The sequence below is a fragment of the Pygocentrus nattereri genome, chromosome 10, assembly GCF_015220715.1.
Source record: "Pygocentrus nattereri isolate fPygNat1 chromosome 10, fPygNat1.pri, whole genome shotgun sequence".
In the NCBI taxonomy this organism is placed as follows: domain Eukaryota; kingdom Metazoa; phylum Chordata; class Actinopteri; order Characiformes; family Serrasalmidae; genus Pygocentrus; species Pygocentrus nattereri.
In genome coordinates, this window is record NC_051220.1 from 19,443,891 (window position 1) to 19,588,069 (window position 144,179).

General features: G+C 39.5%; 1 protein-coding gene across 3 annotated transcripts; it reads right to left on the reverse strand.

The window, feature by feature from the left end:
• Positions 1 to 11,689: 11,689 nt before the first annotated feature.
• On the reverse strand, positions 11,690 to 82,106 carry insyn2ab (inhibitory synaptic factor 2Ab). 3 transcript variants are annotated; one of them, XM_017713427.2, is made up of 5 exons: positions 81,490 to 82,106; positions 62,329 to 63,451; positions 39,047 to 39,118; positions 13,387 to 13,870; positions 11,690 to 13,270 (listed from the first exon to the last, which is right to left on the reverse strand). In XM_017713427.2, exons 2-4 carry the CDS (start codon positions 63,444 to 63,446, stop codon positions 13,687 to 13,689), a joined length of 1,374 nt encoding a protein of 457 aa, XP_017568916.1. In that variant the 5' UTR covers positions 63,447 to 63,451; positions 81,490 to 82,106; the 3' UTR covers positions 11,690 to 13,270; positions 13,387 to 13,686. The 3 variants fall into 3 exon arrangements, with proteins under 3 accessions (XP_017568916.1, XP_017568915.1, XP_017568918.1); XM_017713426.2 differs by having other exon boundaries at positions 39,047 to 39,121; XM_017713429.2 differs by lacking the exons at positions 11,690 to 13,270; positions 13,387 to 13,870; positions 39,047 to 39,118 and adding an exon at positions 60,200 to 60,643.
• Positions 82,107 to 144,179: the final 62,073 nt, after the last annotated feature.

A 144,179-nucleotide genomic window follows, 5' to 3' on the forward strand; every position in this document is an offset into this window, starting at 1 on the left:
TTAAAAATACATTATAATATGTACTTGGGGTATCTTGAAATGCACTGATGACAAATAACAATATATTTTGTAGAGGTGCCGTCTGTTTTGCTCTTCTCTTCATGTTATGTGTAAATAAATTTAGCATGCTGTAATTCATTAGTTTGAGTAGAATTCTCTGGATGGTCAGACTGACCTTGTTCTTGCTGGGTGGTGAGAGAGATCACTCTCCATGCATTAATTTGGTCTCTCTCTCTCTCTCTCTCTCTCTCTCTCTCTCTCTCTCTGGGTGCGTATTGGGAATATCTATGAGGGTGACCCTGGCCACTCTTCATGTAAATGGACTCCCTCTGTATGGCAGGCAGGGACTTGGTCATTGGGGTTATCGCAGGCACTTGGTGAACAGCTCTTGCCTCTACTTTGCTTTCATGTGCCTCAGCTGGACATCTGTAAGCATTTCTCACAGGGAACATTCCAATGTACACTAAACACTGGTTTATTAAGTACACCAACCTTGTACCTAAACCCACTGGCCATTTTTATCAGAAACACTTATCATAGGGTGCACTTGTATGTTTACGATCACAGGCTGTAGCCAATATATGAACATCTCCTTTTACCCTGTCCACCACTGGAAAAGGACCACCATTGACCATACACTTTTTCTGGTAGAGGAGCATTACCAGCACAGCAGTGACGTCAACTTTGTAGTGGCCTGATAGTGTCTGTGTGTTGCATTTGTACTAGCAGCTTGGGTTTGTAATCACCTCATTGCCATTTTTATGTTTAGAATAGTCCACCAACCAAGTATATCCAGACAGTGTTGTGTCTGTGGTTAGACATAATGACAAAATTAATGTCAGGCCCTAACTATACACCTACGATGTATGTTTGTCTAATAAAGTGGGCAGTAAAGTGTAATTGTCTCTCTTATATAGTATAAACACTATAGGTTTTGGTATATGTATGTCTATGTTAAAAACTATATTAAAATGCAGTCTATTAACAGTGTTGGCATAATTACTAAAAATGAATTACTAATTAATTCTCTCAAACTGTATGATTGATGATGCTTGATTAGATGCGTGGTTTCTGCTCCTATGCTGTGCTGCTCACACTTGGTCAGATTCAGCTATCAGCTGTTGCACACGCACACTGCACAAATTGCATACAAGGACAGGCATGGATAATCTACAGAGAGGAAATGTATGTTTTAAAAAGGCATCATGCATATAGTCTTGGGGTGTGTTTATACTTGTAGTTTGGGTCCCTTTAACTGGAAAACAGTGAAAGTAATATATTGTTGCATTGTGGTTATGATTTACGTAGTGCGTCCTGCTATGATGTATGGTTTGGAGACTGTGGCTCTGTCTAAAAGACAGGAGGCTGAGCTGAAGGTGGCAGAGATGAAGATGCTGAGATTTTCGTTGGGAGTGACAAGGATGGACAGGATTAGAAATGAGCAGATCAGAGGGACAGTGAAGGTGGAGCAGTTTGGAGATAAAGCCAGAGAGGCCAGGTTGAGATGGTTTGGACATGTGTTGAGGAGGAATAGTGGATATATTGGGCAAAGAATGTTGGAGATGGAGCAGCCGGGCAGAAGGAGAAGAGGTAGACCTCAGAGAAGGTTTATGGATGTAGTGAAGGTGGACATGGAGATAGTTGATGTAAAAGTAGAGGAGGCAGTGGATAGGGCAAAATGGAGGCAGATGATCCGCTGTGGCGTCCCCTAAAGGGAGCAGCCGAAAGAAGAAGAAGAAGAAGAAGAAGTGTTCACACTAACATCAAACCACAATATGTAAACCAAAGTCATACGAGTAAAAGGTCCCAACTGACTGAGGAGATTTTATGATGTACAGTAACTGTAATAATGTACAATGATGTTTCTTGAATCAAGATTTTTTCTTTTCTATCTAGGCTTGTTGGTTTTATTTATGTCTTGCTTTATCTGTCTTGTCATATTAGTGTGATAAACCACAGGCCTCCCTGTGCTACTATGGTTTTGCACAACACAAAGCAGGGTGAAATCCCTGTAACACAGCCTCCAGTAGTATACTGCTTTTACAAAAAGGAGAAACCATTGCACTTAATATATAATGTAGTTGTGCAATCAAAATGTGTGAATTGCGCATTTTATAATGACTTCAAATGGGCCTTAGTCTCGTTTTAAAAATGGAAGCTATTTGTTTTATGATCACTGATTCAGAGTTTATACAGAGATGATAAAGCACATTAATATGTCAAAACAGCATCAGAAACTTGTTTTTTGGTTTCATACTTCAAACAAACCACGCCAGAGTTAGTTTTGAGTCGAACCAAGACCAACTTGCTCAGGGGGTTTCTGTCTGCTTGTTTAGTGTGCACCAGAGTACAGATAGCAATATTCAACCAGACCTGTTAAGCCTGAACACACCCTTAGAGACATGTGAGAAATGCAAATAATAAATTAACAATGCTTTGTTATGCAAGTGGAAACAACCACCTCTAAATTAAAGGGTGGGTGGCGGGGTCTGTGACACCATCTGTCAGATAATTACTGTGGCATCAAAACACCTATACCCTGGCAATTTGATTCCATTTCTCACCTTTAGCCTTTAGAGACAGGCACATAACCTTTTAATGAGTTTCATGACATCAAATCTGTGAGTCAATCAGGTTTAAATGCTGAGGAATTTTTTCCATGACTCCAACTGATGAAGCAATGCTGGCAAAGTCACCTTGACTTACTACTAAGGCATAATTCAATGACTTTGGGAACTAAAAACCTTTATAGACATAGGTTTCTGTACACTGTAGAAGGTGCTATAGGTGACATTTTGGCTCACAGATCGTTTCTTTTGTCTCTACACTTTGTAATTCCTTTACTATGGTGCACGTTAATCTTCATCTGTCCATACATCTTTGTCCTTGAAGTCTATAAGACTTAGACTGTATTGATACCTTTCAATTGAAGCCTACAGTCTGTGCATGAACTTGCTCATAGTTTCAATTTTTAATCCAGTATGCAGAGTCATCTTGAGTATTGTTAATATAGCATAATCCTCAAAGTCAGTGTCGAACACAATTAGTAGTTATTATTTTGAGCCATCTTGTCTAATACACCATAATTTCTTTGTCAGTTTAGCCTTTAAAAGTAAACCTTTAAAAGTAAATTAAAGTACAGGATTTATCTTGAGAACAGGCCTCAAGCTTTGAAATGAGAATCTGTTATCAGTCCAGTGGTGAAACAGTGTATGGTGATGATCTTGTGGTAATTGGTGCCCATTCAATCGAAAGAGCATTTGTGAGGTCAGGCGCTGATATTTGTCGATAAGGCCTGGCTCACAATCAACATTCCAATTCATCCCAGAGCTCTTCATTGGGGTTGAGGTCAGGACTCTGTGCAGGCCACTCCACACCAAATGAGTCAAACCACGTCTTTAAGGACCTCACTTTGTGCACAGAAGGGTCACAATCATGCTGGATCAGGAAAGTGCCTTCCCTAAACTGCTGCCACAATGTTGGTACCATGTAGTTGTCTAAATATCCTTAACATTGCCCTCCACTGGAGTTAAGGGGCTGAGCCAAATCCCTGAAAACAGCCTTAGTACATTATCCCTCCTCTACCAGCAATCTTTACTGTGTTGGCACTATGCATTCCAATAGACAGTGTTCTCCCTACATCTGCCAAACCTAGATTTGTCCATCAGACTGGCAAATAGCGAAGCCGTGATTTATCACTCCAGAGAACACATTTCCTCAGCTCTAGAGTCCAGTGCTGGCATGCTTTATACCATTCCAGCTGATGCATGGCATCGCACATAGTGATCTTAGGCTTGCATGCTGCTACTCAGCCATGCTCCTGACAGACAGTTCTTGCACTGATGTTATTTCCAGAGGCACTTTAGAACTCTGTAGTTGGTGATGCAATAGACAATAGGCCATTTTTACATTGGTACATGGTTCAGCGCACTGCCGCCTTGCGTGGAGAGTTTGTGTGGTCAGTTTATTTATCCTTTTCACAATATTAGCACTTTCAGGACAGATCTAGCAGATCTAGCACAAACTTCCGTGTGGCAGAGGTGACTTTCTATGACAGTGGCACATTTACTGACCAAGCTTTTCAGTAATGCCATTACTTGTCTATAGAGATTGTATGGCCACGTGCTCTTTATATATGCAGTGGGTGTGGGTGAAAATCTTGAATTTCATAATTATACTTTTGCCCATATTGTGTATGTTTAAAAGTACAATTAAATTGTACCATGTTAGACCAAAAATAACCAGTATGGCTTATTTCTGGCAGTGTAGGACTGTAACAATAATCAGTTAAATTGGATTACTAAGTTTAAGAAAATCAATTAATATTTACCTTCATAAAGTGATTTGTTGGTGATTTGTGTGATTATAATGCAAATTTTAAATTCTATTTCTGGTTTCTTTTACCATAAGAAACACAGCTTGATACACCTATTTACATGCTTTTTTGCCACTTGTACACACTGTATTGTTTTTTTTTTGTGAGTGTTTTTTTCCACAACACAATTTCAACCAGAGTGCCCAAACCTTTGCATAAGCGATTTTAGAATTTTTGAAAGATTGTACTAGTAGTAGGCCATATGGACAAGAATTTATCATCTGATGGTTTTGATATATATCACAATATATACCTTTTTTAACAAAACCATTTTAGATACTTAAGCTATTTTGTAAGTTGCTTACTATTCTAGGATGTCCCTTCATTTTTAAGTTAGAATCATTTGTAAATATGAAATATTACATTTCTGCAAAATAGTAAAAGCAAACCTGATATACACCCATTAGGGGTGTACTTTGTCTACTTCTGGTGCCGGTCACAAACCCGGAAAAATGGTGAGGGTTCTATCAAAACTATCATGTGGATCAAAAATATGATTGCCATACCGGATCGGTCAAGGCCCGGGTTAACAACGACCACCTCCGGTGCTGTTGACCAGCAGAGTGCCGGTGGAAATTGGACTACTGTAGGTCGAAGACCATCAAAGAGGAGAGGAGGAAGGCGGGTTAGAAGGAAGCGAGAGAGAAGGAAAGGCAGGAGAGTGGAGGTTAGAGTAGGGACTCTGAACATAGGGACAATGACTGGTAAAGGCAGAGAGCTTGCAGACATGATGGAGAGAAGGAAGGTAGATATTCTGTGTGTTCAGGAGACCAGATGGAAAGGAAGCAAGGCCAGGAACATTGGAGGTGGATTCAAACTGTTCTGTCATGGTGTAGAGAGGACGAGAAATGGAGTAGAGATAATCCTAAAGGAACAGCTTGTGAAAAGTGTTTTGGATGTAAAGAGAGTGTCAGACAGGATCATGAGCCTGAAGTTGGAGGTTGATGGTGTGATTTTGAATGTGGTCAGTTCATATGCACCACAGGTTGGTTGTCAGTTACAGGAGAAAGAGGAATTTTGGAGTAAGATGGATGAAGTGGTAGATGGTGTCCCTAAAGAGGAGAGATTGGTGATTGGTGCAGACTTCAATGGACATGTTGGTGAAGGGAACAGAGGGGATGAAGAGGTGCTGGGTATGTATGGTGTGAAAGACAGAAATGCAGAAGGTCAGATGGTTGTAGATTTTGCAAAGAGAATGGAAATGGCTGTGGTGAACACGTATTTTCAGAAGAGGGAAGAACACAGGGTGACATACAAGAGTGGAGGGAGGTGCACACAGGTGGATTATATCCTTAGCAGGAGATGCCACCTAAAGGAGATTGGAGATTGTAAAGTGGTGCCAGGGGAAAGTGTAGCAAGGCAGCATAGGGTGGTTGTCTGTAGAATGAGATTAGAAACAAAGAAGAGGAAGAGAGTGAAGACAGAGCCAAAGATTAGATGGTGGAAGCTGAAGGAGGAGGATGGTTGCAGGCAGTTCAGAGAAAAATTGCAACAGGCCCTTGGGGGCAGAGAGGAGCTACCTGAGGACTGGGAAACTACAGCTAAGGTGGTGAGAGAAACTGGCAAGAATGTGTTGGGTGTTTCGTCCGGTCAGAGGAAAGAAGACAAGGAAAGTTGGTGGTGGAATAAGGAAGTCCAGGAGAGTATTCAGAACAAGAAGGCAGCTAGGAAAAAGTGGGATAACCAGAGAAATGAAGGAAGTAGGCAGGAGTACTGTGAGGCTAGGCGCATAGTGAAAAGAATGGTGGCAAAGGCAAAGGCTCAGGCCTATGTTGAGCTGTATGAGAGGCTGGAGAGTAAAGAAGGAGTAAAGGACTTGTATCGTTTGGCTAAACAGAGAGATAGAGCTGGAAAGGATGCACAGCAGGTTAGGCTGATTAAGGATAGAGAGGGAAATGTACTAGTGAGTGAACAGAGAGTGTTGAGTAGATGAGTACTTTGAAGAACTAATGAATGAGGGAAACGAGAAAGAGAGAGGAGGACAATGGGGGGAGAGATAGTGGATCAGGCAGTGCAGAGAATTAGTAAGGAGGAAGTGAGCGCAGCTTTAAAAAGGATGAAGAATGGAAAGGCAGTTGGTCCAAATGACATACCTGTGGAAGTATGGAGATGTTTAGGAGAGAAGGCAGTGGACTAACCAGGTTGTTTAACAAAATCCTGGAGAGTGAGAGGATGCCTGATGAGTGGAGAAGTAGTGTACTGGTCCCCATTTTTAAGAACAAGGGTGATGTGCAGAGCTGCAGTAACTACAGAGGTATAAAGTTGATGAGCCACACCATGAAGGTATGGGAAAGAGTTGTTGAAGCAAGGCTAAGGCAAGAGGTCCAGATCAGTGAACAGCAGTTTGGTTTCATACCCAGAAAGAGTACCACAGATGCAATTTTTGCATTGAGAGTGTTGGTAGAGAAGTACAGAGAAGGTCAGAAGGAGCTACATTGTGTCTTTGTGGATCTAGAGAAGGCATATGATAGGATGCCAAGACAGGAACTGTGGTGCTGTATGAGGAAGTCAGGTGTAGCTGAAAAGTATGTTAGGGTGGTGCAAGACATGTATGAGGATAGTGAGACAGTGGTGAGGTGTGCAGTTGGAGTGACAAATGGTTTCAAGGTGAAGGTAGGGTTACATCAGGGATCAGCTTTGAGCCCCTTCTTGTTTGCAATGGTGATGGAAAGGTTGACAGATGAGGTCAGGCAGGAGGCTCCATGGACTATGATGTTTGCAGATGACATTGTAATCTGTGGTGAGAGTAGAGAGCAGGTGGAAGAGAATCTGGAGAGGTGAAGGTTTGCATTGAAGAGGAGAGGAATGAAGGTCAGTAGAGACAAGGAATACATGTGAGTGAATGAGAGGGAGGCAGATACAAAGGTAAAGATGCAAGGAGTAGAGGTCATAAAGGTGGATGACTTCAAATATCTTGGGTCAACCATCCAGAGCAATGGACAGGGTAGAAAAGAGGTGAAGAAGAGGGTGCAGGCAGGATGGAGTGGGTGGAGTCGGGTGTCAGGGCTGATGTGTGACAGAAGGATAGCAGCACGAGTGAAAGGGAAGGTTTACAAGACAGTAGTGCGTCCTGCTATGATGTATGGTTTGGAGGCTGTGGCTCTGTCTAAAAGAGGTGGCTGAGCTGGAGGTGGCAGAGATGAAGATGCTGGATCGTTGGGAGTGACAAGGATGGACAAGATTAGAAATGAGCAGATCAGAGGGACAGTGAAGGTAGAGCAGTTTGGAGATAAAGCCAGAGAGGCCAGGTTGAGATGGTTTGGACATGTGTTGAGGAGGAATAGTGGATATATTGGGCAAAGAATGCTGGAGATGGAGCAGCCGGGCAGAAGGAGAAGAGGTAGACCTCAGAGAAGGTTTATGGATGTAATGAAGGTGGACATGGAGATGGTTGGTGTAAAAGTAGAGGAGGCAGTGGATAGGGCAAAATGGAGACAGATGATCTGCTGTGGCGACCTCTAAAGGGAGCAGCCGAAAGAAGAAGAAGAAGATATATATTATCGTAATTAAATTATATTAACACTGCTTTGTAACACTAGCATGGTCCTGGCAAAAACAGTGGTTAATGTTGTGTGGTTAATTTCTTCCAGGCTGAAGTTTAGTTTGAATTTTCTGTTCCTTCCTAATTGGAGCAGCAGTTACATTCTGGCACCTGTACAGGCACCTCTGTGTAATTATTGCAGCATTTAGGGTGAAACAGGAAATTTGTATAAGAAGCCAATTTCAGTTTCAACAAATCTCTTTAGTTGTTTGTCTCATGCATTTCATACACTCGTGTCGCTGACCGCTAAACACAGAAAGCATTGTCTGATGCAGCTGACAGCCGGGCGGCTCCTTTTAGGCAATACAAGAGCAAACAGAATCATTTTGGTGTCCATGTTAGGCCAAAATACCAGCCTTTATTCCTGACTTGACTGTAATGCCATTGACTACAGGGTCTGTTGAATTTTCATTTTGGCTCAGCTGCCAAAAGGTTAGCGTGGTTTGCTCTACTTGCATTTGCTCTGCATGCATTGCTCTGCATAGCATTATTTGTGGCATACCAATACAATGATTATGACAAAACCCCTTCCTGAGGGAGAATTTCATCACCTACTACTGTGTTATGCATGATTTCCTATTGTTAGGGCCTTTTCAATTAATCATCAGGATGGTCTATTAGTAACTAGTAATTAGTAACTAATTGGATTAGCAGGAATCTACAGACAGATATAAAATAATGCTAGTTATTATCATGGTGATATAATGAGACTAGTTAGATACTAAATGCACATTTTCTTGAAAAAAGCTATCATTACTAAACATATGCAGCCTGTATGTGGTTACTGTATGTAGTGGAGTGAGAAACGGGAAAGAGAGGAATTGGAGGGACATTTTCTCCCCTGAGTTAGACTGTCTGACAGTATCTGGGCAGCAGGTGTTGCAGTGGAGGCAGCCCAATCACAGGCCACGTCTGTGGAGGGTATACCAGAGCTGCAGCCAATCAATTTCAGCAAGGAAAAAAAGTTCCCACCTTCTAATCCTGCAGCTGAGTCCTGTTCAGAGGCACTATTCAATCATCTCTGTGAGCTGAGTACTGTGATCTACTTTGCGAGTATCCCCAAACAACCCAGCACTTCTCTGCTCTGTTTCCAAAATAAATAAATAAATAAAGATATTCTATTTGAACACAACAGCACAGTCCTGGAGTTTTCGCAGCCGTTAGTTTATTGTAAATGCGTTGTTTTTGTGGATAGAAAGAGTATAAAATGTAGTGTATTGCACAATACAAATCAATTGCACTTTCCCAAGGTATAGCGATGCATCTGTGTTTCATTATGCTACAGTAACAGCCTGTTCACACTCTGCAATTCGACTGTAATTCTAAGCTAATTATGTGCACTAATGAGAAAAAAAAGATGATCTAGCTTGTGGTTTTCACAGCACACTCTTAAAAATAAAGGTTTATAAATGGTTCTTAGCATGGATATGTGGTTCAAGGAAAAATCTTTGCTTTTTATGAGTTCTTTTGAAAATCCACATTTTACAAAATTCCTGCAGATTAAGATGTAAAGCCATTCCATGGGGTTTGATGTGAAATGCTCAATTCTAGAGAAACTTGCTTGATCATTTTGGATAGTAAATGAAACAGATGTATTTTTTGTTGTAGACATCATGAGCCCTGGGCCATATTATAGAAACTTCTTAAGTCTAAAATCTTGTCTGTTTAGTCACCATGACAACTTCAGTTAGGTCTGAATTTAGGACAGAAGCTATTACAGAGCAACAGTTCTTATGTTCATGATTTAATCCATCCCAACTCCAGATAAGAAAGCAGTATTACAGAAACACCATAACTAGACAAAATCTCCTAAATTCTGTCCTAACTTTAAGACAACCCCAGCACTGTCTTACCTTTTGTTTTAACCATCTGTTTCTATTGTTTTGTGCAGTGACAGCACAGTTTACTATAACTAGCATAATGATGCTACATTTATCTACACTGAAAGCGGTGCTTGGTTTTGTGAAGGTTTTTTTAACAGCGTTTTAAGAGCCCAGGCGCGATCTCCAATGGCCCCTCGTATTACCTTTGTGTGTTAATGTTTGGAAAAAGTGATGGTGATGAATAATGCGGAGACCGAGCTGAACAGAACGCGTGTCTGTTTATTAGGAGGTATAATGTTAGCTAGTGCGCTCGGACAAAGCGTTTGGGAAATGAAACTGAAAGTGGAGAGCGGCGAAGCTCTGATGAACAGCAGGAAACGCTGCCACAACATTATTCATTTCCAGTTTGTCTCGCTTTAGTTTTGTTTGACCTTCCTTATTTTGATTACAGCTGCGTCCCAATTCAGGTGCTGCATCCTTCGTAGGCTGCATTTGAAGGCCGATTGTGTCAGAGTAGCACGACTAGGCTGTCCCATTTCGAAGACTTCTTTATATGCGTGTCCTTTCCCCTGACAACAAAGGATCCGACACATGAATCCTTCGCCAGCCAACTTATCCCAAGGTTAATTGCTAAGATTCATGAACATGGCGGCATCAGCAGAGAAGTGAACTATTAAATGAATGTATTGGGTTTAGACCGAGTTGAATGGCTAACGATACAGACGTTGAAAAAAAAAACAATGAATGTGGTCTAAAAGCAAAACTTATGCTAAAGTTTTGTTTTGTTTTAGGGAGCAAGGAGCTGCCAGAGAAAAGCATCTCCAGCTCTTATAAATGAAAAATGTAAAAGATAAAATCAAAGTTTCTGACTCCGTCTTTAAAGAACTTTAAAATAACTTCACAAGAGCGTGATACACTGGTAAGGGCGTGAACAGCGGTGCTGTGACACAAACAGGAAATTTGCCGTAGAGCAGACCATCTCATTCCAGTTCAGCCTTTGTGGGTCTAAGCCTCCTTCGAAGGACACGCTGTCTGTGTTTACGTTTCAGATGTGCATGTATGGTCGGTTGCTAGGTAACAGACATAATAGTTGTTTGCCGAATTCTGTCAAGTAAGGAGGACTTCTTGAGACGAGATAATACACTATATTGCTAAAGGTATTCAGTCACCCATCCAAATCATTGAATTCAGGTGTTCCAATCACTTCCACGGCCACAGGTGTATAAAACTAAGCACGCAGGCCTGCAGACTGCTTCTACAAACATTTATGAAAGAATGGGTCGCTCTCAGGAGCTCAGTGAATTCCAGCGTGGTACCATGATAGGATGCCACCTGTCCAGTTGTGAAATTACCTCGCTACTAAATGTTCCACAATCAACTGTCAGTATTATAACAAAGTGGAAGCAATTGGGAGCGACAGCAACTCAGCCAAGAAGTAGTAGGCCAGAGCGGGGTCAGCGGATGCTGAGGCGCATAGCGCGCAGAGGTCACCAACTTTCTGCAGAGTCAATTGCTACAGGCCTCCAAGCTTCATGTGGCCTTCAGATTAGCTCAAGAACAGTGTAGAGAGCTTCATGGAATGGGTTTCCATGGCCGAGCAGCTGCATCCAAGCTTTACATCACCAAGTGCAATGCAAAGCGTTGAATGCAGTGGTGTAAAGTGCCGCCACTGGACTCAGAACAGTGGAGACTTGTTCTCTGGAGTGATGAATCACACTTCTCCATTTGGAAATCCGACAGATGAGTCTGGGTTTGGCGGTTGCCAGGAGAACAGTACTTGTCTGACTGCATTGTGCCAACTGTAAAGTTTGGTGGAGGGAGGATTATGGTGCGGGGTTGTTTTTCAGGATTTGGGCTTGGCTCCTTAGTTCCAGTGAAAGGAACTCTTAGTGCTTCAGCAGATCAAGAGATTTTGGACAATTTCATGCTGCCAACTTGACTGGCCTGCAGAAGAACTTGAGTCCTGACCTCAACCCAATAAAACACCTTTGGGATGAATTAGAGCGGAGACTGTGAGCCAGGCCTCCTCGTCCAACATTAGTGACTGAACTCACAAATGCACTTCTGGAAGAATGGTCATAAATTCCATTAAACACACTCCTAAACCTTGTGGAAAGCCTTCCCAGAAGAGTTGAAGCTGTTATAGCTGCAAAAGGTGGGTCAAAATCATATTAAACCCTATGGATTAAGAATAGGATGTCACTGAATTTCATAAGAAGGCAGACAATCGAATACATTTGGAAATGTAGTGTATGTTGTAAGATAAGATACCTAAATGAAGATGAGATTTGCTTCTGTAAATGAATTTGTGGAAAATCTTATCTTGATCTTGACCTTATCTTGATCTTAAGACAAAAAGATAGAAAGGTTCTGTATTATGGCCCCTGGTTCCTATCACCACCTCTGTGAAGATGTCCCTTGATAAGTTTCTCTACAAGTAAACGTTTCACATCACTCCACACTGAATGATTTTGTTTACGTTTCAGTGATTTAATTTTTCCAGAACTTTTCAAAAATTGGTGTGATTCTTTGAAAAGGAAAAATGTTTTACAAAAACAGTTCATCATTATTCAGTAGTCTGTTAAAGTTCATTAGTTTTTTTTCTATGGCATCACACCAAAAGACCCTTTGCAGCACCTTTATTTTTAAGAGTATAGATGGTGTTGACTCCTCCAGTGTTTAGTGGAGTGCTAACAAAATACTATATTTGGCACTGGAGTAGAAATAGGCTAGGCAGTGGTCTGAAGGAAGGTCAGTTTTTTTTTAGCAAATACAAAGCTGTCAAGGAAATGACTGTCTAAAATATAATATAATATAAATAAGATATTTACATAGCCCTCTTTTTGTCACCAGTATCATTTCCCTCTTCAGGTTTTAAGGTTTTGAGGATTGTATTGTCAGACAGCTACGCACAGATGCAAGACCAGGGTTTTCGTTGTTGACTTAAGTGACACTGCAAAATGTACAAAGCATTTAAATTAGCCTGTAGCGATACAATGCTTTGCTTCATTGCTTCATGTTTGGAAAATCTGCAGTCTCTGTATTACCACAGTCATTGTTTAGTGTGAAAGACAGGCTGTCGTTTAAAATAGAAAAAAGTCAATATTGTTTATAGAAATCAGTTTTTTCATGAATACTTACAGGGAAATTGAATTATTTATTACGTTTAAACTACAGACTTAATTACTTAATTGTCCTTAACATTTTTTCTTATGAAAAATATCTCTATGGTCTTCTGCTGTGGTGCATGCAGTTAATTGATTCTGCATTCACACATCATGTCTTTCAGAACAACTTAGAATATTAACATTTGTTTTATTTAAACCCCTTTTCTGCCAAATAATGGGCAAAACATTTGCCATAGAACGCAAGAAAGACGAACGGAAAGCAAGGGTTTTAAATGAAATGTCCTTTTTATATTTCCCAAAGTTTGTGCTTTGCTGATTAGATGCCTCTGATGGTGCGCTTCCAAATTGGCATTGTGGTGAGCTAGCTTTTAGCTTTGAAGTTTCTGTTCCGCTTTACGGGCCCCTGGAGGAGGAGACAAGAGTTAGGCTGAGAAAATAGAAGAGATGGAGATTTGTCATAGTTACTAGTTGATTTTTGGAGAAAAAAAAGCTCCAATAGAGTCAAATAAGCTTCCTTACCTTGCGAATTAATTATATATCCTTTTTGGTTAACAATGATAGCAGGTGAATTCTCAGCAGTTCCTCAGGGTTTATCAAAGATTACAGAATGAAAACAAATGTTATTCCTTGTTAAAATCCAATTGCTGACAGCAGCCCGCGGTGCTACAATCACAGATCAGTGGATTGTGGCTTCTCCGTCACATCCATTTGTCAGTGTGGAATTAGACAGATTGGGCTTTGAATGTTCTTATAGCCTGATGGCGCATGGATGCCGGAAATCCATGACAATCCAAGAAAACCATTCAAAAAGTCCATCCATCAGAGGAACCACAGTTTCCAGCGTGCGTGCTTCTTGGCCTCGCTCTTGGACTTGCGTTTGGGAGTGGACGTGATCACTTCGTGTGAGTAAGGCAGAGACGGGTAGGGCGGGTCCACTGTCGGACACAGTCTTTTCATCAGTGGCTGGAGTTTATCCTCTTGCAGTTTAAAGTCCAGCTCCACGCTAAAGAAGGAACGAGAGGCAGTTACTTCAGGTGGGATTATTCACAGGTCATAAAGGCAAGAATAAGTCATTTAAGTACTTTTGAAATGTGTAATTAATATGAAAAATGGCTATTTTTAAATGTTTATACTTTAAACATACAGCCCTATTTACAAAAAATGTTTAGACACTGTGAAAATGTAAATTAAAACAGAATGAACTGATGTGAAAATGATTGAAATCCTCTATTTAATTGAAAATAGTACAATGACAACACATCAGCTGTTGAAACTTACACATTTTATAGTCATTTGAAAAATATATGCCCATTTAGAATTTTATGTGAGCAACATGTTTCAAAATAGTTGGGACAAGGGGTGTTTACCATAGAGTTTCATCACTTGTTCTTTTAACAACACTGCATAAGTATTTGGGAATTGAGGAGACCAATTGTTTTGAAAGTGAAATTCTTCGAACCATTCTTGCTTGATGTAGGATTTCAGCTGCTTAACCGTTCAGGGTCTTCTTTGTCTTATATTTCATTTCATAATGCGCCAAATGTTTTCAGTGGGTGACAATTTCTGGACTGCAGGCAAGTCAGTTTAGCATCCAGACCTATTTTACTACAAAACCATGCTGTTGTAACGTGCAGATAGTGGTTTAGTGAAATACGCAAGGCCTTCCCTGAAAAAGACGTTGTATGTATGGCAGCAGATGTTGCTCCAAGATCTGTATATATTATTTAGCATTAATGGTGCCTTCAACCCTGAGGGAGAAGTGGCTTAGAAAAAGTGGCTTCACAGGTGTGCAAGTCACCCGTGCCATGTGCACTAATACCCCCCCACTCTGTCACAGATGCAGGCTTTTAAACTGTGTGTTGATACCAAGCCAGTTGATCACTCTCATCTTTAGACTGATGCAGCATCCTTGATTTCTAAAAGAATTTAAAATTTTAATTCGTTGGACCACAGGACACTTTTCCATTTTGCCTCTGTCTTAAATGACCCTGGGCCAGAGAATGCAGGGGTGTTTTTGGATCCTGTTTACATGTGGCTTCTTTTTTGCATGGTGAAATTTTAACTTGCATTTGTGGGTGCAGCGATGAACTGTTTTCAGGCAGTGTTCCTGAGCCCATGCAATGATTTCCACTACAGGATTGTGTCTGTTTTTAATTTAGTATGGCCTGAGAGCCTGATTATCAGGGCCATCCAGTAATTCTCTGATTCTCCTTGGACGATGAGATCCCCAAATTCTTTGTTGTTTTATGTTGAGATGTTATTCCTGAATTTCTTTTGAATAGTCTTTTACACCCCACCCCATCTTTACTTCGGAAAATCTCAGCCTCTTTGGGAATCTTTTGTTACTGACATATTCCCAGTTAGCCTAATTAGTTGTGAGATGTTTCACCAGCTGTTATATGTCGATATCACTAGCTTGTCTGCAGGTGAAACTTTTTTTTCCTGTTTTTTCAATACATGAGAAAAATGGGTAACACTTTATTTGGACAGTCCACTTTAGATCTTTTGTAGATACTTAATTTACTTTCAAGTTGCATTTAACTAAATATATACTAAATTGACCACACTTTTCTTTAACTCTAAATTCCGTTTTCAGTGTGAGGAAAAAAATTACACAAAAGCCTCCAACACTATGTATATCAAACCTATCAGTACTTTTGTGCACCATTCTGCCACTTTAACTCACCCATTTTTAAAACCAACCAGTTACAGTGTTCTGCAATGAATACTGTTCCTAAATATGTCACTGACATTGTTTGTCTTCAGACACTGACATTCACACAAGCAACTACCCAAACCCACCTCAGCTGCCATCAGATGTCTTTCTCATATGCATCTAAAATATCAAAAGGAGATATTTCTGAGATTAGATGTAAGGTAATCCAGTTGCGTGAGGAAGAGAAAAATAATTGACGAAGCAGAAGTTTTCAAAACTGGAGTTTAGTAAAGGATATTATATAATATAGAAATACAGAGAAAATGGGACTCCTAACAACCGTGCAAGATCTCTAGACCACCAAAATAGTCACCATCAGATAAGTAGTACTTAAAGAGAGGAGATAATCAAGCTACACTCTTACTTCAGATCTGAAAACAACCACAGGTGTTTGTCCATCCTTCCACTGTAAGAAAGCAACTTAAAACTATGAGTCTGAAAGGATGTGTAGCTGTCAAGAAGCAGTTACTGTGAAAAGGAAATAGACCAAAAAGGAGAAAATTTGCACTGCAAAACTAAAGGAGTTGTCTGACTTTTGCACAGTACAGTACTGATGTATGATCATGTTATTTATTTTTTTTTTATTATTTATTTATTTTTTTTTAATAAAAAAAAATGAGTGAGAGATTTAGAGGCTGTGGAGCTGCTTCATTGCCGCTGTTTATTGATGAGTCAAGGCACGCAGGACACAGACGCTTGCCCAACGATTTTATTTAGATCAGATTAAAGGCGGAGAGGGGCGCTAATCTGAGAGTTTAACTGCTGCGCTCCTCAGAGATCAGCTGATCAGCAAAGGGATTATGACTGTGGCGAATAGAGTGGGTCAGATGGCTCACGGTGAGATTCACTCACACATACATGAGCATCCACACAGAGGCATTCATTCCTGTATCCTAGAACAGCACAACAAAACCAGTCCACAGTTAAATACACAATATATGAGATCAGGCAAGCTGAGATTAAATTGATTCTCTTGTTGAAATTGCCTCTGAAATTAGCTGGAGAGTCCAACAGGAAAGTGTGCATTAACTGTGCGGCACTTTATTAATGACATGCTGTGGTTTTCACTTTGTGGACAATTACAGTGGCGACCCTAGCAATTGATTTACTGGGAGAAAGAGCTGGAGGTGGGCTGCAAGCCTCGGATTTATAAACACAGCTCCAGAGACAAGAACAGTCAGCATATTTTGGAGTCGTAATTTGTCTATAGTAGACTTAAAAACCTTCACGTATTGTCTTGTGTTGGTATGAGAGGATTAAGTGGATTCAAACTTAATGAATGCACCCATTCCCATTGTATATAACCCTTTGTTTGACTACTCCCACAGACTCTTGAAAACACTTTTAATGCTTCATGTATACCGCTATCATAACCTATTATAGTCAGAGCTGAAAATTGAACCTTTTGCATTTGCTTAAAGCATTTTCTTCAACAGTACTGGTCATAGGGCCTTGCATTTAGAAGCTATATCTCTAAAGGTATGTGGACATCCCTCCTAATTATTGAGTTCAGGTGTTTCAGGCATACCTATTTCTGACAGGTGTATAAAATCAAGCACATTGCCAAGCAGTCTCCATAGACAAACATTAGTAGTAGAATGGGTTGTACTGAAGAGCTCAGTAACTATAAAGGTCACTGGATGTTAGTTTTGCCATCAGTCAGTTTATAACATTTCTGCCCTGCTAGATCTTCCCCAGTCAACTGTAAGTGCTATTATTGTGAAATGGACACAACAGCTCAGCCCCAAAGTAGTATATCATATAGATCTCTGTTCTCTGGGGTGATGAATCACCCTTCACTTTCTGCCAGTCAGATGGAGGAATCTGGTATGAGAACATTAACTACTGGAGTGCATAGTACCAAAAGTAGTGTTTGGTGGAGGAGGGATAATGGTCTGGGACTGTTTTTCTGCGTTTTTTTTTACCTACAGTGAAGGGCAATGTTAATGCTGCAGTATAAAAATATATTATAGACAGTTTTATGCTTTCAATTTTGTGGCAACAATTTGGGGAACGTAGATTGTGCACCAGGCCTTCTCATCCATCATCAGTGCCTGACCTCATAAAATACTCTTTTGACTGAATTACCACAGACACACTCCAAAATCTTGACAAAAAGCTGTCATAGGCACAAGGGAACCAACCCCATATTGTGGTGTCCAACAAGCTTGTGCTGGTTTGGTTAAGTGTCCACATACTATTGGTCATATAGTGTAGCTGTAGCCTCTTCTTTCAGGCAACAACTTTACATAACATTATATTACAGTACCATCAGTGTGCCATCCTGCTTTCCCTCAAGCTGTAGCATTCTTGCACACATTCGCTAGCCAAAAAAGCATTTGTCCTTCTAAAAATAATTTCAGCTATTTCTCTCTCTAGCTGTCAGGACTTACCTGGCATCCATTTGCCTGCTCTCCAACTTATTAAACTCCAAACAGACATAATGGAGCAGAAGTCAATAAGTCTTGGCCATCGATTGCATTCATTTATGAAAGATTAGAGGGAGCTCTAAGTAAATTGCAACAGCGTCAGGAAGAGGTTGTACACACCTTTGTGCAAATCCTCGGGTTTATTTTGTTAGCTCCAGCATGTCTTGCTGTTGGACCGATACAGCATGTAAGTGTCAGCTTGCAGCCTGTGATGATCTCCTACAGCAGGCACTTTTGCGTTTTTATCCCAGCAAATAAAAGCCAGCCAAGAAGCCTCTGAGTTTGTGTCCTCTTTTACAGCGAAGTGTGCAATGTGCCTTGTCAACAAACACAGTTTTTATAACAGGAATCCACAGATCCAAATTTTTTGCAAATGATTGGAGTAAACTTCTTGCGGGCGTGTTAAATTTAGAAGCAGCGGTTGAGTTCACTTCGTCTATTCTCAGCTCTCTTGATAGCTCAGCGATTCTCGGCTCCTACAGTGGAGGAGAACAGAATAACTGCACTGGCATGTGCATAGGCTCTACTGAGCAATTAATCACTGGGCAGATCTAGACAATTACTCTCTGTGTATACACTTCTCATCTTATGTGAGGCCTTCTCAATTTCAGTTGCCAACGGCATGTCAAGCAATGAAAACTGAACCTGATATTTTCGCAGAGATGACTCTGAATGGCTGAAATATGATCAGGTTAATCATCTATTCTGGAAGGTATTAGAGCTTCTCATCCAATGCTGAGCCTTGAGTCTTCACAAAAATAGAGCTGCTATTTAGTCATTATTACCCTGAAAGAACTGCTGTCCATGTAAAAGGATTTTGAGAAAAATATCTTAATTATATATATATATATTTAAGTTTTATAGAACATACATTTATAGTTATACATTTAACACACTGATGCAATTTTGCTGAACATACAGTATACAGACAACAGTATTGGGACACCTACACATTACACCTTTTATGACAATCCCATTATAAATTCATAGTCATTAATATGGAGTTGGACCACCTTCTTGGAAGCTCTCTACAAGATTGTGGGAATATTTGCCCATTCATCCAGAAGAGCATTTATGAGGTCAGACACTGATGTTGGACAAGAAGGCCTGGCTCACAATCTCCATTCTAGTTTATCCCAAAGGTGTTTAATATGGTTAATAACCCAGATTCGTTTATCAGACTGTGAGATAGTAAAGCGTGATTAGTCTGTCCCTGAGTCCAGTGGCGTGCTTTACACCACTCCATCTGACGCATTGTGCTTGGTGATGTAAGGCTTGCATGCAGCCGCTTGGCCATAGAAACCCCAGGACATGAGCCTGAGTCTAAGTTAGGTATTGAGTGTCTGGGGTCAGAGTCAAATTTAGAGTCTCTAGGGTGAGTGTGAGTTGTGAGTTGAGTCTCTGTGGTATTTTGAGTTTCTTGTGAATGCACGTCTTGAATCTCTAGAGTGTGCGTGAGATTTGAGTCTTGAGTCGAGTCTCTAGGGTGTCAGGTGAATCTCAAAAGTCTGGAATAAGATTACAAGTGTGAGTCTCTGGGATGTGAATCCAATCTTGAGTCTCTTGTGTTCGAGTCAAGTATTGAGTCTTTGGGGTCCAAGTTGAGTCTCAAGTCTCTGATGTTTGAATCGGGTCTCGAGTCTCTGGGATTTCAGACAAGGCATGAGTCTTTGGGGTCCAAGTTGAGTCTCTGAGGTCTGAATTGAATCTCAAGTCTCTGGGGTCAGAGTCGAGTCTTGAGTCTCTGAGGTGAGAGTTAAGTCTTGAGTCTCTGGGGTCCGAATACATGGTGCAAGTCAAGTCTGAAGTCTTCAGTTATGATGAATTTTCATTTAGTCTCTTTTTTAGAGGTTCTAGTCATTTTTCTCATTAAGGTTAGTGGTCCTAATTTGATCAGGTTTTGTTCAAATTTTTTTTTTCCTCTGGCCATACGTTTGCCTTCAGATTTGAGTTGGAGTTGAGTCACCAATCAATTATGTCTGGACATTTGCACCATACATAAAACAAGTTTATCTTGTAAAAAAAAACTGTCAAACCAAGCAGCTTTTATTTTAAACAGACCTTTTTAAGACTGTCCTGTACTTAATGGCATATTATACTTGGCAGCTGGTGTTTCAGATCATTATCGTTTGAGCAGTTTCTTTGCAGACTTCAGCAGGTTTGCATCCAAATTGTGTTTGGACACTTCATTTGCAATCCATCAACACTAGTGTAAATACAAGAGCCCCAGACTTTGACGTTTCCACCTCTGTGCTTTACAGTAGTCTGATTGGAATTCTTCTCTTGGATTTCTCCACATATTGTGCCAAAAGTATTGTTCTCTGAGGCAAAGGATGTTTTGGTAATGAGCCTCGAGAGGCTGTGCATTTCTGTGATTTTTATCATGGAGAAGGGTGTTCTTAGGCTCAACGCAATCACCAAAACACACGATTATGTTAAAATATATTTACATTTACATTTGCAGCATTTAGCAGATGCTCTTATCCAGATCGACTTACAAGAAGTGCTTTGTCAATCTAGAGAAAGTATCTTTGCTGGTTACCAATAGGTTAGAGAAAAAGACAGTCCTGAGCTCAGATACTGCTAGATACAAAAGTCGCTATAGATACCCAGAAAAAAGGAACGGAGTTGAACACAGAACTCTGTGCCGTACAATGCAATACAATACAGTAAACTACAATACACAGTCCATTCAACAAGAAAGTAAACTACAATACACAGTGCAATTCAATAAACTATAATATATAAGTGCAGCACAATATATTGCAAACAATACTTAATTCAATACTTAATTCAATATATAAAACATTTTAACATTATAATAATAAACATATATGTAAACAAGTATTCCACCATCAAATGTAGTTTCTGTAGAGTATGGTATCACTATTAAGTAACCATAGACTGTTGAATTAGGAGAAGAATGTTCAATCACCCATCACTGTATCCTAGGGTTTCAGTCACATGATTTTTCTGTTGTGGCCTCTATATTTGGGACCGAATTCCTGGCTTCACTGCTCCGCACAAGCATAATTAGAGTTGAAAGATGGCTAAAATTACTCCTCTTACTTTGGAAAAGAAAAAATGTTAACAATACCTTGACAAAGTCAATAATAAAGGCTGTGTTTGCTTAAACTGGCCAAAAAGCTATCAAAGTTTTCCTGACGTATATATTTATCTCATTCCCAACCCCCCTCTATATTCTAGAGCAGGGGTGGGCAATTAATTTTCCCAAGGGGCCACATGAGAAGTTGGAACAGTTTTAGAGGGCCAGACTAATATACTTAACTCAGTTCTGCCCAATACATATATACTGTATACAGCATTTATAATAACCCATTATATATTAAAAAAAACAGTAAATGAAACATTACAATGATACAATCAAAATGTGGAGGATTATATTATTATTTAATAAACTTGTGATGGTTCAGTTTAGAAAACTGTAAATATTTTGCATTGTTTAAAAAACTAGCATCATAACCTGACATGAAATAGCACATTTTCATGCCATTCAAATTAAATGGCTTACTGTTTCTTGCAATTTTGTGCGATATTACTAAGCTGGTCCTGACTGCTGCAGCCCTGGATGAGCTTTGTAAAAAATCATTGCTGCCTTTCGCTAGCAGATCATCAGATGGCTGAGCCTGCTCTGCATCAGTCGAGCTCTTGTGTTTCTCCACGGGCTTACTCTCGTAATGGCGATTCAGACTGTAATCCTTAAACGCAGCTATCTGTTCTCCACAAACCAAGCACACAGCTTTACCTTTGACTTCAGTAAATAAATATTTAGAAGTCTATGTCTTGTTAAAAACCCTGCATTCAGCATCAATCTTTCTTATTTTTAACATTAGCTGGCATATTTAAGGGCTAAGAGCGATCTTGAAAGCTGTCCAACGCATTTGCTGACACATTTGAGTGAAGCGCACTGACCAGGCAGACGCAAAAAGTTGTATTTTGTGCACCTATCACAGTGTAATAGGTGTCGTACTTACACACGTAGTTACTTTTCACTTCTAATTTACCAACAATCGCATGGGGGCCAATCAGAGATAGTCAGAGGGCCGGTTGTGGCCCGCGGGACGTACAATGCTCAGGTCTCTTCTAGAGAGTCTCTCAAAGCATTTAGAAGCCTAACAGCTCTTCATAGATAAGTGATGAGAAGATAATTAGATAATTGGCAAATAATACAAATCAGAACCAGCGTCCTGAAATGACCCGCATGAGCACATCCTACTCAGTAACGTCACATGAATTGACCGCGTGTGTCATGTGCATCATCAGCAAACAGACTAATGGTGAGAACGATCTTTGCTGCGAAAATGAGTAACTCTGTTCAGCTCTCAGTGAGTTATGTACACAGTGGTAAAATAGCGAATGAATTCCGATCTGAAAGTTCACATTAAGGTCACATGGCCACGAATCGGATACGTATCTGATCTTGGACCACATATGAAAGTATGCAGATTTCAAAAGATCAGGTTTGTGTGTCCACTCAGCCCTGAAAACATTTGTGCCACTTCAACCTAATAATGTCAACATAGTCCATGTTGTGGTTTGACAGACATGATTTTGTAAGTTTGCTAGTGCAGTTAGTTCAGAGTTCCCCAGCTCCAGCCCTGCAACCCCTGCACTGTATACTTTTGGCTTCCTGGTTAAAACACCTTATATTATTAGCTGATTAATTCCATCTTCAGATGAACGAGGTGCATACAGCAAAAACTAACACTTAACTATACAGTGCAGGGGGGCTCCAAGCCTGGATTTTGAAAACACTAAATTTAAGGTCTGTCTCAAAATGACAGCAACTATACAGTGTGATAATGTCATGATTTTAAAAAGTTTTTTCTTATAATAATGAAGATATCATAATACAGCACTGTTTAATACCCAGACCTTTGTTTATAGGTATTTTTTGATTAACAAATTATCACCACGAGTCATATAGCACCAACCCTTTACCACTCTGGGCTTAATGTCAAATAACTTCCTGCTGCCTACATATTGCACTATGTATGAAAATAAGTTGTCAGTCCCTCAGTTTAAACAAAAATGGGTTCTAAGTTCTTCAGTGCACTCAGCAGTCCCTGCGAGCAGCATTAGAGTCAAAGACTAATCCAGAATTAATTGGTTGTTGTGAGAGAGTGTGCATATATTGTGTATTTAACAGCAAATGTGGTTGAGCCAATCAGATTTTATGACTGGGAAGATCCATTTCATAACAAACATTTTATGAAGTAACCTAAAGAACACCAGTATTTACCAATGGTTAGTGTCCATATACGTATTGGGCCCACTGTAAAGATGTGCAATACATATTCACCCCTTGACCTCTAGGCTTAATATTCAGTTGTTAATCTTAAAATATTATTATTCAGTAAACAGCATGAATTGTTCAAGAGCTACTATGAGCTAATGATGTAGTTGAGAATGATGAACTGAAGTGTGGACATATGGATGCCATGGGTTTAAGGGGTTACATTTTTCATAACCACATTATCAAAATGAGCCACTTTCCATTCCATATTCAATGAAGCACTCAGTTTAGCTTTCACATTCCTTTTCCAGCCCTTACATACGAAGATTTTAATATTCTGGTGTATATTACTTTACTTTGACTGACAGCATATTTATGGATACATGAATGTTAAAATAACTCTTTCTGTTGTTAACACCAAATACAAGTAACCTCAGGTCTTTCTCAATTATACGCTTGGCTGCACACTCTACCTCTACCTCTCCCTCACACACACACACACACACACACACACACACACACACACACACACACACACACACACACACACACTCACTCACTAAGTAGGATTCAGCAAGTATTCTCTTGAGTATTGTTGCACCAAAAAACTGACAAGCATAGCTCTGTATACTGCCATAAATATTTGAACAATAGGTTTTCTATCAGGCCACAGCTTCTCTGTTGGCACAAAGCATGATTGCTAGATCGAGACTGATTGAGATCGATTGTGCTTTGTTTACTTGGCAAAATGCTAGAACTTTGGCAGAAGGCGGGGCTGAGTTGGAGTACCAGCTGTCTGTTTAAGTAAGTTATGTAGGTGGGCAGATTATTCTTTTTTAATTCTAACTTAAAGCTCTGCTGGAGTATTGCAGTTAAAACATTTAATTCAGCCATTATGTTGTTTACTCTTACCATTTACCTTGCAGTCTTAAGTGAATGCAGTGCACAATTAGCATCACCCTAAGCTTGGCCATTCACAACAGTCAACTTTACCACATAAAATCAAAGCTTTTTTCTGTGATTGTTATGTGTTCTGAGGTACACACATGATACAGTACAGTAATGTTTACATATTGACTTGATTTTAGCCACAGAGAACAATGAGGCTTAAGTTAGCTTCCTTTCCTCCAGCTTTTTGTTCAAAATTTTCTGTTCCACCTTAAACGGTGCAGCAATTACATTCTGGCGTCTTATGCATTATATTAATAACTGTTGCACCATTTGAGATGGAACGTGAAAATTCAACAAAGAAGCTGGTAAATAGGAAACTGACTTCAGCTACGTCAGAGAATACAAGTACGCGCTTCTTCGAGTGTCTACACATAATAGCGTTTTACCGACATTTCAATTCGTACAGGATTAATGTAAGCTGGGGTTATTTTGATGGCTTGTTTTATAAAAGGTAAAAGTTGCCAGAGTCTACACTGATGCAGGAGTGAGCTGTTGGTAAAAATAACATGGCATGTTTGAATGAGACTAAAACCAGCAGCGCACTTTCCACTTTAATAACAAGACATTTTTTCATCATTGCAGCAGTGTTTTTATAATTCAGGAATATACAGGAAATATTGTACACTGGCTGCAGACGAGGATTAGAGAAACTTTCCATCCAGGTTAGAGTTAACTTAGCTGCTCTATGCTAACTTTGTCATTTTAGCTTGTTTTTACTGCTGCAAGTCAATGAGGAGAGCTGAAGCTCCTAAGCAGGGCAGCATTCATTTTTAATTGCATTCATGAGAAGCAAATTAATGGGAATCTGTGCCGTAAAGCCACCTGGCGCCCAAGCCTGCATACTTCTTAATGGTCAACCCAAGATTTACACATCACTACTGTGGTATTTGTCCATCATCGGTGATATCCTATGACATCGCCCTATTGCCCAGGCCTACTAGTCAGTAGCCTAGTTGTCTTTTGTTAATCAGAGAAAGAGGAGATTGACCACCTCTCTTGCTGCTGTTTCATTACATTTTGCCACACAGCTTCACGATGTGTGCGGATACTCTTGTTTGGTGGCCCAGTGTGGTTATGTACTAGCTCCCCTTCTTTCTGGTCCGTAGGCCATTTCTATGCATAATCTGGATTACTGGAGAAGCTGAACAATTAGGAAAACGTCCCGCAGATGGAGGGTAGAGGGAGGAATGGGACAGCTGATGGGCAGACTGGCAGGTTGGCACTTCTGGCTGACGGAGGAAGCCAAACAGGAGAGGCAGCGCAGGGTGGGTTTGTGCTGTTTGCCAGCTGCCGTCACAGTCCAGCCTCGCTGCGCCAGGTCATGCTTTCCAGACAACTCGGGAACACAGAGTCTTCAGTCTCCTTCTGCTCAGTTTCCACAGGTTTCAATAAGCCAGCCAGATCATTAGTGCTGACTACAGCACAGCGTTACAGCAAAGTGAACTCCCAGCAGCGCTCTCTCGCTCTCTCTCTCTCCCCCTTTCCTTTGTCTTTCCTTCCTCTTTTTCTTTTTCTCTTCTTCTCATATCTCTTCTTAATCTCTGCTTCTGTTTCTCTCCCTTCTGTTGCTCTCTCTCTCTCGCTTCTGTCCTTCTCTTTTTTTACCTCTTCTTCTTTTTCATGTCTTTCTTTCTCTTCACTCTTTTCTTTCTCCTGCTCTCTGTTTCTGCTTCTCTCCCCTCTCTTCTGTCTTTCTTCTGTCTTTCTGTTTCTCTATCCCCTCTTTTTCTCTTTCTCCTCATCTTTCTCTTCTGTCCTGTGATGCTTTTTGTCTGCCACTGCCCCTCTGTCCTTCTCTTTCTCCTCTTTTTCTCTCTTCCGGTCTTTCTCTCTTCTGTCCTGTGTTATCTTTATTTTCTTTCTCTCTCTCTCTCTCTCTCTCTCTCTCTCTCTCTCTCTCTCTCTCTCTCTCTCTCTCTCGTGAACAGCTTAGAGGAATGAGGCTAATCACATGCAGAGAGAACTCCTAAACAGGAAGAAATCATCTGGATCCTCCATAAAGCACTAGATTGTCTCAATTTATTCCACCACCGTAAATACTTTAATGGAAACAGACTCGCGGGTTATAATGAGAAATACGGCCCATAAAAGAGACTGAGAAAGAAATCACCCACTGAGTAAATAATTAATGCTAACAGGATAGTCGCTATAATTGTGTTGGAGAGAAACAAAGAGTTGCAAAATACTGTGTAGTACTTACAATGTTGAATATCTGAATGTGTCATGAGATGGATAAATATTTCAGCAGCTGTCTTTTTTTTCCTGCCAGATGTATGTGGATACCCGCCTGAGTGTCTTGAGACGTGACTCGAATGAGAGTGAAGGTGGGGGGCACTGAAGCTTATACTGATTCAAGCGTAGTGTTGCAGATGGTCAGAAAAAAATACGTCTTAGCTGGATGAGAACCAGCTAATTTAGGAAGGAATTATAAGGAAAAAAAAAACAATTTTTTGCCAAAAATCAGCAATAATAATGTATATTACAAATAATTAGGGATACATGATGGAAAACGGCAAAGATTGGCACATTTTATGGCTCCAAACATGCAGTGGGAAGAGTTCTGATTTTGGCTTTTGCTGATCTTTGTTGCTGTTTTACAGTGTTAATGTCGTGAGGCAGAAGTGCACTCGCATTGTGTTTGAATGCTGCTGCTACAAACATGACTAAATGTTGTAGTATGATCACACGTGACTCAGATGTCTTTCTTTAAGTGTAGAACTTCACTTGATTCATTTTATTTAACCAGGATCTGATGTTTCATTCTGAATTTAAAATGCCACTTTGACACAATATAGAGCTTATCACACACACACACATCTTCTAAGCCGATTCTCCTTCTGGATCGTGGGGGATCGAGCAAAAGGCAGGATACACCCTGGAGAGGTCGCCAGTCCATCGCAGGGCAGACAGACAGACAGACACATTCACTCACGCGCTCACACCTAGGGGCAATTTACCATGTCCTATTGGCCTGACTGCATGTATTTGGACTGTGGGGGGAAACCAGAGTACTTGGAGGAAACCCACGCAGACAAGGGGAGAACATGCAAACTCCACACAGAAAGGACCCTGGTCCCAGCCGGGGAATCAAACCCAGGCCCTACTTGCTGTGAGTGCCGCCCCATTATAGAGCAGATAATGTTATTTATGTTGTGACTTTGACTAATAGAGAGTAGGAATGTACCACTCATAAGCTTTTATGGCTGATTCTGATTTTTTTTAAAGTCAGATTGGCTGATGGACTTTTAGTAGCCTTAGTAGTAACCAAAGCTCACACTGTATGTTAAATTTACATATGAAACACAAGTACAATTCCAATGCGTTGTTAGCCAAACATGCAATACAGAACACTATTTGCTCTTTTAATGGGCCAAACTGACATTTAAACTGCCAAGTTTAAATCAGCTGCCTGTTTAAATAACATAACTAAAGTGCTGCACTGAAAGTAAGAGTTAACTGGCTATTCAGCACAATGAGTCATGCATAATTATGCTGCAACATTGGTTTCAGTGTAGCAGCAGCATTTAAAAATGGTTTGAGTGCCCCTGCCTCACGTTATTTTCCTCTTAAAACTGCAACATGGATCAGCCAAAATTAAAATAATCAATCATCGTTGATGATTTCATGCTTTGAGGACGAATATGATAGTCTTTATAAAAGTACTAGAAATATGCTGGCATGCTTCATGTATCCAGTTAGTTCACACAGTGTGAGCTTCAGGTTAGTGTACATACTGCTCCAGTTTCTGTAATGTTGTTACTGTCCAAAATAAAGCACCTATCACCAAATAGTAGCTTTACAAGAGAAGACAAAAATGTGCTTTATTTTTAATGGAAGTTAATTTGAAGAGTGTTTTTTTTTTAATTCCATGTAATATTGATGCATTTCAGTTTATCCTGAAAAGCTCATATAATGACAAAATGAAGGACAGCTGCAGTGGTCAAATGATTTAGGTAAATAAAAATAAAGGTAATTTTTTCCCTCATTCTCTGCTCTGCGTTTTATCCTGTTTATTCTGCTGTTTCTTTTTGAGAGTATGGAAACAGAGGATGAGAGCTGTTGTATGTGGATCTCTTCAGGTTGTATGACTCTGTATTGTATAACATGGCCTTCAGATGTGATTCTCCTCTGTGTGTCCTTTCACTTTGTGCACAGTGTCCTAGGTATACTCTGGTCTCTTCTGTAAGCTTGTAGAAGAGGTTGTTATTCTCATGTTCATTATATATTGTATGAACATCTCATGATGAATGAACAAATGACTTAAAACAGAACTTTGTTACAGTTTTTTCTTCTGTAAAGCACAATTTTGGAGAAACTACTTTTTTTCATGCCAGTGACACGTTTTAGATTAACAGACAGGGCCAGAGGAACACTATATGAACAAAAGTATTAGGACACCTATACATTACACCTACAGGAGGTTTCATGACATCCCATTCTAAATCTATAGGCATTAATACACTCTCAGAAATAAAGGCATGAAACTGTCACTGGGGCCCTCTTGTCTCTGGGGTGGTACCCTCCAAGGTACATCTCAGTACTTTTAGTCAGAACATAACTGTACCATTATCCAATGGAATTATATTTCTAATTTTCTTGTCTCCAGGTTTTTAATTTTACTGTTCTGTTTTAAAACATTAGGTTATGAAAAGGTGTGTAAATGTACTTTTCCACTGGGAGAAACTTACATAATGTTCACAATTGGACCATAAATCCTCTGTTGTACCTTTGAGGGTACATTTACATTGTTTGTACCTTGATTAACGAAAAATGTACCTGCAAATTACCTTGGTCCATCTTCACAGCTATAACAGCTTCCACTCTTCTGGGAAGCTTTCGATTTTGGAATGTGTCTGTGAGAATTTTTACCCATTCATCCAGAAGAGCATTTGTAAGGTCAGACACTGTTGGATGAGAAGGCCTGGCTTGCAATCTCTGTTCTAGTTCATGCTAAAGGTGTTTGATGGGACTGAGGTCAAGGCTCTGTGTGGGCCTTTTTTATTTAAATTTAAATAAAACTTTACATTTAAATAAAACTAAATAAAACAAAGCTGATTCTTCCATACCAGCTTTGTGCTCTGGAGTTCAGTCATATTAAAACAGAAAATGTTCCCACAAAGTTGGAAACATACAATTGTCCAGAATGTCTTGGGATACTGAAGCATTAAGATTATAAGAACTAAGAGGCATAGAACCCCTGAAAAACAATCCCATAGCATTATCCTTCCTCTACCAAGCTTTACAGTTGGCACAATGCAGTCAGGCTGCTTGCATTCACCAAAGCCAGACATGTCCATCAGACTGCCAGAGACAGAAGCATGATTGGTCACTCCACAGAATGCATTTACACTGCTCCAGAGTCCAGTGGTTACACCATTCCCCACTGATGCTTGACATTGTGCATTTTGATCTTATTCTAGTGTGTAGTTGCTCAGCCATGGAAACCCATTACGTGAAGTTTTTAACGCATGTACGGAGCCCCGATGGTTACATCCTGTGACATCTGCTAAATACTATAAATGTAAAAATCCTGTATAAATAAAAATAATGCCTGGCCATGACTTAGTAAAGCAAGGGAATGAGATCCTAGTGCGTGGCCACGACTTAGTAAGCCGTGTTCTCTTTCCCACGCCTTACTAAGTCATGGCCACACATTAGGATCTTGTTCTCATGCATTAATAAGGCATGGCCATGCATTATTTTTATTTATAGAGGATGCCACCAATGGGGCTCCATACATATGTGCTTCTGCTGATGTACTAAGTGATTCAACAGAAGATAGACATTGTGTGCTTCAGTACTCTACAGTTGACAGGGGCAGATCTAGAAGGGTAGAACTTTCAGACTTGGGGCAGAACCGGCATCCTAAGAGTGCCACATGAAGGAAAAATTCACTGAGCTCATCAGTACGACTCTAGTACTAGTGTTTTTCTATCGAGACTACAAGCCTATGTGCTTCATTTTATCCACCAGTGGGTATGGCTGAAACACCTGAACTCAATAATTAGGAGGTGTGTTCCAAAACATTTGTCTAAATAGTCTAAGTACAAGTGCAGGTGCAGCACAAAGTGTGTCTTGATGCAACCACAATGTGTTCACAATGCATCTGAAATTAACGTTTGATTTGCTACCACTGGCTTTACATGGTGAAATATAAACTTTGGTTGCTTGAAACCTACAAGAAACAAAATTGCATTTGAGTTGCATGATGTAAAGTGTAAATGTCAAAATCCAAAACAGTAAGGAATGATTAAGATACTCACACTCCCTCTCTCTCTCTCTCTCACACACACACACACACACACACACACACACACACACACACACACACACACACACACACACACACTCTGTCTCTCTCTATACATACACTCCTTTTTTTCCCATTTTCATTACATTGTGTGAAAATTTCATAATGAATGGATCAATAGAAGATTGTGATAGAACTGTTAAACTATTGTAAATTATACTGATTACTGAACTTTTCCTACTGCTTTTAAATAATACTGCCTTAAAGACTTTTATTTAGGATAATTTTTTCTGATTGTTTTAATCATTTCACAGTCCCATAAACACACCAAAATCTGTAATATTTAGGCAAGTGGGTGTGAGTGAGTGCACGAGAGAGACAGAAAGAGGTTGTAGTGTAGGTTTAATGAAGATGTGATGTGTATATGTGTGTTAATTGATTTCTCTGGCTATGTGAATGAGATGCATACATTTGAATTCATTTCTGATTAATCCAGATAAATGTATTCCCACTGCTGCGTGTGAAGTGCTGGAGTGCTAAATTTTTTCTGATGATGGAAAACACTCACATACATGCCACCACGTTTGATTTAAAAGTGCATCTGAATGAATGGGGAAATGCTTCACATGCAGAATGTGAGCGCTGTGCTTTCATGCAGACGCATACTGATCCTGTATAAACATTCATGGAGAGATACTCAACTGCAAAGGTGTGAATGTGGTTAGTAGTGCATGAGTGCGCTGTGTGTATGTGTGTGAGACAGAGCCTTTGCTCAGTAAGCTATTATATCCTTTTTGGCCTTGGTCGGCAAAAACAGTCCCTTCCTTTTTAAATGTAAAATTCTTCTACAGAACCCTAAATGTTTTTTCCCCCTCCTTTTTCACTCTGGCTTGCTGCCTTGCTCCCTCACACACGCACATTATAGTGTGGCTTGTAATTACTTAAAGATGCAAATCCAGTGGTCAGTGTTGTGGGCAGAATGCCCTGTGGTTCTGCTTTACATATAAAAGCTGCATTTACAGTTGAAGCAGCACAATGGGGAAAAAACATGAATTTTGTGTCTTTCATGGTTTCATGCTACTTTTTATATCTTTTGGTTCACTAATTTGTGGATTATTTGTTTATCCAGGTATTGTATATCAGTACGTACTGGCCATTTTATCAGGTTTGCCTACAACTACCAGGTCAATACCACCGCTGTGCTGAGAACAATCCACAACCCAAATAATATCTGGTCAGTGGTGGTCCTACAATTTTCTCCAATGGATAGCAAGACATTTTGAGTGGCAGGGGCTCAAGGGAAAAAGGGCAATGAGAATGACTTAAACTTCATTTGATTTAAAGCATATTTACAAACAATCTTTTCACTAGAAAATCATGTGTAATCGTGTTTCAGAGAAAACTAAACATAGGGTTAAGAATTAGTGTCTAAGCAGGACCTCACTAGCATTACTGTCTAAGCAGGTATTTGAACCCCGATCTCCAGTGTAATGCTACTCACTATATCACTTAACTGCTCTAAACTAATAAGTTATATCTCTGTTTAAGAGCTCCACAGAGCCTTGCATAGAGTCATTAGCACACCTTACAGCTGACACTATTCCAAAATAACCACACTGTGGAATGTGGCACGTTCTTAAAATGGGTATCAGTGCTGTATGGGTGGGATCTCCAGCACTATGGTGATGCATGTATTCATGTCAGATTGCATATACTAAGTGAAATCACCACACTGCACCAAAGGGGGTGCACAAGAGCTATCTTGTAGCTGTGGACTTCAAAGGTGGACCTCAAACTGATCCACTCACTCTGTTCCTGGGGCGAGGCTGAGCTCAGTGTCTCTGAAACAGCTTACAGAAGACTATGAGGGCACTTATACAGTCTGAGGGCAAAAGTGCACATACTCAATGGATGAGGTAGAGGGTAGGGGAGGTGCCAGGAATATTCTGCAAGGAATACTTGTAGAGGTGCTACTACACAGACTGCCTGAAAGCAAAAAACAAACAAACAAAAAAAACAACGGCACATCTGATGCAGCCAGTGAGGCAAAAAATTCATTATTGATGAAGTACAAACCTGCCACCACCCTTTAAAAAAGGCTAAAAAATCATCACCGCTACATGTTAAGTAACCAGTTCTCTGTATTGTTTTCTGATCATAAATTGTTCAGTTGAGAACTGTTTAGTGAACATGGCACAGCGATAGCCAAGCTAGTGAACTGATTCTGATGTACTCAAACGAGCTGACTGAGCCATGTAACAGAAGCATGTGCATTAGTATTGTAGTAAAAACCACTAGAGGCAAATCAGAGTCAAGACCAAAACCTGAGATTTAAGGTTTTTTTTTAGAATAAAATAATAAAAGTAGAAAATGTGGAAAAAAGAAAACACATCTGTTTAATGTATGTTCTTATTCATAATACACAAAGATATATACAATGCATTCGGAAAGTCTTCAGACCATTTCACTGTAATGTTGAGGCTATGTGCTAAAATAAAAAAAAAGTTTCGCCCATCAATCTGCACTCAATGTCTTTGCTTTGCTATGACACTTGAAATTTAGCTCTGGGGCCTCCCATTTCTCTTGATCATCTTTGAGATGTTTCTTCACCTTGATTGGAGTCCACGTGTGGTAAATCCAGTTGATTGCACATGATTTGGAAAGACACACCGGTCTCACAGCTGACAATGCATAATCACAGCAAAAATCAAGCCATGAGGAGAAAAGAACTGCCTGTCAGAGACAGGATTGTGTGGAGGCACAGATCTGGAAATGAAGATGGAAATTCTGCTGTGCTGAAAGTTCCCAAGAACACAGTGGCCTCCATATTTCTTAAATGGAAGAAGTTTGGAATAACCAGGACTACCCAAGTAATCGGGGGAGAAGGGCCTTAGTAAAAGAGGTGATCAAGAATCCAAAGGTCACTCTGGCTGAGCTACAAAAACCCTGTAGGCAAATAGGAGAAACTTTCAGAAAAAGTCAACCATCACTGCAGCACTCCACCAGTCTGGGCTTAATGGCAGAGTGGCCAGACAGAAGCCTCTTCTCAGGAAAAGACGTATGAAAGCCTGGAGTTTGCAAAAAGCACCTAAAGCACTCTCGGACTGTAAGAAACAAGATTCTCTGGACTGATGAAACCAAAATTGAATGTTTTGGCCTCAATTCAGTGCACAGATTTTATTTAAAACAGAACTGTTTTATTCTGTTTGAAGGTTTTGTTGATATTCAGTAATGATAGAAAAACAGTTCAGTTTGTAATCACCTCAGATGGAAGCTTTGCACTCAACTGTTTTCGAGAACAGACAGTACAAATGATGTTGGGACTTTGACAAGATCGATGCTGTTAATTTATGCTCTCAAGACTGGCCTTGAGTACTGCAATACTAATGTGCCCGTTGCTTCTTTTGCCCTCAGATTGACACGAGCGCTCTTGGTTGCCGTTCATCATGCTTATCTCATGTGGCCATTCCTAAAGATCTGTTTCTTGTTAGTGGGTTGGTTTTTGGTTCCTCAAGCTTCATTGCTTCTCAGCACAACAATTAAGCATAATGTTGGGAATAAGGGACACAAACTTCCTATATCAAGTTTTTTATCAGAAAACAATGGTTCCTAACAAAAATAGAATGGATTGGAAAACTGTAGACTGGGGTTTAAATCCATGCACTGGAAGTAGTTGCTAGTATGTTTGGCTGCCTTGGAAAAGTATCCATTTTGGTTTCCTATGGAACATGATTACACTGAATTTCTTATTAAGGGTGTTTGCAATGTGTTATTATTTCAATTAAATAGATTATAAGTTCAAGTTGCCCTTTTTTCCTTGAGCAAAGCCAGCAGACCTGGTGCATGCTAATCAGGCATTTGGCACCAGGAAAGAACTCAGAAATGTACCTCACACTTTTCCCAGCAAACATATTTTCATCAGCGGTAACATACTGAGATATCAGGCTAAGGCCTAATTGACTAAAATAGGGGTGCAAAACATCTGTCCTTGAGGGTCATTGTCCAGGAGCTTGGTGGAACTTCTACTTAAACATGCTCTTAAACCTGCCAATTAACAAATTAATTTAATCAGGTGTGTTTGAGCAGGAAACTCCTCAGACTCTAGGACTGTATCTATGGAACCCTGAGCTAAAACATTATTATAGCTATATATGTAATTAACAAGCAAATTTCACCTATATTTCTAGGGGTGCTAGGCTTTTCCAGGGGTAGCTGCTGTACCACCTAGGTGCTGCCACTGGTATAGGGTTTTGGATAAATTGTGCAGCAACCGATGGGCTACAGTCAGCAAACCTACAAAGGGCATGTACTGGGTAGGTGCATCTGACAAAATGGCCAGTGAGTGTAGATACAAAGCACTTGACGAATTAGCAACTATAATAGTAAGTATACATATATCCCTTATTCTTTTATAGAATATAGCTTTATTGTCTGCTCTTCTGCACTGATCAGGTTACAGTTCCAAATCAGATAAGTTACTGTGTGCTCTCCTTTGTCTTTTAAAAGCACCAATTTGAATATGGTGAAGAGGCCCAGTTCTTTGTTAAAATGTCTTTAATGGCAGCCACTTCAGTCATGGATGTGAGACAAACACAGATAACCTACAACAATTTGTGTGATTATGATTTGAAATTTCATCTCTTCTTTATTACCATTGTGGGTTGTTATTATTATGTTAATCAGTACTAAAACATTAATTTCTGACAGAGTTAAATTGTGTTGTTTTCTGTAAGGCCAGGGACGACCACTGAGATTTGTCTGAAAATTGATCGGCCTGGCAGGGCAGAATCGGCTTAGCGTGTCCGGGCTTTAGGGCATTTCACATGTCCTGGTAAATGCAGCGGACACAAACTTTTGATTAAAAGGACTAGAGCCTCCACTGTGGATTTGTCATCAGCCTAAAAGCTCCAACTGCACTTTCTCTGATGGTTACTGACTGTATGAAAGACGTCAATGTCTTTGTCAAGTCAGGATGAATCATACAGTGCTCAGTATTTTAAAAACCATATTTAATGGTATGAGGGAATCAACAGGAAAGAACCTGTGATTACTTTGTTCACGGTTGCTGCAAAGTTGCATTGGAATATGGGATGTTGTGTGAACCTGTGTCTTTCTGTAGGGATCTGCAGCTGCACTAAGAGCAAGCATGTTCCTTAAGCAGAGCGTAGAACTGCCTAGTATAAGACTGAGCAGAATGTTCTGCTGCTTCTGGTTTTCTGTCTACAGCAATGTGTCAAACTGGGCAAGAGCTCTAAGATCTCTCGTTTATGGGAACAGCAATCAGATCTGAGCTTAGGTGCTATAATTTTGACGTAATATTCAGTTTGATAGATTCGTTCTTTGGAGCCGCTTTTGTGTAGTTTCCTCCTCATGTTGCTGATTTTCACAGTAATTAATAAGTACATTTTCTGTTTCATGGTGTTCTATGCTACAGAAGTTCATTTTGTACATGCCTGACCTTGATAAACATGCATATACAGTCACACATCACATTTCCATATATGTACACATCACATCTTGAATTACATGCATAATATATGGATTATACAGTACAATGTATTCTAGATTGTTGAATACATGCCAATATAGTTAAAACTGTTACTATGTTTTTGTAAAAAAAAAAAAATTACCTTTTTTCATCTGTTTTTAGTTTTCTTTTTTCATTTATTGTTTTAACGATTTTATTGCATAGCTCAGAATGTGCCTGTTTAGTTACATAGCTCTTACACTCATTTTCACTTCATTAGGAAGTATGAGGAAGAAACGAAGATGCATAGAACCTTCATGTAACATGAAACTAAGTAACATATTCCTTCCCTTTATGAAAAGTTTATCATATATTGCTAAATATGTGTTGATATATGAATATACATGTCCAATATGGCCAATTTCAAATAAATTGGCACATATGTGATATATGTCTATAGGTGACTAATGTAAAATGGATAAAAGTAATGCACATTTATGCTAATATGTTATATATTTAAAATCTGTTGCCATATATTAAATTTCCATGTGGGATTCTGTTCCATAGGTCAGTGGTCTTCAAATCCAGACCTTGAATCCATTTTCTGGTTGTCTGTCACTGGTAGGTGTGACACTGGGTGGCGAATCAGATACATCAGTCATTCAGTCAACTAGCAGTGATTACAAAATACAAGATCAAAAAGTGGATTCAAGGTCTGGGTAGCTACCTTAGTTTACATAGCCAGTTATTCCCATTGACATATTCTATGTTTAAATGCAGTAGACCTATTTCTCATGAATAATTTTCTTTTTAAAGTATATAGAACAGTTTATCAAAATATGTAATGTGCTTTTTTATCGATTAGTTGCCCAGACAAATCATTACTGCTTAAGCATTTAACAATTCACCCTTCACTTTTGTTAGTTTGTTTATCCAGACCTTTGTAAGCAAGAAATTTGTTGTAACTGGACCTCGCAAGTTTCAGTTAAATACTCCTGCTCTAATCCATCTGAAAGTCCTAGATAGAGCACTGATTATGAATATGTGCCAGGTTTAGCCAGGTTTCAGTCAGGTGTTGGAAAACAGAGGCAGCTCAATTCCAGAGCTCTTTACTGAAAGAGACACTGTAAAACTGTTGTGTATAACAAAGGAAAAGTTTGTTGCAAGCTTCAAATAAAACATGGGATGTCTTTCATAAGTATATAGGGTATACTGTATATAGAAAACAGTATATAATATACTTCATATATTGTATTTAGTATAATGTGTGTGTATACAGCCCCAATTCCAATGAAGTTGGGACGTTGTGTAAAACATAAATAAAAAGAGAATACGACAATTTGCAAATCCTTTTCAACCTATATTAAATTGATTACACTACAAAGACAAGATATTAAATGTTCAAACGGATAAACTTTATTGTTTTTTGCAAATATTCACTCATTTTGAATTTGATGCCTGCAACACGTTCCAAAGAAGTTGGGACAGGGGCAACAAAAGACTGGGAAAGTTGAGGAATGCTCAAAAAACACCTGTTGGAATATTCCACAGGTGAATAGGTTAATTGGAAACAGGTGAGTGTCATGATTGGGTGTAAAGGGAGCATCCCTGAAAAGCTCAGTCATTCACAAGCAAGGATGGGGCGAGGTTCACCACTTTGTGAACAACATTGTTGAGAACAATGTTTCTCAATGTGCAATTGCAAGCAATTTAGGGATTTCATCATCTACAGTCCATAATATCATCAAAAGATTCAGAGAATCTGGAGAAATCTCTGCAAGTAAGCAGCAAGGCAGAAAACCAACATTGAATGCCCGTGACCTTCCATCCCAGAAATGCCGCCGGCTTCTCTGGGCCTGAGCTCATCTGAGATGGACTGACGCAGAGTGGAAAAGTGTCCTGTGGTCTGACGAGTCCACATTTCAAATTGTTTTTGGAAATCATGGACGTTGTGTCCTCCAGGCCAAAGAGGAAAAGGACTGTCCGGATTGTTATCAGCACAAAGTTCAAAAGCCAGCATCTCTGATGGTGTGGGGGTGTGTTAGAGCCCATGGCATGGGTAACTTGCACATCTGTGAAGGCACCATTAATGCTGAAAGGTACATACAGGTTTTGGAGCAACATATGCTGCCATCCAAGCAACGTCTTTTTCAGGGACGTCCTGCTTATTTCAGCAAGACAATGCCAAGCCACATTCTGCACGTGTTACAACAGCGTGGCTTCGTAGTAAAAGAGTGCAGGTACTAGACTGGCCTGCCTGCAGTCCAGACTTGTCTCCCGTTGAAAATGTGTGGCGCATTATGAAGCGCAAAATACGACAACAGAGACCCCGGACTGTTGAACAACTGAAGTTGTATATCAAGCAAGAATGGGAAAGAATTCCACCTACAAAGCTTCAACAATTAGTGTCCTCAGTTCCCAAATGCTTATTGAGTGTTGTTAAAAGGAAAGGTGATGTAACACAGTGGTAAACATGCCCCTGTCCCAACTTCTTTGGAACGTATTGCAGGCATCAAATTCAAATGAGTGAATATTTGCAAAATGTAATAAAGTTTATCCGTTTGAACATTAAATATTGTGTCTTTGTAGTGTATTCAATTGAATATAGGTTGAAAGGGATTTGCAAATCATCATATTCTGTTTTTATTTATGTTTTAAACAACGTCCCAACTTCATTGGTATTGGGGTTGTATATACACGTGTATATCATTCATAGATATATTTGTAAGTGTGTATATATTGTTCATATAGTTATATATTACATAGATACGTAGATATTTATGCCTGTTATTGCACATTTGCACTGTCTGTTTTGCACTATTGCTACTGTTTGTACTTTTGGTAGATGCTAACTGCGTTTTATGCCTTGTACTTGTACAGAGCAATGACGATAAAGATGAGAATCAGCATCCAGTTTATTTCACTACTACTGTCAATGACAAAATTTTGGCAAAATTGAACTTGACGGAATGTTCCACTGATTGCTGTGGTTTGTTGAATGTTGCCATTTGTGGTGGCAGAAATTTCCACTGAAAACATGGAACATGCGGTTTGCCATCATTTGTCTGCTGCAAACGTGTGAATGCAGAATAAATCCACAATGTCTCACCTGTAGATGATGCAGGCACTGTTCCGGCACGTGTCACAGTTGGCTGTATCCTGCCCAGTCCGGTATGACAGTCTGCTGAAAGAGAGACACAGACAGTACGTGAAAGGTCTGTCCTCTTTCTTCTAGCACAAATGTCATCATCTACACATGTTTTCATTGCTGACATTTTGTTCCACTGAAGGTCAAATATGTAAGCTAAACACATTCAAAATGATAGATGTATCAAAGGAGCAGATTCTACTGCACTGGACTGGTTTTTGTAGTGTACATAGTCTAATTTACAGTCACGCTCAATAGTTCCAGGAGCTCCAAGGTCTTCCCAGCGATACAGCCTGGCAATAAGTGTCCAGAGTTCTTCTGTTGGCCCCCAAGCTACAGCACAGCCGATGTGTGTTTGAATCAAGCATCAATCAGCCTGGCCAAGTTGTACTGGTCTGATGTATTATATGTGCACTGCCGAGACAATAACCACCACACCCAGAAGCCATACAGTTATGTGTTTTCATTAAAGCTTAATGAAAACTTAATTGGATCACTTCATTTTTCAGTGCACTGAAGCACAGGGGTGGTCATTGGTATTCTGCTCCCAGCATCATGTAATGTGACTCGAATGTTTGTATGTGCAGTTAAGGGTACACTCCATCGTCTTTCCTCAGAAAACATTTTAGCTGTTTTTTTTGTTTGTTTGTTTTTTTTGTAAACAGTTTTGGTGTTTTATTTTTTTGTCTGAAAAGCATTCCTCCAAAGTAATATGCAAAGATTACCTCCCGTTACTTCCACAGGGCACAGAACAGTTCAAAGTGCTCTTGTACAACCTCAGGCATAAAACATTTCAACTGCATCACGTCCTTGGATTACAGGGTCAATTATGAATGAGTATTTTAACATATTTGTGAAACAATTTTAGCATAAAATCATTATTTACATCTTTACCTTCTCACTTGCTGTCATATTCTTTTGAATATGAACTTTTGAATGAAAGTAACAGCACATTGCATCTAAGGCAACATTCACAACCGTAATTCATTTTATTTCTTTATTTATTTAGATTTGATCTTTCTGTCTTGACAGTTGGTATTTTCAGAAGCAGTTATCCATATGATCTATATGCATCATGGGTAATATCAACAACAAAAATAAAACAATTGCATTGAGCGTTACTTAATTTTTTTTTTATGTTCCTTCTAGTTTTACTTGTTTGCTCATTTTTCCAAATATTGAGAGAACTGGCTTTATCACTGTCATCCTTTTATTTTTCCATGCTTAGACACTGACATACTACCCAAACTGGATGATGGTGACAGTGATGCACACATGTAGTCCAGTGTCTTGTAAATTTCAAAATCCCACATATATTTGATTGTCCATCAAATGATTTGTGGCCATGTGATGAACAATCATATATATATATATATATATATATATATATATATATATATATATATATATATATATGTGTGTGTGTGTACGCGTATGAACATTCAGGAAAAAACGAGGACAAAATTTAAGAAGGCTCGGTTATTAACTGCCTATAGGATCGTATTTTATCCTGTGATCTTACATTAAAATTGATGAAAATTAACCAACATGGTTTAAAACTAACAAATTAACCTAGTTTAGCCTGGACAGATGAGTTGCTTATATGCTTTAAAAAAAAGGTGCTATATTAAGCCACCGAGAGGGCTAATAAAATAACAGGTGTGAATGACTGTTGAAATTCACAGTACAGTGAAGTTACTTTCACAGTACAGAGTTTTGAGGGTGAATTTTGAGAAATATGCTTTCTGAGGAAAAGGTTGAACTAATCCTATATAGCAGTTGTGATATAAGGGGCTGCAGGGGGTGCTAAAGGGGCTGCAGAAAAATGGCAGAAGTTGTTTCACTACTGAAGTTACAAAATAAAATGAATCCACTGCAGCTATACCAAGGTGGTACTTTTAGATGATATTAAATGTCCCTAAAATGAAATGGGCACCAATTTAGTCACAATTAATGACACCTCTTCACTCACATAAGTTATCAATAATTTTGTAGAAGGTAAGAGGTGGATTCCCCATTGCATACTTAGTAGGTATCCTTGCAGACCTCCAGATGAATTTAATTATTTATAACTTCAGTGTTGCTGCCACAGAATGCTGTTCATATTCAGGTAGAGTTTAACATTTAATAAGATCTTCTGCCGTGCTAACCTATACCGAAAAGAAAAAAAAGAGGTTCCTATTATTATTCGTTATATTCATCCAGCCAGTATTAGATGGAACTCCATATCTGGGTTGTTCAGTTGCTGCCAGCGATGGCAGAAAAACATGCTTGGACAGTGATTGTCATGGTCATGCAGAACATGCCAGTAGCAATGAGCTGAACACTGTGTCGGTGCGTCTGCATGCAGGTGTATGCTATCACAGATGACCTTGTCCATGGACTGGATTGATGGTTTGAGGTCACTGGGCTTCATCAGTTTTTCTCCCCCACAAAAGGTGGACATGAATCCGGCTGCATAAAGACTGACCTTGGTAGTGTTGAGTGCAGTGAAATGCAATATGCTGATGCATAAAACCAATACAGAGAAGATATACCAGGCTATAGAGTTCCAAGAAGGCCTTGTAGGGTTACTAGGTTCCAAGGCTCTGGCTAACAGGGAGCCATGAGCATGAATGCAAATTGAATAATAGAGAAAGCAAATATAAAATTGTAAAAATGAAAATTAGTCCTTTTAGATTATCCATCATTTTCCAAGGGGTTTTGTTTCGCAATGCATCTAATGTCATAGAATCACAGACATACATGGCTACCATTAACTAACTTCAGCCTTTGTTCATTTTACATATCTCTGGATGATGGCAAACAAACACTTTAGTGATGCAGGCATTTTGTGGATGAGGCACTGCCCTCTTCATTTGTGGTTCTCTCGAGCCCCTACGTTCAAAACTGCTTGTGGTTTGAGGGGATTATCTGCAGTGGGGAGCCTTCAGAGCCTTCATTTATTTTTATTTATTACTCTTATTTCTTCTTAAGTTTTGGTTGGAAATTAGCATTATTGTTGAGGTGTTTTTTTTTTTTTTGGTTTGAGCATTTATGGCCTGAATTGAAAGCCTAGCTCTGATAGCCATGGTTTGCCAAAGACACACTGTGTCAGCTAAAGTTAATTTTGTTAAAGTTAACAGTTTACAAGAGCAAATTGTTAATTAAAGCAGGTATAATAAAACCATGGAGGCTTTTTTGTGTTGCTTGTCATCTGCGTAAAAGCTGCCGTCTTAACCAATTGAACTGTAGAGAGAACAAACAAGACGAGCCATGTGACCAGTTGTGTTGATGTGACCATTGATTGAAGTTGTTTTAATCTGACTTACACTCTATATCCAAATGTTTGTTGATAACTGCTCACCCAGAAGGTACTGCCTGGAGCTCCTTCACTCCAGAAAACCCCGTTGCACTGCTTCCAATGCCTCCTTTAGCTGATGCCTGGCATTGGACACAGTGTGCTTGGCTGATGTATAGATGCACTACAGCATCCCAAACTACTGGTCAGTGCTTTTCTGCGGAGCTTTTACAAGCTTGCCTGGGTCAACAATGGATGCATCTTAAAGTAGATGTGTTGATAAATTAGAAGGTGTACTGGACACTTTTGGACATGTACTGTAGTATATGACAGTGTTAATTGTTACTTGACAATATATCAATATATGTATGTTATATATATATATATATATATATATATATATATATATATATATATATATATATATATATCCATCCATCCATCCATCCATCATCTTCCGCTTCTCCGGGGTTCGGGTCGCGGGGGCAGCATCCTGAGCAATGAAGCCCAGACCTCCCTTTCCCCAGCCACTTCCACTAGCTCCCTGGGAGGGATTCCGAGGCGCTCCCAGGCCAGCTGGGCGATATAGTCACGCCAGCGTGTCCTGGGTCTTCCCCGGGGTCTCCTCCCCGGTGGACTTGCCTGTGACACCTCCCAAGGGAGGCGTCCAGGAGGCATCCTAACAAGATGCCCGAACCACCTCAACTGGCTCCTCTCGACGTGAAGAAGCAGCGGCTCTACTCCGAGTCCCTCTCGGATGACCGAACTTCTCACCCTATCTCTAAGGGAGAGTCCAGCCACCCTGCGGAGGAAACTCATTTCAGCCGCTTGTATTCGCGATCTCGTTCTTTCGGTCATTACCCAAAGCTCATGACCATAGGTGAGGGTGGGAACATAGATCGACCAGTAAATCGAGAGCCTTGCCTTATGGCTCAGCTCTTTCTTTACTACAACAGACCGGTAAAGAGCCCGCATCACTGCTGACCCAGCACCAATCCGCCTGTCAATCTCCCGCTCCCTTGTACCATCACTCGTGAACAAGACCCCGAGATACTTAAACTCCTCCACTTGAGGCAAGAGCTCATCCCCGACCCAGAGAGGGCTCTCCACCCTTTCCCGCGTGAGAACCATGGCCTCGGATTTGGAGGTACTGATCCTCATCCCGGCCGCTTCACACTCGGCTGCAAACCGATCCAGTGAAAGCTGAAGTTCACGGCCTGATGTCCCCAATAGGACCACATCATCTGCGAACAGCAGCGATGTGACCCTGAGGTCACCAAACTGGACACCCTCCATCCCCTGACTGCGCCTAGAAATTCTATCCATAAAAATTATGAATAGAATCGGTGACAAAGGGCAGCCCTGACGGAGTCCAACTCTCACTGGGAAAAAGTCTGACTTACTGCCGGCCATGCGAACCAAGCTCCTGCTTTGTTTGTACAGGGCCTGAATGGCTCGTAGCAAAGAGCCATGTACCCCGTACTCCCGAAGCACCTCCCACAGAATACCCCGGGGAACACAGTCGAATGCCTTCTCCAAATCCACAATGCACATGTGGACTGGTTGGGCAAACTCCCATGAACCCTCGAGAATCCTGGAGAGGGTAAAGAGTTGGTCCAGTGTTCCACGACCAGGGCGGAACCCGCACTGCTCCTCCTGGATCTGAGGTTCGACTATAAGCCGGACTCTCTTCTCCAGTACCCTTGCATAGACCTTACCAGGGAGGCTGAGGAGTGTGATTCCCCTGTAGTTGGAACACACCCTCCGGTCCCCCTTTTTAAAAAGAGGCACCACCACCCCAGTCTGCCAATCAAGTGGCACCACCCCCGATGTCCACGCAATGTTGAAAAGGCGTGTCAGCCAAGACAGCCCCACAACATCCAGAGCCTTGAGGAACTCGGGACGGATCTCATCCACCCCTGCAGCCCTGCCGCCAAGGAGCTTTTTAACTACCTTAGCGACTTCGGCCTCAGTAATGGACAAGCCTATTCCCGTGTCCCCAGACTCTGCCTCCTCACTGGAGAACGTGTCGGTGGGATTGAGAAGGTCCTCAAAGTATTCCTTCCACCGCCCAATGACGTCTTCAGTCGAAGTCAGCAGCACACCATCTCCACTATATACAGTGCTAGTGGCACACTGCTTTCCCCTTCTGAGTCGCCTGACGGTTTGCCAGAATCTTTTTGGTCACTTTCCAAGGCCTCACCGAACTCTTCCCACACCCGGGTTTTTGCCTTGGCAACGACTGAAGCCGCAGATCGCTTGGCCTGTCGATACCTGCCAGCTGCCTCTGGTGTCCTACAGGCCAACCATGTCCGGTAGGACTCCTTCTTCAGCTTGACGGCATCTCTCACCTGGGGTGTCCACCACCGGGTTCGAGGATTACCGCCCCGACAGGCACCAACTACCTTGCGACTACAGCTACAGTCAGCCGCTTCAACAATGGAGGAGCGGAACATGGCCCATTCTGAGTCAATGTCCCCCACCTCCCCCGATATCTGGTCAAAGTTCTGACGGAGGTGTGAGTTGAAGATCAATCTGACAGGTTCTTCTGCCAGACGTTCCCAGCAAACCCTCACTATACGTTTGGGTTTGCCTGGTCTGACTGGCATCTTCCCCCACCACCTGATCCAACTCACCACCAGGTGGTGATCAGTTGACAGCTCAGCTCCTCTCTTTACCCGAGTGTCCAGTACACATGGCCGCAAGTCCGCTGACACGACTACAAAGTCAATCATTGAACTGCGGCCTAGGGTGTCCTGGTGCCATGTGCACTTATGGACATCCTTGTGTTCAAACATGGTGTTCGTTATGGACAAACTGTGGTTTGCACAGAAGTCCAAAAACTGAACACCACTCGGGTTCAGATCAGAGAGGCCATTCCTCCCAATCACACCCCTCCAGGTCTTACTGTCATTGCCCACGTGAGCGTTGAAGTCCCCCAGTAGGACAATCGAGTCTCCAGGAGGAGCACTTTCAAGCACCCCTTCCAAGGACTCTATGAAGGCTGGGTATTCTGAACTGCTGTTCGGTGCATAAGCACAGACAACAGTCAGGACCCGTTCCCCAACCCGAAGGCGTAGGGAAGCTACCCTCTCGTCCACCGGGGAAAACCCCAACATACAGGCGCCGAGTCGAGGGGCTATGAGAAAGCCCACACCTGCCCGCCGCCTCTCACCATGGGCAACTCCAGAAAAGAAAAAAGTCCAGCCCCTCTCAAGGAGATTGGACCCAGAGCCCAAGCTGTGTGTTGAGGTGAGCCCGACTATATCTAGCCGGTATCTCTCGACCTCGCGCACCAACTCAGGCTCCTTCCCCGCCAGTGAGGTAACGTTCCAAGTTCCAAAAGCCAGTTTCAGCAACCGAGGATCAGAACGCCAAGGCCCATGCCTTCGGACACTGCCCGATCCACAATGCACCGCACCCCTACTACTGCCCCTCCCATCGGTGGTGGGTCGATGGGAGGGGGGACTCATGTAGCTCCTTCGGGCTGGGCCCGGCCGGGCACCATGAGTGAATGCCCGGCCACCAGACGCTCGCTGGCGAGCCCCTCCCCCAGGCCTGGCTCCAGGGTGGGGCCCCGGTAACCCTGATCCGGGCAGGGTACACGAGTCCTGCTTTGTTGTCCTCATAGGGGTGGTTATGGATCACACTTTGTCTGGCCTGTCACCTAGGACCAGTTTGCCATGGGAGACCCTACCAGGAGCTTTTGCTCCAGACAACATAGCTCCTAGGGTCCTTCAAGCACACAAACCTCTCCACCACGATAAGGTGGTGATCCATGGAGAAGTATATATATATATATATATATATATATATATATATATATATATATATATATATATATATATATATGTGTGTGTGTGTGTGTGTGTGTGTGTGTGTGTCTTAACAGTATTGCTTATGTATCATATTATTTCTGTTGTGTCAGATAAAGCAAGTGTGTTTTTAAAAGTGCAGCACATTATAATGAGTTTTATAGTCATCTATAATAACAAGTGAGTTTGTTCTTTCAAGACCAGCCTCCATGAGGTTTGCTTCAGACCATGATTAGTTGTTCGTTTTCCACACTTCTCTCTTCTCATCACTCTGCTAGTTTTTTTTCCTTATCTGTCCATATGATTTTGTCTGAGAATTCTACAGGCTTTTTGGATGGGTGGTCCTTCAATTAGGGTAACTTTTCACTCCCCTGGGTGGATTTTCATTGAGGAAAAAAAAATATTATTTAATATTAAAATATTTTTAAAGGTCAGCTAGCTTAAAATGTTATCATTGTGTCTCATTAGTGATATTTTCCTATTTTTAATGTGGGAAAAGTTAACCATGTCATTATTCTGCTATTTTTGGCTAATCCCTCACCCAGACCTTTCCACATCTCAATTATAACAAAGTTATAAGAAGTGTTACATTTATTAAACTTCAGAATTGTATGGTATATCCATAATTTGTGCACTTTTTATAGCAAAATTCGGCTTTTCCAACCTGTTTCCCTTCATTTACATATACAATTCTATTGTCACAATCCTGATAATAAAGACTTGATACTGTAGTGAACTGCATTTTTTTTATTTGTTTGTGACTATGGAGATTTGTTTTTGACTATGAAGGTGAGGAATGACAGGGAAGCATGTGACTGTCATGGCAGATGAGTGACATTTTGATAATTGATGATGTAAGTTTTTATATTTAGTAATTTAAGGGATATTTTTATTCTGCATCATTAACGAATACATTAATGTTTGAAATTTTAGTTGTATTTACATCTGTTCATTGTATATGGTGGTTATCCATCAGGCTTAGCAAGGCAAAGACTTTTTCTCCAAAAAGTGAGAATTTTCATTACTGGTTATGATTATTCAAGAAGTTGTAAAGGTAAAGACCCATGATGATGGTTGAAAACCCAATTTTTCACCATCCTAATTATCACTGTACTATAACCAGATAGTTAAATATGTTCATTAATATTTGAGGTCACAAACAGGCCATAACTCTGTCTCAACTCTGAGTGCCATTCTCATCTGGTGGAAAAGATGGCTGGGAATGGACGTCGCTACCCCCTTGCCTGTGTCTGTTGCTCCCCGTGGGCCTCCTGTTCCGTCTGTGTCTGTTGCTCCCCGTGGGCCTCCTGTTCCGTCTGTGTCTGTTGCTCCCTGTGGGCCTCCTGTTCTGCCTGTGTCTGCTGCTGTGTCCCCCATTTTGCCTTTTCCTTCATTTTTGTTCCTGGTGTTGTCTTGTTCCCTACTGTTGTGTCTGTGCCCGTGCCCGTTCCTCTTGTAGTTCCTGTCTCTACTTCTGTTTCTGTCCCGTGTCTGTGTGTGTCAGTTTCTGTGACTGTGTCCGTTTTGGTTCCGGTTCCCTTGTCTTTTGCGTGGTCTGTGTTGTGTTCTTGTGTTCCTCGTCCTGTTGTGCCTTCTGTCTTTCCTCATTCAGCGTCATTTTGTGTTGTGCCTCCTCGTCCTCCCTCCCGGCCCTTGTTTCGTCCTCGTTCTGTTCGTGTTTCCTCTGTTCCTGTGTCTGGTGCTGTCTCTTCTGTTTCCTGTCCTGTTTCTGTGTCTGTGCCCTTGGCTCCTGTTCTGTGTTATCCTCCTGTCCCTGCGTTCTTCTGTGCCCATTCCATCCTCTGTTCCTCGTGTCCCTTGTCCTACGCTTTTCATCCAGTCCCTGTTTAGTTCTGTCCTTGTTTTTTTTTTTTTTTTTTTTTGGCGCACTTCGGTGCCGCGCACCTTGGAGGGGGGAACTGTCATGATTGGCCCCTCCCAGTTATCCATGTGCTTGTGTTTTGGGCTTCCATGTGCTTTTGTTCACGTGTCAATGTGCTTTCGTTCATCTTCCCAGTCCAACCCCCTTGTTTTCAGACTCCACCCCTGATTGTTACCACCTGTGGTTAAGCCCTGTGTTTTTCCTAGTTGTTTGTTGGCCTTCGTACGGTTTGAAATGTTTGATGTATATTGTCCGTTGTGTTTATCCTGTGTTTTCTTTACGTTATGTCTGCCCACCGTTCTCTTCATCTTGGCTCACAGACCTTGGACTGTTATGACTATGACCCTGGATTTGCCCTCAATAAATCTCGCTTGTCTTTGCAAATGCGTCCACCTCCTTATCGCTCCACAACATTACATCACTGTCCAAATTAAAACAAGTATCTTTCAAATTTTAATGCAAGTCAATGAAGAGAGATTTTATTCCACACAATTTTTGGGCATTTCTATTGTCACTTTCATCATGACATTTTCACCCAATGTAAACAGGTACTTTTTTGGACCGTGACAGGAAGGAGCACATGCTATTCCATGACACTTTTAGAGTCTAGACCGTTTGCTCACTGTCTTGTGCATAAACTAATGATCCAGTGACACACTGCCTGGCCAAACAGTGCCCAGCGATTGATCAATTACTTTTTAACAGTCCCTAATATAGTGGGACTGCGTTTAAAAAGGACTGTGATTCCACTGTAGACACTAATGCATTGTACTATTCGGCATAAGTCATTGTTTCAGTTTTGTTTCTATAATGTGATGGGATACAGCAAAAAATGAGTACACCTAGTACCTTGTGTGCACAATTATTAGGCAAGTCTTATTTTTGAGGTTTATTTTTATTAATCACCAACTACAGTGCTATCGTTTAATCCAAAATGTTAATAAACCTCAAACATGAATGTTTAAGAAAGTAAAAGTGAGGTTTTGGCTTTCTTAGGAGAATATCTATATGTGCACAATTATTGGGCAACTATTATTGTGCAGAATTATTACGCAGCTAAATGAAAAACACACATTTTCCCATCTCACTTTTTTATTTTCATCTGTTCAAGTGAGAATTATAAACAAACAACTCAAAACTTTCCAATGAACATTTGACATATTAAAAAAAAAATGTAAAAATCAGTGACCAATACAGCCACCCTTCTTTTCAATAACAGTGATAAGCCTTCCATTCACGGAGTCTGTCAGTTTCTTGATCTGTTGACAATCAACTTTTTGTGCAGCAGAGAGTTCAGAGAGGTGTACAGTTTTCCTTCACTGTAAATCTCCCGTTTAAGAATTGCCCACAAGTTCTCAATTGGGTTCAGGTCAGGTGAGGAAGGGGGCCATGTCATAAGTTTTTCATCTTTAATGCCTTTACTGGCTAGCCATGCAGAGGTGTACTTGGATGCATGTGATGGAGCATTAAAAATCATTGTTTTTTGAAAGATGCAGACTTCTTTCTGTACCACTGCTTAAACAAAGTGTCTTCTAAAAACAGGCAGTAGGCTTGGGAGTTGAATTTGAGCCCATCTTCAACCCGAAAAGGTCCAACCAGCTCATCTTTAATAATACCAGCCCATACCAGTACCCCACCTCCACCTTGCTGGCGTCTGACTCGAAGTAGAGCTCTGTCCCGTTACTGATCCAGCCACGGGCCCATCCATCTGGTCCATCAAGAATCACTCTCATTTCATCAGTGCATAAAACCTTGAAAAATCTGTCTTCAGATATTTCTTGGACCAGTCTAGATGCTTCAGCTTATGTGTCTTGTTCAGTGGTGGTCGGGTTTCAGCCTCCCTTACCTTGGCCATGTCTCTGAGCGCTGAAAATCTTGTACGTCTTGGTACTCCAGGTAGGTTGCAGTTCTGGAATATGACAGAACTGGAAGATAATGGGTTCCTGGTAGCTTCATGCTTGATTCTTCTCAAATACTTGGCAGTTAATTTGCGTCATTTTTTCTCAGCACATTTCTTGTGACCCTGTTGACTATTTCCAACAAAATGTTTGATGGTTCTGTGATCACGCCCCAATATCTTAGCAATTTCAAGAATGCTGCGTGCATCTGAGAGACTTTTGGTAATTTTTGACTTTTCAGAGTCAGTTCAATCTCTTTTTCGGCCCATTTTGCCTAAAGAAAAAAGCTGCTTAATAATTATGCACACCTTGATAAAGGGTGTTGACCTCCTTAGGCTACACCCTCCCTCATTACACAGATACACATCACCTGCTATGCTTTAATCCATTAAGCATTCAAGTTTATCCAGCTTGGAGTTTGAAAATATGCCTAAAATGTATAATATGGTCAAAATACTCACTTGCCTAATAATTGTGCACACTGTGTACTGTGGAGGACACAACTGCCTCCAGACCTCAAGTTTTGAGTGTGCTGTGAGTTACTAGAATCACTTTAAAATAAACTTGACAAACACTACACATGCTGGAGGACAGTTTCTAGTTTATTGTGTATGCTTCTTCAAAGGCCTACATGTTACAAGATGTTACCTATTGAACCATCTCTCCTCTTTTGCTCTAGGCAAGAGGGATGCTCAATTTTATGTTCTTTATTTCCTGTTTCTTGTAAAGAGCGGTCTGATCATCAGTTCATTTCCACCTCCACATAGAAAATAAAAAAGTACACTGACTGCAACAGAACTCAGAGAAAAGGTCCACAAGAATCAGGGGTATAAAATAAACCTCACTGCACTGAAAGGGGAATTTCATTGTTTTTTCAAAATTTCTGCGTATCATCACTAAGATGTAATCAGATAGGTCTGCCCACCACTCTGGGCAAGTGTGCTCACTGCCCCCTAGTGTGTGTGCTCACTAGTGTGCATGTGGTGTTTCAGTTCACGGATGCCTTAAATACGGAGGTGAAATTTCCCTGTTGTGGAGCTAATAAGGGTCACTTAACTTATTCAGAATACATGTAGAATACAATTTTACTATATCTTGGTGAGCCACTGTTCCTCGCTACTGTTTGCCAGTTTTTTCATGTAATTATTACATGAATAATTACAATTAAGAAAAAATGTGCTTATCATTTAAATAAAATTACAAAAATTTTGGAGTCCAGTAAAACACCAGTGCTAAACTTAGCACTCACAAACATGTCCACTACTGAGGGAATTATTAGTTTGATCATCCCTCAAACAGTTTATTAACATTGAAATTAATAACTGACCATAACCAGGTTTAACAGTCTACTCAGGCTATAGCAGAGCTCAGTAACACAGACTAATAACTGATCATCACATTGATTTATCAGTCTACTCAGGCTTTAGCAGAGCTCAGGATCACAGACTAATAGCTGATCATCACATTGATTTATCAGTCTACTCAGGCTTTAGCAGAGTTCAGTAACACTGAGACTAATAACTGATCATCACCTTGATTTATCAGTCTACTCAGGGTTTAGCAGAGCTCAGTAACACAGACTAATAACTGATCATCACATTGATTTATCAGTCTACTCAGGCTTTAGCAGAGCTCAATAACACTGAGACTAATAACTGATCATCACATTGATTTATCAGTCTACTCAGGATTTAGCAGAGCTCAGTAACACTGAGACTAATAACTGATCATCACATTGATTTATCAGTCTACTCAGGATTTAGCAAGTGTGCTTGCAAATAAGCTATTAATTGAGGTCCTCTATTCTATAAGTGTTCTATAAGTATTCTCCTAAAATTTACAAGAAAGTAACTGTATTTTAAATCCTGCCTTTACAAAGTGTAGCTTGGACTGTATACAAATAATTAATTTCTGTATTTTGATTACACATTCTTGTATTCCTTTACATCCCAACTCTAAATGTTGATGATTGTAAAACAGTTTTGTTTGGGAACTACTTTGCCTTAATGCAACTGCCTATCCACCTTGAACTTTTGGTGAGGCAGCTTTTAATGGCCTTAAATACTTTGGATGTCTGGTTCCTGTCACCACCACTGTGAACATTTCTGAATCTGTAAGTTTCCCTAGAAATGAGCATTTCAAGTCAAACCACCCTGAAACTCTGTGTACTTCTTAATTATAAACTTCTAAAAATTTGACTGAAATTCTCCTTTAAAAAGCTAACTTTTCATTGGAAGCAGGCATGTTTACACTCAGGGGCGGGGCTTCAGGTGGGGCTGGAAGGACGGCACACCCCCGGCTGGGGCCTAGAGGGGGCCCAGATGGGAGAGAGGATAAGATTTCAAGTAGCAGTGCCTCTATCACATCCGAAGAGAGCTGGAGAAGGTGGGCCCTCTCCTGATTGTATCCAGATGAGCACAGTGTACGTCCAAAGGCATAGCCTACCTTACATCACCCATCATTCAAGTCTTATATGGGGCTTTTAAAGGTTGCCACAGTCAAGACTGGGTCATGGTTTCTAAAAACTTTACAAGACCAACTGACTTTAGTGATGTAGTAGGTGTAAAATATTGAATAAAATGTTGTTCTGCATGACTGGCTTTATTTTCACTCTTACATTTAACTTTATGACATGCAAATTTTCAAGTGGATTGCCAATATTTTCTCCAAGTGTATTTTGGGTAAAACTCATCACCAACCGTCCACCGTCATCATCGGTCACTTGGCAACGGATTATAAACTAAATGGAGCATTTTTACCGACTAAGCTAACATGAGTGGCACTAATTCATATAAGCATAAAAGTGGAGCGGCAAAGTGAAAAGAAAAGGGAAAAAGAGAGCAAAGAAAAGCCAAGTTACAAAAACTGGACACATATTTTGTTCGCTGTCCTGGAGATGAATCAGACTTTTTTGTTGGCAGCAATTCAGGCCCGCCAAAACTGCCAGCACAGCCAGGGAGCCGGGTTAATTACAGGTAGCCATTCTGACAATCACTATTCACAATGTGTGAGTTAGTTGTAGACTGTTGGTGATTGTAAATTGTAATAGCCCAGCAGAGCATCGTGGATGAGTTCGCGGAGCGCAAGGCTCGTCGTATGCTCTTCAAATAGTAGTGAATAGGCCTAAAAAGTTGTGTTTGTGAACATGTGGTTGAGCCAGTTTTACCAACACGCTGAGCCAGTTTTACCAAACTTAAAAGCCACTGATTTGAAATAGATAAAGTGGGTGTCAAAATTATCTGATCGCTATCCATGGTGCTGAACCGCTTTGAATTTGTGTTGTTTTATCATTAGTTACCATGTAGCCTAATGTTTTTGTTATTCTCTTGATGTGTTATATTTCATGTCCTTGATGGACTTCAAAATGACATAGTTGTTTTCCATGGTGCCGAAGCTTGTAAGCCCCGCTGTTGCGGGCAAGTGTATGTTGTAAAATGATGTTATCCATCCATCCATCCATCCATCCATCCATCCATCCATCCATCCATCCATCCATCCATCCATCCATCCATCTTCTAAGCCGCTTCTCCGTCAGGGTCGTGGGGGGATGCTGGAGCCTATCCCAGCAGTCTTCGGGCGGAAGGCAGGATACACCCTGGACAGGTCGCCAGTCCATCGCAGGGCAGACAGACACACACAGACAGACAGTCACTCACACACTCACACCTAGGGGCAATGTCCAATTTAGCATGTCCAATTGGCCTGACTGCATGTCTTTGGACTGTGGGAGGAAACCGGAGAACCCGGAGGAAACCCACACAGACATGGGGAGAACATGCAAACTCCACACAGAGCGGACCCCAGTCACCCAGCCGGGGAATCGAACCCAGGCCCTCCTCACTGTGAGGCGACAGCGCTACCCACCACGCCACCGTGCCGCCCGTAAAATGATGTTATGATGAGCTTTATTAAATAAGAAAGGGTATAAAGGGCCAAGTCATTTGCCCTGCCCACGGCTAGGGTTAAAGGGTTAAAGGGTTAAGCAATCTACTTTAGCATTGCACTTTCATACTTTATCCCCTTCTGAGAAAACAAGTCTAACCATTTTCACATGGAGAATCAATCACACAATGCTAACCATTATCCAACAGCAGCCTGAATTTTTGCACTGCATGAACTGAATAAAGTGCTGGAAACTTTTCAGTAAGATTAAAATGTTACGACAGATTTGTGGATGAAAAATTCCTAAAGCACACCTCTCTTTCCATGGTGTAATATTTGTCTAGATCCTGACAAGACTGTTTCACAGTATGACATCCTGTCAAATTGTAACAAAAGTTATAATAATATAGTGTGAGACTCTTCTAATTGCCTTCTGAGTAGCACATAGAAACCAGCAATAGCAAAAGCACTTTAAAGCAACACCACATCTGTGTGTTTTAATTTGATTTGGATTCAATTACTGTGTGTAGACTCTTATTTTGTTGTCTTTGCCTGACAGTGAAACAAACAGAAAAAGCAGTCTCAAAACTGGTTGACAATGTGTTTTGTATGCATAGTGAGCACAGAAACTGTAAAAAAAAGCACATCAAATTGATTGTTTTTGAAAAATATTGAAGGGGTCAAAACTGAAGAGTTTTCTGTAATTGTTCAAATATGGCTTTGTGAGATGAGAGCGCTTGTTTTTCTTGCAGTTTCAAGGCTCAGAGTAGGGCCTGTCGAAGTGCTGCAACACTCTACTTTAACTTGCATGTAGTGAGTAGTGATTTGTGATAACAGCTGCTCTAGATCCATGTATACATGCATGTTCTTGCCTTTCACATAAGTGCTTTGCTTTCAGGGCCTTCTGTGTTACTATAGACATCAGCTCTACTGAAAGGCACACTGTGGCTGGCTGGAGAGGTGCCCTGGGCATACAGTAGAGGAGCACGATGCCATGCTCCATCAGTAACCTGTGAAAAACGTCCTGGCAGCTGCAGCATGCCTCACATTACACACCACATTAAAATATGTTAATGCGGTTTTAGTTTGAATACACATTGTTCCATTGTGCCCCTGAGATTCCGAGCACTTTGGCAAATACTTTCTGGGGTCTTTCTTGTGTTAGTAGCACTTGTGAAATGATCATTACAGGAAAACTGAATGCGGTTAAAAACAGACGCACAAACCACTGCATAACCCATTCAAAGATTACCGGCAGATGAGCTCGTTGGTTACTCAACTAGCAGAGATCGGAGGAAAGAGCATCCTTTGTTCAATAATATTTTTGGATTAATTTGTAATTGCATGTAGAAATATAGTCATATGCAAAATTTTGCATACTCCTGGCCAAATTACATGTTTTTGATTTTTTAAGTGCGAATAAGTTAATAACTCCACTACAGAGAAAACAAGTAAATATGACATTCTGCAACTTTTATTGTACAATTTTCATTTATAGCTGAATTTAAAGCTGGGCTATGTAAGATTTAAGGATTTGGTAAATGTGTAATTGCATTTGAATGTGTGGAAGAAGATTTTGTTGTATCGGTGCCACCTTTCCCTTCCTCGAGCAGATGAATCTGATGTGATTGTGTTGAAAGAGTATTCAAAGAGACCTCAGTCAAATCTCCATGAAAGACGTGTCTTCTGAGCATGTAAGTGGATTATCTACCTTTGTCATTATATCTTCATCAGTATAATGTTGATTTTGCATTTGAAATCTGAACATCAAGCCGGACTTTCTTTTTGAGTCTGTGCTCGTGACGTTAATGCATATGTATAACGTGTTCTGTAAAACTCCAACAAAATCCAGCCCGACACGTCTGACATTTAAATTACTATTTAAGGTTTTTCAGGGTGACATGCAGCAGCACATAAATACCATATTTTAGTGTTTCTTTTTCCTCCTGACTCCTTTTTCTCTCAATGTGCTTTTGCTTTAACATATTGAAAAAGATAAGTGCCTCTCCCTTTGCACAGCCCACATTTTTTTTCAATATATTAAGTACAGCAGATACATAGTAATTGTACATTAAAGTGTGCATTGAGTGTGTAGAGGATGTGTACTTAGTTTTATTTAGAAAATCAACAAAACATAATTTGGCCAAACTTTTGCACATGATTGTATTTTAACTACTTAACCCCTCAGTTCAGAGGGAATTAAGCAAATAGTTTTGCAGTTTGAAATGTCTGTCCTGCTAGGGGCCAGCGAGTGCTGAAGTGCACAGTGCCTGTCCTCAACATCAGCAAAAGAACTGTAAATCAGGAGCTTTAAGAAATGGGTTTTCATGGCCAAGCAACTACATGCAAGCCTAAGATCACAATGCACAAGTGGTGTAAAGCACATCGCCACTGGACTCTGAAGCAATGGAAACATTCTGTGGAGTGACAATCACACTTCTATATCTGGCTGTCTAATGGACAAGTCTGGGTTTGGTGAATGCCAGAACAACATTACCTTCCTGACTGCATTGTGCCAGCTATATAAATTTGGTGGAGGAGGAATAATGTTATGGGGTTGTTTTTCAGGGGTTGGTCTAGACCCCTCAGTTCCAGCGAAGGAAAATCTTAATACTTCAGCATAAAAAGACATTTTGGTCAACTGGATGCCTCCAACTTTGTGGGAGTAGTTTGGGGAACACCCTTTTCAGTTGCAGCATGTACCCCAGTGCACAAAGCAAAGCCCAACAAGGCATGGTTGGGAGAGTTTAGTGTGGAAGAACTTGACTGGCCCACACAATGCACTGACCTCAACCCCACGTAACACCTTTGGGATTAACTAGATTGGAGATTGTGAGCCAGGCCCTCCAACATCAGTATCTGACATTACAGGTGCTCTTTTGGATGAATGGGCAAAAATCACATGCTCCAAAATCTAGTAAAGAGCTTCCCAGAAGAGGGGAAGTTGTTATGGTTGCAAAAGGGGGTACCAACTCCTTATGGTCGGTACAGTACTTTTGTCCATATATAATGTATGACAAAGCATTTAAAAACTGGAAGTGCTTTTAAACATGGCTTGTGTGAGCATTACTATCAGCCAGCGACAGACAATCTGTTGCCAGTCTGGATAGGCTTCGGAAGTAATTGACACACTAACGAGCCAGCCACAATAATGATCAAAAAGCAGTTTGGGCTGTTGAATCTCTATTTGGATACATTGCAGAACGACTGTCCTTGGAAAGCACCGCCACTGAAAAAAAAGCATGCCTGCCATCAGCTAATGCAACAGCGAAATGAATTCCATCAAGCAAAATGACTGCTTGCTCAGACAGTGATGCATTGTGGCCATTTTGAGGGGGCGGTCAAAACAAAGTCGGGTTCAAATCCAGGTCTCTAACTTGAAGGACTAGCACTAAAGCTATTAAGCTGAGGAGTCAAACACACTGACTCAAGTGCTACGATGTCGCGATGCCGTTTTTTTATTTAATGCCTGTATAGAACAGTGCAGGCTCTTTTTAGAGCTGCACCCTGTTTTGTGCCACCAAGTAGCATCACTCAAACTACATGCACAATCATAATCCATGACAAGCCACACAGAACTGTTCAAAAGTTATCATTATTGGTTAGTATTATTGGAATTTACTGAAAATTACTCACAGAGGAGTTGATAGAAACCAGACACCCAAAAGTTGAATGCCGCTGATAGCTCACTCACAGATAGTAATCATAATAAATAAAATTGTTATGAATATGCTGCTAATGCCTGACCTTTTTTGATAGTCTGAGAGAAGGTTTGGCATGAAAACGTTTAATCCATTCTTGGAAAAGAGGTACATGCAATGCATTGTGAAGGGAAAAAAAAAACACAAAAACCCCAAACATTTCAGATTTACTTCATCAGTATTGCATATAAAAGGTAATAAGACATGAATAGACTTGCTGATCACTTTGTATAGTGTATAGTGTAAGGCTGTATTTGCATTGTAGACATTGCAACTCCTGGATCCAGTCACCACCACTGTAAAGGAATCTGGGTCAGTAAGTTTCTCTACAATGAACCATTTCACATCACATCACTCTAAATTTGCATTTGGTGTCTAAATCTCTATCAAATCACCAGCACTGAAACTGGTCAGCTGAGGAGTTAGGCTTAATTGCTGGAATGCTGTTTTCTAGCTTTAATATTAAGTGAACTCATAAAACTGAGCCTTGTAGTCTCTTTTCGGGTTCTCTGTCCGAATAAGCCCATTTCAGAAAACATTAAACAGTACAGAACAGCACCTGAGGTCTTATGTACATGCCCATGCCAAAACTGGGTGCTCTGCACTTTTCAAAGCTGCCCACCCTGCCCGTCTGGAGCATGCTGCCGTTTTGTTTGTTCTAAAAGCGCTGCTCGCAGCCTGAGAAACACATAAAAACCCTTGGCAGCAGCTCTCCTGGCCCACAGAGACTAGCGGGGGCTTTCATGTGCCCCCACTGAGGTACTTGCTGGCCTGAACACGGTTGCTTTGAAGACACAGCATGAGTGAGAGTAGGGGGAACAGAGGGCCTTCGCTCTAATAATAACCTTCAGAATGGCAGTAAGGCACTTTAACACACGCACACACACACACAGACAGTCCCACACTCTTTGGGAAGATGAAAGGCCTGCTTGATGAGGCGCTGCTAATTGAGGCTGTTTGAGTGGTGGTTTTGTGCTTCCGAGACCAGGCAAGGCTGCTACTTTTTCTCCTGGCACGGGATTAGCCAGGACTTCACCACTGCTGGGTCTATGTGGAGCAGGCTTAAGGGCCATTAGCTGCCCTACACGCAGGCTGAGGGCCCTTTAATGCTCAGAGAGAGACATTTTAGCCTAGGTTCGTTGCGCAGGGTGAGTGGCCAATTTGACATACTTCGAGGAAAGATTGAACTTTTGCATATGTGTGTTTAAGTGGCTAACAGAATATTGTCTCTTAGAAATGGTATATTACAAGACAGAGAAAATGCATGTTTAACCTTTAATGTCAGTTAAATTCCACCAATTCTTCCACATTTCTATGTAATTACAGCCTTAAAATTTAAACAGCGATTTATAGTGGTCATTCAGAGTGGTTGTGGCATAAGACATATTTTTAAAACACTTATGGACAAAGTGGTATGTACAGGACACTTGCTTTGCAGTGAGAAAAAAGAAAAGTTATTTTTGGGATTAACTGCTATTTTACCATTATCAACATTACAACCCTCAGATTGTATTTTGGATTGGAAATCAAATGGTTGTGTCTGTATTATAGACAATTCATATCACCATCGCATATATATATATATATATATATATATGTGTGTGTGTGTGTGTGTGTGTGTGTGTGTGTGTGTGTGTGTGTGTGTGTGTGTGTCATGCATTCAGCTCGTCGAGTGAACTCCAACTCCCAGAACACCCTGGGAGATCATGTGACTCCGGACTCAGGCACGCGCACCTATCTGCGCTCACAATCCCCAGATTTTTGATGAATGTCACCTGTGCCTCATTAGAGCTGAGCATTTAAGCCTGGCTCTGACAATCAGTCAGTGCAGGTATTGTTTTCTATAAAACTTACTGAGCGTATTCTTCTTGCTATTGCTTGTCTCACCGTGATTTTGACCGTTTAGAATCGTGTTTTTGACTACGTCTGTTGCCTTTCACTTTTGGTACTTGTGTGTGTGTGTGTGTGTGTATATATAAATATATATATATATATATATATATATATATATATATATATGTATAGGTTAGGTGTCTTGCTCAAGGACACATTAGTCATGGACTGTCGGCCCTGGGGATTGAACCGGCAACCTTCCGGTCATTTTCCTCGTATCTCCAAAATTGGAACTTTACAGGAGAAAGAAAAAACGTACTGTAGTTTTAATGCAAGTCAGTGGAACCAAACATCTTTCCAAGTCATTTTGGGCCATTTCTTTTGCTCCATTCATCATGAAATTTACACACAATGTAAAGGGCATCAGGTCCTTTGAAATTATGTGTAACGCCGGGGAGCGAGGAGGTGGACGCATACACTGAGATAAATGAATTTTATTGTGGGCAAATCCAAAATCAGGGTTGAGACAGTCCAGGGTCATAGAGCCAACACGTAGAGATCGCGGGACAGACATGACAATAACGAACACAGAATCTCAAACAAGACTAAAACAATTCAAAGAATACAAACAGCACGGCAACATCAAACTCCAACAAACCAAATATTACAAACAACAAAGACCAGCACTAGACTAAGGAAAACACAGGGCTTAAATACAAGAGGGCTAATAAGGGTTCACAAGACACAGGTGGAAACAGGTGAGAATAATCAGGGGTGGAGTCACTAAACAAGGGGGCTGGACCATAAAACCAAAACAAAGAAGACGTGGGCTAAACCAAAACACAACACATGGACAGGACTTGAAGGGGCTAATAGTGACATTACGTCAAAAACTGAATGTAGTGTAATGATTATAAAGCAGTGTCTGACTAGCCCAGCCATTTTTTTTCATCTTTATCATATTCTTGGCAAAGAATGTGTCAAACATGTGTCTAACTCTGTCAAAGGCCTGACAAAATGCTGATAGCAGCTGGTATCTCCAGAATCTGCTCACACTGACTTTCGCCGAACTGTCACCTCCACTTAAGCCAAAAGCTGAGTCAGGCAGTATTCAAACTTTCAGCTCATTGTACAAGAACGACAGGCTTAATGGAAAGGCATTATTAAACATGAAGGACACTCATTGTCTCACGCTCTTTACTCCCCAGGGCAGTGGTGGCTGGTATATGTTTAGGTGCTGGGGCAATGCTCCCTCTACCTCCCAAATCTGTCAGGAAAAAAAATAATTGATAAGTTTGACATTATATGGTTGCATATCTCTCATTGCCAATCATCGGAGTGTACAGTTTGTTTTATACTTCCAAAATACAGCGAAGTAAAATGAAAAGTGACTGTTGCCCAAGGCTTATGCCATGAACTAGCAGAACCTAGCAGAGTCTTGAATTATCTATCCTGAATATGTGCCCTGTGATTTAAATAGATAGTTTTGTCAATACGGCACTTTAGTAGCATGTAAATATAAAAAATTGTGTGCATGCTGATTGTTCATCTGTTATTGGTAATTTGATATATACAGTACTGTGCAAAGATACCACCCTGCATTTATTTAATTTCCAAGTACTAAATTATTTACCTTTCAATATATAAATACATCTCTGAGGATAGTAAATATAGATTCAATATGGATTAGCATAAAGAAGGGGAAAATAAGCGCTATGGGTCTAAAAAGGATATGTAGCTGAAGCTTACTTATTACTGAGAAAAGGAAATAGACAAAAATTTGCAAATCCAACAAATAAGCTGCTGGTGTTCTCAGAACAATGGACTGACAACCCCAGCATCACTGAAAGTGTTTGTGATTCCTGGGATCGAGGAAGAAGAAAATGCAACCAATTTCTGAGACTGAACTTTGAAAACATGTGTCCCAAAATTTAAGCTGTGATAAAGAAATTTCATACTAATTTTGAGTGGAAATAGAATAAATAAAGGACAGTCTATGCATACATGTGTTTTCTTTTATATCTTTGAACTACAAACCGCCACTGCCCCAGGGCTTGGCATTCGTGAGCAGACATTACGAGAAGGTTGGTTACATGCCTGTGAAGGAGTGTTCACTGAGGGAGAAGTAGAAGGTGGCCACTTCACACTGATCTGTCCAAACTGCTGCCATTGATTTGAAACCCCTGAAGAATCTTTCTGGGCCATTTGGCTTAATCCTATTATCAGCCTCAACCTATTACCAAATCCTAGCATTTTTTGAGATAATGTGAATTAAGGAAAATATTGGCAGAAAAATTATGAGAGAGGGCAGTTGTAAATGCGAGTGGTAGACTTGAAGTTGTGTGATATTGGCAGAATGAATGCTTCATGACCGTGAAATCTTGAGATATATCCAGTCAAGTGAAAAGAAATTTATTGCCATCCCATACTTCCTCTGCGTACTCTGCATCTCCCCGTCGTCCAGAGAAATTTGTCAGAAAAACAAATCGATTTACAGTTGTTTGCAGTAAGTTGGATAACTGAGCTAATGTTTTATAATAATTGAAAAAGACTTTATTTTCCTTTTTCTTTTTTTAATATTAAATAATGATTCTCAGTCTTGATCCTGGGGGAAGCCTGAATTGCATAGTTTGTTGCCCTGTTTTCATAGACCTGAATCAAGTCATGTTGAGGTGCTAACACATGACTCAAATCAGTTGTTAGAACAGAGAATACACCAAACTGTGTGGTGCAAGGTCACTCAGGACTGAAACTAAATAGCACTGTTTCATAAAATGTTATTACCACAGAAGCACATGCGCTGTCCTGTGCACAAGCTATTCAAATAATCACCAGCTTTTGATCGCAAAAATTAAGGATATTGAGCCTTCTTCTGAGACAGCTGAAAAAAAACAACAGTGATCCAACGATTGTGCAACCTATATAAGTGTTTATACATAGAGTGTGACTCACCCTTCCCGCTGTGCCTCTCCTTTCTCTAGCTCCTGAATGACCCCTAGCAGCACTTTGATGGTCTCCTGGCTGGAGCTGATTAGAGTCTCCATGGCCTGCAGCCTTGCTTTCACGTCCCCTTCTGCCCCAGGAAGTGGAATCACCTGCCCATACCCTTGCCCTGCCACATCTTCCCGGGTAGCTGTGCTACCAAAGGCATGGCTGCCATGGTAGTGAGCCTGGGTGGCTTCCTGGGATGAACAACTGGCTGCATGTGGGATGGTCTGCGACTGCAGACCATTGATCTGTGCAGTCTCTTTCTTGCGCTTGCACCGCACAGAGGGACTTTCCAGACATTCCACTTGCGTCAAAGACGTCCATGCAATGGGGCCAGTAACCTTTGAAGTACTACCCCTGTCCTGCAGAGGTTGTGTCGAGGAAGTGGAGGAGGAGCTCTTGGCGCAATTACGCTCTTGCCCTGCCCCCACCTCACCCTCATTGTGCTTCGATCCTTGGGAACTGCCCTCCTTCCTTGAATCTGTCTGGTCAGAGTTTGTGTTTGCATCCCTACCTCGACATGAGGGATCAGGGCAGAGATCGCTATCTGGGCAATCAGATCCTGCACACAAGTCTTGCACATCACTGCATGGAGGCATGCTGTGCAAAAGTACCCGAGTCTTTTGTATCTTGCCGCCGCAAGGCCTTTCCTCCTCTGTACCTTTTACATCACTCAAGAACCCATTGTTCTGGCCCTGGTAGTTCTCTACCAGAGCTGTGTGTTTGATAGTGTGCCCCTTCTTACGCTCAAAGGGGAAGGTCTGATAGCGCTTCTTAAGGTCCGGTGAGGTTTGCACAGCAGTGCTCTTGGTTACATTGGGGATGGATCGGCGCGCCGGCATGGTCATGTACCTCCTGTGCACGACCTTGCACGAGACGGAGCGCCCCCTGGTTCCTCGGGCTAGACGAGCTGCCTCATTCTGAGCCTCACAGATGTCCTTGAAGCGGACCTGCAAGGCTTTGTTCCTCTTGCGTACTGCGTCCCCACGCCCACCACCCTCTTCTCCCAGGGTCGGACCTGCGCACTCCGAGTCCGACTCAGAGTTCGACAGGGCACAGCGGCCTGCCTCCTTACTGACCATCACTCCTGAGAGGGAAAGATAGAGAGTATGATGAGCAAAACAGCTGTGATTACAGCTGTAGCACGTATGGCCTAGTTTTGTCTATTCCTCAGCTCACAACATCTTGGCAGGCAAAAGCTTTTTTAACCATTCTGTTTAGCAGTGGAAGCTGTGGTTGACATGGAGCAACCTTCACTCAGACTTGGTATATTCTGATTTCATCTCTAATGATGCAGAAGAGCTGCTAAAGAGGTGGCCGCTGTAAAGCAGAATGAAATGGGGCTTCTGTCATGTCATCAGAAACTTTGACAGCAAATGAAGAAACACAAAAATGTAATTAAGAACAAACAAAAAGATGAAAAACACTCAAGAAGGAAGCATTAGACATGTATTCATCCTTGTTGAGGTTACAGATCTGCCTAAATAATACAGCATTCTCCATACTACATACTTTATGAATACAAACTCTCCTTGACACATACTCAGCTGCTTCAAAGACACTGGTGCCGATTTAGACTTTGGTGTGAATAATTAATTGATCATACATTTTCCTGGCCATTTGGATCTGTCTGGAAAAGGGCAAATTGTCTAGCGGTGCACAGATGCAGGAGGACTAGGCCATATGTATAAATTATTTTCTAAATCTCAATTATAAAACCAAATTCTTGCCTGCTTCTTATTAATGTTAATATTAACTACCAGTATGATTTGTTCTAAATGTCATCATGTTAATGAGTTTTGAAAGGAATGTGAGACATGTAACAGACTGCAAAAATAATCAAACAGATCTGAATTGCTGATTTGCCTATCATATCTAAGGGAATATTGTAACTGTTTAGTCTGTTTCCCTGCCTCATGAAAAAAATTGTTGGTGACACACTTCAGCAATGGCAGGTGTAAACTGAGTCAGTTTTTTTGTTTGTTTGTTTTTTTCGGTTTTTTTTATTTGAATGAGTTTGGGTGTGACAGCTCCACAAGCACAAAAGCCAAGGCCCAACATTGTTTAACTTGGTGTAACAAGGTAACTTGGACCTTGGAGAATCACTGAATCACTGAAGTATTATGACGGTGGTTTTCAATCCCACATTTTTTACTTTTCTCTGCTCTAACCCACTCAAATGTCACGACTGGCCCCTCCCAGTCCTGTACATGTGCTTTGAGTTTTGGATCTTCCATGTGCGTTTGTTTTGGTTCAGCCCCCTTGTTTGTTGACTTCGCCCCTGATTGTTTTCATCTGTCCCTCGTTATCCCTGTTTTATAAGCCCTGTGTTTGCCTCTTGTCTTTGTTTGATTTGTTTGCTTTGTTCGAGGTGTTTGATCGTGCTGTTCGTTTGATGTGTTGTTTGTTGGTTGGTTGTATCTATTGTATTCTCGTGTTGGGTTCATTGTTTGAGGTTTTGTGTCATTTATCATGTCTGACTATCGTTCTATCCGTGTTGGCTCTTTGACCCTGAACCGTTTTGACCGTTTGGATTTGCCCATGAATAAAAAGCATTATCTCAGCATATGCGTCTGCCTCCTCACTCTCCGTCACATCAAAACAGCTTGTGAACGGCAGGTTTATTAGCTGATGAGTAGAATCAACTTTTATTGATTTCATCAGGATATTTAATGCTCAAGGAAGAAAATAAGCAATATTTTTATATATAGTTTATATAAAATACACAGAACCACTAAACAGTTACCTGCCTATTCATAGAACAGTTGTCCTTATTTTTACTATTTATCACATTTTAGAATAATACTGAAGAAGATATCAATGAAGTACTGTGTAAAAGTCAGGAGCCACCCTTGATTTAACTTCCAGTCAAAGTGTCCATCAGGTTATTTATCTGTCAGTGCCAGGAAAATAGAAAAACTAAATTCACAAAATTAATTACAATATTAACTTTTTTAGCATTTTGTCTTTATTACAGCTTCTGTTGTTTTCAGGAGACTTTCAGTTTTTCAAAGAAATCTGCAGAGATATTTGTCACACCACCAAAATTTAGTCTTAAAAGTTTTGAAAGGTTGCATGATTCAAGTACTCTCAGACACATTCACTGATTAGGTCTGGGGTAGTCAGTCTATTGTGCTGCAATCACTAGCAGCTTATTTGTTCGAATTGTAAAATTATTCTTTTTAATTATTATTATTATTCTATTTTCTTTTCTCAGTAATGGCTTCTTGACAGCTGCACATCCTTTCAGACCCACAGTGTTAAGTTGTCTTCTCACAGTGGAAGAATGAACAGAAACACCTGTGGACTTTTTCAGATTTAAAGCAAGAGTGGAGCTTAATTGGAGTTTTAGTGGTTTATCAGGTCTCGCACTATTGTTAGTGCCATTTTCTCTATATTTTTAAATGTTTTTTGTAGTGGAAACTCTGCTGTTATTCTTTGAATATGTCCTTCCTTATTCAATATTTGTAGATATATGAAAAATGAATGACGTACCACAGCCATGGTCTCTAACTTTTGCACTGTATTGTGTGCTGAAACTTTGCTGTTGTTGGGGGGGCATTTCAAAATTTAATTTATATATTTTTTGCATTTTTCCACCTTGTTTTGTCTTGTCTGTTACCCTCTTGTTTGTCTAATTTCATTTTAATTGTACAAATTTTAACTGAATCTCTGTGTAGTACAATTACTAGGGAAAGCCACAAAACAGGTCTAGAAACTGAAATTATCATAAGTAAATATTCCAATTAGTGTTTTAAAAATGGGGAATGTCTTTACATTTTCAAACAGGTACAAACACAAAGCTGCCAATGTTCTGGCCAACAGTGGAACAATAGTCTGACTTGGCTGAGGTCTCAATATTTCATGCATCCTGGTTTCCAAGACAAGCATTTGTAGTCAAAGAAAGCTCTTGTGTACTAACACTCGCTTTACAAGCAACAATGAATTAATATAGCTCTCTTTTTAACTTACTAGTCTATTTGCTGACAAATAAATTATGTATATGTATATGAAACAGCTTACAGTTGACTGTTCATAAATATGTGATGACGCTAAACTGATAATCAGTGATCAGCCATTCAATTCTCTGGTAAAAAAAAAAAAAGTTGAAACTAAAGAAATGAAGGTAACATCAGAGCAGAATACACCGACTCACAGACAGCTAAAGAGCTAATTCAACATATGGAATAGTGCCTTCGGGCATAGATGTAGAATCAGACTCATTACTGTCACTACTTTCTTCTAGAAGGTGGCTTTAGCATCTGTCTTAGGTGATCTGATCACAAGTGGACAGCAGGATGTATAGCCATTTATTTAAAAATTATAATCGATAACCACATCAGTGTATCTATGACTGACAGCAGAAGGAACCTAAACAACCTACCAAGATTGTATAGTAATCATGGAATTGAACAATCAGTCTATGAAACTTTCATGATTGTTTTCTTCTCTTGGACTTGTGAGGCGTCTTTGAATGTGGTATTGGAATAAAATATATGTAAAGATAAGTGAGTAATAGTGAGCAATGTACTAAAAGTCAGTAACAATGTGCGTAACTACTCCACTGGATGCCACTCACATTTACTTTGTTAGTCTTGTGCAGCTGCATTTGTCTCTGCTGTGATGAACTTTGGTGGTCCTTTGATGTTGGAGATGCACAGAGATACTCTAGCATTCAGACTCCAAAATGTATGTGGCCTTATTCATATCTGCTGAATATCTGCGAAGGTAGTTGGAGTGATTGGGTCAAACTGGATCCTGTTCACACCTGAACTTATAGCTGTCCATTTGTCAGATCATGCATAATGTAGGTTAATGCTAAGTGTAAATGGAGCCAAAGGTTCTATGTGTCTAATACAAATAAAATACAAATTTTCTTGACCATAACTTTGCTATCAGATTAACTAGCGCACTGTTGGCTCTCTGGGTGAAAATACCTCTCTATAAAGATGACTGCGGCAAGATAAAATGGGCAGCACAGCTGAAGCTTACTTTATATCAACCAAAAACAACTGCCACAGTTAAAAAGCAGCATTTGAACACAATAACAACACTTTTATAAATGTTGACCTGCTTGCTCACCTGAGAAACATGAAAATCCAGTTGGCTTCCAGTTTTGTAAATCATGCAAATTCCTCTCTAATTTGTGTCCACACTCTTAAAAATAAAATTATTCTTGACTTGGATTAGGCCTGTCACATACATAACTGTCAATAAAGATGGCATTTAATTTCCCCAGTTGTTATATTTCATAATTATGTTTTTTTTTTTTCGTTTCCACAAACAGAATATGATTTGCCTGCTTTTTCAACAGTATGGTTGAGGTAAATATATGAAAATAGTGCTAAAAAGACATTTGAAGACACATCACAGGTCTTATGAAAGCAAAAGTTCTGTCTTCTGACAGGTGCTGTAACACCTTTAGAGAGCAGCAGTGAGTAATGTTTGTTTGTTTATTTGAGCTTGAGCTGTTTCTGTAGTCATCTGCAGCCAGTAAGCAAGAAATCAATTGGCCACTTCAGGCTTGTATGTATGCAGTGAACAGTATTAAATTCATAACTGCAATTATTTATATGGCAATTTTTTTTCATATGCTGACACCAATATTAAACTGTACAAAGGCTGACACCAGCCTTCAAATGAGCTGGTTTTAACTAAGCATCTACATGTAAACTCATACTACGTAAACACATTATCCCACAGGAAGAAATACACAGCTAACAACACATCAAGGCTATTTCAGGTTAGATTTGTTACATGAGTGGATTGAATTAATTTTTTTGTCCTACTGATGTCTGATTCAGTATTTTCTGCTGATACTGGACACTTGATATAGATTATTCTATCTCTGATTTAGAATATATTATATTATGTGGAGGTTCTTTGAACTTGAAAAAGATTTTTACACATACATCTATTTCAATTAACCATCCATTATCAGGTTCTTTAGGTAACCAGAAGTGATTCTTCTATGGCATGCAAGAAAGCTAAACTTATCTAAATAAGCATGTTTAGATTTAAATGAACACTGAATTGTAGATGATTGTGTAGACACATTTTTCCCTTACAACCACTACACCTCCACGAAATGGAGATTTCTATTGAGCCATAGTAGAGTTATCAATATATTTTGATATCTTAAGCTTGGTTCACCACTGAATATCAGCGGGGGCGATGTCTGTATGACTCAATTACCGAGAGCATGACTGGCCATCTTTTCAGGCATCAGATTTAGGTGTCTGAATTTCAGTATGCAAGCCGATCTGAGTTGACAGTGATACACATATCCTCAGCACGTCATTGAACTGTCCTGTCTCTTGATACAATCAGTCCTAGTTTGCCTCTTAAAATAGTGAGCGGACTGCTGTCAATTGGCTAAGCTGCTGAAAATATGAAAGGATATATTCATGTACTGGCCGCAGTGCATGCGAAATGTGATATGGCAGCTTCTGTGCATTTACAGATGAAATCTCATCATGCGATCGTACACCATACATCCAGTGACAAGCCAGTAGTCAGAGCTGTGACAGAATTGAGTGCAGATGATGACTTAGTGTAAGGCATACCCAAGGCTCCTAATTGTATTTGCAGTCTCACGTACCTCTCGTTTGCTAATACCATCTGCCTGTTACAAACAGATGGCAATGCCTGATTGATTCATTGATTTGATCATTCAATTACCGTCACACATGTGGCTCACCTGTAAAGTGGGCAAATTGTGGAGAAATTTCACTGATATTCAGTATAATTTCAAGAAGATTGTGAGTACAAAACATTTTATATATCGCAGTTGTCGAAACAAAACCTTGTATCTCCATTTTGACATTTTTCAGTTTTTGATATAATTTGAAAATACCTTTTGTTTTTTATATCATTTGTAAATTGCATGATGAATGGACCAAAAGAAATGGCCCAAAATGATTTGGAAAAATGTCTGGTTCCATTAACTCACATTAAAAGTAAAGCACATTTTTTCCTTCTCCTGTAAAAACCATTTTGGAGATACAAGGTTTTGTTCTGACAACAGCAATATACTATATATACATACTCTACAATTTAATTTAGTCCAAGGAAACAACAAAGGTTTCTGTACTTGTCATCACTATAAATAAATATATGCTCCCATTAATGTTTCACTTTAAAGCTGCAATGTGTAAATTTTGAGGAGTTTGGAGACCTTACTGGTTGCAATTTGTAATTGCATGCAATGTGCGGAAGAAAATTTGATAGTTATTTGTTCCATGGACAAGTGGATGAATCTCATGATTTGCGAGCACATGAAAGAGTATTCAAAGAGACCTCAGTCAAAACTTCATGAAGGACGAATTATCTGTTGTTGTCTTCATAGCTTCATCAGTATAATGTTGATTTTGCATTTCAGACCTAAACACTGAGACGGGCCTTCTTTTGAACGTGTGTGACGTTAATATGTAAAACATGAAGAGGTCTGAAAACTCCTATGAAATCCCACACGTGCCTCTGACTTTGGAATCATTTCAGGCTTTAAGTTAAGTGATACTTTTTTTAATCCCACAACCGGGGAAATTCCACCTCCGCATTTAACCCATCCGTGAAGTGAAACACCACATACACACTAGTGAACACACACACTAGGGGGCAGTGAGCACACTTCCCCGGAGCAGTGGGCAGCCCTATCTACGTTAGGTGTCTTGCTCAAGGACACCTCAGTCATGGACTGTCGGTGCTGGGGATTAAACCGGCAATGTTCTGATCACAGGGCCGGTTCCCTAACCTCCAGCCCACAACTGCCGCCCCAGTTACAGGATGACTCACAACAGTGCATGCACACCAGAGTTTACAATGTTTTTTCCCTCATAACTCAGTAATGCCACATTTAAATTCTAACAAAAAAATCTTAATCATATAATTTGACAGACTCTTAAGCCGTCATCTAGTCTTCCTGTTTCAATGGGATATAAATATGTGGTGACTGTGGTTAAATACCCTTAGTGTTTCATCAACATGAACATTAGAAAACACAAATTAAATGAATTAAATTTATGTTAACCTTCATAAATCAGGCAATGGCTAAAAAGATAGCCCAAAAAGCCCCCCCCCCAAAAGTCAGCATACTTTTCTCTCTTAATTTGTGTTTTCTAATCTTCATGTTGATAAAAGACTGAAGGTATTTGACCACTATCACCACATATTTATAACCCAGTGAAACAAAAGACATAGATGACTGCTCAAGAGTTTGTAAAAGTTCAGAAATTATAGCTGTACTATGACTACATTTTTTTTGGTAAAATCTAAAGAAGTGGTATTACTGAGTTATGTAGAAAGCCAACATGGTAAAACCCAGTGTGCACATGCTACTGCAAGTCATCCTGTAAAGCTGAAAGGCCAGTAAAAGTCTGCATCTGAATAGTTTGTCTATTTTTTGTAATTGTAGGCCTGGTGACCATTAAAACAATCGGAGCTGTAGTGAACCTACAGAAGGATGTTTAGAGAGGACGAACACTGTCCAAAGATCAGGGTAAACACAATTAAGAAAATTATTCAGAACGCAGACCAGGACACAGCCTTTTCTTTCATCTAACCACAAACAAAAGTGCCTGGTGTTCACAAGACTCTACTGGAACTTTGACCAGAACCAGGTTCTGTGGTCATGAGATGAGAATAGAAGTTTTAGGTAATACTCAAGTTGAAATTTTAAACAGAAAGGAAAAGAAAAGTATGCCCTCTGAACCTATATGCCATCATGGATATGAAGTAAGACAAGAAAATAGATGAAAATATGGCTTCATCTGCCAAAAAGGCTACAGTTGTGTTGTGGTTGGATTATTTCTTTTTTTAAGTAGAGAGTGATCCAGATTGTAACCAAGTTCACACAAAAATGGTTCAGTGACCACAGAACCAAACTTTTGACATGGGCATACTAATTCCCTGGTCTAAAATACTTCGAAAACCTGTGGAGAGGTCAAAAGCACAGAGACCAAAAGAGAGGGCCTAGGACCTTGGAAGATCTTGAGGCATTCTGTATTTAGAACTGCTCAGATTCCATGCTCTGTATTCTCCAATCTCATTAAGCATCATAGGAGAAGACTCATTGCCTTTCTTATGGCAAAGGGAGACTGCATAAAGTTCTAAATGCAGGGGTGTGAATAATTGTGACACAACACATTTCTGGGTTTTACATGTAAAACAATCATCAGTGCTATATTCTGAGTAACACCACCATAAAAAGATAAAATGTTTTCCATTATGCATACATATCACTGCTGTCAAAACAAAACCTTGTATTTCTGATAAAAACATTATTTAATGGAAGATAATGTAACCAGATTTTTTCTAAGTAAATTTAGACCATTTCTGTTGGTCTGTTTGTCATGAAATTTTTACACACTTCAAAGAATAACTGTACTTTTTGAATGTGTCACGATTGCCCCCTCACAGTCCTGTCCATGTGTTCATGTTTTAACACAGGTGTTCTTTGTTTTGGTTCTGTAGTCCTGCCCCCTTGTTTAGTGACTCTGCCCCTGATTGTTCCCACCTGTGTTTCCACCTGTGTCTTGTGATCCCTTGTTGGTCCTGTTGTATTTAAGCCTGGTGTTTGCCCTTTTGTCTTTGCTGGTCTTTGTTGTTTGTATGTTTTGAGTATGCTGATTGTTTGATGTGTATGCTTGTTTGGTTCAGTATTTTGGATTTCCATGTTCTTTGTCATGTCTGTCCCTCCTGCTATCCACATTGGCCATTTGAACCTGGACTTTCTTGACCATGATTTTGGATTTGCCCATTATAAATCTTGCTTGTCTCTGCACTTGTGTCCGCCTCAACATCGCTCCCCACCGTTACAGAATGCAAGAAAGTAAAAACTGACAAAAATTCTGTATTGTTTGGTTTGTGTAACAACATCCGTGCTATTACTGAAGTTGGTAATGTAACATGACTGTAAAGACAGTAATGCTGAATCAGATTACTGAATGACACAACAGTAAAAGAATTTACAAAAGCCAACAGCGCTGTAGCCAGTAATTTGCAGGTGTGATAATAAATGGTTCTCTCTGGACATTTTGCATGGAACTTCCATGCTTTCAATAAAAAAATATATATAATGATAGTCTTGTTGGAAGAAACCTTTACACCACTGAGTCACTGATTGAATGTGATAGTGGCTGAAAGCTATTCTATTTTTAAAATGATCTTGAGGCCTTTCTTTGATAATATGAGGGAACAGAGTACTCCAGCAGTAGAATTATAAATATTCATTCATCACATTTTATCTATTTTAAATAAATTAAAATGGTGAGCATTTTTGTTGTTATAGCATTATTGTAAGCGCTATTAATTATCATTTCACAGATGTTTTATAATAAGAAACACACCTTGTGTTCATCTAGCAAAGACAAGAATGCCATTTGCATAGACCCAGCCAGATGTATTATGTATGTTATGGTGTCCGTGCTGAAGGAATCCACTTTTTTTTTTTTAATTTCTGCGTATTCAGTCATTAAGATGTAATCAAAGAGAGGTTTGATGAGAAATGGTTCATTAGAGAGAGACTTAACAACACCTCAGTGTCATTGCTGAACTGAGAATAGTCCACTAACCAAAAATATCCAGTCAACAGCATCCTGTGTGCATTGTCCTGTGACCACTGATGAAGGACTACAGGATGATCAGCTCATACTGTACACCAAGAGATGAGCTATTGTCTCTGGCTTTACATCTACAGGGTGGATCAACAACGCAGGTCCACCTAATAGAGTGGACAGTGAGTGGACACAGTATTTAAAAACTCCAGCAGCATGGACGTGCTGGTACGAGTGGATCAGACACATACATTTTATGCTAAAATTTTATCTCCAAAATTTCATACCGCAAAGTCTGAGCCATCAGGCCGCGTATTTGTAACCACTGTGCAATAGTTTTCTGTGAGGGAGCATATAGAGTCAATAATGTTTTGGATGTCTGGTTCTTATCACCACTACTGTGAACATTGTGACTCGCTAAAATAGAGCATTCCACATCAAACCACTCTGAATGACACTGTTTACATCTTAACCATTTAATTATACAGAAATGTTAAAAAAAATGGTGGAATTCCCTTTTAAGACAAACAGATTCATTCTTTGGTGGTTTGGATGTGTACATAAACTAATATATTATTGTACTTCTAATCTAATAACTTTGACAATCAATATAAGATGTGCAGTTCCACACATAACTAGATATCTTGTAGTAAATACAAATATTGCCTTATACCAATATTATAAGCTTTAGAATATAATATATGCAGTCAAAGCTCTCGCAGCAGGTTACAATCATGTAATAATTCCTTCGGATCAGTAATGTTTCAGATTGTTGCCCTTTCGTACTCTCCAGCATGAAACTGTTATAACAGTATGACTGTATAACAATCATAAAGATAATAAATTATTAAATTTATTTAAATGTTCTCAATGTAGCTTGATACAATACAAATCTCTCTCTCTCTCTCTCTCTCTCTCTCTCTCTCTCTCTCTCTCTCTGCGCTGTTATTCAGAGGTCTCTCTGCGACCCTGGTGATTTGGCCACAGTCATCCCCGGGATTATGAATAATGCTTTGAATCTAAAATTGCAAAAGTAATCCTCTTAAATCTCCTTGTGTACTTTAGCAGACCATGTTGTCCGTTCGAACAGGCTAGCAGTTCCTCATAAAAATTAAGCATACTTTAGCGTCTACAGCTGAGTGTCCATTACTGTAACAGTACTGTACTCTTTTTAGATGTTTTCCTTTTCCAGCAATAAAGATATGGATGTCCCGATCCAGTGACGGACACAGCAGAACTGACTTTTGGCCTGTGTGTTATTTCTCCTTGAAAACACTTTGTATAAATGCATTTTTTATTCAGTTCATTTAACAGTTTTTTTTTCCTCTCAGTGTCTCTTAGAGGTTGGTGTGCATATGGGGAGCTTAGTCGATTTGTCTTCTCAAACCTCGGTATATTATCAATATAAGCATTTAAACACAGGTTTCACAGAAATGTAATTGCATGGATAAATAATGTTTTAAGTTTTAATGTGTTTCTGGTACAGACTCGTCTAAATTAGTACTGTCATCTAATTGGTACTGATCTACTAGTTTTTAAACTACTTGAGAAATCAACATTTTAAACAAAGCCCAGATAATAAAAAATGAAGTTGTCTACACAATAACAAACCATGAATAGGCTCTAAATATACAGTTGTATTTACCCTCAGTCATTTTACATGTTTTTTGGTTTTCTAAGTTAAAATAAGTGAAATCATTCTCTATAGAGGACACCTTAAATATGCCATTTTTTCTGAAAAAGGCTGCACAGAAGTATTTCTTGCCACATTTAGGGAAAATGACACTTAAAATCTACAGTGTGCCATACCTTTTGCAATGGCCACATTTAATGTTTTCCCCTAATACGTTAAATTTAGCAAAAGCATGGTAATTATGCATGAAAATGTGCAGATGTGCCCACTTTTTAAAGGATGTGCTCTTATTAACAATTAGAAAATAAATAAAAAAACTCTAATTTGACCAGGAAGGCCCAATGTAACTGTCTTACCTGAAAAAGCTCAACTAGGAAGCCTTAAAAAAGACATAAGATAAATACAGTTATGCATCAATGACATGACATGCTTTTTTGTGTCCAGTTATCCTCACCCAAAAAAATGAATTCAAACATGTTATATGTTAAATTATTCAGCAATACCTCTTTTATGTAGAACAATTTTCATTGCATGTTGTTTCTTTTTGCCTCACAATGTCTAAAAATATCAGGTGGTGCAACCGTCGAACCATATGGCACAACTGTCTAAGCGTTGGCCCTATTGGAGATAGTGAGTTCGATCCCTGGTGATGCTACAGCCATCCGTAGCCGGGAGTCCAAGAGAGCACAATTGGTGTCGCTTTCTCTGGGTGGGTAGAGTGGCCCCCCCCTTCTCCCCCCATCACTCAACGCAATACTAGTCAGTGCAAGTGTCTGTTAGCTGACATAACAGATCTGGCGGTTGACGCTTTCCTCCAAGCTCGTTCGGATGTCCCGTGACGTTGTGTGAGCGGTGGTTGGTTTACAGGTCTCGGAGGAAGCTTGTGCTAGCCTTCACTCTCCTAGCATTGGTAGTATTGTATGACTGGGGGAGTCCTAAGTAGCGGGTGGAATTGTAAACGAATAAATCTGGGGAATTTTTTTAAATTATATATATATAAAAAGGAACATTCCTTTTTTTATTGCATTCATTGCAGTAGAGTGCTGGTTTGGTCTTGAGCTGCTCTTGTCATAACATACTGAAATGTCACATTTAATTCCTTCTTTTGAAAAAGAGCTTGTCATTGTTCTAATATACAATAACACTCATTCACCAACTGTTTTTAAGAAGAAATTTCTTGTAAAACCCACTTACCCAGTTTTAATCTGTTTGGACAGAGCTGCACGGCAGACCTTCTGACTGCTGTTGTAGGAGTACAGAGGAGAAAAAGACTTGCTCAAGCAGGATTTCAGACTATCAGGTTTAACTAGCTCTGTATTTAAAACAGCCCCTTCTTCCACCAGCAAATTCAGTGTTTGGTGAATCCCACCTGAGTGTGGACAGCAGGTTTAACTTGTAATCCAAAAAAAGTGGAGTAAGGGACATGTTGAGACTCTAATTACATGTTTGATTTGATTTTACAAGCAGTTTTCACTTTTAATATTTTTCAATTTACAATGGATTTTACAAACTGAGTTCACACATGTGAATTACATGACGTTTTAGTAGTAAAAATTAATGTAAAGTAAAAACAACTTTTACTAGTCAATATTTAATAATATTTAATATGATATTTCTATTATATTTTATATAATAATCACTTTAATAAATAAATAATTACTAGTTGAAATTTAATTACATTTTCATGTGTGTAAATTGAATTCCTGAGATCAAGAAAGAATAGGAAATAAAAGCTCAAACAGATTGCCATAGTAATTAGAATGGCAGCATGTCAACTGAATTTTAAATTCTAATAAAAAATTATTACTTTAATTATGATGAATTGGAAAAGGTACAATTCCTTCATATAATACAATACAATATATATATATATATACATTTTTAAATATATTTCCTATAACTTTCAACTTTTTGAAGCATCTTTATCAAAAGATTTACTGTTAATTCCCTTTTCCACTTAAAAGCCGTAGCTCTATAAGAATTTTGGCTTTATTTGTTTCTTTATTTTTTGTTTCTTTTGGCAGTCGGCAGGGGCTTCACTTGGAAGGTCTTTAATATGTATAACCTCATTTACATGTGGATTTTGATTAGCCACCATAATAACTTTATGAGTAGGTCTTATATTGTGTGATGCAGTGCTTTGGGGACAAGCTGGCCCCAAAGAATTTTAGTCTGTGGGTGGAATCTTAGTTTAGCCTCACCCCTGCAATTTAGTGCAGGAAGTGAGGCTGCCCCTTGTGGCCACATGGTGAGCAATTTTATTCCATTGTTCCCATGTGTCCCACAATCTGAAAATCAGTGTGTAACATTTAAGAATGGACACTCCTGAAACTCACATTTTCGTCTTGTACTGAAAAATGTTATCATTTTAATGTGTGTACATGTGTTCAAAGCAGTGTTTGCTCATCGTGAGCTGCCTAGAGCTTTTGAGTTTACATTTGGTAAAGTTTCAGTAGTGTCATGATTGTTTTGTAGTGACAAAATTGAATATTCCATCATTTGTCAAAATAATAATAAACAGAATTAAGAAATAGGATCACTCAGAACAAAATTATTTCACTCTAAAGTCCAAGTCATTTAAAAGTCCAAAATGTTTTAACTCTGATTTTGAACCAGATTCATGGAATGATCCATATACATCCATGCAACTGTAGCACAGCTCTGTTAACTAATAGATACTGTCAGTATATTTGAGATAAAAAAGGAAAACTTTTGCAGTATTTCTGATCAATATCATCAAAAGCATGTTCTAAATGACTCTATTAAAATCCAAAAATACTAAAACACGCTTTGGAAGCTTTACTTACTATCATCAAAAGCATGTTTCAATTTCCCTCTACAAAATCTTCAGAGGAGAAAGCGCAGCATACCTGTTTGTAAAGACTAAGCTTCAAGGGCAGTGCTGACAGATTCAGTTCCACAGTCCCGTCTCACTCCATTAGTCATAATGTATCTAATCCCCTCTCTGATTTATCTTTCTCTGAATAATCCCAGGCTGCAGGTGGCCAGCGATAGCTGATCTCTCCTTCTCCTCTGCGCTGGACTCAGTGTTGACAGCGCTACAGCCCTAAACCTTCCACTAGCCAAAGTTTAATGATTTTTCAAGCTAGCGCAGCATTGGGTTTCTTCCACATGGTTGCCCAGACTCAAAATCCCACGCAAGGACACTGCAGTTAAGTGCAAAGTGAAGTTGCTGAAAAGTTGGCTCCGTGCGAACTCTCTAACCTTCACTGTTTACCCAACATCTACAGGGTTTTGTTCAAGAATTTTGTGAAAATGTTGAATATTTAATATGAATTTGTACATTTTGAAGATTTAAAAACATGTCCTAATCAAGATGTTGATGTAAATATTTTGGACAAGTGCATTTCTCAGACAGAAGGCAAGTTTTAAAACAGCAGATCAGCCACAATCCTCCACTAATACATTAGTCATTTACAGAATTGCTGTGATGGTTGTTGATTTCACTAAAAATAAAGGTGCCAAAAGGGCTTATTCAAGCACTGTCACAGAAGAACCAGTTTTGGTTCCTTAAAGAACTTTTCAATTGATATTTCTTTAGAGAGCTATGTTTGTACAACCTTGAAAAAGAGGGTTCTTCAAAGATTCTTTAGTAAAGCAATGATTTTGTATAGAAAAATAAAACATGAAAACTTTGAATGCTTAAATTCTGTGTATGCCTAAAATGGCTCTACTCAATGATGGAAAATCCATTGTGTGGTTCTTTATAGAACCATTTAAAATTGTTCTTAAAAAAAGGTGGTGTCACAAAGGATTTTTGAGCAATGCCATAGAAGAACCATCTCTGGTTCCTTAAAGAGCCATGTTTGAAAGAGATTTGGGGGGTTGTGGACTATGTGGGTTTCCTGGGTTTAAAGAAGCCTCACATTCATTTGGTTCCAGTTGGTTCTATACCAGTTCTATACCAATTTAAGGGTTCTTCCTAGAACCTCTGTTATGTGAAGGTTGGAAAAAAATGTAAAAAGAAAATTCTGTACAGTCACACATCTCATTTAGAAAAATGCTTTTTCTAAAGACTGTCTTTTGAAAGGTTCTTAAAAGAACCAAAAAAAGGTTGCAAAAAAGGATGCATCACACGGTTCTATAAGTGATGCCAAAAAAAGAATTACTTTAGGTTCCCTAAAGACCCATATTTGAAAGACATTTATGGGTTCTGGGATATGTGGGTTTCTTGGGTTTAGAGAACTGCACATAATATAAAGGTTCTATACCAATTTAAGGGTTCTTCCTAGAACTGTAACATTATGTGAAGGTTCATTAAACTTACAAAAGGTTCTATACATCACACATCTCATTTACAGAAATGGTTCTCCATAGAACCATCTCTTGAAAGATTCTTTTGAAACCAAAATGGTTCTTATGTGGCTTCACAAAGAACCCTTTTTGTCACTTTTTTTTTAAAGAATGCAAAAAAGGTGCTACCTAGGCTTCTGTAAGTGATGCCATAGAAGAACCACTTTTGTTTATCTAAGGTTTATCTACATTTGAGAGGATTTGTGACTGTGAAAACCTTTTAAAGATTTATAGAACTTTCACATAATGTACAGATTCTATAAATATTTAAGGGGTCTTCCCAGAACCTTTACATTACGTGAACATTGCATTACATCTTTAAACCTAGAAAAGGTTCTTCACACTCACACCTCATTTATAAAAATGGTTCTCTAAAGAATGTAAAGGTTATTTAATCTCCATGAAGTGGCCCTTCTGTGGCACTGCACAAGGAACCTTTTCTGCCACCTTGAAGAATCTAGCCCTAAAAAAAGCTTCCATTATTGTTATGTCATAGAACCTTTTTTTTTGTACTACATAGACGTATATTTGCTAAGAGTGTAGAGGAATAGCCTTTTTATAGTTGAAAGAACCTCCACATGATGTAAAGGTTAAATTGGTGAAGTTGTACCCATTTCAGGGTTTCTCCAAGAACTGTAAATACAAGCAGAGAGTTAGGCCAGCCTGTAATACTGTGTTTGGATCATATGACATGTACAGATGAGGCTTGCCTGCTGGAGCCTCTAGCAGGTTCATATCTTCACTGCCTCGTGTGGTAGTTGTTCTTGTGCAGGCACTTAGAGCTGGATGAATGAGGTTTCACGCACCACTCACATTTTCCCCTGCTGTATAGAGATCAGCTGACCTTGTTTTCTGCCTCCAGCTGCTAGCTTCACATGAAGGTGCTCTTCGTGACATTGGATTAGCTGCCTTATTGGCAAAAACTGTTTCAAAGTGAGAAGGAACACAGTGGGATCAAATGGCTGCTATTAAAACTGCCCTGCACGGATGGATGGGAATGAAAAAGGCAGGGCTAATCCCGCTAACAAGCTGAAGTACAGAATCAGACGAGAGGTGTGGGATCCTGCTTTGTATGTGGGACGTACAGAGACCAGTGGTTAATTCCTTGCAAGACAGAGAGAATGAGAAGAAAATGCCTGAGTGTTTTGCCTTCTCTGCTGGGTCTGCCTTGCTCCCTCTTTAAAGAGCTAATATGTGGAAACTAAGCTGCCCTTTGTAAATTCATCGTTTTTCTGATGTCATAAAACCCAGTATGAGTTATATTCATATGGCAGATATATACATAGTTATTGTAATGCACTTAAAGGAAAACAGCATTTAAAGCCATTAAAATGGGAGAAAGAAATATAACAGTCTTCTGTCACGATGCAAAAAGGCAGGACAGAAAGCGTGCGACATAGACAGAAAGGGAGAGATGGAATACAACCTGACTCGGCATGTTGTCAGGCCAGGGGCTGACATCTCAAAGGTGTGTCAAGGGGGGGAAAGACAGAAAACGACATTTAGATGTGGCCTCTTTGATGGCTGGAGTAGAAAGAGAGGAAACCGGCAACATATGAATGCAGAGAACAAGAGACAGATAGAGTGTGAGAGAGATGAAATGCTTATGGAGAAGGAGAAATAGAGGTGAGTTCAATCTCAAGGTGGAGAGGGAGATGAAAAGTAATATGGTGTTTCTCTCACTGATGAGTGGGAGAGCGAGTGAGTTATTTTCTGAGGAAAGAATGTCTCATAGCATGGCGCTCTCGTTCTCTCACACAGAGAGGGGATCATCACACGGGCAGACTGTGACAAGGAGGAAATTTCTCTCTCAGCCTCACAAATCTGTAGCACTACAGTTTTTTCCCCAGTATGGCAGCCGTTCCTCACTGACCCCTTAGCTGACCCCATTGACTCCAGAAGCTGCTAAATTCAGCAACTTTTTTCCAGTTTCTTTTTTAAATGTTGTTCCGAAGAGATGTTTGAGGTTGTTTTTGTTTTCTACACCTGAGGTCTTTGAAGATGCTGCTCACACAGTGTGTGCGAGAACGCAGCCCGCTGGACTACAAGACGAAGGCAATGTGTGACCAAAATGAGACGAAGCATGATTTTGCATGACATGACCTGTGAATTCTCGTTAGATGCGCTTGAAGATCACAGATAAAAAAAAAAGATGCTTGGTTAGGGAATGCAATTTCATTTCTTGATTTCTCAAATCTGACTGGGTCTGCACTGCATTTTTGTGGCTTTGATATAAAAACAGTGTCATTGCAGGGAACTGGAAACCTTCAGGCACTTCAAATAACTGATTGAAGCACGATGTTAACAGAAAGCCTGGCCACCGTCTGCTTTGCCCATAGCCGAGCCTCTCTGATCACCCAAAGGTCAAGAAGTGGCGTGAAATATTGGCTTACGGTGGAGCAGCAACTGAAGCATGATTCACCTCTGTCTCTCTCTCTCTCTCTCTCTCTCTCTCTCTCAACAAAAGACCAACTCGCCGAGCCCCGGCGCAGTAAATAACCGCTGGCCAACTAGATCCCAGATCGAGCAGTTAAGCGCTGTCTGGAGAGCAGCTTTCTCTCCAGCTTTTCCCTCTCCAGCGCGTGACGTGGGAATGAAAGAGAGAAGGCGAAAGAGGAGACTCACCCTGAGAGGAGCAGCGTGAGCCTCGCGTGGCGCTGGGACATTGCCGTTTGCTGTAGCGGATCACTCTGGGGAGGCGCGTCGAGCCCAGCCATGCGCTTTCTAACCGGCTTTGCAGCAGATGATGAAGGAGGTGCTCCTTGGCTTGGCTCGGCTGGAGTGGCTCACGCGCAGACGCACACGCTCACGCAAGCCCTGGGAGAGCGCGTGTCAAGGTGTTGCACATCCACGGCGTTTGGAAGTGTTAGGAAAAAGAACCCCCCACCCTCCCTCCCCTCTAAAGGAGCTTGAAAGGAGCGCTCAAATTCCGGAAGGGTCCAGAAGGGTATCCCTGTCCACCTCACACGGAGGGACTCTCACATCACGCACGCACGCACGCGGATGTGAGGAGGATCGCTTATCTCCCGCTGCTGCAGTCCCCGCGCACTTGTGAGCGCGTGCACGCGCGTGAGAGGTAGGGTAGGAGTGAGGGCGAAGATGTGGACAGGAGAGGTAGAGTTGGGAAAGAGAAGGAGGGAGAAGAGGAGTGTTCAAGGGGGAGGAGAAGAGCGAATGAGAGAGAGAGGAGAGGACACACGCCGTTTTGGGGAAGTCCAGCGTCATTCTAGCGGGCGCGCGCTCACTGATCTGATCTGAGCTTGCAGCGAGAGGGCTTATATAATCAGAGGGAAAGGGGAGGAGAAATGATTTTGCGTGTGTGTACGTGTGGGTGTTTGTTTTCATGCACTTTTAGGACAGACGTGTCCACAAAAATACAAAAGCAGGGGTCGCCTACAGCAGGACCAACTCAGTGGTCCTGACTTTGTGAAGTGGGGGTCCGTAGGCCTGGTGGAAATGCTTCTGTTTTGCATTCCTTTTTAATTTAACACATTGTTCCCCATTACAAATAATCTTACCAACAAAACAATCTGGATGAAAGGTAGAATCTCTGAATGTGTGCATGAACTTCAGATGATGCGTTAATGACAGTGTTGGCTCAAGCTGGACCGGACTCCGTAGGTTTGTACAAAAGCTTCTGGTCAGTACATCAGATCCACCTGAGAGCCATCTGAACATGTTTAAAATGTAGACGTTTGTGTTTGTCTGAATAGTGACCAAGACATTTCAGACAGAACATCAAATGTTCCCTCTTCCTTTTTGTCATAATGTTTACATTTTTCAATGTTAGAAAACTTTGTTTATTTCTAAGTTTGAGTGTGATCCGATTTTCAATGTGGTCTCAGACTTCACTGTACATGTTTCATTTTCTTCTGAAAGAGTAAAACGAATTATTTTGGGATATATGGGGTGCATGATTATTTTTATGAATAGGTATACTTTAGATATGGTGTATCAGTATCAGATGGTATCAGTGTCGGGCTGATGCCGCCAGAAAATGCTGATCCAATCCTTTGACAAATCTAGACTGAAATAGCACTCACTCATATTGTGATGGGATGTTATTATCTGTGTATTTTTAACACTTTTTACTTCTGATTTTAGTCTTTCTACTTTTAGATCCTAGATCCTAGATATAGTCAGACATTTTGCTTCTTTACTTTAGAGCTGCAGCTACAAGGCTAACATTGCTAACAAACACTAGAACTCAGTAGTCACCCAAATAGCCCAACCTGTTTCTGTCTCTGATTCTCTCTCAGTCCACTCAGAATGACTTTAAACTATTAAAAATGAAAAGAAGTGCAGGTGGCCACTTTATACACCAGTGGATACCAGTTCTGGTGTTGTCTGAAGTGACTGCTTGTAGGGATGAACTTTTGCTCATTTTTATAGTTCACAGAAACTCATGCTGTGGCCTAAACCACATCAACAAGAATGTGCATCTTTAATTAATGCAGTTTGAGCCGGCTGAGAGAAGTTTTTATGTATTTTACCAAAATGTTTCGAGCTATTTGTGTGGCTATTAAGCTCTAGTGTTTATTAGCAATGTTAGCATTGTAGCTCCAGCTTTAAACTAAAGAAGCAAATTTGAACTCAAAACATGTCTTAGCTGAAAAAGAAGTATCAGTTCAGTAAGTCTCAAGGTTATGAATTAGAAAAGAAAAACTACATGATATATAATGTATAATGCCAGCTGTAGTAGCTTATTATTATTATTATTATTATTATTATTGTTATTATTATTATTATTAATATTATGTAGTTATACAAGTTACACATTTACTGTAGGGGAGTGCCAGGCACAAAGTAATACAATATAAAATGAATTATGGGTAAATTTAATTTAGTTAAACAGGTTCCAGTTGAAAGTGCTTTTAGTCATGTTCTTGTATTCCCAAAGTTATCTACACATTTTCATGGTAATTGGGCAGATATTTCTTGTGATTCGCCATTAACACTCTTTCATACAATAAAAGTCCATTTTCAGCACACATATTTTTCAATTACTGAGGTGTGTGTATAAGTCACAGAACCCCCACAAAACTCATATTATTTTAATTGCCCTCTTAATGGCTGTAAACGTAAACATTGAGTTCAGATCCTCTCATATAAATTTAACACGTCTTTATTCACAAATTTGTCAAAACATAGATGTCATAAAACATGTAAATAAAACAGATTGCAGCTGTATTATACTTATATTTGATCAAAATAAATCTGCTATGTTTGACAGCCTCTTTTCATCAAATGCTATTTTTTTAATGAATATATTTTATGTATGTCTGTTGGAAAGATTAAACGGCATAGAACTGGATTAATTGTGTTTGTACCAGTTTAGCAGAATTTTGAGAGACATGTTCAAATGCTTTTGAAATTGTTCGATTTATAAATGTTTTGGAGCAAAGAAGAAGAGAAAACTCTTCATACCATTTTCCCAGACATCCTTTGCACAGTAGTGAATACATGCATGTAATATAAAGGTACACTGTGTATACAAAGAATTGCAGACACCTGCTCATCCAGTGTTTCTTTTAAAATCAAGGGTATTTCTGGGTGTTTGGCATTGGGCCTGGGGACCTTAGGCTCATTGACGGCTGCTCCAGAGTCCCACATTCTTCCGTTTACTAAAGGGTCCCAAAGACACTGGGGCCCACAAAGATTCCATCTTTATTTATTTAATTTGTATGCAATTTAGGCTTCCTGAATGATTCTTAATCAATCTGCTTTATTCATTAAACTATAATTAATGACTTGTTCTAGATACAGTGCCAGCAGCTATGCATCCTGCAACCCTCCAGTGGGCCCCTTTGTGTAAATGTGGGGTTTAACCCAGTCACTGTCTGAAAGAACCACAATTTCATTTTTAATTCAGGTGAAGATGCTGCCAAAACACAGGCTTTTATAACTGCCAGGAAAAATAAATAAAGAGGAACAGTAAAACAAGGAAGACAGTAGGCTGTATCACAACGTTTTTTAGAGATGAAGGTGGGTTATGACGGAATACCTTGCTGTTAATAAAAGGACACCTATGCTAAAGCAACCACAGCTTTCAGAAGGAGCTGTGCAAACCATCCCCCCATTTTCTACTGCAGATTTACAGTCTTCACATAAGTCAATAGTGCAAAATACCACCCTCTGCTTTGTGGCCAGCATGTGTTGTTATCTGAAATGTAAAAGTTAATCTTGAAATTGAAGGCAAATTAGTGGTGTTATTCAAATTAGTGGTCTTATTCAAATTAGCCGTCTTATTCAAATTAGTGGTCTTATTCCATGACTGAATTTCCTGATCTGTAGTTGATGTTATACAGCAGGGGTCTTTAATTAAAATTCAGTGGGGCCAGTTAGCGAAAATATCTGGAACATCTTAATGCCTAACCTGCATCATGATTCAGTGCCATATCCTGTATACTGAAGTAGCTTAGACGGTATAGCAACTTATGTAGTCAACAACTGAATGTCAAATCAAATAAAGTACAATTCATTCGTCAGTTTTCTCTTTCTAGAGCACGCCATTTAACTTTCCTCTGGCTCACTTTCTTCTCCGACTGCTGTTTCTCATTTCGTCCCTCCCCGTGTGTGCGTCACTCACCCAAGTCTCAGTGCTCATTGTAATGCACAGATCTGATTGGATGAGTAGCGTCACATGTAATATTTACAATCCATGCGATTGGTCTGTGAGTCTCCCAGGCCACTAAACTGGTACAGTACAGGCTAGATAAGTTACACCGATGACTATAGGACCACCCTATCGAAATTAATTAATTCTACAGTTTATCGGTTATAGGTCCAGATGCACATAGGACAGCATTTTGGTCCGGATTTGGACCACGGTCCTCCTATTAGTGACCCCTGTCATATAGGATGGTTTTTGTGTCTGCCCTGGTCTCGTTTAGGTCATCCTCACTCTAGCAAAATATCTCCTGGTATTTGAGGGTCTCACATTGACTTTGATGATCTACAGCACTCGCCTTTGGCTTGTGCCTGCGACCAAATCACAGCTGTGATGTTATTTTGTGATAACACACTCCCTCTCGTGCTCTGTTGCTTAAATAATAATGATATGCTAAGTCATTGAGTCATGAGATACTAAGTTGGAATTATGAGATAGCAAGTCGTAGTTATGATATAGCAATTAATAATTATAGGATATTACATCAAAATGATGAGAAATGTTCTCTAAGTTTTGAGATTTCATTATTACAAAACAGGAAGTCATAATTATGAGATGAAAGTCATTATAATGAGATACAAATTATGAGATATTCAGTAATAATTTCGAGATGCTACGGCAAATTCAGATAGTAAGCCATTATTAAAGGACACATTCTAAATGGCTATATGTTTTTTTCAGTGATGGAAACTTTTGAGAAATGAAATAATATTATACAGTATATTAATATGTAGGTATCTTGCTAATATTCATATTCACAGTATGATACTTAGCTTAGGTACATCATGCCCCACAAAATCTTTGATGTGTATTTTTCAGATTTTTGTTTATTTTAATACTATGATTTTTTTAAAGTGTGTAGTTATTGTTATTTTATATTCAGAGTCATGCATTTTCTTGTAATTATGTCATAGATCAAACCTCAAAAAGTCACACACACTCTCTTTCCCTGTGGTAGATACAAGATGAAATCTGTTCACAGCAGTAGCGCCAACAGACACACACAGCCCATCACTGCTGAATGGCTGATGAACAGTGTGTTGCTGAAGTGGTTAGCAGAGCATCAGAAACATGTGAAAAATAAAAAAAAAGCAATTAGTTACACACACATAAGTGCATTTGAGAAATATAGGCATAGTTTGCTTTGCTGGCTAGTTGACTTCAATTGGTACCAGTTAAAGTTAGTAGCCATTTCTCAATCCAGTTGTTTGGCCTTCTGGCTCACTAGCTAGTCATGACTTTTGATAGCATAGCTTCCTATTTAATGTTGGAGAAGGAGAGCTGTTTGAATCTTATGGCATTGATCAGTCTCACCTGTAATCATCCTATGCCTTGTGTTTGAAAATACAGCATATTGGCAGGATCTTTTCATCTGTGGCTTTATTATCTGTTCTCTAATTAAATTTGGATTGTGCATATAGTCAGTTTATGTGCAAATATAAGTTGTTTTTTTTCCTGGGGAAGAACCCCCATGTGCCCCCTCCCAGAAATTTGGCTTTTGTAGCTGTAACAAAATGAATAGTATAGCATGATAACATGGCCACACCTCAATGTTGTGGAAAATTTGAGTGGGCCCAAAAGTCCTGCTGCTGCCTCTGCCTTAAATTAGGTTTATGTACTTTTTAAAACTCTGTTCTCTGTTCATATTGCTCTTATGGTATTGTTTTGCTGTTGACTAGAGGAGGTTGGGTTGCCTTTTTGAGTCTTCTTTTGCTCAAAGTTTCTTCCTCTTGCTCTTAGGGAGTTTTACCTTGCCACTGTCACCATTGGCTCATGGGAAGCTTGGACCAGGATTTTTCTGTAAAGCTGCTTTGTGACAATGCCTGTTGTAAACAGCGTTATATAAATAAACCTTGACATGACTTTTGGACACAGTGTATGTTTAACCTGATATCCTGACAAGGTACATAAACAAACCTCTCTGCATGTGTGTGTGTGTGTGTGTGTGTGTGTGTGTGTGTGTGTGTGTGTGTGTGTGAGCGCTGGGAATTCAATTGCTTGTGTTCTCTATCGTCTGATTGATTGTGGCTTATTATAAGATAACACGTATTATAGAGGGAGAGAGAGAATGTGAAGGGTGACAATAGAAGAGAGAAAGGTAGAGGTAACCGTAATTGGATTGGTAATTAATGTGTGTCAACTCTGTGACTAGTAATTAACAGCGTTCCTCTAGGGCAGGATCACCATGGTTCACGTCCGCTGCTTCTGACACAGCATCCACACACACACACAAACACAGGCCCTGCAGCAACATTCTGCCTACAGATATGTGTGAGAATCAGTTCTTTGTCAAAAAATCAAACTCAACTTTCCAGTATTTGCATTCCAGTATGAACATTCAGTCACTGAGCTGTTAGAGTGATAATTCTGTATTCATATACTGTGAGAGAGACATCTGGGGCCAGATTCTCAAAGCTTCATGGAGGTTTCTAACAATGGCCATTGCAACGGTCAATTTTACTCTGCCCTTACCCTCAGTTTCAGGGTAAGATGGAAACTGTTCTCAAGCAGCTGAGTACAGTCCCTCCACCTGAGATAATCAGAAGCTGAACCTCTTTGCTGTCCAATCATTATTGAACATCAGCAGAATGTTCTAACAGAATAAAACAGTTCTTTCTCTATATGTTTAGATAAACTCTGTTCCCTCACGGTTGAGGATTGAATGGATCCTCTCCATGATGGCTTAATCACATAGCCGCAACTCAGTGCATTTAGGCATGTTGAGGTGGTCAAGACAACTTGCTGAAGTGCAGACCGGGCATCAGAATGGGGGATGAAAGGTGATTTAAGTGACTTTGAATGTGGCATGGTTGTTGGGGCCAGACAGGCTGGTCTGAGTATTTCAGAAACTGCTGATCTACTGGGATTTTCATGCACAACCATCTCTAGGGTTCACAGAGAATGGTCAGAAAAAGAGGAAATATCTAGTGAGCAGCAGTTGTGTGGACGAAAATGCCTTGTTGATGTGAGAGGTCAGAGGAGAATGGGCAGACTGGTTCGAGATGATAGAAAGGCTACAGTAACTCAAATAACCACTTGTTACAACCAAGGAATGCAGAATACCATCTCTGAATGCACAACACATCAAACCTTAAAGAAGATGGGCTACAGCAGCAGAAGACCACACCATGTGCCACTCCTGTCAGCTAAGAACAGGAAACTAAGACTACAATTCGCATGGGCTCACTGAAATTGGACAATAGAAGATTGGAAAAATGTTGCCTGGTCTCGATTTCAGCTGCGACATTCAAAAGGTAGGGTCAGAATTTGGCATAAACAACATGAAAGCATGGATCCATCCTGTGTTGTAACGGTTCAGGCTGGTGGTGGTGGTGTAATGGTGTGGGGGATATTTTCTTGTCATACTTTGGGCCCCTTAGTACCAATTGAGCATTGTTTAAATGCAGAAGCCTACCTGAGTCTTATTGCTGACCATGTCCATCTCTTTATGACCACAGTGTACCCATCTTCTGATGGCTACTGCCAGCAGGATAATGCACCTTGTCACAAAGCTTATATAATCTCAAACTGGTTTCTTGAACATGACAATGAGTTCACTGTACAATGGCCTCCACAGTCACCAGATCTCAATCCAGTAGAGCACCTTTGGGATGTGGCGGAACAGGAGATTCGCATTATAGATGTGCAGCCGACAAATCTGCAGCAACTGCATGATGCTATGATATCAATATGGACCAAAATCTCTGAGGAATGTTTCCAACACCTTGTTGAAAGTATGCCATGAAGAATTAAGGCAGTTCTGAAGGCAAAAGGGGGTCCAACCTTTTACTGGCCTGTGTGTGTGTGTGTGTGTGTGTGTGTGTGTGTGTGTGTGTGTGTGTGTGTGTGGTGTGTGTGTGTGTGTGTGTATACACACACACACCACACACACACACACACACACACTCATACATACATTTTTTAATAATAAAAATGTGTGTGTGGAGTTTGCATGTTCTCCCCGTGTCTGCGTGGGTTTCCTCCAGGTTCTCCGGTTTCCTCTCACAGTCCAAAGACATGCAGTCAGGCCAATTGGACATGTTAAATTACCCCTGGGTGTGAGTGTGTGAGTGACTGTCTGTGTCTGTCTGTCTGCCCTGCGATGGACTGGCGACCTGTCCAGGGTGTATTCTGCCTTCCACCTGAAGACTGCTGGGATAGGCTCCAGCACCCCGCCGCGACCCTGACGGAGAAGCGGCTTGGAAAATGGATGGATGGATATATGTCAGCCAAACAGCCTTTTTTTCTTGACAGAGTAGGCAGTTATTGGCCACATCATGTGGTTAAAAGTACCAGACTCTCTTCTCTATAAGGAGCAGCCTGGTTTGTGACTGCAGTCATGCCCTGACTCCTGGGTTAAACTTCAAAGGGAAGGTGGCCCCTTAGCTATTTTGCTATCTACCAATGGCAGAGAGTGTTTCAATATGCATACAGCCAATGGGAGGGAGTGAAGATCACATGGTATATTTTTGCCTTCAGCTTATACTTATTATTTCATAAATGCATGTATGCATAACTCTAATGCTTAATTGTTTGACACTGCAAAAAAATGAATAAATAAAGGAAAAAGAGAACCTCTGTGGAGGACAAATGTAATGGATGAGATCTTTTTTATAATTGTTTATTTTAAATTATGCTTTGGTCATTTGGCAAATGTTTTGTGATATTATTGTGCTAGGCCTGCTATTAGTTTGTCTTAAATTTTACAGAAACCACCCCCACAGTTAAGATCAGTGATGTGCCAAAATGATACTTAATTTTTAGAGAATCAGTGGAGCAGCCACTTATGACCAAGAGTGGGAAGATAATATGGTCTTTGTGGGTTATGACAATCCTAAGTGCTTGGAGAACCTGGCTCCAGAATGGCATCCTTTATAGGGAGACGTGTCTCATTTGGGAGGGCAGGACAAGGGGTGTAGTCACTGTGCTATGTTCAACAACAGCTGCAGTAGAGCAAATAGTGAGACTACATGTTCAACTTTTTAATCTTGCTTATGCTGAGAGTGTGATACAATCACTAAATCATAGACATGTGCCAGCCATGTAGGTCATTTCATAGCGTATTTAATACAGAAACTTTGTAATTCGTGTTGTACCTTTTGTTTACCTGTTTTCCATTTGCTAAATCTCGCTGGATGACATCTTGTGCTAATTGGCATATTTATTACATCGTTGTCATATTTGCATTCTGCTTATTTTCAAATGGTGTCCACCCTTTACATCTGGTATCATTTCTCCTACTCTCAGTCCTAATATGGCTGTATACCCAATAAAGCAGTTCTCATGTACATATTTTTCTGTTTATATTGTCAGATAACAGGACAAGTATGAAACATTAACTGAAATGCAGCCTATTAAGACTACGTGTTAACCAGCTGTCTGCTCTACAGTGCTAAAATTCAGATTTTATAAACATTACATCGTCTGACAAAATCACCATTTACATAATTTAAAGACAAAATTTGTGCTGTGATTTTGGCAATACAGAAAGTCAGAAGCGACAGAATAGCTTTATTTTGTTCTCTCACACAGTATACATCCTCCGTCTGGGTAACAAACCACAAGAAGGATGTTCTGTTTGCAATGTGATGGTCAGGGATAAGACAGTGATAACACTCAAAATTCCTGTTAGCTTTGTTATATGTCCCACTTTCTGTAGCAAAGACTGAATATGGTCCAGTTAGCCAACAGAAAGCCTGTTTATATCAGCGAGAGAGATTCTGATGAATAGGTCACTAATAGAAATGTAATGTTTTTCATATGTAACGTTACACCACTCTTTTGCACTTTGTATTCATCAGAAACATCTGTATGTTAAACAGCAGCTCTGAGGTGTCAATGTATGAAGGCTGGGTGGGCCTGTTTATTGGAGTGAGCAGAGTGATTGCTTGAATTAAACAGCAAATACTAACAGTCTGTAGTCACATGTTTCCTCCAAAATGTAAATACTCCAGATACAATTTCACAATTCGTTGGATGGCAGATACAATGGCAAGTAATGTATACTGTATGTGAACTGGCAAGGACACTGCAGTTTTGTTTGTGTCCTGTAGATCAAGCTTAAAGAGAGTCACTGCACTACTTAATATAGAACATGATTGTTTAACCATTACCAAATGTCTCTCAACAAAAAGGAAAAATCACAAAGTTTCTGTTGGGAGTGTTTCACTGACGCTGCTCATCTGTCAAACGTCTCTGAGAGCCCTATTAGTTTCTGCAGGAGGCAGAAGAGGAGGTTCTGCTGCTTGTCAGCGTCTCTCTGCTGGTGTAAACACAGTCTCAGCTGGTATGATAATGCTACTCTGGGATGGGAAATGGAGACGGAAATGTCCAGCACGTTTTGGACACCCTGCGTTACATCACAGTCTAGATCATCCGGGACCATCTGAATCATCTTTTCTGGTGTGGCTCCCAGGAAAGTCCACTTAGCACATTTCACTCACTCTCTATTATTAATCATGCTTAATGCTTTAATCGTGTCAGAGCAGGAGGTGTTTCTTGTCATTATAACTTTAGAACTTAAAAAATTCAAGCAGCTCAAAGTCTGAAAACGTTCATCTAATATTAAAACTACTTGCATGTGCATGCTCGCGTTTGAGTGTCTGGTGTGAGAACGCTGGGTGCTGATTTTGGGCTGCAGCTTTACATGTTTTTTTGGTTGTTTGTTTTGTACTGCTTGTGGTATGTTTGTGATTAGTTTTTGTTTTGAAATTCGCCCCGCTGACCTGAGGTTTTTTTTCATCGTTGACTGAGAACTGGCAGAGACGGCAGTGGAGTTTCACTAGGCCACAAACCAGGGACTTGGCACTGTTTCTCCCCCCTCCTGCTGGGGGACTATATGTATATGTATGCTTTGTTTGATATTATTTAGTGCTGTAAAGTGTTATTAACATAGAGAAAGGCACTGCATAAAATAAATTCATTATTATTATTATTATTAATAATAGTAGTAGTGGTAGTAGTAGTAGTGTCACTGTTACTTGATTAAAATTGATTCCTTTATAGAAAAAAGTTGATTGATTACAATTTACATTCTTGATGAATCAATGTAGTGATTTAGATTTTTTATCTGACTGATAAATGGTATCTGCAGGTTGCTATGAAGCTGTATTTAGCAGGCTGAAGATTCTTGTCAGGGGGAGGTGATTAGCACTCAAAACTCTTTTATATGCATCACTTGAAAATGGAAAATCACACCAGAAGGATCTCACGAATACACATGTTAGAATTTACAAATTGCCTGTGTATGAAGCAAAATGTTTCGTTTAACTAGATTTAAGCTGAACAGCTCTGCAGACCGCTAACATGCTAAAGGACTAGTCCAGTTGTTTTCAGTTAGGCTTGACTGAAGAATTTGCTGTAAAAATGGCACAGACCAGATCTTAAAAACCTCTGTTTAATTCACTTGGCTAATACTTGCAGAGACTCTGATAATACATATTTTAAAGAGCTAATGGATGCATGTGTTTATGCATTTCTGACATACATACTGCAAGAGATAAAACGGAAGATTTTGGAAATGCTTTGCATAGTAAGTTGTTGTTCAGTTAAGAGTAATCGATAATCACTGGAGTTCTTGATTACTAACATAAGTGTGACAGCTCTAGTTAGATTTATCCTTGCATTGTACCATACCAGGTATCAGTTCAGCTAAACCATGTCAAAATACAATGTTTGTTTTTTTCTGCAGTGTCTTCTCCCTCTTTACTCTCAGCAGGTTTTCTTTGATAAGCAAATTTGTTCCTAATTTCCAGCCCATGTGCAGTGCTGGGTAAAAGCCACTTTTCAGGAGTGTTGTGTAATGTGCCAGTAGGCCTTTGTGAAATAACTTTTGCACCTCATTGTCCACCAGCCCATTTGACTGTTGGAAATGTGGACTAGAGGTAAACTGTTCAAAGTTCCAATTATTCTTGGAACTTTATAAGAATGAGATAATCTGCTCCATTAGATGTGAAAAGACTAACTCTCACATTTCTGCATGGTCTCTCTGGTGCTCTTTTTTGTCGTTTCAGTGATTCTGCCAGGTTGCCTCCTTCACAGTCTTGGCACGTGGAAGAGATACTCTGTCACATCCTGGTTCATTCTGGGCCAGTACATAACCTCATATGCTCTCTTTGTATTTCTCAGTCCCTGGAGGTGAATAGCTTTCTCAGGTTCTTTAGTGAGATTATTTTCTTTACACAAAAGCCTCAACAACTAAATATAATGTACAACCCAAAAAGTTTCAAAAAAGTTGGGATACTGTACAGAATGTAAATAAAAATAGAATGCAATGATATGCAAATCATGTAATCCATATCCATACTGTGTTTCATCACCACTTCTTTTAACAAAACTCTGTAAGCGTTTAAGAAATAAAGAGACCAACTGCTGTAGTTTTGAAAGTGAAATGTTTTTCTGTTCTTGTTTGATATAGGATTTCAGCTGCCCAACAGTTCAGGGTCTCCTTTGTCATATTTTTCTTTTCATAATGTGCCAAATGATATCAGTGGTGACAGGACTGGACTGCAGGCAGGTCAGTGTGGCATCTGGACTCTTTTAATACAGAATAATGCTGTTCTAACACGTGCAGAATATGATTTGACATTGTCTTCTCTGAATAAGATGTCATCTGGGTGGCAGCTTATGTTGACAAAACATGTATATATCATTCAGCATAAATGGTGCCTTCACAGATTCACCCACACCATGTGCACTAATATACCCCTATACCATCATGAATACAGGCTTTGAGCTGTGCACTGATAACAAGCGAGGTGGCCTTTAGCCTGGATATACACAGTATCCATGATTTCCAAAAAAAAAAAAAAAAAAGAATTTTAATTGTTGATTTTCTTATTGATTTGATGATGAAAAGCAAAAGTTCTTTTCTATTTTATAAGGCTAAGTTGTCTTCACACAGTGGTGGGATGGACAGAAACACTTATGAAAACAAGAGTGGAGCTTAATTTTTTCATTTCTCTCAAAGAGGAAAGCTTTACCATTTACAGTGACAGTTTTTATATATATATATATATATATATATATATATATATATATATATATATATATATATATATATATGCTTGAAAAGCAACTGAAAACTGAGGTAGGTCCCTCCCAGCCCTACTCTTTCTTATGATGGTTACAAAACACAAATGCACTCTTAAAAAAGTCAGAGTGTGTTTGTGTTTGGTGTTTTCCCTTGCTCTCAGTAAAAGAGCATTTTTCAAACACAAATTATGGCCTTATCTGACTCTTCTTCTACACCATATCAGATTTTGTGTGTGTATAGATAGATAGATAGATAGATAGATAGATAGATAGATAGATAGATAGATAGATAGATAGATAGATAGATAGATAGATAGATAGATATTGAAGGACTGCTCATCTGTAGCTTCACATGATGCTGTATATTAGTCACTCTCAAATCACTCAGTGCAAGGGATCACTGTGCTGGTCACTTTATCAGAATCCCCTTCCTTTAAGCTCCACCTAGAGTTTGTTAATGCCTATTTATTGATGCACAGTTTTTGTTAGCCATCCTCAACCCTTCAGCAGTGACTTTCATTCAATATACATATCAGTGTTCATTCCATATATATCAATGTTCCTTCCATATATATCAATGTTCATTATATATATATATATATATATATATATATATATATATATATATATATATATATATATATATATAAATATTCATGAAATATTTCCTGTTTGGCTGACCATGATATATGCATTTTCTCTAAGCAATCTGTGAACACCAATATCTATGTGTATGTGAACAATTTTTGAACTCTTTGAACTCTGAACACTTTTGGAAACTTGTTTTTTCCCTTATTGTGCTTTGACTTTCCTCTACTTTGAAATGAATAACTTGCACTTAATGGCTGTTTTGCCTGGAAATGAAATGCAGGGTGGTCTACTTTTGCACAGTACTGTATATCTAGTGTTGCTCATCGCCAGACTTTTATAAGAATATTATAAAATCATCAGTCTTCAAAGCGGATCAGTCTTCTCTGAGAGCTTTGGTATGAACATCCCCACGTATGTTAACATTCCATTGAACCTTATAATGTACTTTCTCTAGCATGCTCCCATCATGTTTATCACAGCTGAAATTTTCAGCAGGTCAGGCCTGATGCCTTCACTGCTAATGAAGTATCCAACAAATGTCAGTTCACTCACTCCCACATGACATCTTTCTTTGTTCAACTCCAGGATGGCTTTTTTCATTGCTTCTCACACCTTTCCCTGTCTGTCATTTTGTTCTTCTTTGGATCTTTCCCTTGTGATTGTCATCTTTTGATGTGTCTATTCCTTCCAAGTGCTCATAGATCAGGCACATCATATTGTGATACACTCAGGAGCTAAAGCAGTGGCAAGTGGTAATCATTTTAACTTTCATGTGTCATATGGGGTGTTGAATGTGCACAGTTTTGACAATGGTGTCTTTTAGATTCAACTGTCCAAATCTTAGACAGCTCCCTGTTTGCATTTGTGAAGTATGATGGTAGTTCTTATGTTGGTAGATATGTTCTCAAGTTTCTTGGGTGCAGGAGCTGGTTTTGGACAGCAAAGATAAGCTTTCTGTATGCTTGATGTGTTCATATGCATCCATCAATTTTTATTGTGCGTTTGCTGTTAGAGAATCTTGACCTTGGCCTTGTCCAAGTGCGAATTACACTCTTCTTGCATTAGCTCCTCATGATCTATTTCTGTTCGGTCGCTAGGTTCAACTCCAAATGCTATCACTTTTAATTTGGACTTCGTGCAAGTTTACTCTGAGTTGCAGGCTTTTGAAATTTGTGTGTGGTCAGTCAAGTTCAATGGACAAAGGAGTGCACAGTAGATATTTGTAGACATCCAGAACACCAGGAAGAAAAGAAACAAATGTATAAGAGCAGTAGAGTTAAGATAAAATACCAATATAGTTCCAGAGAGGGGACAATATTTGCCATTTTTTGTGTGTTGGTGTAAATTAAAAGATAGCATTCACTTCTGAACATGTGTTTGGAACTTCTAATTCAGTTTCAACAGTTTTTGTATCTACATAAACTTCTGCTCATCTTCTGCTCTCTGTTTTATTTGGAGGCATTTTATGTACATTTCAATCTAGGCCCCTTAAACATCATGTTATGTTTTGGCTTAAAGTGTGCTTCAGACTTATCCATTATTTTGTTCAGTTTCTTATTGCCTTCCTCTTCTGTAAACTGCAAGTTATTATATGCATCCTGCGCTTTGTTGTCAGCCACATGCAATAACACAGATAGATGTTTTTCATTTGATCTTTTTGTCTGTCTGCTTCAATTTCCACAAGTCTCTGTGTAAATATATTCCTGTCAGCTGATTATTTGGTGGATGCTGTCTGCCTTCCTTTTCCATTCTCTATTTAGCCAGCTTCCTTTACTAGCATTAGTGAGCGCTTGCTTGCGAATCTGGCAGTGATTGCAGTTTGGCCTACTCACAGTCTTCATCCATTTAATGTCTGGCCTCTTTCTTTGCATTCTCCTCTCAGGCAAGCACCTCTCACACTATGATCTGATCTTATTCCACTTATGAGCCAGTGAGCTCAAAGGATTGAAGAAGATTTGTGATTTATTGAAGCAAATTAGGTAGCAGTCAGGTTTTGCTCACACTGTCTGTCTATGCTGCCACTGTTAATCAACATCATTCTACTTAAAGAGGCATCGCTAATCATAACTAATACTCTTTTTGTGTCAGACATTATGAATCACTTGTCACTGCAGACATGGCTGCATTACCTGACAGTAATGTAGATGAAAATACTTCATAAATGTAATTCCCATAACTATCTTTATATGCTAGAAATGAAATATCTGGCTTTTTTTACTTCTTTTCATTTACATTCATTCACAAACTTTCAAAAGGTTTGGGACAGTATTTGAAATGCTAATACAAACAGACAGCAGTGACTAGTAAATTATGTTTGACCTGTATTAAATTGAAAATGGTACAAAAACACATGTTATGTTTCACCTTTCAAAATTTATGTTTATGAGCAACAGGTTTGGACTGCAGGAAGGACAGTCTGTAACAACAGACAAGGACATGGGAAACATGCCATTGCTCTTGATTTGAGTTGATGAAACAGATGAAACAGGCAAGTGGGCAGAGGAAATCATGAAAACACTAAACTTTAAATGAAACACAAAACACAAGATAGTTAAATTAGCAATAAACGCAAAGTAATCAATGAACGAGCTGGGAAACATCAATGCTGGCCAACATACATCAATGCTGGCCAGAGAACAAAGGAGACCCAGAGACATACTGTATGTACTCACATGAAAGACAAGAGACACCTGAAAAAAACTAAACACAGATGGGAATGAGGACGAGGGCAGGACAGGAGAGGAGACAAAAATAAGAACACATGACTAAAGAAAAACAAACACGCATAGCACATAAAACAGACTAGACCAGGATAGAAACAAATAAGAGGAAAGGACGACTGGGGAGTCCCTGACACACCCACACTGTCTGGTTACACAGATACACTGTTGTAAGGGTACCTACACACTATAAAGTAAGGACAACATGGTAGATGCATACGTATGCAGGCCTTTTCCATCTGTACGCGGCTGGAGCAGGGGCAGAGGGTGAAGTTTCAAATTCAGCAGGAAACAAAACATTTGGCCCAGAATAAGAAAAATTTGGACCATCAAAAGAACATTTTTGGCAGTGGCCAAATACAGAGCCAAGCAGAGAACAGCCACGACAGCAAAGAAGTCATATAGAACAGAAAAAAGTACACCGTGTCACTACTAATTAGCCTCTCCTCCATCTGTCCATCCACGTTTCTGTTGGTTGATGTGCCTCCAGTGCTTGCAAACAGAATGGCTGCTTGTTGTCATGTTGAAATCAGCATGGGTGTCCCTAAAAAGATGTCATCTAGAAGGCAGCAAATGTTGCTCCAAAATATGTTCAGCGTTAATGGTACTTTCACAGATGTACAGGTTACCAAAAATACCCCCCATACCATGACAGATGCTGGCTTAATGCTGATTAATCTGGATGGTCTTATTCTTCTTTCGCCTGGAGAACACAGCAACCATTATTTTCCTAAACAATCCGAAAAGCTGACTCATCAGATCACAAAACACCCATTTCACTGTACATCAGTCCATTTCAGATCAAGCCCAGAGAAGTCGACAGCATTTCTGGACACTGCTGATATTGTTTTCTGCCGTGCTTAGTACAGTCTTGCTTTTGTGGAAGCAGTGATGGACAGTGTTTGACAATGGATTGTTTAGGTATTCCCAAGCTCATGCAGTGATATCCATCACAGAAGCATGCTGGTTTTTAATGCAGCCCTGTCTGAGGGGTCAGAGGTCACGGACATTTAGTAGTGTTGTTTTTTTTTTTTGGCCTTCACCCTTAAACACAGAGATTTCTCTATATTCACTGATCTTTTGATGTTATTACGCACTGTAGAGCATGAAATGCCTAAATCCTTGCAGTCGGTTGCTGGAGAATGTTATTCTTAAACTTTTTTTTTTCTTTTTCTGATACAGCCTCAACTAATCCTTGCTCTAAAATGTCTAGACCTTTCCTGGATGCTTCTTTTATACCCAAGCATGATCGCCTCACCTCTTTCAAATGTTTTTTGAACATTTCACAGTGTTCCTAGTCTTAAATTGTCACTGTTGTAGCAGTCATCAATTTCAAAATGAGTGCATGTTTACAAAAAAAACATTTAAGTTGATAAAACATTAGATATCTTGATTTTGTACTGCTTTCATGTTAAATACAGTTCAAAGTAGTTTAATAAATCACTGCTTTCTGTTTTATTTACTTTTAACATACTGTCCCAGCTGTTTTACTTTAATTACAATGTATCCCACATTACTCATTTATTTTGTGTGAGGTGAATTTATTTTTTATTTCATATTTTGAGTCAACCTGTTGAAATTTATTTTAATCTGTTGCCATTTGCAGCTGGAGAGTCTGGCACAGATTGTATTGGCTCTGGGTGAATAGGACCACTCAGCACATGCTAGTTAGCATGGGTGTTTGTTAGCAGACATAATACAATTACCTGTTAGTGTTCTCCTCCAAGCTTTAGCAGGTTATGGTTCATTTTTTCAGAATGTGACCATCATTACTTGATCCCGACTAGCTTCCATTCCCTCTTAGGAAGTTGGGGTTTTTTGGTAGGCTTAAAGTGTCCAAAGCTTTCAAATTTGTTATGCAAAGTTTCCCTCCCATTCATTTTCAACAAGTCAATACAATACATGGGGGACTGTGGGATAGCAAGTGGTGATAAATTGATTTAGGCAAAAAGTTGAGTTGGACCTTATGCAATTACAAGCAGTAGCTGTGTAGCATTTACCAATCTGGTATAAACAACATTCCATTGTAGATAAGCAATCAAGGTATACCCAAATATTTCCTTGAATCAATGATTTAAACAACTGGAACTCCCTGTGCTTCTTACAGCTGCCACAGCCCTCTTCTTTCTCCGATGGTATAGCTTATTTTCTATAATTGCAGGAGTGCATGTTTTTGGAAGCCATTGTAAATTGATTTGTGTAATTCAAATATTCTGTTTTTTTGTTTTTTTTGTCTATGTCTATCATACACTCCTATGCAAAAGTTAGGGTGCCCTGGTCCAGCAGAGTTTTGTTATTCCATCCTCTGCAAAGAACACACTTCTGCACATTTTAATGCAAAATTACTGTTTAATTATTGAGGAAATAAATACATACTTTTTGCATGACCAGTTATAAAAATAGTACACTTATGTAGAGGATGTGTCACAAAGTCAAGAGAGTGATAAAATTTTTCATATGACTGTATGGAAACATTTTGAGAAATAAAATAGATAAAGGCCTTTTACAAGAGTTTACACGAGTATCCTACTTGAATAAGAAAATAATTTATTTATAATCCACAGTTATAATCCACAGCTGCTGAGCAAACAACTCACCATTCTAGTCAAAGTTTTTACAGATAGGGAATCATCTGTACAAAAAAAAAGTTCTGTACGGCACTGATTGAGTATGACCAAGCTTAAAAACTCAGCGCAGCAGTGTAGGGCCAATTGAACAAGAATACATTATTGGGAAAAAATGCCCTGTAGCTGTAGCTCCTCTCATTTGGACAAAACCAAGCCTGTGGCTGACAGGAGTTAAAGCTGGGGGGAAGAGGCTGATGAGGTTGGGTGGGAGGGGGTTGAGGGTGTTGAGATAGCTATTTAACCAAGACTTACTGAACTAATGAGGAGAGTGTGGAGAGCAGAAGAAAAGAAGCTTTCTCGTCAAGCTCTCCAGTGCTCTCAGGCTGAGAGCTCCAGTCTTCTGTCTTCTCTCTGTGGAGATTAGAGTCTGTGTGATACAGCTCTGTCCTTGACAGCCATTTTGCTTCCTTTTACTGCTGGGAGGGAGATGGGAGGGTTACCCCCCTGCCATTGTAATTTATGTCATTGTTCACTTTGTCTCAGTACGTAATTATTTTAAGCTTTATTCTGTTCATAGATACAAGGGACTTGGACACACTGTGACAGTAGCTAAGAAAGATGCTTGAAGTAATAAGCCTTCCAAGTAATAAACAGGGTTAGGACAGTGTTGCTCAACCCTCAGGGCCCACCAAACGGTTCACATTTTTTTGCTCTATCCCAGCTCCAAAAACATCTCAACTAGGCTAGTGAGCTATGTTAGAGTAAACATGTAGTCAGTCTGGAGGGTCAAAGGGCTGGATTAAGAAATACTGGGTCTAGAATAAGTCTCTACTGGACAAATTTCTGGTTCATGTAGCTCCATTTATATTAACATACTGTATACTGAAAGATGGAATCATCAAAACAAAATACTTGTTTCTTCCATCATAATCTATGTATCATTGGTAAATAAAATTCATTTGAAGTGTTCATTTGACTGCAGGCTAGCCTTTAGCCATGAAGCTGTGATTGTCTTTAGGTAATTGAGCAAATATACTGGGGTTTGGTGAAAACAGAGTTGGGAGGGTTACTTTTGTGATGTATTCTGATGTAGATTACTGGTTACCTGTTAAGAATGTATTCTGTACTGTAATCCAAAAGATAACTATATTAAAATAGCATTAGGCTTTTAGTTTGGGGTTTCTTGTCTTTTCAAAACTATATATTCAAGACTAGAAATAAATTTTATGTTCCATGAAATGGCTAAATCTACGCCTACGGAGATATTTAAAACAAGATGATGACCAACTTGTAGATTGTAAATTGTGAAGTTATCGTTGTGCAGGTCAACTCTTAGTATGGGAAATCCAGGGCCATTCCTTGCTAGCTAATGTACTGTAAATTTATGTGCAAATGAATAACGATGTCTACCATGAGCTGGCTAAATTGTCTACATTTATAACTGGCTAATTGTGTATTGCTGATGACTGGATGCTAGTTTGGGGTTCCAATAAATTACAGTTTAAATTACCTCAAAGTAACCTCAGTCTTCATGATCTAGGCATCTTTCTTACAGCAGTTTTTCTTGCTTACCCTTCTAACTTTAAGCTTAGTTGGATCTAATTCTGGTAACATTGGTAACAGTGTTGCTTTTTATTGTTATAAATGCTTGGCTTTCTATATATTTAGGTAGTATGATTTCTTTTTCCTTTTTTTGAAAACTTCTCCTCGTGTTTCTCACATTAATCACAGCCTTAGTCTACACCTAGATTAATGTTGTGTTGTTAACTGTTTACTGCATCTGTTTAGGTTTTGTTGTTTTGGGGGTCAGGAGGAAGAGCTCAGGGCTCGGGTGCCGTCTTCACGCCGTCTGTTACGGCTGTCATTGTCCTCTCATCATCTCTCGCAGTACTCATCTGTGTGGGTCTCGGGTGCCATCATCACACCATGCCGCTTCCTTTGTGACTGTCATTGGTGACTGGGATTGTACACCTGGCACAGCCTGTATTTAAGCAGATACTTAAAATACTACAGCTTGCATGATGCTTACAAGAAACCTAAACACTGCAGATTTACAAATGTGTGCTTGAATGCAGCTGAATATTTTCATATCATATAACTTAAAGTAGGCGTTAATGAGATTTTAAGAAAGTAAACATTGTACACATGTAGGCTATGTAGTCTTCTAAATTATATAATGGACAGAATAACATGATGTGTATCTGAGGTAATAAGCACAAAGATCATTGCAGACTATTATTAACCAATAAAATGTCCATGTTATGCAGCTGAGAACCATTAGGTCTGATGGAGTCACTACCCCTGCAGACTCATTATACAGCTAATGGCCATTGGTATAAAATGACCTCACATCACCTCCTTGGAACAGTCCAGTTATGTAAGTCTGTAACTGAAAGTGCTCCTCTGTTTAGCTAAATGCCTTGCAAAGGTTGAAAGTCATTGAGCAAGATAGCCAGAAGTTTATTGAATGTCTTTTTTCTGTCAAAGCCTCCAATGAGTCCAATCTGGCTCCTAGACCAACCTTCTTAATCGGTTTATTGATCTTGCTGACATTGCCAGGGTTTATGCCATTGTGGATTAGAAGATTGCACCAGCCACAACAAACTGGTAGAGAACCTGTATAAGTGACCTGGATAAAGCAATGGGCCTTAGCCTTTATATTAATAATCACAAATTGTGGTGTTGTGACCAGAACACCTACCTGGGGACAACTCGTTAATCTTCTGATGCTGGACCAAGGCAAAATCTGCTGCCACTTTTAAAACTTGCCCACAAATTGCTCTTTTAACATACATATTGATAATGTATGATTGGTGAGTATCAATGATATTACAAGCAAAACAATCTAGCTAGCTACATACTGTTTTAGGTAAAAAGCTATTTTCCATTAATAGAGGCAATGTTTATTATCACCACATGCATTGCATTCTCAACACATGGCACACATCTACATGCTTAATTTGAAATTTTGGGGCATTTCACCATGCCAGGTCATGTTATATCCATGGATTATACTCCTTAAGACAATGTTGCCTCATACTTTGAGAGCCGCCTTCATTAGGCATTGGGTGGGGGTTTTTTGTTTGTTGTTTTTTTTTAGTTTAGTTTAGTTTAGATTTTGTCTTTTTTTTTTTTTTTTGGAAACTGAAATTTCATGTTCAGTTTGTTCCCACCCTAATAAGGGTACATTGCCACTCACATTTAGCCTATGATTCCTCATGTTTATCCCTAGACACTCTTGTAATGAGATCGCGCCCTGATCATTTCATGATGAATGGACCAATTGAAATGCTCTAAAATCACTTATAAATAATAAAACCTCTTTTCATTAACTTACATTGAAAGGTTCGAGTGTCTTTTCCCTCTCTTGTAAAGTCGCTGATTTGGAAATTGTTTTTCTTTGGACAGCTATATGTAATATGTACAAGTGTTATCTAAAACGTATGTGTCCATATGCTCTTAGAAAAAGTCATAATAAGGTATTTTGTGCACAGTCTATTTTGCAAACAATGTGATGCAGTCAGGGCCATAAATATTTAAGTGTGGACAAAGTTACTGTTATTTGAGCTGTCAGCCACAACATATTGAGTTGAAATTAAATAATGAACATGAGCTCAAAGTGCAGACTTACAGCTTTACTCAGAGTATTTACTGAATTTGCATTTGGCTGAGTCTGAGCAGGTAGTTTAGCCGTATACACCTCAGAATTCATCCTGCTGCTATTGTCAGCAGTCACATCATCAATACAAAGGAGCCAGTTCCTTTTACAGTCAAACATGCCTATGCCATAACACTACCTTCACCATGAATACAGATGAGGTGATGCTTTGAATCATGAGCAGTTTCTTCTTTTCTCCATACTCTTCTCTTTCTGTCATTCTACTAGTTGTTCCTTGTCTCATCTTTCCATTAGATTTTGTTTAAAAACTGTACATGCTTTTTAAATCTCCAATCTGGTCTTCCTGTTTTTAAGGAATAACAGTCGTTTACATCTCATATTTACAGGTAAACTCTCTTTATTTTCTTTAGTTGTTGTTGAATTTGACACATATACATCTACCTCTGGGAGGGTGTTCTTGAGCTGGCCAACTTCAGGAGTTTTTCTTTACCAGGGAATGAATCCTTCTGTGATCCTCTGTGGTCTTTCGGGGCTTGTGATCTTTTTAAGATGTTCCAAATAGCTGATTTGACCACACCTAGTCTTTTTTTTTTCTATCTCTCTGATGGGTTTGTTTTGATTTTTCAGACTCATGATGGCTTGCTTTTACTGCCAGTGGAGTGAGGGATTTCACATTGAGTGTTAGCTGCAACAGATTCCAAATGCAAATAAACACTTGAAATCAACTCTGAGTCTTTTAGCTGCTTACATGTAAATAAAATAATGAGGGACTAGAGCACACCTGGGCATAGAACAACTGAACAGCCAATTGTCCAATTACTTTTAAGACCCCTAAAATAGGTGAGGGGGGCTACATATGAAAGTGGTTGTAATTTCTACACCATTTATTTTTTGATGGAAGAAAAAAAAATAAGCATGAAAGTCATCTATTTTAACTCTAGTATGCTGTGGCAGACAGCTAAAATAACAATAGCTGAGTATTTATAGACCTGACTGTATGTGCTAGGCTGTAATGTATGTGCTTGCCTCAGTGACAATCATCTCTTCAGAACATATTTAACACAATAAACGCTATTGAAAAGTGCCTTTTGCTGACACATTTTTGCTGACACTGTATCTTATTTAGTTGGACAAAGATTTAGACTCTGTTTATGCCCAGTTGTTTAATGCATCTTGAGTGTATCTTGATAGAGATCAACCACAAAAAAATGCATTTAGAACAGATTTAGATCCACCACTGGTCTGAGACGTATTTCAGCCAGATGTTACACAGGTGTAAACGCGTCCGTCTCTCAAACTATTTTGATAATCAAAACCTCTCACAGTACTGTAACAGAACCTCACCCTGTTGTTGTGCAAATAGAGGAAAACAGCTACTGTCCCTGGATGTGCTGTAGATGTGAGTTTCGCCTCTGAGTTTGTTTCATTATCCCTTAGGAGCCTAAGGTAGTTAATATAAACCTTCAGTTTGGTAAATCTTTACTTTGCCTTGTCATTATTCACTGTCTCGCTGTCTCTACATCATGTTTAAATGCACATGATCTATGACTGCGATGACTAATATAGGAGGCTAATTATTGTAAACAGTCATGTTCTTGTAAATATTGGCATAAAAACAGATGTAAGGAAATGAATAACACCATGCAAAATTGTGACTTTTGGGACAACAACCATATTTTGAATGGAACAGGGAAAATGAGAAACAGCACAGGTAAATGGAATGACCAAGTGTAAATGGAGTATTAGTTACACTTGTTCAATGCACTTACATATTTGCTTGTAGAATTAAATTCAATGATCTTTTTTTGTGACAACCCTACTTATGTTACTTTCACATTACCAGGCTAAAGTGGTACAAATTAGATTTTTTTGCCTTAATGTATCACACATCTGATGTTTTCAGAGCTGTGTGGACACGCAAATCTGATATTTTCAAATCCGATCAGATCTGAGCCACTTTGGCTGCACTCACATTACAAGCTCAATTCAGATTTTTTGCTCAAATCCAATTTTTCTAACTTGATGGTTCACATTCATATAGGTATTGGATTCGAATCTGTTTCTGAATCACTATGAATAAATCTGCCTCCTGAAATGACCCACATGTGCATATCATAGTCAATAATGTCATGTTAATGAACCGCTTGTGCCATGAACAATAAACTAACCAGCAGAACCTTCATCATAAAGATAATTTGCTCCAAACTGCTATCTGTTGGGAATTCTTAGATCAAGACTAAGGTGAAAAAAGGTCAGATCCTTTGATTATGCACCATTACTGACTGTAACTTCAAATTTAGCACTGTCGGCATTGTTGGCATGCTGAGTGCATTGTTGTGCGCTGTGAAGAAAAAGTTCCGATCTGAGAGTTCTCATTAAGGTCACATGATTGACAACGGATATGTATCTGACCTAGGACCACATATGAAATTAGATCTGATTTGAGATCAGATTTGTGTGACCACACAGCTCTGAATACTTCAGATCTGTGTCACATTAAGGCAAAAAAAAATTGGATTTGTGCCACTTCAGCTTATGTGAACATAGCCTTTTTCATGTGGTCCTAGATTGGAAAGATATTCAGTCATGGTTATGCAACCTTCCTGAAATCGGTCAGATAGGAATTTGTGGGGTTTTTTTCCACTGTGTATGCGCAATAATTTAGAGTTAACTTTGCAGCAGTGCCTAATCTGAAGTGAGCCAGTAAACAGTGTCAAAGCTACACGTCTGGTGCTTTTTTGACTTTTTTGACTCTAATCATGAACATCTGAGAGCTGTTAAGTCCAAATCATCCTTGCGATTAAGTCTTGTTCAACTGGCTACATGGTTGGTTAATTTATGAGACTCAAATGTGAACCATAAAGTTTAGATAGATCAAATCTAAAAATAAAATGAAATTGATCAATGGAGTTTGTAATATATACATACCCTTACATGCCCTCAATAATTCCACATTCTCTTCATAAATAATGACAGGTGACAGAGGGGCCCTGTTCCTTCTGAAATCCACAAGTTACTTGAGCTTCAGATGGTTACATATGTAAATCAGCAAAATCCTGCTATGTGTTGAAATGTGACAGAAAGGGAGACGATGTCTTTCATATTTGTACATTTAGAACTACTGAAGCATTACTGCCCCCTATCTTCAGCAGTCTTTCTCACCTCTTTACAAATCCTCTTTCCCAACACCAGCCCCCCAATACAAACACACACACACAACACAGATTTATCTCACTAATAACAGTGACTGTATGGCTTGTTAGACACAGATGGTGGCTGCACAAATAGCCCAACTTTAATTGTTTCCCGTACTTGTTATGGCAACACTGACCCCGATCTCTCCCAAGAGAAGCGTTGACATTTGAGTGTGGGATCCACAGAGGGCAAATCCACCATCTACCCATGACCACAGACACATCTGAGCTGGCTATTGGTGAAGCCCTTAATTGATACCCCCCGGTGCTAGCGCAGTCAGGCCTGTCTGCACATCTCCTCAAGAATTCCTCTTAATATCAGCCGTAGAGCAAGAGCATTTCAGAATGGAGTCTTGTGGGTTAAAGTATATATAATGTAAATGTCTGGTTAATGCAGCTCTACTGTAATGCTGAATGCATGGACAGTAGTGACCGTAGTGGAAGAGTAGTGTCATGTTCTTTGTTTTTATTGTCGTCTTCTGCTTCACTCTATCTTCTCATGACATTTTTCTCTTCTGTCTTTTTTCTTCTTTATTTTTTGGCTTCTTTATCTCCTTTTTTCTTTTACTTCATCTCTGTTCTGTTCTTTCCTTCTTTTCTTTATCTTATCCTTATCCTCTATTGGTTTTTCTTTCTTCTTCCTTATTCTTCTCCTGTTTCTTCTCTATCCTTTTCGTTTTCTTCTTGTTCTTCCCTTTCTTTTTTATTCTTCTCTATTCTTTTTCTTTTCTTCTTGATCTTTTTCTGTTTTTCTCTCTTCTTCTTCTTTATTCTTTTTTCTTTTCTTCTTGACATTCTTCTTTTTTCTTCTCCATTTTTTCCATTTCTTTTGATATTCTGTTTCTTCTTATGCCTCTTTATTTCTTCATGCTTTTTTCCTTATTTTTCTTCTACCTGTTCTTTATCCTTATTTCTTCTTTTCTTCTGTTTGCTCTTCTCTGTTCTCGTTCTTTTTCTTCTTCATTTCATCTTCTTATTCCTTTCTTCGATCTTCCTCTTTTTTCTTTATCTTCTTTTTCTTTCTACTCTTCCTTCTTTATGTTTTCTTCTTCCTCTCTTTTTCTTCTTGTTCAGCTTGTTCTGCCTGACAGTGTCTTTTCAAACAATTTTTCTTTTTCATCTCTTCATCCTTTCTTTTCTTCATCCTTAATTTTCTTATTCTGCTACTTAATCTCTTCTTCTTCCTCCTCTTCCTCTTCTTCCTGTTCTAACACAGTAACTGTTTAAAACCATCAGCTGCTCAGCCTGTTGTGGAGCATTTCAGCATGTTTAGAGCAGTACACTAAACTCCAAGCATGTCCCAGGATTTGAAATGAAACAAAACAAGCTAAATTACTGGCCAAATGTTCTACCTACAATTCATTTAGTTAAAAGCAGGGATAAGTAGTTATTATATATTTTTATACTTTCCTCCATTTTTCCGTGCTTCTCTGTCACCCACCCAAAATCTACATAATCACATCATGACTATAATATGGCCATCGTTGATCATCTATCTGAAGAGATGTAACTTTGGTGGCATCTGTTTCAACCTATGGCATCCCTGCACATGAGGGTGTGTTACAAATAAAGGTGCAGGGCCGAACCTAAGAGCCTTTTTTCTTCTGGACAAATGTAAGAAACATACTGTGTGAGAACTTCCCATCAGGAGGGTCTTTACTAAGCCAGAATCCTGTAGGAGTCCCACGCTGCTGTCACTTATCCTGGTGTCACTGTGGAAAGCAAACAATGGGAAAGTGTCAAAGCTAATTCTGTTTGTAATGCAGTGCTGGGCTGTTTGCTCTTATTGAGAAAGAAATAACAGTGAGATGAAAGCAGATGCCTGTTTACTCGGAGTCATTGTTTGAACATATTTAATCTGGGGTTTTATTGTCCATACAGATGTAGTGAAAGATAACAGATTCTTAGACAATTTTGTAAGAACTATGTGAAAAGCTATCATGATTAGTGCCAGCAGGACTTTGACAGTATTGAAATATTAGCCCTTCCTGGATCGGGGCCTAGTTGTGGCAGAAGGGCTTGTGTGGTCTAGGAATCTTCAGCGCTACGTTGTTGGGAACAATATGCTCCTGGTAGGGTCTCCCAAGGCAAACAGGTCTGGAGTGAAGACCCAGACTAACACGATCCAAAAACCCACCAAGAAAAATGGGCACAGAAAACAGTATACCCTGCCCGGGATAGGGTCACCGGGACCTACCCCTGTAGCCAGGCCTATGGGTAGCGTCCCCCAGCGAGTGCTTGGTGGCTGGGCAGCCCAGGTAACCTGGCCTAATGCTCATGTTGGCAATGACTGGGAGACCTGGAGAGGCATGATTGGGAAGAACGATCTAAACCCGAATGGTGAATTGTTAGTGGACTTCTGTGCCAGGCATGGATTGTCCATAATGAATACCAAGTTCGAACACAAGGATGTTCATAAGTGTACATGGTACTAGAGCTCCTTGGGTCAGAGGTCAATGATCAACTTTGTTGTCATTTTATCTGACTTGGGATGGTATGTTCTGGACACTCAGGTAAAGAGAGGTGCTGAGCTGTCAACTGATCGCCATCTGGTGGTGAGTTGGATCAGATAGCAAAGAAAACTGATGGTCAGACCCGGTAGGCCCACGCAAATAGTGAGGGTGTGCTGGGAAAGACTGTCAGAGGCCCCTGTTTGGAATGATTTCAACTCCCACCTCTGGTAGAGCTTTTCTCATGTCCCAGGGGAGGTAGGGGACACGGAGTCTGAATGGACCCTGTTCAAAACCTCCATTGTGGAAGCTGCCAGGCATAGCTATGGCCAAAAGCTTATGGGTGCCTGTTGGTAGGTAAGCTAAGAACCCCCTCGTGGACACCGGTGGTGAGGGAGGCCATCAAGCTGAAGAAAAAAGCCTTTATCGACTGGATGGGCCAAAGGACTCCCGACTCAGCAGAGAGGTACCGACAGGCAACAAAGGTGGCAGCCACAATGGTGGTAGAAGCAACATTCAGGGTGTGGGAGGAGTTTGGCGAAACCATTGAAAAAGACTTTCCGTTGGCTTCAAGGAGGTGCTGGACAGCTGTCCGGCAACTCAGGAGTGGTCAGGGTGGCTGCGCCCAAGCTGTATTCGGCAAGGGTGGAGAAACTCTGACTTCAAATGAGGATATTGTCGGTTGGTGGAAGGAGCACTTTGAAGCACTATTTTATCTTGGAGACATGCCTCCCTCACAGGAGTCAGTGCCAGAGGCCTCTAGCGGGTCAAACTCCATTTCCCTGGCGGAGGTCACTGAGGTAGTTGGCAAGCTCTTCAGTGGCAAGGCACCGGGGGTGGATGAGATTCATCCGGAGATGCTTATGGCTCTGGATATTGTGGGGCTGTCGTGGCTGTTGCGCCTCTGCAATATTGCATCGACCTCAGGAACAGTACCCTTGGACTGGCAGACAGGGGTGGTGGTCCCCATTTTTAAAAAAGGGGACCGGAGGGTGTGTGCCAACTATCAGGGTATCACACTGTTCAGCCTCCCTGGGAAAGTCTATGCCAAGGTGCTGGAAAAGAGACTCTGACCAATAGTTGAACCTCAGATTGAGGAGGAACAATGCGGATTCCGACCTGGCCATGGAACAATAGGCCAGCTTTTCACCCTCTCACAGATTGTTAAGGGGGCATGGGAGTTTGCCAACCCAGTCTACATGTGTTTTGTGGATTTGGAGAAGGCTTCCGACCGGGTTCCCTGAGATATCTTGTGGGAGGTCCTCCAGGAGTATGGGGTACCAGGGCTAGTATTCCGGGCCATTCGATCTCTGTACTCCCAGAGTGAAAGTTGTGTTCATATACTCAGCATTAAGTCGGACCCTTTCAGTGTTAGCGTTGGGCTCTGGCAGGGTTGTGATCTATCTCCACTCCTGTTCGTGATATTCATGGACCGGGTGTCAAGGTGTAGCCAAGGTCAGGAGGGCATTGTGTGTGGAGGCCGGAGGGTGGCATCTCTGCTATTTGCAGACGATGTTGTTCTTTTGGCTGAATCACATCGATGCCTCCAGCGCTCACTGGAGCGGTTTGCAGCTGAGTGTGAAGCGGTTGGTATGCGGATCAGCACCTCCAAATCTGAGTCCATGGTCTTAGCCCGGAAAAGGATGGCATACCCACACCAGGTAAGGGGAAAGGACTTGTCCCAGGTAGAGGAGTTTAAGTATCTCGGGGTCTTGTTCACGAGTGATGGGAAGAGGGATCGTGAGATCAGCCGCAGGCTGGGACAGGCGGCAGCAGTAATGCGGTCACTGTACCGGACTGTAGTGGTGAAGAGGGAGCTGAGCCATAAGGCTTATCCCAACCCTCACCTATGGTCATGAGCTGTGGGTAATGACTGAAAGAATTAGATTGCAAATACAAGCGGTGGAAATGAGCTTTCTTCGCAGTGTGGTGGGCTACACTCTATTTGATAGGGTGAGGAACTCAGCTATCCAGGAGGAGCTCAGAGTAGAGCCGCTACTCCTCCGCATTGAGAGGAGCCAGCTGAGGTGGTTCAGGCATCTGATTCGGATGCTCCCTGGACACCTCCCGGTGGGGGTGTACCAGGCACGGCCTACTGGGATAAGACCCCGGGGTCATCCTAGGACCGGCTGGAGGGATTACATCTCCAAGTTGTCCTGTGAGTTTGGGGTCCCTGGGAATGAGCTGGAGGAAGTTGCGGGGGACAGGGTCATCTGGGATTCTCTACTCTCTCAACTGCTACCACGACCCTATCTGGATTAAGCGGTTAACAACGATGATGATGATGATGATGATGATGATGATGAAATATCAGATAAGGACATGGTATCTGCAATACTGAGCAGAAGTCAGAGACAGCCATTAAGTCTATCATTTTTCAGTGTTAGAAAGAAAATCAGAAAACAAATATTAGACAGAAATTTACCCACAAGTCTCAACAATTAAATGTAATATAAATTTTTCAGCATTTAATGTATCCACTCTTTTCCTTTACAGCTTCCATTCTTTTCAGGAAACTTGCTTTCTGGAGGATAGGGTTAGGGTTAGGGTTAGGGTTATATATATTTCCATATATATTTCCAAGGATATTTTTCCACACCTCCAAAGTTCAGTCTTAGAAGTTGGTTTCACTTCCAGTCCACATTCAGTGATGTTGCGGTCTGGACTTTGGGGTTGTCAGTCCATTGTTCGAGAACAACAGCAGCTTTTCTTCTTTTGTCTATTTCCTTTTGTCAGCTTCTTCAGAGCTACACATCCTTTCAGACACACAGCGTTATCTTCTAACAGTGGAAGGGTGGGCAAAAGCCCCTGTGGATTTTTCAGATCAGAAGCAAGAGCTTGATTTTCTCGTCTTTCTCAACAATGATAGATGTACTGTTTATGTGAAGCTGCTGGTTTTTGTGGTCAAGTGTTACACTGTTATTTCTTAATCTTTTGAACTTCAGTTTTGGAAATTCTTTTTTTTTCACTAATATTCTTTTGACTTTCTCCTCCATTAAGCACATAGATTATCATATATTTAATCTGTTCATGGCCATTGTCATACTTTATGGCCATTTTGACAGGAGATTAAATAAATGAAGCATGGTATCTGATTTGTGCACAATGCTGTTATGTCTCCTCAGGGATTTGCTTCTGAAAATGTTACTCTGTATGAGACACGTTCCACAATTGAAGTGGCCAGTGTTACATTCTATGAGCCAGTAAACATGTTCATTCAGTGTTATAACATCCAGTATGACTTGACAGCGTATTCCCACTCATTGCATTATACTTAACGGTCAAGTGACTGCCAGTTCCCACAGTGATGAGTGCTCTGTAGATGTTACCATTGCCCATAACTGTAGTAAGCATGAACAGCCCCACTGATATTTCAGTAATGAGCTCAAGTGAGCGGATGGTCTCAGATCACCTCATTACTCATCTACTGGTAGACTCACAGGATGCCATGTCAGTACTGGCAACACATCAGACAAAATATGACTGATGATATAGTGTGCTGTGAGCATTTGAATGCAGTCAGTAATCACAAGCTGCTCTTGTTTCTGCGGAGTGAGTAATACATTAAGGTGTGGCACTAGAAGTTATGACATTGTGTGGTAATCTAATCTTGTGCAGTTATCCTGCTGCTTGGTTTGTTCAAATGTAATTATAGGCCTTTAAATTAGATTTAATGTGTCAACAAATGACTTCATTGAATGATATTGAGCACAATCCGCCAATAACAGACTGGCAGGGCTCTTGTGGAGTGAGAGCTGCATGATGATGACATCATGATTGTCATGTTGTTTTAACCCCTAGAATGCATTTTTAAAAAATCTAACATCTATTTGACACATCAGCATCGTAAAGTCGATTAGACATTCATTTTAACACATTTACCTGTATTTACAACAGGACATTAATGAGCATCAAATATTAGTAAGGTCCTCTGCTAAAAAATAACTTACTTCACATACTTAATAAACCGCCTCCTGAATATGTGTATTACACATGCTGCACATTTCTAATCTTCTAGTTTCACTGCCCCCTTTGACACCCATATTTTTTATACGTACTTTTCCTTTCATTTATTCATTTCCCATGCCCCCATTGTTCCATAAACCGTTATTACCCGTGGGACACAGGGTCCTCAGAGTGTTCTAAGGCTTTACAGAAAGCCAAATGATTTCTGGGAACTAAAAAAATATATGTTTCTAATTTTTTATTCATGTTTATTCAGTAAAATCCTGATTGTATTTATACTTACCAGCTATCACAGTACGAGTTTTGTTTTATTGTTAAGCTTTAGACTGAAACAAGTTAAATTCTTGAAATTGCCAATTGACCAATTGTTTTTTTTTTCTGTGGTATCAAAGTATATTTTTTTGTCATTGTAATTGTACGTTCTGTATCTTCTCTTTCCATTTTTTACATTTATGGCATTTGGATGCTTTTATCCAAAGCAATATAATTTGATCATTTTTCCACATGCAATGTGTGGAATTTTGCCTAAGGACTCTTATTGGACTGGATCCATTCTACAGCATGGCAGGCAGAGACGTTACCCAATATACCTACTGTACTAATAGCTGGGCCATGGTCCGCATCCAGACCCAGGTGCTGTCCTATGCGAACCTGGACCTATAACCGCTAAACTGCAGAGAATTATTTAATATCGACATGGTATTTATTATCTATTTTAATTCTAGCCTTTACCACTCTAGCGGCCTGGGAGACTCACAGACCAATCAGATGCGTTGTAAATATCACAGGTAAATCTACTCAGCCAGTCAGATCTGTGCATTACGATGAGCACTGAGACTCGAGTGAGTGACACACACACAGGGGGTCGAGGTGAGAAATAGCAGTCAGAGAAGAAAGTGAGCTAGAGCGAAGTTATTTCACATGGTGTGCTCTAAAAAGAGAAAACTGACAATAAATGCTGTTTAAGTATTACTGAATTGTACTTTATTTGATTTGACATTCAGTTATTGAGTGCATATGATTAGTTGACATAATTTACTAGGCTACTTCACTGTACAGTAAATGGCACAGAATCATGATGCAAGTTAGACATTATGATGTTCTGGGCCTTTGCTTCAGGACGTTTTCTCTAACTAGACCTTATTGAATTTTAATTAAATACTCCTGTACAACACTGTACCAATATCAATGATGTCTTTTTTCATCCACGTTATCAAAAACAGTTTTTTGTTTTGTTTCTTGATTTTTTTTTCAGTATTCAGGAGTACTGACCTGTTGCAGTCAGTGCCCTACTTGGCAAGTAAGCTTTTCTACCAGTTCAAGGTGCCATATTACTACTACATTGCTGTTTACACATGGCATCTCATGATTATGTGAAATGAAACCTAAGAGGATAAAGCTAAGTGAGCTCTCCAGTTGGTTGGTTCAAGGAACTGAAAAGAACATCTGAATCATCAGCATAGATTAACCATCAGCATAAATTTTACGAAGTAACAAAGGAATCAACCAATCACACATTGAAACTTTTTGTTTTGGTGCAGCATGTAGTGGGAAGCAATTATGAAAATCCCATGGATATACAGTCATATGAAAACTTCTGAGCATCCTTGGTCAAATTACATTTTGTTGATTTTCCAGGCAAAAATAAATGAACACAGCACACACTATAAATAAACTTCATGGCTTTTTTCTGCAAATTTCAGAGCATAATTTCTATTTATTTGCAGAATGTAAGATATTGGGAAGAAAGACATTTTTTAAAATGTTTTTCCTCCTATATCTATTTTTGGTGAACTTAACACTAATTGCATGTTAAATTAGACAGTTTTTGAGAGCTCCAGCCTGATCATCTATGAATACAAGAAAAGCTTAGGGATGGCAAAAATGACTGGAATTGCTTTTTTACTGCATTCAGTGTTAATTTGGATAAAACTTTATGAGAACAGCTTTGATAAGACATTCTTTTATTTCTGTCTCATCCTAAGACCCATATTGTCAGTTTAATGGTTGCAGTTTCAAATTTACATTATATAGTCCCATATTCAAATGTTTATTTTCCCATTTCAGCAACTTCCCAATGATTTCAGCTGACAGGAAATGAAAGGAGAACACATGATTCTTTTATGAGCCTTGTGACTGTAGTTGGTTAGGATGTGAGTGGTGTGGAGCTTTCTCTCACACTTAGATGTTTGAAGCACATTCTGAATCATTAATTCATGTATTTATTTTTATGAGATACATCTAGCCCCATTTTTGGAACTATTTACAATGTGGTGTTAGCAAGAGGTTCCCAAACTTTTGGGAAGCTCTTTGCTAACTTGTGACTTCAGTGACAACATGATTGCTATTGCATGACTACATGAATTATAGTAAAGAAGTAAAGAGCAATGCATTTATTATATTTACTTTATTCCTAGACATGCTGCACCTATAGAGCTCTTGAATTTTGGAACCTTCTACGACAAACCCATACATTTTTATTAATTTAAAAAGATATAGGAGACAAATCTTCCTCTGATTTATGTACTATATATACACAAACATTGTGTCCATATTTGCTTGTTAAACATCTCAGCAGAACACTTTCCATTAGATTTTATAATGTGGTTGTGGGGATTTGCTTCTATGGGGGAAAACTGTCATGGTAAAACCAGAAAGGGCATTTCTCAAGCTACTGTTTGAAGCTAACAATTCTCTAGAATGAAACTGTATACTGTATAACATGTGAGATTTTTGTTCTCTACAACTAAGAGGCCCAAACCATGAAAAACATCTGCAGACCATTATACCACCTCCACCAAACTTTACAGCTGGCACTATGCATTTGACTCATATCCAGGAGACTATTCTGAACACTTTAGATCCTTTCCAGTTTGCATACCGTCGGAACCAGTCCACAGATGATGTGGTCAACACTGCCCTTCTCACAGCCCTCACACACCTGGAGAGCAAAGACACGTATGTCAGAATGCTCTTTATTGACTGCAGCTCAGCATTTAACATGGTCATCCCACACAAACTCTCAGAAAAGCTCCTCACCCTCGGACTGACACCCGCCCTCTGCAACTGGGTGCTGAACTTTCTAACAAACAGACCCCAGTCAGTCTGCACATCCAGCACAAGTACAGTGAGCACAGGGGTCCCCTAGGCCTGTGTACTGAACCCTCTTCTGTACGCGCTCTTCATGTATGACTGCGTGGCCTCCCAGAACAACAGCAGCATCATCAAGTTTGCTGATGATACTACAGTCATTGGACTGACTGGTGGGGACGAGACAGTGTACAGGAAGGAGGTGGCTGAGTTGGTGGTATTGTGTTATGACAACAATCTTTCCTTGAATGCAGACAAGACCAAGGAAATGATTGTTGATCCAAGGAGGAAGCGGGAGCTGCACACACCTGTGCACATAGGTGAGACAGAGGTGGAGAGGATGAAAACCTTCAAATTCCTTGGCATCCACATCTGTGAGGATCTCACCTGGTCTCACAACACACATCTAATCATCAGGAAGTCCCAGCAGTGCCTGTACTTTCTGTGGGAGCTGAGGAAATTTTGCATGCCAGCCAAAATTCTTAGCACCTTCTACAGGATCGAGAGTGTTCTTACCAGCTCCATCACGGTGTGGTATGGAAACTGCACTGCTCAGGACAGAAAGGCTTTCTAGCGTCTGATCAAAACTGCACAGTTCATCTCAGGAGCAGCCTTCTCCTCACTACAGGACACTTATCACACCAGTCATCAGGAGGGCCCACAACATCATCAGGGACAGTACACACCCCCAGCACAGTCTCTTCACACTTCTACCTTCAGGCAGACGCTACAGGAGGACTACAAGACTGACTAACAGTTTCTATTCACAGGCCATCAGGCTTGTGAACACCTCACTCACTACCTCTTCCTACCTTCCATTCTGAAATGGTTTAACTTTTGGCTGACATTGCACTCAATAACTGCAACTTACATACACTGTACTGCTGCTGTCAGAACACTACTGTTTACATCTGTTACTTGTACAGAACACTACTGTTTACATCTGTTACTTGCAACATGCATTTTATGAACTTCTGCTCTACATACTTGCATATGCGCACATGTAACTTTCATTTTCTTTCAACTTTGCATATATAACTGTACTCTTTACTATTATTTTATTATTGTTTTTAGTGTTATTCTTAGATTTTTTTTCGCTAATTTTCCGTTCCATTTTCCATTTATTGTCCGTTTTATCAGCTCCACTTACTATATAGGTGCACTTTGTAGTTCTACAATTACAGACTGTAGTTCATCTGTTTCTCTGATACTTTGTTAGCCCCCTTTTACCCTGTTCTTCAGTGGTCAGATCCCCCAAGGACCCTCACAGAGCAGGTACTATTTGGGTGGTGCATCATTTTCAACACTGCAGTAACACTGACGTTGTGGTGGCGTGTTTAGTGTGTGTTGTGCTGGTATGAATTGATCAGACACAGCAGTGCTGCTGGAGTTTTTTTTTTTTATCTCTCAGCTCCTTTGATTCTACAAGGAAGTGGTCATAATGTTATGTCTGATTGGTGTGTCATGTATATTAGATCACCTTCATCTGCTTGAAGACTTTTCTTTGTTAATGCATGTGTTCTAAATGTTGATTTCTGTTCTTTCAGATAGCACATAAAAACAAGTTTCTGAACAATACTGCGGATCTGCCATAGCTCACAGTTGCCTGGAAAGGCTGCTGCTGGCACTGCGATATAGGAGTAATAGTCTCTGTGGGTGCTTCAGCCTGGAACATTATCTTGTAGGAAGGTTTTTCCTTCCTACAGAAGACTAATACACCCAAAGAAATAACAAAGTGCCTCTGAGACCCCTCAGTCCAGCCTGTAGAATCCATACAGCCACATTTATAATGCTGAAGCAGGTGGTTCAACCCCACATATTCTCTGGGAATGGATATACAGTTTGTCAACATCATTTGGTTAAATAATAATAAGTAATGATGTCAGGTGCCATGACTGTGAACTCAGATTCGATCGCTGCATTTCTGAACTGAAAGATGAACCTCTGCTGCACCTCCTGTCATTGCTGTCATCTCCATTTTTACATTATCAAAATTTTGTGACGAATGGACCAATGGAAATGCTCCAAAGTGACTTAGAATAAGATGTTGTTCTGTTAACCTCTAAAGGTTTTGGATTTAAAGGATTTAAAGGTAATGAGGTTTTTTGCTTTTTTAAAAAGTTGCCTTTTTGGAGATATGAGTTTTAATCCTGACAGTAAATTTAAATCTTTTGTCATACACTTCATTTGATTTAAACAGTGAAAAAAATGGCATTTGTTTTCTCAAGATTTCACATTATATGCTAGGAAATTTCACATTTCTCACAAAAGGTTTGTGCAATATTTGCATGTAGTACATGCCAGTACATGCTATTTTTACCACATTGTTCTGCGAAACAATATCTACACCTATACTGTACTCTATACTGTAACATACAATGTATTCCTGGTCTAATTAACACAACTTTCTGTTCAAGAAAGATCTTTTGCTAGTTTAGAGAGAGCAAGTAGCGAAACTATCAAAGCGTACACAAATAGCCTAGTTTCCAACATTTCTAACAGTTCTTTTTTCTTCCTCTCTGTGAAGTCCGCTGAGAATAATGTGCTTGCTTGAAAAACAATAACAAATTGTTCGCCGAAACAGTGCAAATTCTCTGGTTACTATAGAAACCGCTAAGACTAGCTGAAGCGCGTGGGTTTGTGGCCGCTTGTGATTGGCTCTTGTCCACAGCACCAAGCAATCGATCAGATCTGCATTTGTTCGATATGAAAGTTGGGTTTTCCGCAGAGTCACCGTTTGAGCCGTGGCAACAGTGGCGTGCCTGTTTGAAGCTGTTCTTTGGAGCGAAGAGCAGGCGGCTGTCAGTTCTGTTTTCCTCTCGCCTCTTCTCCTGTAATCTGCATCTGAGAGTTAATTAGTGCCAGAGTCGCAGAAGCACCTCCTCGTTATTAGAGCTCAGCAATTACAATCAGCGCATTGTCACGCAGATCACAGAGGAGAACAGACACCACATTAACCTCTCCGCTAGCCTGCACTCAACCACTTGAACTTTGTGAGGGTTTTTTTTTTTTTTGTCTCCACAAAGTGTACGTTCACACTGTTCACACCAAAAAAGCTCTCTGAGTGCTCTCGAGCACATCCAGATAGAACCTCACTGTCAGGCTCAGTTTGTTTGGGCTCAAAATGGTATCCAACCTTGAAAAATGGGTGTGTAATCCATACTTTTCTTTTTTTTAAGATAAGTTGAGAATTTGTCACTGCCAAAAGACGCAAGCACATACTACTTACTATATTAATTAATGCACTACTAATGGTGGTTGGAGCAACTGTGAATTGACCTAATCATGCTTCATCCATAAATGTGTGCTTTAGTAGCAAACAGTGGCAACACTATGACTGGGCCCAGCAGGCCTCAGTACACCCACTTCAGTACTGATCTCCCCTAAATGACTACACAGATTTCAGATCACATGAATAACTAACAAAAAAACTGTGAAAAATGAAAATACACTCGCTGAATATGAACATATTAACAATTCCATTTTGACATTGACCAATCAAAATCCCACTTTAAACAAAAACTATGACAGTGAAGTGTTTAAGCATCATTACCCTCTGAATCACTAATACTTTCCGAAAACCCAGCCACAGCATATAGCACTAAACTAGAAAAGTGCACTTCCTAAAGAAAATGCCAAGTGATTGCACCATTTAAGCAGTTGCTAGCCGGTTGCTAGGGTGTTGCTGAATGTTTATTGTGCTAAGGTATTAATAAGTGGTAGCTATGGTATCCACGGTGGTTGCTAGGGTTTATGGTTAACCCCACATGGTTAATATGGTTTTGATAATTGCACCCCTCTCATTCCTATGGGAACAAAATAGGTCATTGGATGATTGTACAAAAACCGTATGTCCAGTCCAAAGCTGCACTCTGGTGTGAAAACTGAACTTTTTGGGTCCTGTATTACCAATGCTGTCAGTATTTTGGAAATAAATGTGAGGAGGACTGCTATGTGAATTTAAGCATTAGATGCATATGAACAAGGCTTGTTTCACACAAACATTTGACAAATCACAATTTATATTGGTCCAGTGGTGGACAGGAATGAAGTAAATGTAAAATTTTACACATATCTGTACTTTAATGAAGTATTTCCATTTTGGGCGACTTTTTCATTTCACTCCACTACATTTCAAATATCGTACTTTTTACTCCACTACATTATGTGAAATCTGTTATTCCTTTTGGTTTATGTGTGTATAAAAACATGATATGTCAAAACAAAAGAAGCATGAAGCAAGAACACCAATCAGGGCACAGCAGTCACTTTTGAGCTTGTTTTTACTTGTTGGACATACTGACCAAGTGCAAGCACATGCTTCAACATCAGTACAGCAGTGTGAAATTTTGGGAGTGTCTGTTCAACATAAATGATGGAACTAAGCTAACTTTGCATAAAAAGACCACAATATAGAAATATGTACACACATGCAGTTGCGACTGATGTGTCTTTTTTCTGAATTTATACAAACACTTTCATTTTATAGTAAATTTTTTTTGGCTAGTTTGTGTTTATGAACAGAGACATATATAGAATATAGTAAAGGAAAACTCATTTGTGAACCTGAGTTTATAACAAGTTTTTATTAAACTTAAACTTATAACTAAGTTGCAAATAAATCTTAAAGTGAAACTTTGCTTGTTCACAGAGTTATTTCAGAGACACTCAGTTCTACCTGATGGAAATTGTTTGCCTTCAGTGTTTTGTGCTTATGATCATTTCAATTGACATCAGTGTCAGACTAATTAATAGTGGATATATTGGGCAAAGAATGTTGGAGATGGAGCTGCCGGGTAGAAGGAGAAGAGGTAGACCTCAGAGAAGGTTTATGGATGTAGTGAAGGTGGACATGGCGATGGTTGGTGGGGTAGAGGAGGCAATGGTTAGGGCAAGATGGAGGCAGATGATCTGCTGTGGCGACCCCTAAAGGGAGCAGCCGAAAGAAGAAGAAGAAGTCAGACTAATTAATGACATTCTATTAAAAGATTGGTTTACCAAGAATGACACTGGAGGATTTTCACCTAAAATGAGTCAATGAACCTCAAAATTGTAAGAGGACATCAGAGTCATAATGAATCTTTTAGTACTTTTACTTTTGACACTTAAATACATTTGAAGGAAACTACTTTTGTACTTTTACTCAAGTAGAGGCCTAAAGGGAGGAACTTCTACTTTTACCTGGTTAATATTTTACTTTGGGTATCTCTACTTTAACTCAAGTACACAATTTGTGTTCTTCATCTACCACTGTGTTGGCCATTATTTGTCATGCCCATCCAAAACAGTAAACCATGCTGTGTTTGGCTATTCATCATAAACATCAAACTTTCAAGTCAACTCACACAAAGATCAATCACAGCCTGAGTATCTAAACCTGGATTTATGGAGAAAGTTGTTAACCACTGTTGTAAAATGAGTTAAGATGCTTCTGTGTTTGTTAGGTTTTTAAAACTGTCAGATAGATGTTGAACTTGTTTTGTTAGACAGAGCCCAGATGCACTTCTTCTTGTTGTTCAAATATAAGCCACAATAAATGATATAACATTTACACCAAAAAAAAAAAAATCTTGTAGTTTTTTCTTCTGTTTCATCTTCTGTTTTTTTTGTGTGTTTTGGCTCCAGATGCATCATTGTTTTTGAGACGTAATTAATTAATATTGAATTGCATTTTCTCCCCTCACTCGAGCATCTTAGACAAAATAATGATACAGTGATAATTTAGAAGTTGTTGGGGGCTGAGAGGCCTAAGCAGCTGCTAATGTCACTTATTAGGTAGAGTATACATAGATATTCTATGTTAAAACCATGATGACTTTAAAAGTTATACAAGTCATCTAGAATGCCTCTCTGCCATCTACTGTAAATGCTTTACTTCTGTGGCAGGCAGAGTTCCGATGCCTACAGAGACATGAATAACTATGACAGATTAATTAGACACACTGGACAGAGCAGGATGTATGTATGAATTTTATATGTGTGTGTGAGTGTGTGTTCATCAGAGAGAGAGAGAGAGAGAGAGAGAGAGAGAGAGAGAGAGAGAAGGGAGTAAAATAAGAACTTGCTGATAACTGGCTCCAGTCATCTGTCTCCTCTCGCCTTCAAGCACTGAACTCAACTAGCCTGGTCTAGTATGCCAGCACCAATAAGAAAAAGGCAGTAATCACATCTTCTAAATGTGACATTCAGCTCTGTTAGTTCAGCATTGCCACAGCGAGTGAGGCAAGCATGAGATGTTCCACTCAGTTTTGATTTTTCAGCTGAGACCTTAGTATGGAGTAACCTTGAATTCATGTCAAAGCTGTGAGGTGGGAAACACTAATACAATATTATCATGATACCCTCTGCCACGATTGGCCTCGGTTGAGATGTATGATATGCTAAGTATTGACACATGAGACATTTTGTATGGCAATGTATTACTTCTGACTGTAAATTATGCCTCTAAAAGGAACAATTCTTTTTTTCGTCTGATTAAATTCATACTTTGTTTCTCTCAGGTTTATACTAAAGCAAAAGACAAACAAACAATGTTGGTGTATGGATAAACAAATGAAGGGGCAACAGGCAGCTACAGACAGGCCATGTAGCTCACTATCTTATGATTATGCTGGGTTAGCTTTAGCTCTGACTCTAAAGCTGTTTTATGTGGGTGGGGCAAGAGACGTCAGCCTTATGATTGGTCAGAGGAATGTTTACAGAACTGTTACCCAAGATTAGGATGGCCCAGTTAACTTTGAGAGTCGAGAAATATTGTGAAAAATATTGGTAATTTATTGGAACATTATTCAAAGGTGATGCTTCATACATGTTCACTGTTTGAGTGTAAGAACAAGATTAGAAAGAAAACACAGATTTAGGTTCCCTAGGTGTACATTTAATCACATTGAAAATCTTAATAATTACACAATAAAACATTGATACTTGGGCTTACTGATAATCATAATGTACAAAATATGATCTAATTATAAGTTACACCCACCTAGGATGGAAATGAAAACACAAAAGCTCAGTACAGCCAAATTGGCATAATCCTTACCATTTGTGTCAGATAGAAGGATCATTTCTGTAAAGTCCTGTAAATCACTCAGCTCAACAGTTGTGACTCAAAAACTCGACAGATGGACTTTAAGACTTTGATCTGCCGCAATGTGCCAGATACCCTTATATTCAGTTTCTATTTAAGATCTCATTATTCTCAAACGTCATTTGTTTGACTCATAGAGTCTGGAATAGAGGCTGACAGTGATTTAACAAAGTTAAGAATTTTCAAATAAGACATTTAAAACTCTGAACACTGTCCTCATTATTTAACTAGACGAACAACCCTGAATCACTTTAAATAGACTAAAGTGTCTTTTAATCTGTCTAACTTGGAGTACTCAGTGTTGTTCATTTCAATAGAGTCTGTCTTGAGGTTTCAAGTCAATTAGAGACCCTTTTCCATTTACAAAGAGTATAAAAGCAAAAATGTGTTTTTAATGATCCATAATGACTATAATCTATGGCAATAATGTGTACTGGGGGCACCTTTCAGTGACCTATTTAAGATTTATACAGTGTTGACTGTGCCTTCTGATTGGAAAGGTAAGGTCTTGGCTTTACTTTTGAACATTACTCAAGACCACATGTGGGCTGTTTTTCTTTACTCAGGCACTTAACAGAAGAAACACTCATCACAGTCTGAGAATCTGCAGACAGCACAGGAGAAGTTCATTCAAAGGGCATATTTTACACCTCAGAAAAACAAATCAATATAAAGAAAATACAAGAAAAATATAATACATTCAGAAAGAAGTGTATGTGTGTCATGCTAATATTTTTGACAGATTTTGTAAAACAAGAAAAAAAAATAATAGATGATAATATAACATAACTCAGTATTTAATTATATATAGTAAATTGTCTTAATATATGTTGTATAGTGAATATATTGTCTTAAAATAAGTAAAAATTTTATTTGAGTTAAGATTTCTTGGCTAGCTTTAAGCCACCTCCAGCTGGTCTAATCTCCTAATCATGGCCATTGGAGTAACGTGGGCGAGCAGGCATTTGACTCAGCACTTTTCAAACTACTTGGGTGACGCCCCACCACTTTTTGATTGAGCTGATGCTGCTTATTTCAGAAAAAAAAACTCCACTCTCCATAACAGCATGGTCCATTGACCAATACTGACAGACTATCAAAGTGGCAGAACCACTTAAAATCTGCATTTCAGCTGGGGGGCAGGACAAAAACAGAAACAGCTCACTAATCCAGTAAATGTTTTTACTGTGATGCAGACACTAATTCACAAATTCACGCGTATAACTTATGGTACCACACTATCGATTGATTTTTCAGAAGATTTCATGGATTACTAACTACAGGGACTTCAGTGCAAACTGGAAGAGCTATTCTCAGGTTATAGAAGTGTGTAATAAAACTTTGGGCCCGCCAGTGGGCCCTGGCCATTTAAGGGGTTAAAGAAAGATGTAGTCCAGGACTGGGCTTAAACCAATCTTAAGTGGCCCTTACTAGGTGTCATTTGCTGTATTTCTTATTGCTACCTTACTGCTCTTAGATTTGATGGTCTTCAGAGATGTAAGCAAGCAAGCTACCTGAACCCAGTGAACCCTACAGCGTTCAAACAGTAATGACACTGATCATTATTATATTATAGCTGTGGCGTAGGCTTTATGGAGTGCTAAAGGTTTTAGTTAGCCACTTAGTAATCCAGTTGTCAGCCAGCCAGTCAGTCACGATTCTACTAAATTAGCATTATCAATAATTTTTGACAAACTATTTTCAGGTGTGGTGCCACCTCTGCTCCTAATATAAAGACCAGTACAATAAAAACAACCATATTAATCTTGTATTACTGCTTTTTAAAAACTTGATTGAAGAGACAATTTCTTGGAAATGGATATAGAAAAGCTTGGACATTCCTGAGAAGTCTTGTGAAGTATTTAGGTGGTTATAATATAATTAGACATGAGTGGGTGTGCTGGAGAAATATAAAAGGCACCAGATTGCCTCATAGCACACTTTTTGCAGTCTTGATCATGATGTACTGTCTTAACAGAATCCAAAAACAAAGTTATTGACCTGTAAAGCTCTGTGTGAATCAGACCGAATCGCATGCCCCCTACTGTTCCTTAAATAGTGTGAGAGGTGAGTTTGTAGAACTGGTCTCCTGCTGATGACTGGAGGCTACTGGACCATCTGTGATCTCCAACTGTAGCAACTGGCAACTAAAGGCTGATTTTGATCTCTGCCTGGGTCCATGCAGATGGATGCGCTGTCAGTCCAGTAGACAGAACAGCTGTTCCAGATAAATCTCCTTCGTACCTTTGTGTCGTAATCTGCTCCAGTTTCACCCCTTTCACTAAGTGTTCTTGCTCAGCCAGTGACAGCGTATGATATAGAAACACGCAAGGAAAAGTGGCAGTTAGAAGCACTGAGACAGCAGGTAACAGTGCTCAAATAACATCACAGTTTTGTTTGAACAACAAGCTTCAGAGGAAGGCCAAATCAGGAATTTGCCTTTTTTCTAGGAAAAGTTTTGTTACAAAAGACACCAGATTCTCGCTTTGCGTAGCAGGGGCACCAGATCATGAATAACTTTGGCATCCAACAGGTCTGTTTTTCATGACAACGCAACATGTCAGAATAAAAGCCCTGGACAGGAATGCTTAACTAATTAATAAAAAGTCTAATAAAAACTATTAGATTATAAGGTGTTTGTCAAGATTTGTAGCCCTGTGCTATGTTGCCGTGACAGATTGCAACATTGACAGTTACCTAGCAACTTTACTCTGAGGTAATATTAGTTATGGGCACATGAGTGTTGAATTCAACTCCGAATCCTTTAGTCAAGATGGAGGGGGAGAGTTTTAACAGCTCCTAAGAGCCAGTGCAGTCAGTGCCAGAATGTGGGAGGAAAGGTAACGTGTCAAAGGAAGGCCATGTGAAAGGGAACACAAAAGTGCAGTGCAACTCCGCAGAGTATGTAAATTGCTAAAAGAGAAAGTAATGTTATTTTTCAGTTTTGTAATGCTAACGTTAGATGCTTTATTTGATTATTATTCATTACTTAATTATATTCTAAATTAGTAAAAAAATTAGCACCAAAAATTGATTGTGTAGAGGATGTATTAATGTTTTTTTCTCTTAAAAAGTCAACAAAATGTAATTAGATCCAGGGTTTGCATATATACATATACAATACTGTGCAAAATGTGTGTTTATGCTTGTAAAAAAGGTAACATCTTGTTTTTGAAAATGTAGTATGAGCTACTATGAAGAACTGACCTCTCCAGACTTGCTTTCAGTTTTTCAAAAAAATCTGCTGGGATATTTTCCTCACCTCCAAAGTAAAATTTTAGAAGTTGGTTGCATTTGCTGCTGATCACGTTCCAAGTAATCCCAAACACATTCAGTGATGTTGAGGTCTGGACTCTAGGCTGGTCTGTCAATTGTTCTGAAACAGTAACCCCTGTGGATTTCTTCAAGGAAATATTACTGAAATTAATATAATTTTAAATATAAATAAAATAATTGAGGGTCCACTTTTCGTATACCACCATATAACACGATCAGTTTTTTGCTTGTTCTGTCCCATTTCTAGACAAAAAATCAAGTTTTATTTTTATTAAGTTTGCACCCAGCTTAGAATACATTATAAAGACTTATGTTTTATAACATATCTGCTGTAGCTGCTGCCAGAGCACTATCATTTTAAAGAGAAAGAACACCCCCTCTAACTGTTTTAGAAAACTCAGCACTGGTTGTGACAAGCCTAACTATGTCTTTAAGAATGGCTTCCTGACGTTCTGTTCCTACAGTGAGTTATTTTCATAAGCACAGTCATATTGCTCTAAAATATAGGGCTCTCATGAGCACTGTAAGTATCCATCACATCTCACAGGTGGTGGTGTAAGTGGTCCTCAGAGGGTGTTTTATGAGCTAATGCTAGAGGGACTCACTCCTCTCAGCTAATGTTTGCTGAGGTAGAGACTGGTGATGGTGATGCGGTTGGGTTCACAATGTGATGGCATTTGCATACACTTGATCACAGTCCTGTGCTTATCTCCAGGATACTAATAAAGGCCTGGGATTCAGAAGTGAAATGTTATGTATTATGAAAGGCCTAGCACACTCTGTAGCTGAGCAGGAAAGGATAAGATATATGCAGCTAAGAGAGCCAAACTTGGACTACTAGAGTACAATTGAGGCCTAGATTCTTTTTTAATGGGTGTGATGTAAATGAATGATTTTGATTTTGAAATGTACAGTACTGTTCAAAGGTCTTAGCAGCCTAGGTGCATTATACTGTTTATCTTGGAATTAGGTGTGTTTTTGCTGGTAATCTCACAACATATGATTAAAATAAATGCAAATAAACCTAAATACAATAACAAAAATTCTTGTAATACTTCTAGTAGCTCAAAATGCACTGCACTTATCAACAATGTAAGAAGAAAATTGAGCTGTTATTTTTGCCTATTTGATATTTTTGCATTTGCTATAGCAGTTGTGTACTTTTGTGTGATTTAACATTTTTTAAATATAAATCAATTGGTTATTCTTAATATTGTCAATTGAAAGTTGCCTTTGAAATAATGTGTGCGTATGGACCACCCTTCATTCATTTAATTTCCAGTCAAAATGGAAAACCCACATTCACAATTTGTGTAACGTTCCAGTTTATCATCTAAAACATATTTCCAAACTTTGCATTATAACACTATGCTTTTTCAGACAGACTCATTAATGCCTTTGTTTCATCAAGACTTGATTATTGTAATGCAATCTTTACTGGAGAATCAGACAAATATATCCAGAAGCTCCAATATATTCAAAATTATTCATCCAGGATCATCATGACAGTACGGAAATATGAACATTAAACCAATATTTCATTCTTTGTACTGGCTTCCTGTCTCATACAGAACTGACAATAAAATAAAACTTACTAATGTGTTCACAAAAACACAGCACATTATATCAGGAAATGTCTTATAGCCTGCAATTATAGTCACAGTCTCAGGTCAGGCTCTAATCATCTTCTCCAACTTCCCAGATCTAAACAGCATACACTGGGCGATTGTGCCTTTTGTTTAGTTGCTCTTCACCTTTGGAATGCCCTTCCTGATTGTCTGAGGGTTTTGCAGACACTGACTTCCTCTAAAACCAGGTAAAAGCCTTTTTTTACTTAGAAAGGAGTTTTCATAAATGCTATTGTCTGACATTGAGCATGGCATGAAGGTATTTGAGGCCTTTTCTTAAATGTTATGGCAGTTTGCTGCTTTTAGTATTTTTTTTAAAGTAACATTTTTCTAAATATCATGCTTTCAGGATTATCTTTACAGCAACTTAAAGAAAGGTGCATTCTAAATAAAATGTATCATTATTATTTTTATTATTAATAATAAAATGGCTATTACGTACATTTTTAGGAAGAGGAAATACATCACAAATACATATACAAATACAAATATAAAATTTCAGCCCGAATTATTGAAAAAGTTGCTACAATGTTGTTGGAAGTGGTTTGTGAACTCTGCATCTGCAAAGTCATCAGAGGTGAGATATAAATGATCCATAAATGTTTTTTATGCTTGCTGTGTCAGTATGTCTTAGTTTAGGATGACTGATGGTTTCAAGCTGGTGTTGTGCTTGTTTTAAATTCGATGCATACTTTATAACTGTTGCAATAGTTGTTGCATTTATGTTATCCTGTGCTCTTGTGTTAACATGTGCTCAATCTTGCTGTTGATTTGTTTTTATCACTATAGCACATTTGAATATGCAGGATGGTGACTGCACTGCTGCCAGCAGTAGACTATAACCTCATATCATGCCATAGAGGAACACATGTTTGGAAAATGCATTGTTTGACAATTTGCTGTTGTCTTTTTGGAACCAGGGCAGATCAACACAGTTCCTTCAGGATGAAAACAAATAAATGACAAATAATTTAACTGTACATTGCTCTGCCACAGTACACACACTGTTCAGGAATGGTTGAAGAATGTGACTAAGATTTTAAGGTGTTGCCCTGGCCTCAAAATTCTCTGGATCTTAGTCTGATTAAGCATCTTTGGGATGTGCTGGAACAACAATTGTGGTGCTGCACAGCCTTCATGTACTTTGCAGTGACATCATAAGAAAAGGTAGCCAAGTAGGATCCCACCAAAGATTTGTACCCAGGGGCCAAAAACCTGATAATCTGTGCTAGCATATGGTCATAACTGCTATGGCACAGCTTTCCACAGAGTTTCACCAAGATTCTGGTGCAGCAATCAGTTGCAATGTGACATGCAGGAGACATATATGACTGTGGTTAGCGGATAGTTTACAGCAAGGTTTATAGCAGAGCTATACCACCCTGCTATGTAGTATTGGAATAATAAATAATGTATATAAAGCTGTAAATCCTTGCTGCAGACTGTACTGAGGGGCAGCACATTCAGGCTATTTTGTTACACTAGAAGGATTGATCACCATGGAGACAGACAAGAGGGTCAATCAAAGTTCAACTTCTTCAACGTTTTACATCCTGTAAGAGGGGAGATATGGGCTTGGGTTACCCTCAACGTCCTGACAATCAAATTGGCTGGAAATGCTGTGCTGCTAAGCTGGCAACAGCCCTGCCCTTTGGATGCAGAAGCACGGATCAAATGTAAGTTTATTCATTTTCTGTGGGTAGGCCTGTCTCAGTGTAAGTGATACACTCGCTATGTTAAACACATTTCCTCTAATAGCCATACTGTAGAGTATAGCCGTTACCTCAGTCAGTTAAACTGTTTGATTACCTGAGGCACTAATATGCATCAGTGCTAACAAGGAAATGGCATTTCAGTGCTTTCAGCCAAGTGTTTTGAATGCAATTGCACAGAAGCACTGGAGCCAACAAGTTTCCACTCCAGTCTATTGGAAAACTGTCACGGATCCAGCTGTATTTGCAGAGCTCGATAAGGCTGAAATCAGGGGTAGTCATAACTTAATCATCCGTTTTACTCTACTGAAAATGTTTGACAATAAAGAACAAGAATTTCTCTTCCAAAATAGTTTATTTTTTACTGGAAAAGCTCAGAGGCATTTTTTCAGAAATGCTCATGCACTCATGCAATTATTATTATTATAACGTGGAGCGAGGAGACAGATGCATTCACTGAGATAAGTGACTTTTATTGAGGGCAAATCCAGGGTCATGGTCATGACAGTCCAGGTTCAGGTAGGCAATGCAAAGAGCAGAAGGGACAGACATGACAAAGCACACAGAAATTTAAATACTAAACGGAACAAGCAAAGCAAACACATCAAACAAAGGCCAACACTGACCAGAGCAAACATGGGGCTTATATACACAAGGGGTGATGAGGGACAGGTGGGGAAACAGGTGGAACCAATCAGGGGAGGAGTAGCGAAACAAGGGGGCCAAACTCAAAACACAACAAATGTATGTGGAAAAATCAAAAAGTAAACAAAAAGCACATGGAGTGGGAGGAGCCAACCGTGACAATTTTTTTTAATATATAATTGAAATTTGCTATAATACTCCCATTGTACTCCATAAAGAAAATGACTTGTTTTCTATGTAGTTGAGAGGCTTTTATTTCCTTATCTAAACATATTATTCAGTTTCTTATTTTACCCAAGTGGCAAGACAATAAAAATAAAACTACAAATTCATAGTGTTCCTCTTGGTCAATTAGCAATCATACTAAAAAAGAGAGCTCTATTCTGATGGGATTTGTTTATCATGTGGTTGGGGGGATGATGTAACTATTACCATTATTTCTTAGTGATTTTAGTCTGAATTTGCCATATGTATCATTTTTACAGAGTGTTTGTTCCCATATCAGTATAGATTCTGAAAGATTTTGACTACTATAAAACAAACTGTAGAAATTACCTCAGCTTATAACTGAGCACCAGCGCTAGCCATGGACCTGTTAGTCAATGTAAAATAGTCCAGCAATCATTCTGTAAGTTCAGTGTAGCTCAGTGTAGCATAAAGGTGCACTGGTCCTCAATATCAGAGCTGTATGCAAGCATGCCTTTTTTAATTGTAGCTTGAGAAAATCTAGCTAAGATGTGGGAGCATGTTTTATGGTCACATGAGTCCAAGATGGAGCTTCTTGGCCAAAATTTAAAGCTCTGTATTTATCACTAGCATAATACGTCCCATGCTCAAGAAAAGCCATCCCTACAGCAAAGTATGGTGGTGGCAGAATCATGTAGTGGGAATGATTGTCAGCAAAAGGCACACAGGGGTCTTGTCAAGCCTGAATGAGAAATTAGACAGAGTGAAAAACAGGGACATAACACTTCAGTGTTTCCTCTTGGATTTTTTTCAGCAAAGGTGAGAGGCCAGCCCATAACCCAAACGCAAACACTTCATGAAGTTCTGAAGCAGTGGAGGCATGAATTTATATAGAGAGAGGAAACACTGCACTCCTACCTGGTTTAGTCTGCTAACAAACTTTTTCTTCAGTCAGGACCAAAGGACAAGGCCAAAGCAACACTAGACCGGGTCCAGAACAACAAGGTGATTGACCTCACACTTTCGCTGTCCTCATTTTATACCCATTGAGAATCTGAAGCAATATTTACAAATCTAAATATTCTACAAGTCTACAAGCATCACTGAAGCACCTGAACCTGTTTTTTGCCTGTTGCAAATGGCAGACATGAGCAATTAGCTGCATATGGTGTCTTCACAAAGCTCAATAAATAAAGCTTACATTTTTAAATAGGAAGAAAATGTTCAGAGTTTCAATGTTTTACTGAAGCTTTCAAAAACTTTTAAAGCTCACATACAATCATACAGATTTCAATTGGAATGTGCATGAATTAGTGCATTTTTTGGATTTTTGATTGAGTATACTTTTGACTTATGTGCCTGCCTGTCGTTATGACCTCTATGTCTGTAGTGATTCCCACATGTGCATGCTGCTTCTTTGCATGCCACAGAAGGCCTCATCAAGGGAACAGTATGTGATTCAGACTGTTTCAGTGGAATGTTGCCCTGAAAGAATCAGCTCCCCTTCGGCGGTGCCATAATGATGCTGATGTCTGGCATTCAGTCCTTGATTTTTGCAGATTTTTGGAGTTTCATAAGCTTCTAGAAAGCTTTCTTGGTCTCCTGGCCATAATCAACCTGTAACCCATCTGTCAGAGATTTACCTCTTGCTTTGCCTGGCGAGTATTATGGTAACCCAGATGGTATAAGAAGGTAATAAAATGTTAGTTAATGTAAGTTAGCAGATGTCCACATTTAATGCAGGGCCAGTTATACTCTCTTGGATTCCTGGACACAGATGGCAGTAGCATTGTGAAGCGAGGGTGCAATCTGGTTTGCCAACTGAGCCACTCAGATTTTCTCTGGAAGGTCCTGAACACATGAGTGAATTGTGTTTTTGATGAACTTTCTGATGTTGTTCTGGTATGCTCTGTCTTCTTCTGCATATTTGCTCATCACTTTTTGTGCTTGTCTTCAACTACTATTTATTCTTCAGACGCTGGTTGTTGTGGACTTTTGCAGGCCCATTCCTGCTTTCAGTCCAACAGCTAATCATATTCCTGTAACTGTAATCCATTTACAGAAACAGAAAAAGACACTAATCAAGTACTTCATAAAAATATGGAGGTAACTAGCAGGATTACATTCATTACATTAATGCAGTCCGTGGAGGGTTTTGGATATATTTTGTTATTTATATTTGACATCGGGAATTAAGCCTGGTTTTCAATATCACCGGATTTTATAGCAGCAAACTGATTTGACTGGACGTAAACTATTTCATTCTCATTTGTTGCTACATAAGATTTTATGGTTTGCTTGCCTATAAATCAAACATTTGCTGATGTCGACTTGATTTTAATGCTGAATTGAGCAAACATTAACTAACAGTTGTGAAACAAGCAAAGTCTAGTGAGTAGTAAAGTTTGTTTTATTTGAGCATAAATGATTCTTCTGTAGTTTTTGAATGATGAATGCAAAATGTTAATTTGTGTATTTACCTTTTTAATTATAACTAAGACAACCAGCTACCACCTAGTTTTTTGGTAAAACGGATGCTTTTTGAACTCATAGGGTATGATTTCTGTGGGCTGCTGTGTATAAATTCCAAAATGACACAAAATGAAAGAATGATCGGCAGTCAGAGTTTTTAAACTAGCCTCTATTTATAATTGTTATTGAAAAAGGATTTTAAAAGATGTTGTGTATCACATCAATAATTTGACTTTGGAATGGTAAGCAACAGAATTTTAACAAATATGGCAAAATGTCTGGAATGCAGTTAATAACACTTGTGTTTGCATACTTGTTGAACTTGATGAACTTAATCATTGAATAGTAATTACTTGTTTCCCTGTGTTTTAGTTTCAGTGAACCAGAAGCTTTTATTCTCCTCTTAAACTTTTTTTTTTTGCCTTGATTTCCGAGCTTGTCACTTTTTCACTGCTCATGAGTATACATGACTAAACAAATTTGGCATCTGCATGTTTGAAATATTTCCATACATTGCTCCACTTAGATTTGGCCGTTAGGCTGATTATCAGCTGCTTATGTCTTTATCTACCCTGTAGTGCTATATCACACCTTATTTTAAGTATCTAATTTTTGAAAGGAAGTACACATAAAGCACAGGCAATTAAATCAACCATAATCTATCATTCTGTTTCATAAAACAGAACAGTTCTCCCATTTGCCTTATGACAAGTTAAATTCTTATTGAAAAAGTCTTGTTGTAATTGTTTTTTTTTATTTAATTATGACTTTAAAAAGACAGGTAGGCCAAAAGAGAGTAATCTGATCAGGTAATCTGTTCCAGAATACATTTTTAAACTAACCCTCCCAACCTTGGTTCTAGCTCCCACTATCAAATTTAATCCAGCCTCTGAGGTCTCTACTACTTCTGCTCCCTGAATTGTAGCCCTGTTCCTAGCTAAAATTCAGCACCTGTGTTAGTGTCAAGATCTGTTATGGCCTTGGCCTCAAAGTGTCTTGCTGTGCACGGTCAGTCATAGGGAAGTTGTCACAGCGCTGTCAAGGATCTATTCTTTTACTGTGATCCAGTCCCTGTTTGATCTCATGTCCCTGTTTATGGCCCAATTCCTGTTTCCTCTGTCTGGTCCTTGATACCCATGCCCTTTTGGCATTTCAGTCGCCCTAGTTCTCCCCATTAGTTACTTCTTCAGTTATTACTTTTAATAACTACTACTACCTCCATCGTTAATTGTTTGTGTAAAATATATTGTAGAATTAGAGAACAGAACAACCGTGACCCTATCTGGACTAAGTATAGAACAGAGCAAGAGGGCAACAGCACTGACAACAAACAAGCTCAAAGTGGGACAATGAGCTGTACATGGGCTACAGCCATGTACAGCTGACAGAAGGCTGTCAAAATTGGAAAGGTTTGGGGAAGCACTGACTAATTTCCATTTTTATTTTACTGGAAATGTTTGAATGGAAACCTTGTCTGCCAGTGGTTTAAATCTCTGTGTCTGTATTTACTATGATTCTCACCCCAATGAAACCACTCACTATATTTGTGTCCAGCTGAAGTGTTACATAAACAAAGTTTATGTAAACTAGTGCTGTCCAGTTGTCAGCGCAGAGGAAAATCTGTTTGATTTCTCTGTGTAAAACATATACGCACAAGCAAACTGAAGAATGTTTGTGTTTATTTGTATGGTTGTTTGTGTACACCTGAGAGAGAAGCAAATCCAAACAATGCGATTCCAGTATATACTTTATACCTCATCTTAAGTGCCATGTTTCATAAATATCAGCCATGAAAAAGCTGCACATTCTGCTGACTGTAGGACTGACAACACCTTGCTAGGTTCTTCCTCAGGAAGTCTTATACATTTTTAATAGCTCCATTTCCTTCATCTCGACTCATTTTGGTTCAGCCCAAGTGCATACCACTCGAGCAGGATCAGAGAGGGTATTACATACGGAACAGACACCCTGAATGTTTTTCTTTTGATAAAACAAGATCAGATAAAAAGTGTTTTCTCAAATCTATGCACTATTAATTATCATGATATCAGATTTGTGGGGGACATTATGAAGCATTTGTTTTTTACATGAATAAATGCCTGTAATGTATTATATGGGCATGTTAAACTGGGGACCTTCCAGGCCAAAGTGTTGCATAGATTAGCGTTTACTTTCATCTAAAACTCTGAATTCAGTGCTCATTAGCTGATGAGCTGAATCAGGTGTTTTAATGAGGCAGTGTGCTGATTTGGCCTACCAAGACTGGAGCCTGACACATGTATTATAAGTATATGGTGACAGTTCCTTTAAAATGAACCATCACAGCAATCCATGTTCCTGTCTCTTTCATTATCAGCATAGAAGGTAAGTACTGTTAAAATGAGCACTTCACTCATTAATATTCCATCAAGTATGAAAATTAAATATTTCTGTAGTTGAAAGCATGTAAGAGTAACTGAACTCTGCCTATTAATAAGAAAAACCTTTTCTCATCTGTTCTGATTCATTAAATTACAACAGTGCTGCTCTTAGCACCACCAAGACACCAGCAATTCCTGTTAAATCTTCTGCAATCGAAGCCAATATATTTAGAAGCTATAAGCACTGACATGATACGTTTGAGTGGCTGAGTGATTGAGTCTTTAAATAGCGCGTAAATTATCTGGGAAAAATGCATTGCTTCTACAACCCACAATGCCTAGCTGGGCTGTACTAGCTTGCTGAAATGCAGACACTTGTGTTCTCCAAAAAAGCGTAATTCGGGGCACTTGAGGCGAATGGCTGCCCATGTTGAGGTAGACGTTTTTCCTTCTGCGTTTATAACTCGGTGGGTGACAATCTATTTTCTGTCAATTGTAGGCAGAGCTGAACTGTGACACTTGAAGGACTTTTGCACTGATAAAGTGTAATGAGAAATGGAAAAACGATGGAGGGCCTTGCTAAAGAGTATGTGTGAGAGAGCGGACCTGCATTTACTGCCTTAATTTAGAAACACTGAATGCATTTCAACGAGGTATGTATGACAAAAACTTTAACACTGTTATCACTTAAAGTAGATGGTGCTAGTGTTCAATGCTGAATGGCTAGGAATGTTTTTTTTTTTACTTTTATTTTAAGGGGAACTTGTAACATGGGCACAAATTACGATAGGGGGAAAGAAATCCAAAAGAACTACAACCTTTAAGGTATTTATAGGTTTTAATTAAAAGTTCTATTATCCAGACTGTTGTGTTCTAATAAAGTCATGCGCTACCTATAACAAAAGAAAAGGCACTGAAATAAATGGAATCTAAGGCTTCTGTTGCACTCTTGCTCACATTCGTCTGGCCTTACTTCTCTGTACTGCTGTAAACAGGATTAAAGTTTTAGTGAGGTCCATCTTGCAGAAATGTATACACAGAAACTATGGTGCCAAATATGTACTAAACAAAATGCCAGTTTCTGGTGTCCTGATGTTTGTGGGAGCTTAGTTGCTCCTTTATTTTTACCCGTATATAATGTTTATATACCTAGTATGTACCCATTAAAGCCTATATGGATCATTCTACTGAACTGGTTCAAATTCAGGGTTGAAATCATGTTTCAGACCTTTACCTGACTTGGACTATACCTTAATTATGTTTATTTTACTAAAATGAATGATTGTATTGGTAGTTACAAAATGTAATAATAACACTACTGAAACTACCAAGTTTAGTTAGTAACTGCTTTAGCTCATTTTGAGCACAACTCAAAAACACTACTCAGTGTATGACTAGCAAACACAGCTTTGAGTAGTTGTACAGACAAAGCATAATACTTTTATTAAAGCACAGACGTTTTGCAGAAAAGTGCATTGCCAGAAATGTGTGTTTTGGAAATGAAAGTCAGTAACACTCTGATTTTCAGACTTTGGGACACATTGACTAGAAAACAATGATATCTTACTGCTCACCATGTGGCCACGAGGGACAGGGATTCAGTTTCACTTCCTGTGCAAAAATGCAAATAAAATGCAGGGGTGGGGCTAAAATAAGGCCCCGTCTATGGACTAAAAATGAATGATTGTATTGGTAGTGACATGAAAATGTGGTCTTTTAAACAAAACATTTCCTCAAAATTGTCGTATTCTGCATATCAAGCGGGATGTTGTTTTTGTGTCATACCTGTAGTAGAAATGTTCTTGAATGTTGTACCTTCTGTTGCTACTCAAGATGACTGATATAGTAATAGTGTCTAATATTCATCACAGAAACCATGAAATAGTTCCACAGAGACTTTTTTCCCCACTGTTGCTCTGCAGTCACTAAAACTGTTTAAATGTGTCTGAAAACAAACAGTATTTATAATCAATTATTCATTATGATCATTCAAATGACTTGTTCACTGCTCAATTTTGACAGTTTAAGCCCAATTTAATTCTTTATCTTCTATTGGCCAAAATGTTTTGTTCTTTTCCATTTGTTTGACTTTCTCAGTTTTGTTGTCCTTTAGCCAGGGGGCAGTCGTGGGCTGGAGGTTAGGGATCTGGCCCTGTACCCAGAAGGTTGCCGGTTCGATCCCCAGTGCTGACAGTCCATGACTGAGGTGTCCTTGAGCAAGACACCTAACCCCCAACTGCTCCCTGGGCGCCGTGGATAGGGCTGCCCACCGCTCCGGGCAAGTGTGCTCACTGCCCCCTAGTGTGTGTGTTCACTAGTGTGTATGTGGTGTTTCACTTCATGGATGGGTTAAATGCGGAGGTGGAATTTCCCTGGTTGTGGGATCAAAAAAGTATCACTTAATACTTAATAGCCCTTCAGCAGTGGTCAGTTTTTGACCACAAAACCACGGCCAGCAGGGTAGTTTTCGCGAGCGGACTGTTTTAAATTACTTTTATATATAAAGCTACCCATTCTTTAGGAAACATCTTATAATTTCACTGGGATGTTCCAGCTTGAAACTTAACATAGGCCTGTCAACCTTCAACTAGAGATTTAGCCAGGCCTAAAATTTTAGTCTGTTAAGAAGGGTCTTCTTGGACCGTGTTCTCCCTCAGAAACCAGTTAACCTTTCGTAGTCTGAACCTGAATATAACCAGGCAGGATTCAGTCCAAAGTTTGAATCTTACCCTGGCCCTGAACTGTGAACAGATCATCACTAAACAAAATACAAGAATGATCCATTTAACAACATTATTCATCAGTGAGTGCCTTTGTACATCTATTAAGTGCTAATCATGCTAGCTTTTTGGACCTTAGTGGATCAAAGTGCCATCACTACAAATTACTTATTAAAAACTGTTCAAAGTATTAAAAGTTGGTAGGAAGAACAAAACAGGTAGTAAAGAAGAAGATTAAATGCCAGCCAAAATCCATTAAATGTGGGAGATCTGAACATGAAATTTGAACCACACTAGAGCCCAACATCTATCTGAGAAAGAATGTCCAAACCACACTGAACCTGGTGTGAACGATCAGGTCCTGTCAGGTTCAGGCAAATATTTCAACCTGTACTTTCAGCCCAGAAACAATTTTATAGAAACTCCATCAAAAACTCAGCTTTATTGTATGTTTTATTTTTTTCTGCTCTGAAACTTTGGTACATCCTATTCCTCTTGTTGGAAATGAGAATCGTGTATCTGCTCTGGCTGACTAGGCTGCTTCTTCTTTGAGTCCCTGATGTCCATAAACAGCACAATGATCAATACAGTGATATAGCACTGACCAGCCTCCCCCATACCTTACTAGTAATTCAGTGTCAATTTATCAAGCGTAGGTTATATAAGGAGCTGTAGATCCTATAAGAAGCCTCATTCCCAGGAATCAAAGCACCTCCAAGCATCTGATTGAGGACCACTTTTCTGCTATACTTCACTGTTATGGAGAATGTGGAGGGTACTGTCCGTATACTCTGAGACCACACACCTTTTCAACACTGGACCATAAAAAGTTCTTGGTTGCTGAGCTTAAGCATTACTGGAGCAGTTATTTAATTCTGTTATGAGTAAAGCTGTTTGCATCATTTAAAATCATGGTCATATTGGTCACATGGCACTATTTTCAGTCATTGGTTACTAAGCTGCCTCTGTCTGTTGACCATGAATTTCTAGTGATCTTGACATGATCACTAAACATTTTAAAGATGTACAATAAACGAAACCCCATGATGTTCTGATGGCATTCCCATAAATCGCATGGCTGCTTAAAGAGCACAGTCACCATGGTGACGGTTGCCTGAGCAATTCTCAAGTGTTTTCTATCTCTTCAAGATATATCCCTTAATAGCAACAAAGGATTAGAAATCAAATAGCTCATATAAAGGGGATCCTGGGAGACTTAGCCAAATCTCCCTCTGATCCTTGTTTATTACCGACGTGTGGCATCGCTTTTATGTGTGTCTCTGTGTCTCCAAGCAGGCGGACTAACCCTAACCTAAAATCACTGCTACTGTTGAATGTGAGCAATAATATCTTTAGCAGATAAGTCATTATTAGAACACCCAGCATTATTTTATAGGGATTAGAATGCTGGTCTTTTCTCCTGGGGTCTGGGTTTTGGGGCTTTTCTGTGTTTGTTTGTTTACATTTGGTTTATGTATTTTAGTATGATTTACCTGGTTTAAAGCATTAAGCCATGAGAGGCTGTGTTTTACAGTGATTTTATCATGGATTGTTAGCTATTTGGACTGGACAAACAGGGCACTATTTGGGCATATAAGACAAAATCTCTCAGATTAAATAAAACCACATTCTTTCTTCATCAGTGCAGTCAAAAAAGATCCATTAAAGCACAAGTACTTAGTGACGTGGTACAGTATTACAGAATTCAACTGTTGTGTGGTGGTCATAGGTATGTAGAGTATTTTATGATGGCTCTGAATGCAGCCAAATAGATTTTTGAACTGTAACTATTTGTTTTATAAGGACATTCAACCCTGCATTCTTAAAGAAAAGATACAGTATGAACCGCTGCTGTTTCCTTATAGAATCATGTTTGTGAGCATGAAGAAAAAGATTCAAAGATTTAAAGAAACTTTATATAATGTAGCGTCTACAACAATTTAAAGTTCTACATAGAATGTTTACATTGTGTGGAGGTTCTGTAAACTTTGAGAATTTTTACAAAACTTCACACTCATGCATCACATTTCTTTGTGAATGATGTACCAAAATTAATATTCTTGGCTGAAACCGAAAATCAAAAACAAAATCAAAAGTAGTTTGCTGTATTCTGCATATAGATGGCTTGTTTTCAAGTGGAATTAACCCTGCAGTGGAGAAGTTCTTGGGTCTTTTACCCCTCTTATTACTTGGAATAAACAATGATTACAAAGTGCTTGTCTAATGTCCCTCAAAGAAAACATGAAATAGTTCCACATAAATAATATTTTAATGTTGATCTGCTGCCGCTCAAACTGTTTTAATGTGCCTGTGCTAACCAGCACAGGAGAGTGAATGAAAAACAGTATATCTAATCACTATTTCTTATTTTCATCTGCATTCAAATTATTTGTGAAGTCTTAGATTTTAAACCCCTTTTAAGAAATGTTCTTAAACTGCTGAACTATTTGCTCACACAATCTTTCTCACACAGCTCAGTGGCGACTGAGCCTTTTATGAATGCTCTTTTTATACCGCATCATGACAGCATGACCTACTCATTTGTTTACTTACAGAAAGTACCAAAAGACAGGTGATTTTAATCATTCCACAAACTTCCCAGTCTTACATTGCTCTGTTACAACTTTTTTGGAATGCATTGCAGGCATCATCTTCACAAAAATCAATAAGTTCCTCATTGTAGGACCACTTAATCTGTTTTTAAATCCTATTTAATCCTAAATTCTCTAAAGAACCATCCACTGAAAGGTTCTTTAAGGAACTAAAATGGTTCTTCAATAGCATTGTGCAAGAAATCCTTCCTGGCACCCCTGTTTTCAGCAGTTCATTGTGAGTGTCAGTAGAAATACTGCACCATAATACAGTCTACTATAACTTTCCTTCCAATATTGTACCAATACTATATGCTTTATTGCTTTGTAACACCAATCTACACATAGACACATCCCTGAAACTTATCAAGAGATTCCATAATTACTGGTCTCTACACTTGCAGAAGGATTCATAAACTGTACTTCCATAAATCTCCTTTTGTGCAATAATCATTGAGAAGAAATTGTTCATATCTATTGCTAATTAACCATTTTCCCCATGTATTATAACTCATTAGTTGGTGAAACAGCATAAAAACTTCATATCAACATTATACAATGTCTGTTCACAGCTGGGTGGCCTCGCGCTTCAGCAAATCTTAATTTTATCCTTTATGCACTCATCATACACTCCTAAAGCAGAACTATTCCTGTTGATTGATGATGCAGTTTCAGCCTAATCAGAGCCCTCATTAGGACATGCCACTTATTATTCAGCCTCAACTCCTACACAGCACACAACACAAACCGAGTCTTTCCCTTACTTACAGGGTAGTGCTCTGGGGGTGCTCCACAGAGACTGCAGATCTGTATAGGTACTGTGAGTTTCCAGGAGGGATTAAAGTGAGATGTACCCTCTTCCTTTTCAGCATGACATGCTTTTGATGTGTGATACTTTGGTTGCTACGCTGGATTTGGTGTCATAAAGCAGTAGTCACTTCTAACAATGCATTGTACAGCACTGGAATATCACACATTATCATGCAATTATCTGGATATGACATGATTCAATTTCTTCTTTAGTGTTGGACTGGAGCTACAAGGCTAATGTGATAACAAGTAATCCTGACCAAACCATCACATCCTTTCCTCAAACTGTGTTGAGTTGTGATGTGAAATCAAAGAGACTTGCTTATGAGGTTTCTGTTGCCTATAAAAATGGATGAATATGTCACATAGCCAAAAACAGCTGTAGTTTACCATCTGAAGTCTGAATTCATCTGTACTTTTGTCCATTTTTATGGATATCAGTGTGTCTTACTTATTATTTAACAACTCATTCCAGTTTCAGGCAAATGTGTGATTATTTAGTCCCAGAGTTTGCATGATGCTAACTGGTGAAAGGAAGTTCCCTTCCTGTTCCCAGGGTCCTATATTCCCTCAGCCTCTTATGAGACACATCATACCTCACTACAGTCCTTTAAGGAAACTTCTGAAAGAGTCTCTATAGTCAGGTTATAGTCAGGATCCTAGAAGGCAGCAAAGTCTTACAGGGGGAAATGAAGAGCGAATTTAAACTTGGTTAGGTTAGCTTCAGTAAAATAGTGAGCAAGCTAAGTTGACTTCATAATGCAAAATTTGTTAGCACTGTGTTATGGTATCCTAGGTAGTTGCTAATGTGAGCTTATATGTAATGTCTGCAATGTGAGAGATTTCCATTTGTGGCAGTTAGATTACAGTTTATTATATAGATTATAGGTAAGTTTCTGAACATTCTGCTGTTCATTTTCTAGGGGGCAAAATCATGTTTGGTGCAATAACCAAATCTCTGGTTATCTCTGCCAAAAATACAAGTGTATTATTCCCGTATAGTCTCTGCAAATTTATATGGTTCTACCATGAAAACTACAACCTGTGAAAATGGTATAAGCACCCTACACTATACCAATAAGAGTTCTTGGGCAAGACTCTTAACACAGCCTTCGCCTAATTGTGTAAAATGGTCAAATTGTAAGTCGCTCTGGATAAGAGCATCATCCAAATGCTGTAAATGTAAATGTATAAAAAAGTGAATTAAAAAAATAACAACTATTAGTTAGCTTTATCAAACATGATTTGAGGGAACTTGTGCCCGATAGACATAGGAACATAGATTTTTTTTCTAGAAAAAAAAAATGAGGAAACATAGGGCCCTTGCAATCTAGGCCACTAGGAATTCCAACATTTTCCCCAAAATTACAGTAAGAGAATAAGAAAATCTAGGATATAAGAATGACCCTCTGTGAAGTATAAACTTCCATTAGTTGTTACCTACATTACCCTCATAGCAATAGTGCACAACTAAATAAGCAATATTCAGCTACTAAACATGTCATGGCTGATTGCCTGCACTCAAGCTGAGGGGGAAATTGTGTAAATTAGATTTTTTAAGCATTGCTGTAAGTAGAATTCTAGAGGCATGAAGCTTTTCAGTGTAAGAAGTGTTGGAGTTGAGACTGATCTCGTTCTGTGTAACAGAAAAATCATTGCATAATCTGTGCTAAACATCGCATCATCACCTCTCTGCCTGCCAGCTCTCTGTCTTATCCTCTCTTTCATTTCAAACACTGTCACTGTCTGCAGAGGCTGCAGGAAAAATGGTTTGCGTTTCATTTAGACCAGCTGGGGACATTATTCAGTCATTCAGTAATAGCCACGCGTCAGGAATGTATAATTCTTGTTCTTTGAAAGGAGATGGGGACTGCATCCTCAGAGACCACCTAATAGCGACATGACCCAAAAAGAGGCTGTTTTAGTGC

Excerpts from the sequence above, each read along its gene's own strand:
- insyn2ab (XM_017713426.2), bottom strand. The coding sequence starts at position 63,446 with ATGGTCAGTAAGGAGGCAGGCCGCTGTGCCCTGTCGAACTCTGAGTCG. Across the intron at positions 39,122-62,328 it reads GGAGAGGCACAGCGGGAAGG|CAGACTGTCATACCGGACTG; the intron begins GTGAGTCACACT and ends TCTCTCTTTCAG. Across the intron at positions 13,871-39,046 it reads AGTGCCTGCATCATCTACAG|CGTGGAGCTGGACTTTAAAC; the intron begins GTGAGACATTGT and ends TTCCTTCTTTAG.